The sequence below is a fragment of the Phyllobates terribilis genome, unplaced genomic scaffold (genome assembly GCF_046119375.1).
Source record: "Phyllobates terribilis strain yellow unplaced genomic scaffold, ASM4611937v1 Scaffold_7__3_contigs__length_470593459, whole genome shotgun sequence".
Lineage (NCBI taxonomy): Eukaryota > Metazoa > Chordata > Amphibia > Anura > Dendrobatidae > Phyllobates > Phyllobates terribilis.
The window spans coordinates 322986913-323131091 of NW_027362767.1; the positions used below are offsets into that span (position 1 = coordinate 322986913).

Consider the following 144179-nt stretch of genomic DNA (forward strand, 5'->3'; position numbering starts at 1 on the left):
CTCATTTATGTTAGCTAAATATTCCCTCACAATCTCTCTGTTTACAAATAATTTGGATTCTTCTATTCCTTTAATAGGACAGTGAAGATCAGTTGATGTTACATTTTCTTTCTGAGAGAAAACAGATGCAAAATAGGAATTAAAAAGTTCGGCCTTCTCAACATCCTTTCTTACCATTTGACCATTTTCATCCTGTAAAAATCCTATAGCATCTTTGACTTTTCTTTTACTTTTGACATACCCCCAAAATCCTTTTTTATTGCTTTTGACATCTCTTGCAAGCCTTAATTCATTGTCAGCTTTAACCTGATACGTGCCCTGCAGGATCTGCAGACTGCATTATAATCTTCTTTAGATATGCCTCCCTCTTTCCATTTTATAAACATTTCTTTCTTTCTTTTTAGCATGTGTTTAAATTCTTTGTTCATCCATCCTGGTTTCCTTAAATGCTTCCCATTCTTCCTACTTTTCGGGATTGTTAACGACTGCGCTTTGAGAATCTCATTTTTAAAAATTTCCCATCCTTCCTGGACATTTTGGTCCTTGAGATGGTTCTACTCCTTCATTGAAGTTCAGCTGTGTTTAATTAAACTGATAGGACTTGATTTGGAAAGGCACACACCTGCCTATATAAGACCTCACAGCTCACAGTGCATGGCAGACCAAATGAGAATCATGAGCTCAAAAGAACTGCCCAAGGAGCTCAGAGACAGAATTGTGGCAAGGCACAGATCTGGCCAAGGTTACAAAAGAATTTCTGCATTACTCAAGGTTCCTAAGAGCACAGTGGCCTCCGTAATACTTACATGGAAGAATTTTGGACCACCAGAAGTCTTCCTAGACTTGGTTGTCCAGCCAAACTGAGCAATCGTGGAAGAAGAGTCTTGGTGAGAGAGGTAAAGAAGAACCCAAAGATCACTGTGGCTGAGCTCCAGAGATGCAGTAGAGAGATTGGAGAAAGTTCCACAAAGTCAACTATCACTGCAGCCCTCCACCAGTCAGGCCTTTATGGCAGAGTGGTCTGACGGAAGCCTCTCCTGAGTGAAAGACATATGAAAGCCCGCATAGAGTTTGCTCAAAAACACATGAAGGACTCTCAAACTGTTACGCTCGCGCCCAGACTGACTGGCGTGAGCTTGATTAGTGATCCCACTGGACCATGAACCGAGGAGTGCCTGGAGGGGTGTAACTAAGTATCAACTCGGTCCGACCGAGGTCACACGGCGGCTCAGTCGACTCTGTGAACCAAGGAGGAACCGAGCAGAGGGACCAGGTGCTACTCCAGGTCAGACCCCGGTCACAGCTGTTGACCCACATTGGGGAATGCAGGAACAGGCAGGTTAGGCTCGCATACAGACAGGTGGGTACTGACAGGCACGGCTGGTATAAAGACAGGTGGGTATTGGCAGGCACGGCTGGCATGCAGACAGGTGGGCACTCGCAGGCAAGGCTGGCATGCAGACAGGCGGGTACTGGCAGGTAGGAACACAGGCAGGATAGGGACCAGTACAGACTGGGACACAGGAACGGAGCCGCAGGTGCGGTGGACTAGCAGAACAGAACCGCAGTCGCGAAGGACAAGCGGGGCAGAGCAGAGCTAAACCGCAGGTGCGGTGGACAAGCAGAGCAGAGCGAAACCGCCAATGCAGTGAACAAGCAGAGGGAAGCGAAACCACAGGTGCGGTGAACAAGCAGAGCGGAGCAAAACCGCAGGTGCGGTGAACAAGCAGAGCAGAGCAAAACCGCAGGTGCGGTGAACAAGCAGAGCAGAGCAAAACCGCAGGTGCGGTGAACAAGCAGAGCGGAGCAAAACCGCAGGTGCGGTGAACAAGCAGAGCGGAGCAAAACCGCAGGTGCGGTGAACAAGCAGAGCAGAGGGGAACCGCAGGTGCGGTGAACAAGCAGAGCGGAACCGCAGGTGCGGTGAACAAGCAGAGCAAAGCAGGACAAGACTGTATGTGCGGTGAACAAGCAGAGCGAAACCGCAGGTGTGGTGAACAAGCAGAGCAGAGCGGAACCGCAGGTGCTGTAAACAAGCAGAGCAGAGCAAGACCATAGGTGCGGTGAACAAGCAGAGCAGAGTGGAACTGCAGGTGTGGTGAACAAGCAGAGCAGAGCAGAAGGTGCAGGCAGACAGGACAGGGCTCTGTTCACATGGAACAGACTGGAAAATACAGGAAGATAGTTAGAACACAGGAGGTAGATACGGAGGCAGGGAAACGGGACAAGCAGAACCAGATACACACAAGGTACTTACAATGAAGTAGCGAGTGGACACAAAACTCACAAACAGAAGTACAGAGACAACGAGTTGGAGTTAGGTGCAGGTTCAGACACTGCAGGAAAAGGGAAGGTACGGACACAGAGACAAACAGGCAACGGTCTAGGACACTGTTTAGACAGGAACTGAACCAGGAACGAGCCTGGGAACTCAGCCCCCAGGGTGGCGGAAAAAGACTAGAAGTCACAGATACAGGCAACAGGCCTGGGTATACAGCCCCCAGGGTGGCAGAAGAGACGAGAAGTCACAGATACAGGTAACAGACCTGGGTATACAGCCCCCAGGGTGGCGGGAACAGACAAGATACAGGACAGGACAGCACCTGGCAACTCAGTTGCACAGAACACACTGAATGAAAGTGTTGCTCAGGCACTCCCTACTGGGTGGAGGGGGTTTAAGTATCCAGTGACTCACAGCAATACGCTGAGGAGGCATTAGGAGTGCGCACACAGTAACTATAAGAATCAGGCAGTAGCCGCGCAGCCTCCCTAAGCAATCAGAAAAGAGACACAGCAGGTACTGGAGCATAGTTTGCAGCCTGGATTGATAGGTAAGATGGCGGTCTTGCATAGTGGGAGGTGGTAAGCCATGCTAGCACGCCGCCAGGGATGTTACACAGACTATGAGAAATAAGATTCTCTGGTCTGATGAGACGAAGATAGAACTTTTTTTTGATAATTCTAAGCGGTATGTGTGGAGAAAACCAGGCACTGCACATCACCTGCCCAATACAATCCCAACAGTGAAGCATGGTGGTGGCGGCATGATGCTATAGGGTGTTTTTCAGCTGCAGGGACAGGAAGACTGGTTGCTATTGAATGAAACATGAATGTGGGAAAGTACAGAGATATCCTGGATGAAAACCTCTTCCAGAGTGCTCTGGACCTCAGATTTGGCCGAAGGTTCACCTTCCAACAAGACAATGACCCTAAGCACACAGCTAAAATAACAAAGAAGTGGCTTCAGAACAACTCTGTGACTATTCTTGACTGGCCCAGCCAGAGCCCTGACCTAAACCCAATTGAGCATCTCTGGAGAGACCTGAAAATGGCTGTCCACCAATGTTCACCATCCAACCTGACGGACCTGAAGAGGATCTGCAAGGAAGAATGGCAGAGGATCCCCAAATCCAGGTGTGAAAAACTTGTTGCATCATTCCCAAGAAGACTCATGGCTGTACTAGCTCAAAAGGGGGCTTCTACTCAATACTGAGCAAAGGGTCTGAATACTTATGACCGTGTGATATTTGAGTTTTGTTTTTTTAATAAATTTGCATAAATTTATCTATTTCTGTTTTTTTTCAGTGAAGATGGGGTGCAGAGTGTACTTTCATGAGAAAAAAAATGAACGTTTTAGAATTTACCAAATGGCTGCAATGAAACAAGGAGTGAAAAATTTAAAGTGGTCTGAATACTTTCCGTACCCACTGTACATACAGTATACAGCTACATAAACATACAGCCAGTATATAGCTACATATACATACAGTATACAGCTACATAAACATACAGCCAGTATACAGCTACATATACATACAGTATACAGCTACATATACAGCCAGTATACAGCCACATATACATACAGCCAGTATACAGCTACACATACAGCCAGTATACAGCTACATACCCATAAAGTGAGTATACAGCTCCATACACATAAAGCAAGTATTCAGCTACATGTGCATCAGGACAAGGAACAGCTTGACTTTTTACACTTTAGGGTGGTGCCATGGCTAGAGGGCAGCATAATACTGTGCCAGCGTTGTAGAGGGGATTAACAAATCTCATCTCCACATTACATGCAAGTAAACTGACATGCGCTGCAGATGTTTAGACCTCACCTCTGCAATATATAAGGTGAAGTCAGTAGCGCAGTTACTGGAGGGAGCAGATGGGGCGGTGGTCCCGGGCCCCGTGCTCTGAGGGTGCCCTCTCGGAGCTATGCTAGTGTAGCACGCCAATACAGTTACACTCCGGGACAGAGCAGTGAGACTCGATGTCCCTGCACTGCCCGGCGGCCGCTATGGGGCTCTCGAATAGGAGGGGGGGCCCCGGTGCCAGCATTAGGCCCCCCGCCCGTCACCACCGGTTGAGTGATAAGAGAGGGAGCGTGACTCTCCCTCTCCCATTAGTTCCCCTCTGCGACTGACATCACTTGGTGCCCGGCCCGCTGTTATGAAGATGTGCGGGCGCTCGGCGCAGCGGGGGAACGAGGAGGAGAGGTATGTATTGTGTTTATTTTTTGCCTATGGGGGGGAGCAGTATACTACAGACTCTGTCTATGGGGGGGAGCATTATACTATTGACTCTGCCTATGGGGGGAAGCATTATACTACAGACTCTGCCTATGGGGGGGGGGGATCATTATACTACAGACTCTGCCTATGGGGGGGAGCAATATACTACAGACTCTGACTATGGGAGGGAGCATTATACTACAGACTCTGCCTATGGGGGGAGCATTACACTACAGACTCTGCCTATGGGGGTGCATTATACTGCAGACTCTGCTTATGGTAGGGATTATACTACAGACTCTGCCTATGGGGGGCATTATACTACAGACTCTGCCTATGGGGGGCATTATACTACAGACTCTGCCTATGGGGAGGCATTATAATACAGACTCAAACTATGGGGGGGGAGCATTATACTACAGACTCTGCCTATGGGGGGGGCATTATAATACAGACTCTGCCTATGGGGGGAGCATTATACTACAGACTCTGCCTATGGGGGTGCATTATACTGCAGACTCTGCTTATGGTAGGGATTATACTACAGACTCTGCCTATGGGGGGGCATTATACTACAGACTCTGCCTATGGGGGGCATTATACTACAGACTCTGCCTATGGGGAGGCATTATAATACAGACTCTGCCTATGGGGGGAGCATTATACTACAGACTCTGCCTATGGGTGGGAGCATTATACTACAGACTCTGCCTATGGGGGGGGCATTATAATACAGACTCTGCCTATGGGGGGGAGCATTATACTACAGACTCTGCCTATGGGGGGGCATTATACTACAGACTCTGCCTATGGAGGGGATTATACTATATTGAGGACTATCTGGTGCATTATACTATATGGAGGCTATTTATACATTGTGGGGATTACAGTTAGGGTCATACAGTGTGGGAGATAATGTGGGGTCTTTGCACAGTGTGGGGGCCATCATACAGTGTGGGAGATAATGTGGGGTCTTTGCACAGTGTGGGAGACATCAGTTTGGAGGCTACTAAGGGGTCAGTAAACTGTGTGGGGGATCCTATACAGTGAGGGGGCATTATACTATGTATAGGAGAGCATCATACTGTGTAGAGGGGAGCTGTACATGGGAGAGATGCAGGACACTATTAAATGTTAAGTGGGCACTTATTGTTATAGGGGAGCTCAGGTTATTGTGACTGTCAAAGGGGCAAACAGAGGGCACTATTACTTTCTAGGGGGCAAAATGTGGGCACTGTTTTCTAGGGCACTTGCACAGTCCATTACTATATTCTAGAACCTTGTTTTACCATTTAGAGGGCACACAGTAGGTGCAGTAAAAGGGACATGTAGAGCAACAGAGGCTCAGTATTGGATTATCAGCAGGATGAGGGGTTTGTGCAGGTTGGAATAAATGGGGATGATGCCTGAAATGTAAGGAGTCAAATATGTCTTTATTGTGATCTCTGCAGACCTGAGACCCTGAGTCCTGGCTGGAGAAGTTGTCGTGTCGGTCTGGGCCAGATATAAAAGACGGAAAAAGTGAACAATTTAATCAGAAAGAATGTCAGCTGTAAGTTACTATATATAACTGTGCTGTGATCTCTTATATGTTCTGCAGGACTGGCATCTATCAATATATGGTCACCATATGGCGGTAGTATCAGTGCTGGTCTTTGTATAGAGATTACTTTCAGTAACAGCGCTGTCATCTGCTGAGGTTCTCCTACATCCACTATCTAGGTGCGCCACCATAGTTGTAATTAGGGTGACCTTGTTAGGGGCCTCACCCCTGCTCCCCGAACCAAAACCCTAGCAACGCCTCTGGGTGAAGCCTATTGCACAACAAATGTAAAACACGCTGATTTTGCCATGAGCTTTTAGTGGTTTTGTCTTGAAAGACGCAGTGGATTTAAGCACAAAAGTCCACTGCATGTGCACGGGCCTTTAGTTTTACAGCCTAAGGCCACGGCCCCACTATCAGTATTTGGTCAGTATTCGGTCAGTATTGTTTCTCAGGAGTGGGAGCCAAAACCAGGAGTGGGTGATAAATGCAGAATTGGTGACTTGTTTCTATTATACCTTTTCTCTGATTGTTCCTCGCCTGGTTTTGGCTCAGACACCTGAGAGAAAATACTGACTGAATACTGACCAAATACTGATAGTGGGGCAGTGGCCTAAGGTTGGTTTTCGCGGTCTGTATACAGACTGATCGCAGGTCTCCTAACCCCATCTTACAGTCTCCTAGACAGATATGAGGCTTTAAATTCAGATCGGACGAGCTGCCCCCAGACCAGGCATTACGGTGGTCTGTGTACAGACTGTGAAATACTCTTGTGTTATTACGGTCTTAGGTTGTGTTTACACAGTGCAGTCGAGAAGCAGACAAAAACTTCTGTAGCGGATGAACGCATCCTTCACATTATACAATTTACTAACCCAAACAGGCGATTCTGGCTCTACTGCTTGGTATTTAGCATGTGACTGTAATGCCTGAGAGACAAATCCGTTTTCAATCTGCCGCTGATGAGGGCAAATAAAAATAGCCAAGCCTGCCTATAAGAGGACAAGAGACAACATAAGGAGTTGGGAAAGAAGCAGAATTTATATATGTGTTTAAATCCATGGATGGGAAGTAAAAGCACATGTATTGCTCAGGTATTTAAAGAGGTGGCAACATAAGATGAATGACTGCCCATCCTATAAATGGACGACTCCAAAAGAAGAGCGGCTGCTTGGAGCGACTTTCTTCTTTAGCCTACAGTGAGCAACCACCTGCAGGTCTCTATGACCATACGCCTTAACAACCCCTTTAAGTACTGCTTACGTTTCTTTAGTGAGTTCCTCTAGGGCAGTTTTTGCCTTAAAGAGGTAATCCGGTTCTACTCGCTTCTGCATGGTGGGTGAACAAGGCTGGTGACATCACGTCTACAGAGATCTGCGGAGTCACATGTGACAGCAGCAGCTATCCTGCACCTGTCCTATTCATTATCTGCTATATTTACACATAGAAGCCGTGGAATGGCCGTGTGGGTGCTGGTCCAACAATGAAAAGTATATCGTTTTGTAGAGATCAGCATGAGAAATCTATTGTAGAAGCCATATTGTATGCAAATCAGTCCAAGTGCAATGAGGGTATGTCAAAGCACTTGTACTGCTACTTGCAAGTGCACTGACACGCCCCCAGTGCACCTCCAGTCTGATTTTCATATGGCTTCTTAGCTAATAACTTTGGAATGCTTATTCCAATCACAGTGACTCTGAGATTGTTCATTTCTTAACACATTTTACTTTATAACAGTGGTGAATTTAGGTCCATTAAATTTGCATTTATGAAAAAACAATTTGCAAACATTTATTAAAATATTAAAATATAACAGAAAATACACCACAGAAAGTACTTAATAAATAAAATTTTCCATATGACTAGTTTACATCAGAATTTTGAAATGTCCTTTGATTTTTGTTAGGATGTTAGAAGGGTTAAAAAGGTTAGCAGCAATTTTTCATTTTTTTTAACAAAATCTGCAAAATTTATTCATTCACAAACCTATTCAGGTCTGAAGTGACTTTGAATGGCCTACATGTCAGAAAACCCCCAAAAAGTGATACCATTTAAAAAATTGCACCCCTCCAAGTAATCAAAACCACATTCAGGAAGTTTATTAACCCTTCAGGGGCTTCACAGGAATTAATGCGAAAAGGGATGAAAAAATTATAAATTACATTCTTTCAACTAAACGGCTGCTTTAGTCTCAAAATTTTCATTCTCGCAACCTGTAATGAGAGAGAATGCACCAAAGAATTTGTTAAGCAATTTCTACTGAACGCGCTGATACCCCATATGTGGTCGGAATCCACAGTCTGGGCACACGGTTCGGCACAGAAGAGAAGAAGCGTTATTTGACATTTGGAGCGCAATTTTGTCTGCAGTTAATTTTGGACACCATGTCGCATTTGCATAGCCCCCAAGGTGTCGAAACAGCAGAAACACCCAAAAGGAATGACATTTTGGAAGCTACACCCCTCAAAAAAGTGAACAGTTAAGCAAGTTGAAGATGAAATGATCTCTAAAAGGCCTAAAGTTAAAGATGACACATTTACTTTGCATTTTAGGCAAAAAAAAAATTTATGTATATTTTCATCTTTTACATTTTAAAAATTACAAAGAGGAAAATTGGCTGGAGATTTGTGTGCTCAGATAACTTTGACCAAGGTTTCAGACCTTAATTAGCCTGTTGAGTTATGACTTTTTCACCATCATCGTTAGGAAAGGCCAGGTGATGTAAATTTCCCAGCTTTATAAAAACCCAGCCTCTTCTAGCTTTGTGCAAAAAAAACTGCAGCCATGGGTTCTTCTAAGCAGCTGCCTAGCACTCTGAAAATGGTGGAGGCCAACAAAGCAGGAGAAGACTATAAGAAGATAGCAAAGTGTTTTCAAGTTGCCCTTTCCTAAATTCGAAGTGTAATTAAGAAATGGCCACTAACAGGAACAGTGGAGGTCAAGATAAGGTCTGGAAGACAAAGCAAAATTTCAGTGAGAGCTGCTTGTGGGATTGCTATAGAAGAAAATCAGAACTCCTGCTTGACTGCAAAAGACCTTCAGAAAGATTTAGCAGACTCTGGAGTTGTGGTACATTGCTATACTGTTTAGAGACACCGGCACAAATATGGCCTTCATGGAACAGTCATCAGAAGAAAACCTCTCCTGCATCATCACCATAAAATTCAGAGTCAGAAGTATGCAAAAGAACATCTAAACAAGCCTGATGCATTTTGGAAACAAGTCCTGTAGACCGATGAGGTTAAAATAGAACCCTTTGGCCACAATGATCAAAGGTATGTGTGGTGAAAAAAGGGCACAGCATTTCAGAAAAAGAACATCTTGCCAACCATTAAGCAAGGGAGTGGATCAATCATGCTTTGGGGTTGTGTTGCAGCCAATGACACGGGGAACATTTCATAGGTAGAGGGAAGAATGTATTAAATTAAATTTCAACTAATTCTTGATGCAAACATAACACTATCTGTAAAAAAAAAGCTGAAGTTGAAAAGAGGATGGCTTCTACAAATGGATAATGATTCTAAACACACGTCAAAATCCACAACAGATTACCTCAAAAGGCACAAGCTGAAGGTTTTACAATGGCCCTCACAGTCCCCTGATCTTCACTACTCTGGTGAAGCCATAACTTCACCAGAGTAGTGGAGACAGTCATGCTCTCTGAGTTAGAGAACAGCCTAGCTTTATGTGTGGTTTAGTTCAAGTCCCCTGATGACTCCGGTTGGAAGAAATGCGTCGGGAATATAGGGAAAGCACAGAGCTTAAAAGTGCAGTGGCTAGATGTGGACTGCCCTTGTAAGGGCAGGAGTAAGGGGCGTCAGGGGTAGCATAGACCCTATAGGGAGATTATAGGGGCAGATATACACGCCTCATCCCTGGAAGCTGTCCTGCCTCCCCTTCTTGGAGAACTCCTCTTGATACCGTAGATGCTCTGCAACTCATGGGTGAGGACGTTCCTTCTCTAGTTTTCTAGCACTGCTTATGTTTGTTTAAATCTGTTAGTATTCTGGCTATGTACTGTATGTCCACTGACAACATTGAGAGTCTATATCTGATACCGGTTTACTCTTCCTGCATGCTATTTCCTCTTGTCCATCCAATACCACTGTTAACAGGCATTGTTCTGGTCGGGTCAATCCACACCCCCGACCGACCACTGCCTGTCATAGGAGATCTAGGTCCCTGATCTGACATGGTTTTATTTCTATTTGGGTATATACCGTGGTTATCTTTTTAAATTCTATTTTATTTTAAATAAGTCTATTAAAGGTTAAGTATTAATTGTCTAGTTTACCCTTGCTGCAATAGACCTCAAACTAGCAGTGCATGCAAGACAACCCAGGAATCTCACAGAACTGGAAGAATTTTCCAAGGAAGAAAGGATGAAAGTCCCTCACACAAGAATTGAAAGACTCTTGTCTGGCTACAAAAAGCGTTTACAGCTGTGATACTTTCAAAAGGGGGTGCTACTAGGTACTAACCATGCAGGGTGCCCAAACTTTTGCATTGGCCCATTTTCCTTATTGTAATTTTTAAAATGTAAAAAAAAATTTTTTTGCCTAAAATACACAGGAAATGTGTCATCTTTAACTTTAGGCCTTTTAGAGATCATTTCATCTTCAATTTGCTTAATTGTTCACAATAACAGTAATTTTGACCAGGGGAGCCCAAACTTTTACATGCCACTGTAGGAGTGTAGTGACACAGATGCTTCAGGAAAGTTTGTATCATTGGGACATGAAAAAGAAAAATTATGTTTTTCCATGATAATGTTGCTTTAGCCCCAATGTTTTCCTTTTCAAAAGGGCAACAGGAGAAAATGGAATATGCAATTTCTCCTTAGTACGCCAATATTCCATATATGGTTTGCAACTACATGGCATGGCAAAGAAGAAAAGGCGCACTAATTGACTTTTGGAGCTCAATTTTGGCTGTAATAGATTGTGGACAGCATGTCATATTTTCAGTGCACCAAAGGTGCCAAAACTTCCCCATAAGTGACACTATTTTGGAAACTACACCCCTCAAGGAATTTATGTGGGGTATAGTAATATTTTTTGTCTTCTCAAAAGTTTATAACATTGGGATGCAAAAATGAAAAATGTAATTTTTCCACTAAAATGATCACTCCATATTTTTATTTTTCACAAGGGATAGGAGAAAATGGACCCCAAAATATGTAAAACAAAATCTCCCAAATGTGGAAATAGCCCATATGTAGCTGGAAACTAGTGTTCGGACACATGGGAGGACTCGGAGCAGAAGAAATGCTATTTGGTTTTTTGAATACAGATTCGCCTGGAATAGTTTGTGGGTGCCACTTGCTGAGCCCTCAGGTGCGAGACAGCAGAACACCTCCTAAAGTGACACCATTTTGGAAACTAAACTACTCAAGAAATTCATCTAGAGGGATACTCAGCATTTTGACCTACAAATGCTTCACATAAATTTATAATGCTGGGTGAAAGAAATTAAAAATTAATTTTTTTCCACTAAAATGTTGTTTTAGCCCTAATTTCTACATTTTCACAATTAATAATAGGAGGAAATGGACCCCAAAATGTATAAAGTATATGAAGTATTTTTTACTGAATGCAGCAATACTCAACATGTGACCCAAAACTACTGTTCTTGTACATGGGGGAGCTTAATTGGGAAGAATCGCTATTTGTTTTTTGGGGCAAAAATTTGGCAGTATTAGATTGCGGACCCCACTTGCAGAGCCCATGAGGTGGCAAAACAGCAGAAAACACAATTTTGGAAACTACATTCCTCAAGGAATTCATCTAGGGGTGTACTGAGCACTATATCCAATAAGTGCTTCATTGATTTCTTTAATATTAGATGTTTGAAAATGAAAAATTAATTTTTATGCAATATAAATAGATTTAGATCAAAATGTTTCATCCTTACCAGGGCTGATAAGAAAGATTACCTTGTAAAATATTACAGTATTTTCCCAAGTGCGGCCATACCAAATATATAGTAATACACCTTCGTTTGGGCATACAACAGCAATATTCTATATATTGGCACACACTTCTGTTTGAGCACATGGCCGGTCTCAAAAGAGGAGCAAGCCCTATTTGGCTTTTGGGGTACAGAGTTTCTTGGCGTAAAACCTAAGGCACAGTTTGAAGAGCCCCTAAAAAGTAGCTTCATTTTCCAAATTACACTGAGGGAAATAATATATGGATGCAGTGACAATTGTGGATGCATGTTGCAGAGTAAATATTGCAAATATGCCATTTTCGTGCCCAATCCATAGTGTCAAGCTTGTGCTTCTGGAGACACATGCCCCATAAATTGTTAACTGAGTTTCGCCCTGCATGTTGCTTACATCAGATCAGTTTGATCAGCTGTTGTCATGTCCTACTTATGGCAAGACCTTACAGCCCACCATAACTGTGACCCTGCGTCCCATTATTCAGCCTAGGGTCACGGTAGTGACTATCGGCACAATGCAATTGCTGGGTGCCAAAGGGGACAAAAAGTGAGCCCCCTTCCTCAAATAAGCAGATAAATGCCATTGTCACTATTGACAGCAGCATCAGTGGGTTTAAACAGCCGCAATCGGTGCAGCACCAATTACTGCATGTTGTCAACTATGCGATATAGCTGACACTTGTCTATGATTTTACAGGCTCTGCTTGTGAGCAAAATCATTGCACCATACATATAAAAGATGCTTTGCTAACTCTTTACAGTGGCAACCAAAAGTTTTGCTTTTTTTTTTTTTTTTTAAAGTGTGATTTTTTTCTGTCGGGTTTTCTTTAAATGGTGATGAATTGAAAGTGCATGAAGTTGTCATCATGCTAGACCTTAATTTTAACCAAAATGTTTTTGAGCATATGTACAGTACAGACCAAAAGTTTGGACACACCTTCTCATTTAAAGATTTTTCTGTATTTTCATGACTATGAAAATTGTACATTCACACTGAAGGCATCAAAACTATGAATTAACACATGTGGAATTATATACTTAACAAAAAAGTGTGAAACAACTGAAAATATGTCTTATATTCTAGGTTCTTCAAAGTAGCCACCTTTTGCTTTGATGACTGCTTTGCACACTCTTGGCATTCTCTTGAATTAACTGTATGTTAATTTAATTAAAGAAAACTGACGGCCAAAAGTTTTGCTATTTATTGATCACAACATAGAGAGTAGTTCATTGTTTACAATGCCATAACTTAGTATTTTGTAGCATAACCTCTTGCTTTAATTACTGCACCACACTGATGGGACATTGAAGCCACTAGGGTATTCAAGACATCTTGAGGGATCTTGCTCCATTCCATTTGCAAATCTGGAAACAATTCATCTTTATTGCTATGGGTACAAGCCCCCAACTCGTCACCCTAACTCATTCCCAAAGGTGCTCTGTAGGGTCTAAATCAGGCGATTGGCTTTGCCATTGCAACAGACGAACATTTTTCTTTGCTAACCAATTTTTGACTAAATTGGATGTGTGCTTAGGATCATTGTCTTGTTGGAATTTCCATCCCCTGCCTACTTTGGTTTTACCATGTGGCAGCATTATGTAGCACCCTGAGGATTCGGCTGCTACAGGGGTATTGCACCTCAAGCCAGAGGTGTGATATTCCACTCCCGGGTAAGGATGGAGTGTGGAACTGAGCTCAGTAGGCTGCATACACTACACACATCCCATTTCCGGGGGACAGATCGACGGTACTCCCACCAGTTTATGTGCAGGTACGATAGTGTCTGTCCCTGGCTGGAGTGGGAGGGGGGTGGAACATCCCAGTAGTGTAGGGGCAGATAGGGGGAGCAGTCTGGGTAATGCTAGGAGCTCATTGGGTGCTGGTCACCTGAGCTCACACATAGAGGGAGTATATAAGGTGGGAACCATCTTAGATCAGGGTCAGACAGGCAGACAGCTACTAGTCAGTCTGTTGTAGAGGGTCAAGCAGTCCTGAAAGAAGAGAGAGAGGAGTCAGAAGGACCCAGAGGGGAAGAAGAGGGAACCCCAAGAGCCCAAATACAAGCAACAGGGTGAAGGGTTGGCACAAGGGTACCGGATCCCAAGCTGGTGGAGGGCACTAATCCTCAGCCAGAGACCGGAGGTTGTGGGCAGGATCTGCCACGACCCCCCACTATATCCACCAGGAAGGCAGACCAAGTATAGGGTCAGGGAACCCAGAAGAGGTGTACCCACCAAGAGACCCGAGGGAGCCGGACATAGGTGGATCCCTGGTGGGGAAGGCCAGAGAAAAGGAACGTCAGAAAGGGAGCTCAGGATCACGCTCCAGAATTACCTGGGGGTTGGCCGAGTCCAGGACTGGTGGACGCAGCACGGCTCGGGCGGTCACTCAAGGCCGGAGTGACCAGAACAACAGCGGTAAGTAAAGACCCTGAACTGCACAGCCCGACTCTGAGTCTTAATACCATCCTCACTGCACCACCACAACCACCACCCTCTACAACTGACCCCCTGAGGCTATACCCCTCCCGTTGGGGGTTATACTACCAGAAGCTGCACACACACCACCAGCCTCAGCGGACCCTGCTGCAGCGGCGGCCGTATTGACCGCAAATCAACGGGTGGCGTAGTCGACACGAAAGAACATCCAGCAACATCTGTAGGACTGCCACACACTGAGCTTGACACCCCGGGCACGGACTGGGTCACCGCCACTCGGAGACTACAACCCCCATCTGATCCGGCTCCGGGTATTCCCCAAACAACACTGGCCCAGGGGGCGCGTCAACTTTGGCGTAGTCGGCAGGATAACGTGCCCGCAACAACCGGGTACTGCGTGCCTGAAGAAAAGTTCATCGTTACCTTAAAAAGAAGTCTCCCGCCGGTTCCGGAGGGTCCCCGCCAACGGACCCCATCACAGGTCGTTTCCCGCCGGTTGTCCGCCATTTGCAGCTTTTTCCCGCCATTTCCAAAGATTTCCCGCCTTGGAAGAGCGGACGCCATTATGGGCGTGCCAGAGGGTGGCAAGAGGTCACTTCCCATCGTGGGCCAGGTCGAAGAATGGCGCCAAAAGCGGAAACCGCGCCCACCAACAGAGACTGTGATGCTGGAAGTGTCCATCAGGGTGAGAGAACTGCCCCTGGAACTGACAATCACAAAGTTGCCCCGGGACCACCCTCAATGTGGGCGGAGACGGAACAAAACAGCGAAGATGGGTGCAGCCTGGAGGAGTCTGGAGAGAGCGCACCCGGAGACAAGAAGTCTGGAGAGGACTCCGGAGAAGTCGTACCCGGAGATGGAGGGAGAGACAGGCAGCACCGACCCAGTGGTCAGGAGCCTGCTGCAAGCAACAACCCCACTAGGCTTAGTGGAGATCCTAGCACAGCTCCCCCGAGACCGGGAGTGTGCACAGACCGCGCTGGAGGGCCTCGCACGGAGGATGGCCCAGGTGCAGCAAGACACGCTGACGGAGTGGAGCCGTGAGATGGCCCAGCAGACTGGAACCCGTCAGCGGAGCACGCCACCCAAGACGAGGAGACAGACTGCCTCTGAGGATGGTGCAGGAGGAGTGAAGGCCGGAGACGGCGCCGAGAAGGTGTAGTGCCGGCGTCCCTGCCCTCTGCTAAGCAGGGACGCTGCTCCCCTCACCGCTCTGCCCCGTGCCCGGCGTCCCTCTCCCGCTCTGCTGTCAGCGTGCGCTCCTTCCCGGCGTCCTCCTCCCGCTCTGCTCTCAGCGCGCGCTCCTTCCCGGCCCCTGTGCTTAGGGCGCGCGCGCGCTCCCCTCCTCTTAAAGGGGCCGCGCGCGCCGTCCTAAGGAGTCCCCGGCCAATGGCCGGAGGACTTCATCATATATAAGGCACCTCCTCCAAAATGGAGGTGCCCGAGCAATGTTGTTTGCACCTGTGTCTCACCTGTGCTTCAGCCCTCAGGTCCCGTTGCCAGTTACCTGCCAGTTACCTGTCAGATTCCTGCCTGATTACTTGCTACCTGTCTGCTAGTCTGAGGTCCGACGCTCTGCCTTACTACTCCTGTCAGTCTGTCTAAGGACCAGCCTGCCCGCTCACCTGGGAGCGCACCTCAGCTACCTGCCTGCTTGCCTGAGGTCCGACGGTCTGCCTTACAACTCCGGTCAGTCTGTCTATGGACCAGCTTGCCCGCTCACCTGGGAGCGCTTCTCCGTTACCTGCCTGCTTGCCAGCCCGGAGGCTCCGCTGTCACGTGCTGTGACCACCAGCTACTCCACACTCTTGCCCGCTCACCTGGGAGCGCTTCTCCGCTACCTGCCTGCTTGCCTGCCCAGAGGCTCCGCTGTCACGTGCTGTGACCACCAGCTACTCCAGACTCTTGCCCGCTCACCTGGGAGCGCTTCTCCGCTACCTGCCTGCTTGCCTGCCCGGAGGCTCCGCTGTCACGTGCTGTGACCACCAGCTATTCCTGAGACTCTTGCCCGCTCACCTGGGAGCGCTTCTCCGTTACCTGCCTGCTTGCCTACCTGGAGGCTCCGCCGTCACGTGCTGTGACCACCTGCTATTCCAGAGACTCTCGCTTGCTCACCTGGGAGCACACATTCTTCATCTGCCTTGCTAGCCTACCTGGAGGTTCAGCCATCACAGGTCGTACCTACCCCTTTATCCAGAGACTGCCCTGATCACTTGCCGTGTCCTCCTGCCCGTACACCCAGAGACTGTCCTGGTGACCTCCTGTGACTACCTGCCTGGTCGCCACCCGCTCCCTTACAAGGACCGCCCCCTTGTATTGTAGCCCAGAGGTTCCGCCTCCCAGACCCGTTACAGAAGGGAGCTGGACAACTGGAGGCAGGTAAAGGGGACGTCACTACCCCGAGCCGAGAAACCGTGAGCCTGCCCCAGCTCCCCGTCGCAGAGCCCGAAATTCCCCCTGCCGTGCCCGTCGCTGCATCGTCACCGTGCCAGACTAGGCCTCAAGTAGAACCTGCGGCCGCGACCCCTGTGACGTCACACGCCTCGACCCTGAGCGCGACCAAACAGGAAAAACCATCGGCCTGGTCGCAAGGTCTAGTACCTCCGGGCGCCGCAATTCCAACAGCGCCCCCTACCTCCGCGGAGCCACCGGCCTGGTCGCAGGGCCGAGTACCCCCGGGCGCCGCCGTCTTCACGGTGCCCTTTACGTTCAGGGTACCCCAGGCCTGGTTGCAAGGCCTGGTCAATCCGGGCGCCGCTTCCACCACCGCGCCCTCAACATCTCGAGTGCCGCACCTGGGCGAAGATCTATTTGCCCAGCACACGTGCCCGGATGGGCAGCCCTTTGTATGGCCCCAGGAGTACTACCAACTGGAACTCCAAAGAGCAAGGCCCCTGTGCGAGCCCCTGATTCTGGCTCCGAAGCCCGTCAGGAGAACCCCGCTCCCGCTAGAAGAAGCACAATTCGAGTGGGACCCCACCGGAGGAGACCTCATGGGGTTCACTCAAGAAACGCGGGCAGCTGCAGCAGAGCGAGTGGAGTGCTGCCGCCAGCAGTTGGCAGCCTTTGAGCAAGAGCGGAAAGAGAGGCGGATCCGTGAGCAGCGGCTGCAGGAACAGAGCGCAGGGCAGAAGAGTCGGACCAGGAGGAACCCCCGTGCAGCTCATGGTCCCCGTACCACCGGGACTGTGATTAAATTCAACCTGCAGCATGGGTGGGGCTTCATAAAAGACCATCATACCCCCGGCGGCGTCTTTGTAACCCGCAGAGACGTAGAGAGCCATCTGCCGGAGGGACACAGAGGTCGTGACCTGTACGTAGGGGACGAGGTCACGTTCACCCGGCACAAGTGTGCCAAAGGACCCTACGCCCTCCATGTGCATCGCCTGACGGAGGAGGAGCTGCGGTGTGAGGAGGAGCAAGAGGACCCGGACGGGTCTGAAGACAAAGAAGGAGCAGGAGGACGCCGTCGTTAAAGTACGGTAAAGAGACTGTAAATAGTTACCTGTCGGGGTACAGTGAACTGTTGCTGCTTTAAATATGTCCCCGTTGGTACAAGTGTAAACTGTTAACCTGTGTGTCCCTTAATCCAACTGACCGAGGACTGAGAGCGGCCATATCCCCTTGTATATAGTTGCGCTTCCTAAGGCGCCCCCTACCGGTTTTATAGGAAACTGTTGTTTTTCTTGAAGAGACTGTCGCACTTTACCCGGTCACAAGTTGCACCGTGGCCGGAGGAACAAGAATGTTATTTATGAAAAGTTTATGCTGATATATATACTGTTTTATATGTTTATGTTTTATGAAAAAAAAAAATTGTATGTTTATGGATGTTTATTCTCTTACAGCCCGAGGACGTGCTGTGATTTACCAGGGGGGAATGTAGCACCCTGAGGATTCGGCTGCTACAGGGGTATTGCACCTCAAGCCAGAGGTGTGATATTCCACTCCCGGGTAAGGATGGAGTGTGGAACTGAGCTCAGTAGGCTGCATACACTACACACATCCCATTTCCGGGGGACAGATCGACGGTACTCCCACCAGTTTATGTGCAGGTACGATAGTGTCTGTCCCTGGCTGGAGTGGGAGGGGGGTGGAACATCCCAGTAGTGTAGGGGCAGATAGGGGGAGCAGTCTGGGTAATGCTAGGAGCTCATTGGGTGCTGGTCACCTGAGCTCACACATAGAGGGAGTATATAAGGTGGGAACCATCTTAGATCAGGGTCAGACAGGCAGACAGCTACTAGTCAGTCTGTTGTAGAGGGTCAAGCAGTCCTGAAAGAAGAGAGAGAGGAGTCAGAAGGACCCAGAGGGGAAGAAGAGGGAACCCCAAGAGCCCAAATACAAGCAACAGGGTGAAGGGTTGGCACAAGGGTACCGGATCCCAAGCTGGTGGAGGGCACTAATCCTCAGCCAGAGACCGGAGGTTGTGGGCAGGATCTGCCACGACCCCCCACTATATCCACCAGGAAGGCAGACCAAGTATAGGGTCAGGGAACCCAGAAGAGGTGTACCCACCAAGAGACCCGAGGGAGCCGGACATAGGTGGATCCCTGGTGGGGAAGGCCAGAGAAAAGGAACGTCAGAAAGGGAGCTCAGGATCACGCTCCAGAATTACCTGGGGGTTGGCCGAGTCCAGGACCTGGTGGACGCAGCACGGCTCGGGCGGTCACTCAAGGCCGGAGTGACCAGAACAACAGCGGTAAGTAAAGACCCTGAACTGCACAGCCCGACTCTGAGTCTTAATACCATCCTCACTGCACCACCACAACCACCACCCTCTACAACTGACCCCCTGAGGCTATACCCCTCCCGTTGGGGGTTATACTACCAGAAGCTGCACACACACCACCAGCCTCAGCGGACCCTGCTGCAGCGGCGGCCGTATTGACCGCAAATCAACGGGTGGCGTAGTCGACACGAAAGAACATCCAGCAACATCTGTAGGACTGCCACACACTGAGCTTGACACCCTGGGCACGGACCGGGTCACCGCCACTCGGAGACTACAACCCCCATCTGATCCGGCTCCGGGTATTCCCCAAACAACACTGGCCCAGGGGGCGCGTCAATTACATTATCCAGTATATCTTTGTACATGGTAGCATTCATGTTTCCATCAATTCTATGCAGAGGGCCAATGGCAGATGCAGAAAAGCAGCCCCAAAACATGACATTGCCACCACCATGTTTCTCTGTAGGTATTTGGTACCTTACATCATTACGTTTTCCAATTGGGCAGTATATATAGTGCTTGCCATCACTACCAAACAGATTGAACTTGGATTCATCCGACCACAACACCTTAGACAAATCTGTCTCTTTCCATTGGCTGTGTTCTTTGGCAAACTCAAGTCGGACCTTCCAGTTCTTTGCAGAGTTGAAAGACTTCTTGACTGGAACTCGAGCATTCAACACTCCTGCTCTTAGCCGTCGCACCACAGTTTGGCGACTCACTCTGACCGCATATTCTTCATTTATTTCGTGTGAAACCTGTACAGCACTTTTATGGACATCAGATACTGACTTTCGTAATAATGTGATCAGCTCTGGAGGAAGTTTTCCGTGGTCGTCCACTTCTAGGTTTATCAGCTGTTCCATAACCTTCTTTGTCTGTCTTTAATATGTGTCACCCTGGCCTGGATGCACAAGTGTAATTAAAGCTGTGTCTGAGAGCAAGGGGGAGGTTCTCTGGTCAGGGGAACATTAGCATGCAATGCCTCCTGTCTCAGGCCAGTAGGGGGAGCTGGCTGCCCCTATAAAAGCTGGTGCTGGGGGCAGGGTTAGGGAGAACTTGAAGGCCTGTCTCAGCACTGAGACTTGTCCCAGAGCAGAGCAGGGACAGACAGTTGCACTGCACCTAAGAGGAAGTGTGGCAGGAGGAGAGCCACAAGCCAGAGACAAGAGGCGAAGCAAGCCTGTCTTGGCAGATAAGAGACTGACTTTACCAGACTTTGGTGTCTGAGGCTGGGAGGATTCCACATCCCCCAGCAGATAACCAGTTCGCAGGGGACTGTATATTCCTTGGCCTAAGAAGCCTGGAGGCCCTGCCACAACCGAAGGGACCAGTAAAGCCGTACAAGGCTGGGAGCAGAAAGGAACCCACGTCGCAGGCCATACAGGCGAGAATACACGGAAAGCTTGGAAACGTGGGCTGTTACCCTATAATGAGGAGATAGCCAGAAGGAGCACAGAAAGCACGGTAGGCCTACACCCTCACCCTGACCAGGGCCAATTTCCCCGTTGCTCTCAGACATCCAGGTCCCCTCCTAGCTGGGACTGTTTATGGGTCAGTTTACTTGTTTCAGTAAAGACCCTGGACTGCAACCTATTGTCTGTGTGCTCCTTCGTGCCTCCAGCACTACCGGTACTGGGACTCTCACCACCATCACTCCCACCATCCACTACACTGCCCTGGGGCCGCACTCTTCCCGTGGAGAGTCACACCATCCCAGCTGCACACCTCATCAGCCCCAGCGGTCTGCCTTGCAGCGGGGGTACCTAATGACCGCAAATCCACGGGTGGCTTAGTCGGACATTATCAATAGCACATAACGGACTACCACTGGCCTGACCACCCTGAGCCACGGACCGGGTCGCCACTACTACCCCCATCGTTCCCCTATTGCCCGGATCCGAGTGCCCCACGGCCCAGGGGGCGAGTCAAATATACGTGACCCTTGACTCTGAGAATAGATGACTTTCATAGCTCCTCTTTTTGGCTTTTACCTGACTTCACTCTCAAAATAATAATCTTCCTAACATCTGGTGATAAATTTGGCTTTGTCTTTGCCATGTTTTACCCTAAAAACACACACATAAAAAAAAAAATAATGTAGGCAAAATTTGACTACCAATGACAAAATATGCAAAACATTTGTCCCAGCAAGTGTTGAAAATAAACCCATAAAGGGATAAAACAATGTCAAACACAATTATCGTCCTTATAGCTGACAACCATTTGCTTCTGGTTTACTAAAATCACCAGGAAAATGGCATCACAACAACCAGACAGGAGTAATCATACGTTAAAAAAAATGCCAAACTTTTCGTCTCCACTGTATGTATCCACAATGATTGTATTTGATTGTATTATGTATGTTTTTTTTTGTCCTGAAAGGTCAGTATGCCTGTTTATTCTTTTTAATCAATCCATGTGTAACTTTTTTTTTAAGCTTATTGTTGGACAACACTTTTAAAGTGAACCTGACAGCTGATATATGCTGCCAGATCCACAGGCAGCATGTATCAGGCACTAGCTGTGTGACCACAGCTAGGTATGTTTGACAATGAAACACTGTGGCATTTCATAGAAAAACTATTTAAATGCCGCAGGGGGATAGAACAGTGCTGTAGGCCAGTCAGACAGGCGGGTCCCTGGGGGACTCTCCCCTCACGCGGCTGCCTTGAATTGACAGGACTCTGCCTATACACACATGTAGGCTATAATATAATAAAGTACCAACCAATATTCCTATAACCTAAAAGTATCTTACTGAATAGGAGAGATGCACCTAAGTATCACAAGATAAGCCAAAAGAAAAAAGGTGCTACAAAATATCTCACAAATATATTAACTGTATTAAATAAAAGATTTAACAAATTTTGTTAAAAAACAGAGTAGCTCAAAGGAGGGCAAACAATAAATCTCCCAAGGCTATAAACAGTTTATAATTAGTACACCCACATATCTATTTCAGTACATTCCCTAACTATTAACATGTACATCACATAGAAGAGTAACTTACATACAGTGGGTACAGAAAGTATTCAGACCCCTTTACATTTTTACTCTTTGTTTCATTGCAGCCGTTTCGTAAATTCTAAAAAGTTCATTTTTTTCTCATTAACCCCTTAAGCCCCGAGGGTGGTTTGCACGTTAATGACCAGGCCAATTTTTACAATTCTGACCACTGTCACTTTATGAGGTAATTACTCTGGAACGCTTCAACGGATCCCCCTGATTCTGAGATTGTTTTTTCGTGACATATTGTACTTCACGATTGTGGTAAAATTTCTTCGATATCACTTGCGTTTATTTGTGAAAAAAACGGAAATTTGGCAAAAATGTTGAAAATTTAGCAATTTTCAAAATTTTAATTTTTATGCCCTTAAATCAGAGAGATATGTCACACAAAAGAGTTAATAAATAACATTTCCCACATGTCTACTTTACATCAGCACAATTTTGGAACCAAAATTTTTTTTTGTTATGGAGCTATAAGGGTTAAAACTTGACAAGCGATTTCTCATTTTTCCAACAAAATTTACAAAACCATTTTTTTAGGGACCACATCACATTTGAAGTCACTTTGAGAGGTCTTTATGACAGAAAATACCCAAAAGTGACACCATTCTAAAAACTGCACCCCTCAAGGTGCTCAAAACCACATTCAAGAACTTTATTAACCCTTCAGGTGCTTCACAGGAATTTTTTGAATGTGGAAGAAAAAAATGAACATTTAACTTTTTTCACAAAAATGTTACTTTAGACCCAATTTTTTTTTATTTTCACAGGGGTAACAAGAAAAAATGGACCCCAAAATTTGTTGTGCAATTTCCCCTGGGCACGCAGATACCCAATATTTGGGGAAAAAACACTGTGTGGGCGCACGACAGGGCTCGGAAGGGAAGGAGCGCCATTTGACTTTTTGATTGTAAAATTTGCTTGAATAATTAGCGGACGCCATGCTGCGTTTGGAGAGCCCCTGTGTGCCCAAACATTGGAGCTCCCCCACAAATGACCCCATTTTGGAAACTAGACCCCCCAAGGCACCTATCTAGATGCATAGTGAGCACTTGGAACCCCCAGGTGCTTCACAAACTGATTCGTACAAATGAAAAAGTGTTTTTTTTTTCACTTTTTCATTTTTACGAATCAATTTGTGAAGCACCTGGGGGTTCCAAGTGCTCACTATGCATCTAGATAGGTGCCTTGGGGGGTCTAGTTTCCAAAATGGGGTCACTTGTGGGGGAGCTCCAATGTTTGGGCACACAGGGACTCTCCAAATGCAAAATGGTGTCCGCTAACAAATTGTCGGCTCACATTGATAGCGGACACCAAGTTGCGTTTGGAGAGCCCCTGTGTGCCCAAACATTGGAGCTCCCCCACAAGTCACCCCATTTTGGAAACTAGACCCCCCAAGGCACCTATCTAGATGCATAGTGAGCACTTGGAACCCCCAGGTGCTTCACAAATTGATTCATAAAAATGAAAAAGTGAAAAAAAAAAAACACTTTTTCATTTTTATGAATCAATTTGTGAAGCACCTGGGGGTTCCAAGTGCTCACTATGCATCTAGATAGGTGCCTTGGGGGGTCTAGTTTCCAAAATGGGGTCACTTGTGGGGGGAGCTCCAATGTTTGGGCACGCAGGGGCTCTCCAAACGCAACATGGCGTCCGCTAACAATTTGAGACGATTTTCCATTCAATTTGTTAGCGGACACCATGTCGCGTTTGGAGAGCCCGTGATGTGCCTAAACAGTGGAGCTCCCCCACAAGTGACCCCATTTTGGAAACTATACCCCCAAGGATTTTATTAAGGTGTATAGTGAACATTTTGAACCCAGAGGTACGACACAGAATTTGTTTACATTAGGTCATCATATTGAATAAGTTGTCATTAGTCTTGAGCGCAAGTGCTCGCTACTTGAGTTTGCATCGGGTACTCAGGTATGCACCATGTACAGCTTGTGCTCGAGTGACATGCTCGAGTCCCTGCTCCGCATGTTTCACTGTTATTAGACACCCAAAAAAAAACATGCGGGGATCGCTCGTGCATGGCAGGCAATCCCTGTAAAGTTTTTTTGGCCCCGAAGCATATGGGGCAGAGACTCGAGCATGTCACTCAAATACCCACGATACTCAATGCATACCAGAGCACCCGATGCAAACTCAAGTAGTGAGCACTTGCGCTCAACACTAGTCGCCATATCGTCATCTTTTTTTCTTACTTTTGAAAAAAATCCCAACCCCATCACAACCCTAACCCCAACCCCAGCCCTAACCCTAGCACAACCCTAACCCTAGCACAACCCTATCCCTAGCACAACCCTAGCCCCAAACCCAGCCTTAACCCTATCCCAATCCTAACCCAAGAGTTTATTTTTGACGCCGTTCCTTGTGCGGTATAAGTGATTAGACGACTTTATTCTTCGGGTCGGTGTGATTACAGCAATACCAGAATCATATGGGGTTTTTAAGACTGACAGCTGTCAAACACTAAAAGACGCATTTTTTGTAAAATCTAGTTTTTGCATCGCCAAATTTTGAGAGCTATAATTTTTCCAGATTTTGGCAGACAGTCATGTGACGGCTTGTTTTTTGCGGGATGAGTTGATGTCGTTATTGGTGCCATTTTGAGGCACGTGACATTTTTTGATCGCTTTCTATTCCGATTTTTGGGAGGCAGAATAAAGAAAAACCAACAATTCAGGAATTGTTTTTTTTCTTTTTTTTTATTCTGTTCCGCGTGTGGTAAAATTGATAAGGTAGCTTTATTCTTTGGGTCAGTACGTTTACAGCGGTACCACATTTATATCGTTTTTCTATGTTTTGCACTTTTACATAATAAAAGCAATTTTATAGAAAAAAATATTTTTTAGCATAGCTTTATTCTGAGAGCTATAACTTTTTTATTTTTCGGATGATGGAGCTGTATGGCGGCTTGTTTTTTGCGAGACGAGATGACGTTTTCAGCGGTACCATTTTTATTTATATTTGTCTTTTTGATCGTGTGTTATTCCATTTTTTGTTTGGCGGTACGGTGATAAAGCATTGTTTTTTGCTTCGTTTTTTTTTTTTTTTTTTTTTTTACCGTGTTCACTGAAGGGGTTAACTAGTGGGACAGTTTTATAGGTCAGGTTGTTCCGGACGCGGCGATACCAAATATGTGTACTTTTATTGTTTTTTTTGTTTTTTTTTATAATAATATTTATTGATGGGTACATTATATTTTTATTTTTGGTGGATTATATATATATTTTTTTTATATATTTTTGCAATTTTTTTTTTTTTTTTTCATTTTCTGGAAGCTTATATAGTTTACTACTTTGTCCCACTCTGGGACTTTCACTTTTTTTTCTCTGATCGCCTGCGTGGCACAGGAATGCAGCACCATCCCTGTGCCATGCAGGCTGTCAGCGCCGGACAGGGAGAAGATTGTTTGGAGATGCACTGCGCATGTCCAAAAAATCTTCCTGCTGTCTGGTGACCCGGATGTTGTCATGACGACATCGGGTCGTCATGGCAACACCCGGGAAGCCTTTGCAGACAGCGCTGGAAGCCGGAAGAGGAGGTGAGTATCTGCGATCACCTCCCCTTGCCCCGCAATGCTGCGATCGACTTCGATCAACTTCGACCGCAGCATCGCGGGGGTTAATGTGCTGGGAGCTGTGCACGACGGCTCCCTGCACATAGTATCGGGTGTCAGCTGTGGCAATCAGCTGACACCCAGCGGCGATCGCGCCCGCACAGCCTGTGTGCGTGCGCGATCGCCATGACGCACTAATACGGGTCTGGCTCTTAAGTCCCAGGGCAAAGATGCATATTAGTACGTCAGATGTTGTTAAGGGGTTAAAATACACTCTGCACCCCATCTTGACGGAAAAAAACAGAAATGTAGAAATGTTTGCAAATTTGTTAAAAAAGAAAAACTGAAATTTCACATGGTCATAAGTATTCAGACCCTTGGCTCAGACACTCATATTTAAGTCACATGCTGTCCATTTCCTTGTGATCCTCCTTGAGATGGTTCTACTCATTCATTGGAGTCCAGCTGTGTTTAATTAAACTGATAGGACTTTATTTGGAAAGGCACACACCTGTCTATATAAGACCTCACAGCTCACAGTGTATGTCAGACCAAATGAGAATCATGCGCTCAAAGGAACTGCCATGGGGCTCAGAGACAGAATTGTGGCAAGGTACAGATCTGGCCAAGGTTATAAAAGAATTTCTGCATTACTCAAGGTTCCTAAGAGCACAGTGGCCTCCATAATCCTTAAATGGAAGAAGTTTGGGACCACCAGAAGTCTTCCTAGACCTGGCCGTCCAGCTAAACTGAGCAATCGTGGGAGAAGAGCCTTGGTGAGAGAGGTAAAGAAAAACCCCAAGATCACTGTGGCTGAGCTCCAGAGATGCATTAGGGAGATGGAAGAAAGTTCCACAAGGTCAACTATCACTGTAGCCCTCCACCAGTCAGGCCTTTATGGCTGAGTGGCCCGACGGAAGCCTCTCCTCAGTGCAAGACATATGAAAGCCCGCATAGAGTTTGCTCAAAAACACATGAAGGACTCCCAGACTATAAGAAATAAGATTCTCTGGTCTGATGAGACGAAGATAGAACTTTTTTTTTATACCACTTAGAATTATGTGTGGAGAAAACCAGGCACTGCTCATCACCTACCCAATACAACAGTGAAACATGGTGGTGGCAGCATGATGCTATGGGGGTGTTTTTCAGCTGCAGGGACAGGAAGACTGGTTGCAATTGAAGGAAACATGAATGCGGCCAAGTACAGAGATATCTTTCCGTACCCACTGTAGTAATAATGTGGAGGCCTGTTAGGTGTGTAGCCCTGTGTCCCAAAGTGCGTTTCACCCAGCTTCATCAGGGGGTGTGCCTCCTATACTCTTCTATCCGATGTATATGCTAACCATTAGGAAATGTACTGCAATAGATATGTTGGCATATTATATACTGTTTATAGCATTGGGAGGTTAGTTGTTAGCCATCCATTGAGCCATTCTGTTTTTTAACAAAATCCATTTTATATTTAAACAAGCACTCCTCCCATCAACATTTTTATCCTCTTACTATATTGCAGTCATCATATTATATAGCACTGTGCAATTACAATTGCTCATTTTGCCCTTCTACCCAGTTAATTCTTCTCTTTCCTTAGGTCTATGACATCTTGTGATTAAAAATGGACTAGCTGAATCCATCTAAGCTACAGTTATCTGAAAAAGTTTGGGCACCCCTATTAATCTTAAGCTTAATGTTTTATAAAAACTTGTGTTTTTGCAACAGCTATTTCAGTTTGATATATGTAGTAACTGTTGGACACAGTAATGTTTCTGCCTTGAAATGAGGTTTATTGTACTAACAGAAAATGTGCAATCTGCATTCAAACAAAATTTGACAGGTGCATAAGTATGGGCACCCTTATCATTTTCTTGTTTTAAATACTCCTACCTACTTTTTACTGACTTACTAAAGCACTTTTTTTTGTTTTGTAACCTCATTGAGCTTTGAACTTCATAGCCAGGTGTATGCAATCATGAGAAAAGCTACTTAAAGTGGCCACTTGCAAGTTGTTCTCCTGTTTGAATCCCCTCTGAAGAGTGGCATCATGGGCTCCTCAAAACAACTGTCAAATGATCTGAAAACAAAGATTATTCAACATAGTTGTTCAGGGGAAGGATACAAAAAGCTGTCACAGCGATTTAACCTGTCAGTTTCCACTGTGAGGAACATAGTAAGGAAATGGAAGAACACAGGGACAGTTCTTGTTAAGTCCAGAAGTGGCAGGCCAAGAAAAACATCAGAAAGGCAGAGAAGAAGAATGGTGAGATCAGTCAAGGACAATCCTCAGACCACCTCCAGAGAGCTGCAGCATCAACTTGCTGCAGATGGTGTCACTGTGCATCGGTCAACTATACAACGCACTTTGCACAAGGAGAAGCTGTATGGGAGAGTGATGCAAAAGAAGCCGTTTCTGCAAGCACGCCACAAACAGTCGGCTGAGGTATGCAAAAGCACATTTGGAGAAGCCAATTTCTTTTTGGAAGAAGGTCCTGTGGACTGATGAAACCAAGATTGAGTTGTTTGGTCATACAAAAAGGCGTTATGCATGGCGGCAAAAAAACACAGCATTCCAAGAAAAACACTTGCTAACCACACTAAAATTTGGTGGAGGTTCCATCATGCTTTGGGGCTGTGTGGCCAATGCCGGCACCGGGAATCTTGTTAAAGTTGAGGGACGCATGGATTCCACTCAGTATCAGCAGATTCTTGACAATAATGTTCAAGAATCAGTGACAAAGTTGAAGTTACGCAGGGGATGGATCTTTCAGCAAGACAATGATCCAAAACACCGCTCCAAATCTACTCAGGCATTCATGCAGAGGAACAATTACAATGTTCTGGAATGGCCATCCCAGTCCCCAGACCTGAATGTCACTGAACATCTGAGGGATCATTTGAAGAGGGCTGTCCATGCTCGGCGACCATCAAACTTAACTGAACTGGAATTGTTTTGTAAAGAGGAATGGTCAAAAATACCTTCATCCAGGATCCAGGAAATCATTAAAAGCTACAGGAAGCGACTAGAGGCTGTTATTTTTGCAAAAGGAGGATCTACTAAATATTAATGTCACTTTTCTGGTGAGGTGCCCATACTTATGCACCTGTCAAATTTTGTTTGAATGCAGATTGCACATTTTCTGTTAGTACAATAAACCTCATTTCAAGGCAGAAACATTACTGTGTCCAACAGTTATTACATATATCAAACTCAAATAGCTGTTGCAAAAACACCAATTTTTATAAACCATTAAGCTTAAGATTAATAGGGGTGCCCAAACTTTTTCATATAACTGTATATGTAGAAACAGCAGGTCAATTTTCACTGCATGACTTACAAGTCACTGAAAAACTGCCTTGCAGGGGGAGGAGCGGAGCAGCTGAGTCAGGAGCTGAACAGAGAAAAATTAACTGGGTAGAAGGGCAAAATGAGCAATTGTAATTACACAGTGCTATAGGGACAGATTGCTTACCAACTCTGATGAGGTTCGTGGTGCTTGCTCCCCGATGAAGTCCGGATCTCGTAGTGCTTGAAGGGCCTGTAGTCGGGTGATGGCTACAACAAAATGCACTGTAACTCACCAATGTCGTTTCCAAGGAGGATATCTGCAGGAAGTCCTCCCATAACTCCAATCCAACAGAGTTTTTCCCCATAATCATAATCCAAACGCACAAACTCGTATATATTTGCGAATACCCCCCGCCAGGACAATGGGAATTCCAGGGCCATGTTGCATTGCCTCGGGTCGAACAACACAGGGGTCAGCGATAGTCATGAATGCCCCATGTCTTTAATTCCTGACACTTTCTATACATAAATTAAAGAGATCCTGCATGTGGCGTTGTCGTTGCTCTGGGTAGCTTGGGGACAAAGGCCGGAGGCCGTACACTCCAGAAGGGGTATCTATGGTGCCAGGGTCGTTGGTCCACTCCGGTGGGGGTGGTGGTAACTCTTCCTCAGACGGGATGGAGTGCACAAGATGCACCGGACGAGGTAAGGGTGCATGGGGCTCCCTCATAGTCCTTGAAGGACAGTTGGATTGCAAGTGCCCAGGCTGTCTGCACCCATAACATTTCACCCCACAGCTTCAGGAAAAGGGCCGCTGGAGACAGCGCATGTGCAGATTGAGATCTCAGCTAGACAGAGATCCCAGTCTGCCCATGCACCACCTGGAAAGCAATGATGCAATGGCGCTCTGCTCACCGTCAATATCATGCCCACAGCATTGCCATGCTTCTACTGCCGCCGGCTTCCTGATTAAGGTACCCTGCTCCACACAATGTACTATGCTCTGCCTCACCGCCAACACCGGGCCCGCAGCATCGCACCGATGGGATACCCCCTCCTCCCACCCAGGGCCCGCAGCATTGCCCCACTTCGGTCACTGCCGGCTTCCTGAGAAAGGGACCATGCTCCTGTGACCCTGCTCCACCGCCACTGCCCCCCAGGTAAGATACCTTAAATTCTGACTATAAGACAGACCCCCATCTTATAAAAATCCTTTTTTTATCTATTTCCCACCCCAAAATATGGGGTGCGTCTTATGGTCTGGTGCATCTTATAGTCCGAAAAATTGGGTACCTCGTTTAACTCCGAATTTGATTAACCAGGTTGCTAGTAACACATAAGTATTGGCATCATTCAACATCATGAGAATCTGGGACTGATAAATCAGAGAATCCATTACCACGACTACCCCATCCTTATCTGACATTCAAATTACAATATTGTCCATATGGCTAAGTTCAGATAATGCTTTCTTGAGGGCAGATGTCAAATTGGATCTGGATGGTCCATGATGTATAGAATCAAAGAATTTTGAGTTCTCTTTTGACCATCTGTCCATGCAGTTGGCTCATGATTGAATGGGGTGAAAAAATGGATTTTTTAATTGCAGCTGAGTAGCTTCATTGACATCATGTAAAACAGTAGTATTGGCCAGTTCCTCCAAACACAGTAGAATATTGTTCACAAAAATCAAATTTTCTATATGAATTAGAGACTGACATTTCATCTGTACAGACTAATTTTCTTCCGACCAAAAATGTTTTTTCACAGTTAAATTACGAACAAAACGATTAATATCCAAAATGGTGGTAAAAAAATTAAAGTCTATGGAGGGGACAAAGTTCAAACCATATGAAAGAAGTTGGACTTGGTCATTTATAAGGGATCGTGAAGACAAATTTAAAAACACTGGCACTGTTGTTTAGTGATAATTGTACTTCTTGCATCGAGTTGTCATGCTGAAAGTACTTCCTGTGTTTCCAGCCCCCGCGTTTGCATTTTTGGATGGTTGCTTGCCAACATGGGAGCTCTACTAGACCTAATAGGACTTGACTTAATTATAAAGGTTTTTTTCGATGTGGGGCAACACGCTGTAAGACCTGCAGATATGCTAGCCCCTGTAATACATTTTCTAATCATAATAATACTCAAACACCAAATTAAACAATTTATTAATTGTAATTCCAATAATGTTATTTACTGTATTCATTGTGCGGCTTGTCATTTGCAATACTTTGGATGTACCAGCCACAAAATGAAAATCAGAATCAATGAACATTTGAATGATATCGCCAACACTAATAATTTTACCAATAGAAATATTTCTTCTGTTTCCAAGCATTTCATTACGGGTCATCAGAGACAGCTTACTTCTGTCCAGGTATTTGTAATACAAAGGGTGAGGTATCTTCCGCGGGGTGAGATATGAGAAGGCTACGTCTCACCAGGGAAGCCTTCTCAATATTCAATTTGGGATCTAGATCCCCCGGGGGCTTGAACCTGCGCCATTATTAGGCATTTTGATTGTTGTTTCGTTTTTCCATTTCTTGTCTTGTCTATTGAATTTAAGTGTTTTTTTTAATTAAATTTTCATTAGTTTTAATGTCATGTGATTTTTCATTCTATCAGATTCACCCATTGTGGATTTAGGATAGATGGGAAATTTTTCCCATCAGGCCTCGAGGAAGAATGCCGCCAGAGTTCGAAACGCGTCGCCATGTTTCCTGCTCCCTGCTTTTTCCATTTAATGTCATGGATTTTTAAATGTTTGAATAAATTTCCTATTTTTTTAATAATCATCACCAGAAGCGGGATTACTCCTTTTTCGTCCATCTTGTATCATTGTGTGTTTTTTATGTCCGTATATAATCCGTGTGTCCATTTTGTACATCCATACGCCATCTGTTTTTTAAATGAACAATTTAATAAAGGACAAGTACAGTCTCCTACCTTTTAGAATTGTAATGTATCCATGATAAACGCATAACATACGGATGGTAATCCATGTGTAATCCATTTTGACCCACTGATGTATAATTGGCGAGTCTGGTCCTGAATGTGGAAGTAGAGCATGCTGCTATTTTTACATGTAGATCATCGGTCCGTGTGCAAAAAAATTCAAGTAAACGGCCACACTGACTTGCATTAATCATTGTGCTGTCTGGATGTTATCAGTTTTGCACAGAAACAGCGTGCGGACGTTTAATGTGTCATCTGAACAAGCCCTAAAGCATCACATAGTAATTAGTAAATTTGACCATTTTCGGCGGTCCCATAGATCAAAGTGGTGCTGTGCATGCAGGACTTTGGCTTCCTTCAAACAAGGCAGCCCAGAACAATGTTCTCTGGATCAATGTGGGTACCAGCATCGGGACTCCCAGTTATCAGCAAGTTACAAGTTACCACCTATCATGTGGATAAGAGATAATTTACAATTATATTAACCGTTTGAACCGCAAAAATGTCCCCAAATTGCACTCATTTATCCAAATTGATCAAGGGCCATTGTGAAATAGCTTACCGTTTTGTAATGTTTGACATCTCCAGGTCAACTATGTATCATAATTAGTGATGAGCAAGTGTGCCTCATTAACCCTTTCAGCAAGCATGCTCGCTGAGTATTTTGGCATGCTCGGCGTTTCATTCATTGTTGCTGCACCTACAAGTGTTACGGCTGTTAGACAGCTGTGATACATGGAGAGATAGCTTGTTCATCAGGCTCTCTCTGCAAGTGTCACGGTTGTCTAGCAGCTGTGACACTTGCAGGCGTGGCGACAATGAATGAAATGCTGAGCACAGCAAAATACTCGGCGAGCACCCAAGCGTGCTCGCCGAAAGGATTAATGAGGCATACTCGCTCATCACTAATCATAATCCATATGTCTAAATATTGATGTGGGGGGGTCATGTCTGTACAGGGAATGCAGAAAATATGTGAGTGTATTTTAGAGGCACAAATTCAATAACTGAGGGAGAAAAGCTCCGACAAATATCAAACATTTCCAGACAACAGCATTCTAGACTAAATAAACAGGTCGCAAAGCATACAAATAAGAATATGTAGGCATCTGATGGATTTCATTTATTTTCCAGTTTAAGAGCATAGCAACAGAGTAGTGCAAAAATAATTCTTTTGTTACAAAACATTGTAAAAACTGTACAAAGAAAAGAGAAAAAAAAGAAACAAACTTTTGCTCAGCAAATCCCTCGACAATGGTCATTCACAAATGACAAGAGTACATTGCTTACCCTGCCCTCGCTTCCTCATGCAGATTATTACAGATTTGTTATAATCACTGTTGATAGATTGGTAATCAAGTACAGAATTACAGACATACAATCGTTTGGCATCAATGTAAAATTCTCAGCGTTAAAATACTAACACAATTTTAATTTTCAAAGAAAATGTAAAAAAAATTAGAGTCATATTTAAGAGGTGAAGACGTGCATCCAAAAAGAACATGACTAAGTATATGCCACAATTAAGTATTGTGATCCCATGGGAGCTCAGGCACCAGAAAGGAAAATGATGCGCTAAATCCAAGTGCTTTATGGAGATATATTTTCTATCATGTATTTTGAACCCCCTGTTAAAAAGAGAAGTTTTTTTTTCTTGTTGGACCCCTTGTCCAGTTTAGAATCTCCTATGGAATAATTCTTCATGGACAACCAACTACTAATATTTACTGGTATCATTTTATGTGCACTTTGCACCTTCTTTGGCCACTTTTCCACAACCACGTAGAAGCCACACAGAACCATGGCAGCTACAGGTATAGTTACCGCAAATACTAAAACGTGCCCATATTATGGCCACCTTACTATTTCCGACTTGTAGAATAGTTCCTAATTTGTCATATACCTGCACTGTTATATAGTATTAATAACCAAACATGAGTATATTGTATAAAATCCTGTAAGTGCATGTAATACTGCATTATATCCAGCACAATGATACACAAAAGCTGTAGTATCTCCTCTCCAGCTTTCTGTTCTAGTGCCATCAATACGGACATTCTCCATTTATGTAATATGGCTGTAAGGATCAATTCACACCTCTGCAACAGGAAAATTATTTTTTAACTGCAGAAATTTCTACAACAAATCTGCAGTGTGTGAATACAATCCCTAGTGAAAATCCGCCCTGGATAGTCTAATTCTAAATGATGGTTTAAATATTCCAAAGTCCTCACGTATATTTCCCTTCCTAAGATTGGGCCATGTCTTTATGGACTCTTCTTCAAGCCAAAACAAAGGAGAAGTGTGAATGGACACTTACTGGTTTTCCTCTTTGGACCTGATCCTAGCTATGACTAAGTAAATCTGCAAAGGGTGACCACAGCCAATTTTGTCTTGGCACTAATGTAACAGAAGTGGGAAAAAAAAGTGCTTGGCAGCGGTAAAGTCATGCATTTCCACATTACTATCTGCAATATTAAGCAAATATTTTTTAAATAAATTTAGGTGGAGGACAGTTGTGAACACATAAGAAATTCCATAGTAAAGACAATAGCCATTTCCTATACCCATGTTTGCCAATGAAGCTTCCTTTGGAAAGGGAAGTCCTGCACAGGTTCTCATTAGGATCTCTCACTCAAAAAGCCCCAAAGCATCAATATGACCTGCTGCTATAGTATGTACATCCCAACTGGAAAATCACATTAAAAAGGAATAATTGATGATCTACGAGAGGTCATCAATATGAGAACGATGGGGGTCCGACAACCAGCACCCACCTGGATCAGCAGTAATCTGATGTAAGGACGAAACACAGCAGCCCAGTACATTGTTAGTGGGGGTGCAGTGGAGTACTGCACTTTATCTCCCATTCACTTGAACGCCCGCCACTGCCGACTACTCCGGTCTCCCATTCACCTACAGATTACTCATTAAAGGGCTAAACAATTGATGACCTAAGAGACTTCAAGTGCCTATAAACATAGAAGCAAACTCAACCAAACCCACTTATTTTAGCAGGATCGTCTGACTATCTTATGTATATACTGAGGGCCTCCCAACTCTACCCTGACAGATGAAGTCGGGGGGGAAAGAGGAGAAGAATCGGACATATTGAATTTCCATGCCCAATCCTCACAGGATATTGCTGCCAACAGAACTGACTGCTAGTGACTTACTTCTCTCTCTCCATTGAAAATAAAGGAGAAGGAAGGAAGGGAAACAGCTGCCAGCCAAACTCACACAACAGAGATGAAGTGCTATTTACCACCAGAAACAATGGCCTCCCTTGGGAGTATTTCTATTGACATGCAAATCAGGGGCGGACATACCATTGGTGCAACCTGTGCAGCCGCACAGGGGCTCAAGATGCAAGGGGCACACACACCTCCAAAGCACATGGAATTATGCATCAGGATGAACTATTGGATGGCAAACGGTCCATATATTTTTCCTTCACAGAGGCCATTTTTTGTGACCGCCCCTGGTGCAAATCATTCATTTTTTAATAAAATATCAAATGTGTTATTTAAAGGGGCATTCCCTTCTCCAAGATCCTATCCCAATATGTAGTCGGTGTAACAAAAATAATATTAGCAAATACCTCCAATTAGAAATGTAATATAGTTTTTCTGATTCACTATGTGCAGGCATTGCAGGACCTTAGGTATCCATGGTTATGACAACTGATATAGTGACAGCTAGTTGCTAGGGGCAGTAACCATGGATACCTAAGGTCCTGCAATGCCCTGCACATGAGGAAAGAGACACAGCTAATGAGAAAAACTATACTACATTTCCAATTGGAGGTATTTGCTAATATTATTATTATTACATCTACTACATATTCAGATAGGATCTTGGAGATGGGAATATCCTTTTAACTAATAGTGTAAATTCTAAGCCATGAGAATATTTCATGTTTAAACATACTGGATGCAAATGAAATCTTTCAGTGAGGAAACTGAGGAATATTTGTATATTTCAGACCAAATGTAAGGGCCCGTAATCCTGACACAAATGCATACAATTGGGTCTTATGGTATTAGTATCCAGGAAGCCGGCAGTTCCTGCTTCCAACCCCTTTCTGTTCTCATCTTAACACACAGTGCTGGCAGCAAGGGCAGGAGAGCGACTAGCAGCCAGAACAACAGGATAAAAATGTATTGGCACCGCTACTACGTTTTCCTGATTAAGCCAGTCTTGGCAAGAGCAGCAACTATACTTCTCTCGTTTTCACATTACTCTGCCTCACAATAACAGCGGAAGAAGCAAACAATAAGATGGTGAAAAGACAGGAAAGATGCTCGGGTCTTTACAACAAAAAAATAAAAGGGAATTAAAAAAAAAAACCTCAAACTGAAATATGTTCTACTGAGGAGGGCCAAATCTGCCACTTGATTAAAAACAAGTAGGAGATCTTATTGGCGGCCATTCGGTATAGCATACACATTGACCGTCAAGGCGCTCAAACAAAGAAGCATACAATTCAGACTGAATAAAAGTAACTACATTTATATTTTAAAAAAAAAAAAACTTAATAAAACTGAGTAAATGTTTTTTTTTAAATATTAATACCCAAGTTCTACTTGGTAAAGAAGAAAAAAAAAGAAAAATATGCATTTAATATACAAGTCATTAAATAACTTTTCAGCTACCACAATGTCCAGCAACATATTGCTCAGCAATACTCATTGGATACCTTCAACAGTCAAAGAGCAAGGAAATACAAAAGTTGAATTTAATGAAAATATACCTAGAAAAAAAAAAAAGCTAAGAAATTAAATGACTTAAAAAAAAAAAATCTGATTAAATGCTCCTATCTGGCAGTGCAAAGTCATCAACGGAACAATGTGTTCAGGAAAAAATAAAGTCTTGTTACTAAGCAAAATAACCCACAAAACATTCAGCAGGTCAAAAAGTATTTACATCTTCAGGATATGTACATTGTTTTCCATCCCCAGTTTTACTGATAGTTACCTGCAGTAAAAGTAACTAAATGAAAATCCTCAGATACACTAACCATATCTGCTGAGCAACGTTACTTCAGGCCTCTACTTCTGAATACTGTCTGAATTAAATGAACTTTAATTCTCTAATAATCTCCTTCATTTATGAATAGAAATCTCAGTCTACATACTTAAAATATGTATAGAAATCATTTCGCTGATCAGCTGAAATTCCAACTACATGGGAAAAAAAATAAATGTAAAAATGATTTTTAAAAAAATGCGATATCTGTAAATTACATGGCTGACTGATTAAATAAAATGTGTGGTTAATAAAAAAAATTATTGCTAATTTAACAAAAAAAACTTTTGTATTTCCACAGAGAATGGTATAAAAAAATATAAAGAGTCTTGACACAGTTATTTGTAACCTAAACAAAAGTAACAGTATATTTTGTAGCCTAGACCATGGCCAATAAATGACTATACGAAGAAGACTGCCACAAAGGAAAAGTGCCACAGAGAGGAGATGCCACAAAGAGGTGGTGTCACAAAGAGGAGGTGCCACATAGAGGAAGTGCCACAAAGAGGAGGTGCCATAAAGAGGAAGTGTCCCAAAAGAAAAAGTGCCACAAAGAGGAGGTGTCACAAAGAAAAAGTGCCACAAAGAGGAGGTGTCACAAGGAAAAAGTGCCACAAAGAGGTGGTTGATACAGAAGAAGGCAACCATGAAGAACATTATACGCTTTTATGAAAAACAGCGAGTATTTGCACCTTTTGAGGACTGTGGTTATTCATTTATGTCAAACCATAAGGGGAAGCCAACAGTAGCACTTAGTTATTTATGTAGCTCTATAATATGCAAAATGTTGAATACACTCTTTACTAATCTATCATTTAGGCCCTATAGAAATGATCTATGGTCCAGAAGTTTCTGGATACTCCTTTCTATGTTAACCTTGGGTGACGTAAAGGTGACTAACATGGATTCCTGCATGTGGTGAAAACGCTGGGATCATAATGAATCCAATGATCTGTAAATAGTTACCTACTAAAAAAAACTTGTTAAGAGGTTATGGAAAATTGTCCTTGTCATAATTGCATTTTGTAATGTTCCCCCTTTCTGGATTTTGTAACAACTATAACTGTGCAGGATTTTTAAAGCAGGTCCAAGAAATGTTCAGACCCATGGAATAGATCTTAAATGCCATGTCTAGGTTGGTGTCCGGAATGTCTGACACTTGACAAATGGGTGCTGGCACCGGGGGCCATGTTATATAAACCAGTGAATAAGAGAATTTTTAAGTTTGTCTATGAGACATGCTGGGATTCATTTGTGCAAATACTGCGGTAATCCCAACTTCTAGACTCAAATCAATGACCTTCTTATATGCTTAACTCACATGTCAGCAAATAGCATTCCAATATAAAGCAATGCACTACGCAATCACCTTCAGAGGGTCAGAGGGCAAAACAACAATGATCCAATCTATGGCAAAACAGTGAAGCCATTGCTATTGGAGGCATGGTTTATTCCCTCTTGTCCATACTTGAGCCCAATTATTTGCTTTTGAGAACATGCAATATCTTTCTACATGCATCCTTAAAATACATATTCTTCAGTAAGTTGCAATACATTTATTTGAATCATTTTCTATGCTTTAGAAATGCATATATGTTCAGGCAATGTAGATTATAAAAACACTGCAGATAATTGTGCATGAATTACCCAATGTAATAAGAGCATTGGAATGTTAGATGCAGTGCACAATGCAGGGCGAGGAATGGTCATGCTCTCATGGGGAACTCACCATCATGCTCACATCGGTGTGGCCTCGCCATTACGCTCACATGGGGGGGGGGGGCTCACCATCATGCTCACATGGGGGGGAAACTCGCCATCATGCTCACATGGGGGGGGGGGGCTCGCCAGCATGCTCACATGGGGGGGGGAACTCGCCATCATGCTCACATGGGGGGGGGGGGCTCGCCAGCATGCTCACATGGGGGTGCTCGCCAGCATGCTCACATGGGGGTGTTTGCCAGCATGCTCACATGGGGGTGCTCGCCAGCATGCTCACATGGGGGTGCTCGCCAGCATGCTCGGCTGGAGTCCTCACTATCTCACTATCATGCTCATTAGTATAAAAGCCTTTCTTTTATATTTTAACAAACTAGACCTCTGCTAAAAATGCAATACATCATAGATGTACTTTTTGTTTTACCATCTGTTACATAATGTAAAAACTAGTACATTTTCATTCTCTTAAAAGTGGGTCGGCAACATATAAGTATACAGCTGCCAGAAGAACATTCAATTCTTTCCCCATTCAAAAGACAAAAGATCGTCTAAGTATCCCCCCAATGCCATCCAAAAAGACCAGGTGCCAAGTCTTCTGCCAGCAGATAGGCCATTTGCTTTAAGCTACAAAGAGAAATCGGTCATAGGCTTTCCATGCCAAGAATTATAGATTACTTTCAACACTTAGGTCTCTTCAGTTCTGTACAAAATGCATTAATGTAATTTACAAATATAAAAAGTCGACTTGACTGGAAAAAAGGAAAAAAAATTGTGTATAAATATCTTTGAAGTAGATCTTCCTATAAATACCATAATAGTTCAAATTAAAAAAAGATAGAAATTTCCATTAGATCAGATATTCCACCAATTCCCCATCTGTAAGATCTTGGCTCATGGACGGAATAGGATTTTTTCGATCCAAGGTGTTGGACTGAAAAACTGCATCTATAGGGAAGAAAATAAAATTACTGTCAATAGTAAATTAGGATACCAATGGCAAATAATTCAAAACTGGTACTGAAACCATCTGAAGTCTGGAGGAATTCAGATTACTGGATGCAAGAAGCAGAAGACTTTAAAAAAGACAAAATCGCATAATCTGTAGACATCAGTCATTTCTGGATTGACACAAACCTGTTTTCTCAGAGTTGTACATAGGGCTAGGAGTGGCCAGCCTCCCCGGTCCTGGAGATGCGCTCACTGAAGGGGCTTTGCTTTGCTCATTATTTCGATCTGTCTGTGTGCAGCAATCTCTGCTACCAGTCTTTGAATGTCCAGAAAGTTGTGGTGTGGATGGAAGTACGGGAGAAGGAGTGGATGAGATGGACTCTGCACGATATTCTGTCCCTAGCAGCACACCTACAAAAGAATAAATATATATAAGAAATAGCATAAAACATTATATATAATTACACACCCTTTGCTTTTTCCATTATGAATTATAATTTTGCCATACCTAAGAAAACAATTCTAGACCTAAAAACTCAAAAGTTCAAAGTGAATATGTATTTTTATAGAGACTAATCACTAAACATCTTTCTTTAAAAAATACTCAAAAAACACCTACATAAAACTAAAATTTGTTGGCAGTATTACTAACGATGCCATTCATAGAGGAGCGCGAGATGGATAACAGTATGAAATACACAAAGCATGGGCACGACAGAGAAACCTTCCGCAGCACATGACATGGAGAAACCTTCCGCAACACATGACATGGAGAAACCTCCCGCAACACATGACATGGAGAAACCTTCCGCAACACATGACATGGAGAAACCTTCTGCAACACATGACATGGAGAAACCTTCTGCAACACATGACATGGAGAAACCTTCTGCAACACATGACATGGAGAAACCTTCTGCAACACATGACATGGAGAAACCTTCTGCAACACATGACATGGAGAAACCTTCTGCAACACATGACATGAATAAAACTTCTGCAACATATGACATGGATAAACCTTCTGCAGCACATGACATGGAGAAACCTTCTGCAACACATAACAAGGATAAAACTTCTGCAGCACATAACATGGATAAACCTTCTGCAGCACATAACATGGAGAAACCTTCTGCAACACATAACACGGAGAAACCTTTTGCAGTGCATATACTGGATCACGTTTATTGATAATGTATATAGTACTGAATCATACCCAAACTGCCTTTCCAGCTTTTGTCCTCTCGCTTTTCCTCCAGGATGGGTGTGCTGCTGAGTGTAGATGAGTGAGAGAGTAGTCCAGAGCTGGCATTGGAGATAGACATTAGAGACTTTGATGGGCGCATTGTAGATGGTTGATCTGTCTTGTTGGGATCTTTACGAGAACGTTGTTGAAGCACCTTAATCATAGCGTCTTTCTCAATTATCTGAGCATGAAGTGTCTTTATCCTGGCACAGATAAAAGATAGAGACATCTTTACATTTAAACTTCGATCTATTACATTTTGCAAGTCACTATAGCCTGATCATGCTATCAGCAGGGCTTTGGATAGCGCAGCACGCTAGGCTACTCTAGCCGTCATAACGTTAAATCTCAACTGAACCCTGAAGATCTTATTCTAACAGGTGTGCCACCTGCTGCTCAGAAATGCTGCAAGGCGGATTCACCTCAGCGTCATCACTTTCGCTGTCCTGTCAGTCCACTGTCAGCCAAACAAAGATAAAATTGTGGATTCTCGAGGGAATCAGATAATGATATCTTCCACTGGCGTACCTAGTTCAGTTTGCTGGTTCACTGGATGAACTCATCTTATTTTAGAAATCTCCCAACAATCAGTAGAAAGGAGCAGTTATGTGCCAGTTTACATTTACAGTATGTGACCCATTTTCCCTGAATAGTCAGGTTTAGCGTAGATTATTTTTTTTGCGGCAAATTGGAATGTTAAAAAAACATCAGCTACATCAGTCACCTACTGGCCTCGGAAAGACCAATGTTTCATGAGAATTATGAAACCAAAAAGGTATTCATGACACCTTAGATCTCACCTTCCCTCCATATCTACACATCTTCTGTTGGCTAAAAGTATCTCTTCTTCTTCCTTCTGGATACGGGCCTCCAGGGTGATATCAAAGCTTGAACTGGGAGAATGGCTTATTGAGCTGGTGTCCCTGGAATAAGATATGTAAATAGCACAGAAGTTAGTTCCCAAGTCAGGACACAAGTAAAATAAGTCATGGTAAATACAAAAGGCATTTCTTAGCTCTTATGACACTTAAAGAGTGACTGCACTTTCAGAAAACTTTTTACATATCAGAGACATGTCAGAAGCGTTGAATGGTGGAGGTTTGGCTGCTGCGGGAAAAGTCTAGCAATGCTCTCCGCAGAGACTGAAGAGGGGCTCAAGAAAAAGTTTATGAGCCAGTCCTTCGTCAGAACAGTGCTCGGTGGATTGATTCTGCTCCCTGTTTTAGCAGTGGCAAGATCAGCAACCAAAACTCCTAAAATGTCAAAAGTTTTGTGAAAATGTAGTTATACTTTAAGGGCACACTCACATGAGCGTATAACTCAGACGAGTGCTATCCGATAATTTATTGATTAGTACTCAGACCAATGTTACACTATGGGGCAGTGCAGATCAGCGTTTTTTTTCCTCATGCCGATTGCAGCATGCTGCCAGTGACTTCACAAATCGGATCACGTGGACCCATACAAGTCTATGGGTGTGTGTAAAACATCGGACAGCACTCGGATATCATCTGAGTGTCGTCCGATTTACATGGACACAGACAATGGAAAAGATGGCGAAATTAAGTTCTCCGTCTTCTCCACACCTGTGATACGATTCTCTCACTTTGATCAAACTCGGATCAGATGTCATTACCATCATCAATCCTATTCTCGGAAAAAAAGAATCAACGCTAGTGTGAGCAAGCCCTAAGTGTAAGTGTAGCAATGCCTTACACAACATAGTACATGGATAAAATAATCCATCAGGCTATGGAGTAGAGGGGGGTGAAATGAACGCCTTTTTTATGAAGTGATGCTCGCATACTTCAGAAGATGACAAATAAGTGATATCCAAGTAAGCTTAAACAAGAAGAAATCGGAACGCAGTAGTAGACTGCATCTGGATGTCTGCCTCTCGTAGGCGCATACGTCCAAAAATGATGCACAGCAAAGCACACGTTCAGTCTGCCAGCACCATTATAGTCAATAGCTCCATCGGCACATACTTCCGAAAGCAGTTTTGCGGGGGGGGGGGGGGGGGGGGTTCGTAAGTAAGCCGTGACGGGAGCCACTTAATGGGTGCTTAAACCCTTAGGTGACAGTCACTATAGAATTGACTAGTATTTATGAACATTTTGCAAGTATGGTACCTTGCAGAACGTTCGGCAGGAGCACACACACAGTTAAGTAATTTGCTTACGCTGGCTCAGGACCCAGATATGCAGTTTTACAACTTTCAGCTCTTCAAACAGCCATGTCCCTGAAATAACTAGTAAATTCCAACACAGAGTCCTGAGAAGAGTACACCAGCAGATAAGATAAGGGCAGAATGCACAGCTCAGAGAGCTGTCTATAGGGTCTAGGCTGTTTTTTCACCACATCAGCACATACTTGGATTTGCAGGCTGACAATTAAGTAACCTACACTGGGAGAATAACAATCTCCTTTATAGTGAAAAGTGAAGAGTAAAATTTTACCCAAAACAAGGAAAATGCAACTTTGAGCAACATGTCCAGTTGTGCCCATCTCTAGTTAATCCCCAATTTATAATTAAGATATAACAAATCTAATCTTTCCACTTTAAACTACATTAAAAGTTTTCCGCTTCAACATTGAGTTCTTCATTAAATCTGGTTGTACAGCAGCAGAAAAAAAGTATGGCTAAGGTTACACAAAAAGGTTAAGGAAGTGAACTGATTAACTTAAAGGGGTTGTCCAGGACCATTTATTTTTTTTTTTACTATGGGTCTAAAAACTAACAGGCAGGGAGTTGTTAACAGAAGGCACTACCTGCCTGCTGTACCCAAAAGGTCACCGACCACTCCTCCCGGTGATTCAGCGGCTTCACGTCCTTTTCCAAGCAGCTCTGTCGATGGGGCGTGACTGCAGACGTCATGCTGATTGACAGCAGACTGCAGTTCGGCAGCGGAGAGCCAGCTGTCAATCAGCATGATGTCAGGAGTCACACTACATCAACAGAGCAGAGCGGAGGAGAAGCCGCTGCTCCGCTGACGTGACATCAGTAGAAGCCACTGAACTGTCCGCAAGAGCAGTCTGTGAGCGCTGCGTGCTAGCAGAAATCAGCACCAGACATGAAAGGCAGGTAGTCAGCAACTACCAGCCTGTTAGTTCTTAGGCCCGTAGTAAAAAAAATAAATAGTCCTGGATAAATCCTTTACAGGGAATCTGTCATTTCAGAAACGGTATTTACCTACAGATATAGTGGCAATCTGCAGGTACATAGCGTTAAAATCATTCCTGTCTGTCTTACTGGAGCAGCTACATTAAGGAGAAAATGCACTTATTTCCTCCCTGCGGCCGCTCGCTTCTAGTCACAGGGGTCTGTTACAGTGACCATTCACTTTCTGGTAAGTAGTGGCGGTAACTGCTTCCCAACACTTTGATTGACAGCCTATTCTGCACACACATACAAGCTGCAGAGTGGGCTGTCAATCAATATATCGAGGAGTGAGTATAGCCGCAGCTTACCGTATAGTGAATTGTTACTAATAGCCCCCTGCACTCCCCCTATGACTAAGAGTGAGCGGCCACAGGGAGGATATAAGTTCATTTTCTCCCTGTAGCTGCACTTCCAGTAAGGCAAGCAGGCAAGATTTTACCACTATTTGCCTGAAAATTACTACTATATCTGCAAGTAAATAGCATACAGGTTCCATTGAAAAAAATAAAAAATAAAAATTAAAATTAACAATATGTCCAAAAAATATCACTCAGTCACCTCTGAGCAGCCACAGTGGCAGCAGCATCCAGTGCGAACTGTCTCATTACGCTCTCCTCCAAGTACTTCTGCTCCCACTTGGTCATGTCCGCCTCCAGAGCCAGCACCCTCTCCTCTTTCTCTCGGAGAAGCTCCATTAGGGCGGCAGCATTATACTCAGAAACACTGGTGGATTGAGTATTTCCTTGGCGCTGTAACAAATATGAACTTGGGTAAGTTTGACTTAATATTGACGACAGGACACTATAGCTTCCGTAGTTGTGCAGCATCTTCAGCCATATAGGTGTCAATATTACATAAAGCTACAAAAACTATGCTTCATCCAATGCCAAATAATCTCATAGGTATTGAAAGGTTTACTGTATGACATGTACAAAAATCTCTTTTCCCTGGATCAGCCAATTTATATCAATGTAATAATGTCAAATAATTGAAGAAAAGACAGGGAGGAGTCAGATTACAGATGTGTAGGGTCTCCAGCGTTGGATAATTCCCACATGCAGATGTGCCAGAGCAGCACTTAAAAACAATCATGGTATCAGTAAGGCATTATGCCGAAAAGCATAGGTTTGCCAACAATTTCCTTGTACATTTGATCTCTCCGAGACATACGATCGATTTTTAATCATGATAAAAAAGATACAAGTTTTTAGTCTACAGTTTTCCCAGTTGGATTCCTTCCCCCCCCCCCCCCCCCCCCAAGTCATTTAAATAATTCAGCCCCTACAGGAGGGATACAACATTGGTGAGGTTCTGGAGAACTGGACACGTCTAAAAGTATTTCTAAAATTACTCTATTCATTTTCGGTACTTGGTCCCAGATGGATACAGTTTTGGCAATTCTGTATCTATTTATCATAGAAGCCATGATCTTGTGACACTAACATTAACTAATAGAAGAATATGGGGCGTACAGAAAGCTCTAACATTGCTAACGCTTTCAGCATCATGAAGACTAAATAGATGTCAGGAAACAGGTCATCCAGCAATGCATGCAGGCTTGCGGACCAGAGAGTGTATGCAAAAGGGTAAAATTTGTAGGGCAGCATGGTGGCTCAGTGGTTAGCACTGTAGTTTTGTAGTTCTGGGGTCAATCCCACTAAGGACACCATCCGCAAGGAGTTTGTATGTTCTCCTCGTATTTGTGTGGTTTTCCTCCAGGTTCTCCGGTTTCCACCCAAAGACATTATGATAGGGAATTCAGATTGGGAGTCCCACTGGGGACAGTGATGATGATGATGTCTGTAAAGCGCTATGGAAGTAATGGTGCTATATAAATGAGTAAAAATAAAAATAAATAAAATCTAGCACCAGAGAAGAGGTTCAATAAATCCACAACTTTATTTATTCAGGTTAAAAATATGCCTTAAATACACTACTCAACAGCAGCCCGACGCATAGTCCTAGGGACCAAGGCCAACGCATTTCGTGTGAGCACACCCTTAGCCCTAATACCTTTAGAATTTTTGACCTGACTAAACAGATGAAACTTCTCGCTCAGATTTGATCTGAAGTTAATGGAAGACTTTAAAGGGGCTGGCCACCTACATGTCAGACCCAATTTCTCCTTATTTCTTACAGCTGTAGCCTTTCTTTCTTTTTAGCCTCCATTCTGCCCAATGTGTAAAACAGTAGATACTCGTGACTACCATGATTTACCCAGCCACATTCTTTTTTATGTATGCACTGATCGTTCAGTGCACGTCCAGATAAAGCAACATTATGCTGCCTTTATCTGCACCCGAGCTGAACATTTAGCTCCAGCACAAAAACGGATGAAAACAGGGAAGAGATGGAATAAATCACATAATCTTGGGAGCCATGAGTGTCTTCTCCTTATACATTGATGCAATGGAAGGCATGGAATGGGTGATGCATTAAGAAATGGGGGGTAAGGGTCTACCATGAGAGTACACACAAGTTTAGGACAACATTGCAAATAGTCAACTCCTTTAAATGACCACGAGGTGGGCTCCCAGTTTGACCAAAGTGACTCTTAACGTTAAATAGGATGCACACAGTAAAATATAAAGCAGCATTCAGTAGACATAGTTGTATAATGTACGGGAGTGCAGAACAATGGAGCATTGATGGAGATAAGAGACGCGCCACATGTTAGCATACAAGACACTGGGAGCTCAGCTGACAAGTCCAGTCCTTGAAGAAGCAGCTTGAGGGGAGCAGGATTAGGTTTTCCTTCTGGACACAACACACAAACAAGGCGATTGTTGTGCTGGCGCTCTGCAGGAGCTGCTGACCACAGTTCACCCTTGCTAGTTTTTGCAGGACTCTTGGAAGGCTGGGGGTTTGCAATGACCTGACTGTGCAAATAATTTAGTAGTAATGTGCACACGCAGCACTTTGCTCTGGCCAAAGAAAGAACTAAATTTATACAGGCTATTTCTGGGGCGTCTGTCGGTCTGCTATATGAAGACCAATGTATATTTAATGTGCATGTGGATTATGATAATAACATAATACAAAGGGAAACATTTAGAAAAGCTGAACAAAAACACAAACAATTAAAAAGCTAAACAGTGGCATTCAGCATCACATTTCTGAAAACCGATAACACAGCTCATGCACGTCACACAGCTTTACTAAACAGAATCCAGATATCCTGCACCAATGGCTTACTGCGAGTGCATCAAAAAACAAGGATATGTAGGATTCATCTCACGGCACAATACTTACACAGTACTTGGGAAGAGTGGTGGAGTAATGGATACACATAGCTGTTTTGGTATAATACAGTGTGGGCCATTTATATGGATACACCTAAAGTAAAAGGGAATGGTTGGTGATATCAACTTACTGTTTGTGGCACATTAGTATATGGGAGGGGGAAAACTTTTCCAGATGTGTTCAAAGTGCTGCCCATTGTGTTGGATTGTCAATGCAACCCTCTTCTCCCACTCTTGACACACTGATAGCAACACCGCAGAAGAAATGCTAGCACAGGCTTCCAGTATCCGTTGTTTCAGATGCATCTTGATGGTATGGTGTGGTATATGGGGTACAAAGATAGTGGGGCCATTCTTCATCAATGGAAACCTCAATGCCACTGGATATCTAAAATTGCTACATGATGATGTGTTGCCCTCTTTATGCACTGAAGTTGGCACGTTCCCTGAGTTTTTCCAACAAGATGGTCCACCACCACATTATGGGTGTCAGGTCCGAGCATTCCTACATGAACAGTTTCCTAGAAAGAGGATAGGTCGTCGTGGGCCAGTTGAATGGCCACCAAAATCTCCCGATCTGACCCCCTTAGACTTTTATCTTTGGGGTCATCTGAAGGCAATTGTCTATGCTGTGAAGATACGAGATGTGCAGCATCAGAAACAATGGATACTGGAAGCCTGTGCAGCACTTTGAACCCATTTTATAAGTGGTCATAAATTTGTAAAAAAAAACTCATGAAAGAATACAGTTACGTTAAAACCAAGCACACCATTGTTTTTCTTATGAAATTCTCAATAAGTATGATGTGTCACATGACCCTCTTCCCACTGAAAAAAATAAAGTTGGATCCAAAATGGCCGACTTCAAAATGGCCGCCATGGTCACCACCCATCTGGAAAAGTTTTCCCCCTCCCATATACTAATGTGCCACAAACAGGAAGCTGATATCACCAACCATTCCCATTTAATTTAGGTGTATCCATATAAATGGCCCACCCTGTAGTTTTGGCATTTTGGCGTCACTGACTCTAAAAGCTAATCAGTTATCTCATTACCATTAGCCTTCTGTGTGTGACTTTAAAGCAATTATCCCCTATCTACTACTCGGACAACCCTTTCTTAAATGTTATTCTCCCCAGTGTAAAATTTAAAAAAAATAACGCCAATGAGATACTCACCTGCTGCACCGGCACCATTCCAGCACTGTCAGTAATTGACATTGTTAAGTCATGTGAAGGCTGCAGACAATCAGCGGCCGTTAAAGTGCTGCAGTTCTCACACTTCCATTGGACATCTGAGTTTCATCTGAGGGACGTCTGAGCGGTGCAGCCCATTAGAGACCACTGATTGTCTGCAGTGGTCACGCAGCATAACATGAGAGACAGGAGGTAGGGGCCAATATCACTGGGACAGCAACGGGGGAAGGAGGTATACTTCTTATTTTACTGTGGGGAATACAGCATTTAAGAAGGGGCTCTCCGAACAATGGACCCCTTAAAGAGACCATATATTAGCACTGAAGTTATAAAAAATAAATGTATCTCTCTATATCTGGTGCAACTTTATTATATGTGTATATACACACACACCAGTATATGAGGAAATGAAGTTGCTCCAGTCTTCTAAAGTATGGGTGCGGTCCTCCAAATCCACTGGCAAACAGAAAATAATAGTATATAGAGGAAAAACTCATACCTCGAGCCGGACTGACGGCATGGAATAAACGTTTTCACGCTTTTTGCCATGTCTAGAGTGTGTATGTGTCTATATCTATATCTATATGCATGCATGTGTGTTTTTACATATATAATGAGTATACTGTCCACAAAAGCATTGTTTCCAATGGAGGTGCTTTGTGTGAAGGTTAAATATACCCTGTAAATGAGTGATGTTCACAATAGAAATGCAGCGTAATGAAAAGACGTAGAGCAGTTATCAAAGGCAAAATGGAAAGCAAAATTGTTCCTGCTGAACCAGGGAAAAGCGAGATACAAAATATCACAATCCCACTGGAAAATTTCTGTAATGACAACAATTTGCATTAACTGAACTATTTCAATTTTTTTTAAATAAAAAAAAAAAAAGAATTGGATAACAAGACTCTAACGTGAAGTGAAATGGTAGTACCTGCTGCATTCGTAGAGATTCCAGTTCTCTTTCCAGCCTGGTGCGCAGTCGATGTTCCAGTTGTTCTCGCTTCTCGCAGGCCGCCTGGAGCTGAGCCAGGGCCTGCTGCATCTTTTCTACTTTGTCAACATAAACCTGCTTCTTCTTCAGCTAGAAATGAGATGAGAAGTGTGCTGTTAACAAAAGTCCCTTTGTAAGGTTCAGGAGTCTACATAAATGGCCGTCGGCCAGTGATTTCTTTACTCTGGACTACGTGATGGTACAATTTCTATATTCCCCCTTACTTTGCAGTTTACATTTACATAAAAAAAAAGAAAGGGCACAGACCTTTTATGTAAATTCAGAAATGAAAAAAAAAGCTACTTTTTTCCAATGGAAAAGACAGAGATTAATCTCTACTGTTGGTTGTGAAAACTAATGGCTGAATTCTGACCATGTGATTGTTATCGGAGCAGCCATAATGCAGGACAGGATTGGAACAAAAATACAGGAGACTCAAAATCCAAACAAAGTTCCAAATCTGGACATAACGCTATGAATAAACGTGTCCTAAGCTGTCAAGCAAACATTCGTTGGGCTGAAAGCTCTCACGCCTGACTTCCCTTTACACAAATGATAACGGTTTTGGGGTTTTTTTCAATGGGGAGAGAGGAAAAAGCAATTGCCAGACAGCTCTTGTTTTAATTTAAACATTATTGTAATCTTACTATTATCAGGAAAGCGTAAAAGCCCCCATGTACATTATCGTTCGAACCCGCCAACCTTGCTCTTGTGTATGTAAGAGTCGGGAATAATACTTGTTGGTTATGTACAGTGGCTCAGTGGGTAGCACTGTAGCTTTGCAGCACTGGGGTCCTGGGTTCAAATCCCATCAAGGACAATATCTGTTCTCCTGTTATTTCCCACACTCCAAAGACATACTGATAGGGGAGTCTAGATTGTGAGCCCCAATGGGGACAGTGATGATGATGTCTGTGAAGCGCTGGGGAATATGACAGCACTATATAAGTAAGCATAATAAATAATAAAATAAAGCGATCGGCTTAACCAATATTCAGCTGTCCGCTAGCTCTTGTGTATCGGGGGGCTTTAGGAAGCCTCAAAACATATTACATGGTCCGCTGATATAGGCAAGTTCAGCCAACTTGAGTTTAATGTGTATGGGGAAGACAATGAACTGTATCCAGCCGCAGTCTACGCTGTCAGCATAGATCTGTCTCCTAAAGGAAGTGGAGTCTAAACCCGCTGGTTGGAAAGGTCTTTGGATGACTAGATATTCCCCATCCTATAACTGGCAGAACAGGTGAGTGAGAATATCACTTAGGAGACCTGTCCTTACCTGCTTGTATGGGAGGCTGAGCAGCTCTATACCAGTTTGGTCACATTTCAAAGAGATGAGAATTTTCCTTAACCACTTTATGTCCATGACGTAACACAAATCCAAATAGACACTTTTCAGAGTTTAATTACTCTTACAAAGAGAGAAGCATACAATTCAAAGTATAAAAAACTGTTCCCAGTTCATTACCATGCACCCCCCCCCATACTGGGCTAAAACAAGACCACTCCTAATTTTATTACCTTGGGAAACAGAATCAGCATTTATACAAAAAATTGCATGTAAGTTATATTCTGCTTTGTTCTTTGATAATCGTTGTTAGGATTTTTCAAGCAAGATATTTGGAATACAGTACACTTATAAGCCAAGGAAAGAGCTGAATGTACAGCGTCATGCAGGAATAGGCAGCGATGTGCCCACATTATGTTCTCCTGCCTTTTATGGTCCAGTTCTAGTATGTAAAGCATCCAGTATATCCCGAGCCCTTGCCAAGCAAAGTCTCTTTGAGTATGCACTTGACAGAACTATGAGAGGAATCCCCTCTGTTTATGCTTGCTGCTCAGGATACCGCTTATGGTATAAGGTTGGCCGGAGATGCCGGTCCATCACAGAGTCATAATTGTCATCACACTTGAGCAAAACACAAAAGATGGCCAAGAACATGCCACAGAACTATGACTTTTAGCCCTAACACTTAATGATATATTGACGTGCATGAATATGTATGGCGGCTTCTCTGTAGGATCTTTGTGATACTAAATCCCACTCACCTTCTGCATTATTCCAGTTAGCTAGCAGGGGTGCCATATAAACACTAGACATGCCAGGCATTGCACTACAGCTATTCAGGGTTGCTTACATTATTGCTTTGTATATTAAGACAAACGCTGGCCTAATTTGTCCTAGTGAACATTAATTCACGCCTACAATATTTATTACTGTGTGCAATATCCTAATCGCTCTAAATTATGACATGATGCAAAACGGTTCATCATTACTTATTATGTAGTTCAATACGGAGTAAAGTATTATTGACAAGTATTCTGACTTTTTTATTTGATTTTTCAATTTTAACTCTATTAAAAAGGGATTAGGTGTTTGCTTCATGTGGACGCTGGAGGCATGCAGCAGTGTGGGTTGTCCCACCGGTCTTGCAGCCGGATCAACAACGTTCTTCTCCTTGTGGAATGTTACAAAGTGTCTGATGAGTTCCAGACCGTAAAACAAGAAAATTTATAAAAAAAAAAAATCCATCTTCATTTACTAAAAAATTCCTTTCTCAGACACTTCCCAGACTCCCAGCAGAGTAGACGGCATTTCTAGTCTAGCTTTAGAATGAAATGGGTAAATGCGGCAGTAAAAAAGTCAAGCCTGGCAATCTGTGCATCATTACAAGCCGGGAGCTGACAGTTTTGGGAATGTTGAGCCACTTACGGAAGCACGAGTGGTAAAACTCTGGTGGAATGTGTGGAGTGAGGAGAAGCAGGGTTTTTACTAATCAGCAGCCAACATTTAAAATCTTTATGAAGATGATTAAAAGGTGGCCAAAACCATATTTGTCAGCCTTGCAAACTTATTTTCTCATCTTTTTAGAAAATAACGTGGTCTCAAAAAACATATGAAGTATATTATCAATTGCTTATATAAAGTTCATAGAATATTTTTGCAAAAAAAAAACCAAACAATTTTCACTTAACACAGACTTGTTCGGAAACCTAGACTTCAATGGTTGCACCTCAGACTAAGATTTAACCAATCGCATGTGCTGTAAATTAATGATGCCTGCTGATCAGCTTCATATGATTGGCCAAGTGTGTCTAGAACGAAAACTTACACTAAAAAGAATGGAGGAAAGAGCTGTTCCACAATTACAGTGAAAAGAGACATTAAAGGGTTCACCCAGGATTTTTTTTCTATATGCCTCAAGCTGCTTAAAATAATAAAAGAAATAAAACGCACTTTACTTTATCCCCTGCAGTTTACGCTCTGGCACTCACCTATATCCAATAGTCTTTGCTTCTTAGTTCCATCCTCAACATACAGGAAATTTCCAGAAATGCCCGATCAGCCAATCAATGGTCAAAATGGGAACTTCCTAAAGCACTGATTGGCTAAGCAGGCATTTACAACCATTTCCTGTGTGCCGCAGATGGGACCGGGAAGCAGAGACCTAAAACGGATCAAGAGGGTGAATGTTGTTTCCTTTAAGGCTGGAACACACTTGAACCCTTCACACCTGAGCTATTTTTTTTTCTTTCTATTTTTGTTTCTTTCTACCTTTCTTCCAAAAACCATATTCTTGTGTCAACATAGACATAGGAGGTCTTGTTTTTCGCAGGATGAGTTGCAGTTTTGAATGACACTATTCACTTTACTATCCATTGTACTGATAAATAGAGTAAAAAGTTCTGGAATTCCATCATTGTTCTTTGGGTTTTCTTTTTATAGTGTTTTTGTGCAATGAATACCAAACCAAAAACATTTGGTTGTGTCACCATTTTGCATAAAAAAAAATTCCCATCGATGTACCTGTATGTAGGCCCCTGTAATTGCATTGCGTGGGGGTGGGCAGGGGTGAGCTACAGACATCTAAATGGTTAAAACTGCAGAAAACAAACTGAGCTTTGATCACTGCAGTTATACCCAGGTGCAAGCTGTTTAACACAGCTGTCACTTGCCATGTATGGAGCAGGCTCAGCTCCTGAGCCCGCTCCATACGCCCGCACCTGATGTATGAGGCATTACATTGTAAAGAAGTTAACTTATAATACGAATATAATCTTGGATATTTTTGACTGAACACTATAGAACTTTAAAACTTACTTCTTCCTCCAGCTTCACCACCTTGGCTTGTGCATTGTTTAGGGCTTGGTCTCGGATCTCAATATGCCTTCTTTGGTCCTCATTCATGGACCGCATGGAGGATAACTCCATTTCCAGCTTCTCTTTCTCTCTTTGCAGATCTTTGTCTGCAAAAAAAAAGAAAATAACAATGTTTAGAGTCTTCTGCAAATTGTACAATAGATACATTAAGTATATGATATCTGCAGCCTAAGGATCTCATGTTTCAGTTTTAAGCACTGTGATAATATTTGAGTAGCAGAAATTCACATTTGTCATATATTCATGGCCATTTGATAAAACAATAACAAAACTGTTAAATCTTGGAAAATGGCTTTGCCATGCATTATGTGACACTTTATGGAGGAACCAGGTAGAAGAATGAAAGCTGCAGAATTTAGCATATTTTTGTTTCTATTGAATAATATGGTAAATCACACGACAGCGTCTTTCCATGTTATCTGAACATAATGCTGCTCTTTCCCATCAGAAAGAAGTTGTTCAATATCCCCAGTGACAGATTTCCGACCTCTAATACATAATACTTGTTTTATTCTGCGGAGAGCACGGCGATCTTTAAATGGCCGTCATTGTTCCTGCAGTCGCTCCCTCGTTGCTGGTGCCAATCCTTTGACTCATTCAGTTAAAACGTAATTATAAACAACATCACCCACATCCCTCTATTCCCAGCCACGCACAACAAACATCTGGGCGTTGCTGGAGTGATGGGTGTGTTTCTGTACAACTCTCTAGGGCATAAATCAATGACAGAAACAAAAATTGCTAACAGGGCAAAAAGTGGGTGTAGTTTCACCAAGAAAATGCCATGATGATGAACAAATCATTCAAGGAAAAGATCGGCTGATACTGAGAAAGAATATGATCAGAACAGAAATTAAAGTTATTTTACATTTTTTTGACGAATCATTGAGTTTGTGAAGCAAAGATGATTTATTGCCTTTTTTTTGTTTATATCACTGATAAAAGTATGAAAGCACATTTAGGAGGAAGAAAATGTCTCATTATATCCCCTAAAATGATGCACAAATATCCACAAGGCGACAGAAATGTCACTTTTTTTTTTCTTTAATAGATTCTTACTACATGTTTCATTTTCCATTGTGCCTGATGTACCCTATTCCAGAGAATATTTATTAAAGTGATTGTCTCATCATTATAAATGGTTAAACTTGCAAAGTGCTTATAAATATAAGCAACTTTGCAAATGACTTCTTGTTAAAATTCCTCTCCGTTCCCATGAACAGAGGGATTTGTAATTCTTTCGTGTACTGCCTGTTGACCAAGTTAACAACCAACTCTGTAATCCGCAGTGGCCGGACTCCTAGGCAATGAGCGCCGCACAAACTAGCTATTCCAAATCGAGCTTGTAAGTGCTGCTCTGAAGCCAGTCAGATTGGCTTCTGAGCCCCTAAAAAGAACACAGTTTAAGCAACTGGTCCAAACTGTCAATCAGAACTGTCTGCCCATTTACCTCTAGTAAAAGGGAGTACAACATGGATTTTTCTGCGTTGCTGATAAGTAAACGTAGATCCAGGATACACGAAGATAATACTGCGGTTTTTATTAGTCAACGCGTTTTGAAGTTTCCAAACCTCTTCCTCAGAACACAAATATAACCATGTGGTTATGTTCTGAGGAAGAAGTATAGAACCTTCGAAACGCGACAACTTATAATAACCGCAGTATTATCTTCGTGTATCTTGGATCTACATTTACTTATCAGCAACGCGGAAAAATCCATGTTGTACTCCCTTTTACAAAATTTTCCGGTCAGAAGACCAATGGACCTGCAGCAGCTGTAATTCTATGCCTTGACATTGCTGTGTGAACACCACTCTACTAGGTTAAATTGTTACTCGGATAGGACCCCATTTTGCTTTTTTCTTTGCTCCTAGTTCCCTTACTGCCCCTTTCCCTTGTAAGCCATGAGGCAGGAGATCAGTGGTACAACCCCATTAAGTAAAGTTTTCATATGCCAAGTCATAAACCTGCTATAAGCAGAAATAGCTTTATGTTACAATTTGTGGTGATTTCTGGCGCAAGTTTTATTAAACCCATTAAATTCTGAAAAGTGTAATGAAGCAAGAAAGTTGCAAGTATGGTATGTCCCCCCAGTTACCGTCAGCAATGGTGTGATATTGATATATGGAATTATCTAATTATTAACAATTTGCATTTTGGGCAAGTTTTCATTTGAAATAAAAGTAAAATTTGAAGGGATTGTCCACTACTAAGACAACCCTACTAAGACAACTAAATGTTTGGCCCTGATACAATAAAAAAGCTTATACTCCCCTCCCGTGCTGACGCCGTTCCAGCAGTGTCAGCACTCGCTGTCCTGGTGTAACAGGCCAAATTTACCTCCATCCGGATTAAACCCGGGTATAGTTTGGCCCAGGCCAGAGTATACCTCGGGGGATAAACTATTCTAGGCCAAACTATACCCAAGGGTGTAAAATAGCATAGGCCAAACTATACCCCTCCAGGCTACAATATACCCCTCTATTTTCTATTTTATGAATTTTCAGGAAGTTATGACTTTTTATAACAGTCAAATTAGTTGAATATTACATTACAATTGCATTATAATGTTCTAGATATGTGCTTTTACTTTAATGTGAAACTACTGAGAAGTGCGGTAGAATTCTTTACCTCATTATATCTTTCTGAAAGTCTAATATTTTTACTGACTGAAGTTTTTCTGGTTCAAGTAATAAAAGTCTATGAGTTTAGAACTTTAAGATTTAAGTCAGTTATCTTCTCGCATAACTTACCTGACAAACCTGAACCCCCATTAAGATGTTGAAAAATTAAGTAATTTTTGAGTATATCACTCAATGCTGCTGATATCAAGGGGGTATAATCTGGCATGAGGGGGTATGAAATGGCCGAGACCAATTTATAAATTGGCCTAGGCTATAATGTACCCTGGGTATAATCAAGCCTAGGCCGCTTTAACCCCGGGTATAGTCTGGATTTGGGGTATACTATGGCCTGTTACACCGGGACTCCCGTGCGGTTGTTGTGACATGTGACGCCGGTGCCCAATCAGCACTGGCGTTACTGTCTCGGACTTCAGACAAATTGAACATTAAGTGGATGTCCGGGCTGCAGCTGATCTTCAACTTCCTCTTCATGTTCAATTCAACAGGAGACAGGGACCGTGATGCCAGCACTGACTGGGCGCCGGGGTCACGTGTCACAACAACCCCCCGGGCAGGAGAGCGAGTGCTGACACCATGGGAATGGCGCCGACACGGGAAGGGAGTATAAGCTTTTTTATTTTATCGGGGTCAAGCGTGGGGTATGAGAAGGAGTTGCCCAAGTAGTGTACAACTTCTTTAAGTGTTTTTGCTGGTCAGCAGCAATTATATCAGTACCATGTCAAATATTTACATCAAATCTATAGGAAATCTTACCTAGATGAATCAGGTTCATACTTATTAATGTATAATCAAATGACAAAGATTATTTTTGTGACATTTTAGAACTCTAGGCAGTTATTTCACCGTAGGTGCCAAATTTAGAGAATGATTTATGCGCTTCAAGGGAAGAAAGATGAAGTCATGTAAGGAATCTAGTGGAATTTACTGGGGAAAGTAATCACTTGGAAAGTCCCAGTTTAATGGAAGAGGAACAAATATCAATTCCAACAAATGAGTACAAGAATGTAGATGATCAGACAAGAGAAAGTCAGAGAGGCAGGAATGAAATCATGGTACTTTTTCCACTATGACAGAAGAGGACTGGTGAAATAATTGCTACACTGCATGAGACTAGTAACAGTAATAATCAGAGTCCTTGCAGCCATTACCACCCAGTCACTGGCCGACCTGTAAAGCTGCATTCCTGAACCACGGCTGTGGGAGGAAGGTGAATCAGGGCAAAGGTTTACACGTGAACAAGACTAAAGCAAAGCCTGCCACTTGTAATGAGCTCTTGAAGACGCTTTCATCTTTCTGCATCTACTGAAAGTGTAACACTGACACAACTAATTGCTGTCTTTACCGGCTTACGAGAGCAGCCCTGAGAAAACCAAGGTAGACTATCCTCCGCCTGCCAATATAAATGGAAAGGACGGTGCGGAATTAAAAATTACATTTATGCAATAATGGACAGCGTCAGCCAGCTGATCGTCATGAGTCCGGCTTCTCTAACTACTTCTGACTGGACATTTCCCCTGCATCCCAAGCTGAAGGGAGAATGTAACATCGCTAGGCGGTTAGTCCAAAAGAATGCCTGTTTATATACCTGATACTGTATGGACAGGCCAGGTCCGCAATAAGGGGACCCCTCTCTGATGTTCATGCGCTCTAATACGGGATATAAGAAAGGGGATCATCTTCATGAGACAAACAATTGAAATAACCGAAAAATAAATGTAAAAACTTTTTTGCAGCTATGTGCATATAGAGACAATAGATAGCTAATCTCTTAAAGTTGTCCTCCCGACTGTCAGACCCAGACAGTTTACGTGGGTGGACATAAGAATTGTGCAGCTGGAATTCAATCGCCAAATCATTTTATTCGGTGGGGAGATAAGACACTGCCAGATTTTTCTGGCAGTGGCTCTTTAATAGAGGACGCAGGAACACTCAGCCAAACAATAGTTCGACCAACAGCTATCTAATGTCTATGTTCAGCTTTCATTCTTGCAACATGACTCTATATGATGTTCTGCTGTTTCTACAATTGGCTAACGACTACTGATCTAGTGAGAGCAGAAGGGCTAGAAAGAAGAGTAACAAGACTCTGTTCGGGCAGGTCAAATTAAAATGTTGTTGCCTGGTTCAACATTCTCCACATGTACTGTGACTCGGGGCTATGTCCCCGTCCATCCCTGACTGTGGGCCATTTCATACAAGTTATGGCTCAGGTAGTTTATTTTTACATGATATACACCAAAACATCATGGAAGGCCAAGAAATGTGTAAAACTTAACATGTGTTCTTGTCTACATAGATTAGGTGATATTTAGCTCACAATGGGATATTACGGTTCTGCTGTTGAAAATATAATGTTAAAATGGTTTGTCGGGCCACTGGAAAAAAACAAACAAACCTATCAGTATGCTACAAAATAGAACACCTTAAGGATTTCGAATCGCTCCCATTTGGACACTTCCTGGGTTTCCCACCAGTTTCTGATCAGTTTGAACACACGTGACCACTGTAGCCAATCATTGCCTAAAGTGGTGATCAACGCACCAGTGTTACAGCCAGCGATTGGCTGCAGCGATCACATGTCTGTCTGGGCAGAGGAGGAAGTACATAGAGACTGGTAGAGAATTTGAAGTGTCAAAAAAAGAAAGGCAGAAGATGAGAAATATGAGCTTTTAGTTTTGAATTCAAAGCATTCTGAAAGTTTTCTTTTAACGATCGGAGGCCAGATGTCCTTATTTTTATACACGGTTCAGGTCTTCAAAGCGTGAGTTGATGATAGCCTATGGGTATCTGTCCAGCTATGCTAGAAAACTAACTAATCTACAATAAACATCTCTCCATTTCCCGGTACTCAAAAGGCAAACAAATATACTGGGTATTAAAGAAAGATGACACAGAAATTTCATTGTAAAAGAGAAATGAGGCAACTCCCACAGAAAGTATGGTCTGGCTGGTTAACTCCCACACAAAATATGTAAACACCTTTAATTTGCACAAACAATTAGCTGTGTTTCTGAACAAGATTGTCCGCTTTACTGTAGCTCAAAATTCTTTTAATTTTTCTAAAGCTTGGCTACATACAAGGAACCACATAATATCACCCCTCCTTCCAAAGGGTGGGAAAAATGGAGATGAAAGCCTCAAACTTCAAACACCAGAGGATCCAGATGAAGCAAAATACTAAATCATACCGCAGATTCAGACATCAATACAAGGAGTTTTAAAAGCCTTTGTTTCTACAAATTACTGAACACAATGACATAGAACCCAAATCGCCACTCATTTCATTTAAAGGGACAGAGTTGCCTCCCCACGCCCAGCTACTAATCATTAGCTACACTTTTCATTTCACTTGTATTGTTTGAAAAGAAGGAATCAATTTTCAGCAGAAATGCTCAACACTGTGTCAGCTTTCTTTTTACATCCTTCAGTGTGGTTGGTGGAGGCTCTGCCATAGGGCTTTTCCAAAAATGTCCTTTTCCGTAACATAAAATGAAAGGAGCTCTTTAAATCAATCACACTGAACGGCCTTGATCAATGATGCCCCATGTTGAAATAGCATCTCACACACAGACATTTCTCCCATATAAGTTAAATTCCTAAAACTCATTAGAATACGGTAGATTTTTTTTCTTGCTCATCCGGACGCCAATAACACAAATGCATTTTTACATCCTGAGCTTAAACAGGACTTAGATCCCCATAGAACCCTATATAGATTCCTGTTTACCTGAGTTAAACTATAGGCAGTGCGGGTCTTCTAGCTTTAATATGCCCACTAAAATGCGGTCATTATTTGACTGCGGCCTTAATACGCACCCCCCAACTCCAAATATATAAATAATGAGAGATGGACAGCAACTGGGAGTTACACTTCACTACTGGTTTCATGTCCACACTTCCTATTTGAGTATTCAGATGTCATGGAAATAGCTACCCCCTTTATAAAACAGAGCAATGAGCTGTGTAGGAAAGTAGCAGGCAAGGTCCTGGATGAGAGGTATGAATCACCGAGGTTGTTGTGGGGATTTTTTTTATTTTTTTTTTAAAGGGACTGAATTTTGGGGTTTGGGTTTTAGGAGCGACTAGTAGAGCTGGGAGGGACTGGCTGCTCCTATAATTCCACTCTAGGCTTTGGTAGGACTATTTAAGTCCTCTGTGTTGTCTGTGTGTGGAGGTGGAAAAACCTTTTTGTATGCTGGTCAGTCTCTGCTAGAGGCTGAATAACACCAAACTGTTTGTTTAGTTTTTGGCTTGCCTTATTGCTGGAGAAAAGGCTGTTTGTTTTCCTTTTGTGCTGGAGATTTATGGATTATAAATGGAGGAGGGACAACAGCCCGAAACATCGTGTCTGCAAATTGAGATTCTGATTTGGCTTTTATCCTAAGTCATATTGCACGACTCGTTAAAGGGTTGATTGTGACTTGTAGGATTGCTGCTTCTAATAGGTGGCGCTATAGAGTTCAAGTCCTCTTTTTCTCTGAAGAGGCAATTTGCATATGGATTATAATAAATCTACCTGTTTGCACCAAGCAACTTCGTGCCTGTGTAGACCTGATGACTACGAAAGAGCGCGCATCCCCACAGCCATTAACTAGTGGAGGATCTCTCTCTGGATGATTAGGATCATCCATGTAGCAACATACACAGTCCTGCACGCCAATGGCTGCAATGTATGGTACATTACACTGAATAAGCAGACATACACTCTTTCCTTTCCTGGCGATCAGGTCTCTAATTAAAGAGAGATTCTTTTAAATTGTTTTTTTTCGAGATCAATCTTCCTGCTTGCCGAGGGCGGCGTGCTGCCAAATAAACCGAACTATGTGTTCTCCAATGCTACAAGCAGAGGCAGCTTTTTCTCAGCAGCATCCGAAAAATGTAGGAGCACTGGAGCGGACTGGATCCAGCGACCTGGCCAGCTTTAAAGCAGCGCTTGTGAGCTTGTGCTCCTTGCCTAGGAGACCAGCTACCGCTAGTAGATTGTACAGGTGGTCGATATTCTAGGCAACGAGCAGTAAACTACAGAATTAAAAATCCCTTCCTTCTGGAGACTGGAGAAAATTTTTAGTAACAAATAAATTGCAAAATTGCTGGTTTTTAAAAAAACAATTACAACTTATCATAAGGAGACAACCTATTTAATGTTATATGGCAAATACATAACCAGAAATCCTCGGTTATCAAAAATGCTCCTTTTTAACAAAGTTAATCAAGCGATTACATCTTCCACTAGCAAAATAAGCTATATACAGAAAATTCAGGCGCTGGACCCAGAGGGATCAGCTAATCAACCACTGTGGCTCCCCCCTTTAATATACATGTCATACATGTTTCAGAAAAATTCTAAAAAAGATTACAAAAATCAATACGATTCATGGGATAAATGTGATTTCGTGGAATATTTAGGGATGGTTTTCTGAAGTCTGATGGATTACAGTAAAAATAAATTGGATAGAAGAATAAAAATTAAAAAATAACTCAAAGCACACACTAAAACTAAAAGTTTATATGCTGTATAGATTTAAAAGAATTTTAAATCACTAAGGATTGGTTAATTCAGTTTGTTTTAATTAACACAAATTCATTTCAAGCATTGAGAGCAGGTGAACGCAGCAGAGAACTCACTCTGTCCTAGTAGTTGGGATATGGTCTTCCTGTTCTCCTCCGATCCTTCAATCTCCTTTGCTGCAAGTTGCTTATTTGCAGTTTCCATTCGTTCTTAAAAACAGAAAAGTAAAAAATCATATATCTATATGCAAACAAAGCAGATAGGAAAATGAGGAATTCACCCCAGACAGGGCATATAAACAGAAATACACAGACAATGTGCCATACATGGGTAAGACTTTATTGGGGCATCCAGCCTCCAACCTTTATGAATAGTGGTTCATCTCTTAAGGGATTTGTAGAGAATGGATTTTTCAGAATATCCATTATCTGCGGGTCATTATGCTGCATGCTTTGGATGGCCATTGTGCTTTATAAGACTCGATGAATAGGATGTGCAGATTAAAAGGAAATGACTCCTCATTTTTGCAGGAGTCACAGTATAATGACAAGTGTCAGGGCCTTTAATACAAGAAACACCCAAACAATTTGAAGAGAGAGAATGCCTAAACTAAACAGTCATGTGAACAAATCCTCCTAATAACATCACTTCCGAAAAGCAAATCATTCAGCTATCAGCATTCCCACGGCACAGGTATGGGAACAGAAGATTAAACAAAAAGGAAGTTTCCGCTCTCGTCTTCAAAGATAAAACAATCTGAATTCTTTATTTCAGAAGATTAAAATCTAATGATAAAAAAACAACATAAAAGTAGAAAAGAATAACTTTAGGATTCTACGCGTTTTGAATGATTTAATATTGGTTTCGAAACGCGTAGGCTCATAAGGCTATTCTTTACATTCACAAAGTAAAAGTTTTATTTTATTTATTTTTATTTTTTTGAAGACGAGTGCTGGAACTTTCTTTTCTCCTAATGATATAACTACTGTATATTGTGTCATCCATTAGCTGGCTGAGATCCATTGCCGTGCACTGTCTACCAGACCATCAGATGCCATGGACCATTTTGGATATTTCATTCTTGGAAGGTGAGCTGGAAAAATGTTCCTTTTTTTTTTCCTACATGTGTACAGATGATCATTCTACTTGAGAGGTAAATAAGAAATACAAAGCTTGTATTTCTTATTTACCTCTCAAGTAGAATGATCATCTGTACCCATGTAGGAAAAAAAAGGATACAGAACAGAAGTTAGTAATTAATGATGGTTACTGAGCTCTTATAACTAAAAACAAAAAATGACCAGGTCTAAAATTGATCCATTTTGTGTTTTATTATTTATCATTCATTCTATAAATTGATACAATCACTTATATAACCAAGCAAACACCATATTCCATAATAAGTCTTATATGATATATATCACTAATTTTGCCAAGTTTATGTGATGTGAACAAAACCTAACAACACTGTCAGGCCTCCTTCGCAGATAGAAGACATTTTTAAATGCTTTTTCTGGAACCAAAACCTAAATTAAAGGATCCTAAGGGTTTGTGAGTGCACACATTGAGAATTGCAGCAGATATTTCTGCACCAGGAGTGTTGGCAGGAAAAGCACTGCATCAAATATGCACTTTTTTAACATATTACTTGCATTTTTCCCCAATCATTTGAGTGTGTGAAAGATTTGGCAAGAATTGACATGCTGCAGATTGTAAAAAAAAATGTTTTGATGGTTTAAAAATCCATAAAGAAAGAATAAGCAGCAAGCACATTAGATATCAGAAATCTCATTCACTTTGCTGGTATTGCAAAGTGCAGAGCTTTTTACCCTTGAATAACGTGCGGGAACAAAATGGCAAAAAACAAGCGTGTGAACAAGCCCTAAGAAAGAAGTGTAATGCTGAGAATTATTCTTTTTATGTTTGTATCTAGCAATAGAAAAAACAAAACAGCACAAATGAAGAATTAATCATTTGAATTAAGAAAAAAAAAATAATACTTGTAATAAGTGATTTTAGCCAATATATAATAGAAAATCTGTTGGAAAACTTAGGTCTAAGTTTCAGAGTGCAAATAATTATGTTGGTGCCTTAACATAGGCATTATTGTGTTGTGCATAAGGAAAAGTCATCTCTGACAGAGCAGCAATACATTTTCTCACTGTTATAATGTACCTCTGAGGTCCCTGTTAAAGTCATGAATCCTTCGGATCTCGCCCTCTAGTTTTGTTCTCATAGCTTTCTCCAAAGTCTCTCTCTTGGATGAAGATTTTACAAGATTTTCATACGCTTCAGAGACTCGCTGGATTTCCATCTCCATCTACAATGTGCCAAGAGAACGTCATGAGGAGCATGGCCAACTATACACTCCCTCCGTAATGACACACTGCACCTGTTTCCTCCCTTCCCAAATGAGATCAAACTTAGAACGATAGAAAAGAAAAAAAAGCATATACTCAATAAAAAAACTGCACTACAGTCTTTTTTTTTTTTAGAGGAAAAAAAAGGGAATAAAATAGATGGTAAAACAATAGAGATTATATTGTGATATTATCACAACATCAAAACAAAAACTACAATGCCATGTAATTACTTTTTGAAATCTTGCCACTTTGTCGTAGCATCCTTCTAGCTCCTGGCGCAGAGACCTGTTCTCTTCAGACAGAACAGCAACCATCTGCTGTGCCCGGGAAACAATGGCAAACGGGTCACCCTGCAGCTGGGAATAAGGGGAGGGTAACGGAGGAGGTCTTGCAGGGTCCATTTGTGGAAGTTGCTGATGCTGCTGACCAAGGTACGTCTGAGACACGCGGTAAAGATCTCCATGGTGAAATTGGCTGGATATTTGATGAGGCCGTGGTGTCCCGGGGAAGAATTCCCCATGGCTCGGGGAGGGAAGCTGTTGTTGAGATGGTGACATGACGGATGGTAGAGGGGACTGTATGAGGCTCATAGATCCCAGGGACGTAAGAGAAGAGGTGGGACTGTGGTAGTGTGGGGACCTCTGCTGAAGATGTTGCTGCACATCCTGATTTTGCCTGAGGAATGCAAAAAAATACAAAATTATCTATAAACTGCCCCTTTAAAAAAATACAAAAAATGTAGAAATAAAATATATTATATAAAAAAACAAATATATTAATCACCAATATATATATATGAGTATTATGTGATAATATATTTGTGTGCGCGTGTATGTGTGTGTGCGTGTGTAGAGAGAGAGATATATATATGTATATCTATCTAATATACTGTATATATATATATATATATATATATACACATATATATATATATATATACACACACACACACACACACACACACACATTTATTTATTTTTTGTATTTTCTTTTTCTCTCTTCATCCTGAAGTAAAATGGGTCACTTTCAGAAATATAAAAAAATACATCAATATTAAAGTATAGAAGTATAGAATTAGAACTAAAATTAATGAGCACGGCATATGCAGTGGCAATCAATTTTTGCTGCAACTCACAGCTATGCAGTATTTATATATGAGTGTTAAAGACATTGTCTTGTCAAATTAACCCCTTTTTTCAGATTAATCTCAACCTTTTGATCAAAACCCATTCATACCTTATCCCTGTAGTATTACATATCATCCATTGAAATAAATGGCCAACCATGGACAGGACGGGTCAGGTCAAACTTTTCTAGCGGTTTTCTCTCAGGATGATTGAAAGGGTTAGAAATGGGAAGCCCCTCTATCATGTCCATACTCCCTACTAGGGCATACATCTTGATGATAAACCCCTTTAAACTACATCACTAGTAATACCTGCCTCCCCAAAAAATGCTATAAGAGTGGGATGTATTATATGCATTTATATTGTTGTATCACAATGTGCAACAGCGGGCAAGCAATTTATAATAATCTGTAACTAAACTAAAATAAATGATATTTTTGCATCAAAATTTATCCCAGCAGACATAAAGTGCAGTTACTATTTCAATGTACAACTCTCTTTAGTGCAAACCATAAATCACATACAAGTGTAAGCTTATTTATGGCCTTCATGCATCTTTTTGTCAAATAAGTCCAATTGGGAGCAAAAAGCAGAGATAATATAGCAGAAAAAAGAGAACTAAAACCAATAAAATTAAACGCACAAAATAACATTGCAAATATGATGGATGTTTAGGGGCCAAACAGATCAAGGCACAGTTCAATTTCACTTCACTGGCCAAGCCAAAAGAGTGTTCACAGAAAGCCAACAATCCAAAAAAACTAAAGCAAACATAGGAATAGACACAAAAACAACGCTATAAAAGCACAAACCAACTACTAGAATAGAAAAAAAGTACTTGAAAAGCAGAAATGAAGCCTAAGTATACAGAGATCTTACAGCTTTCTCCAAATTATTTGGTGGTCCCGCCCTTCTTCATCCTCTAGAAGAACCAACTCATTTGTCAGCATCAAATCCCCCAGTCTATTCCATCTTCTATGCAGAGGAGTCGGCCGGAGAGCGATGAGGCACGGTTTCTGACAGGAGGCACACCAGCTTTTTAATAAAAACCTTTATGGAGACGCTTGAGTTCTTCGCAGGACTAGTAAATTATAAACTCTTGAAGGCAGGAAGCCTGTGATGTTGTGTGTGACGGAAGCTGTTAGGACCAGTCAGTAACATCGCTTCTGCCCACATCCAGAAGGTGGATCTATACATGTGTCATTAATAGGAATGTAGGTCACATCCCTCATAACTCTCTATTCAGAGGTGTAATTTATCAGCCATCAAGAATGCACAGGACTGGTTTCCCTACCTCATTTCACTACCTCCTTCTTCTACTCGAATTCAGACACATACTTATTAAGAGATTAAGCGCTTGTACAAACTATATTATCGGCTGCGACAATATGGTGTCACATCCGACCAGCATCTCTGCAATGCACCTGTACACAAAGTAAGGGGAAACGTAAATGCAAACATCTTTCAATACACCAATCTACGTATGATAGCATCCACATGGATGCCAGGACCTGAGGCTTCCCAGGAGAACATTGCCTCCATTGGCTAGTCTTCTATGTAGAGCCATAGTGCAGCACAGATTCATCTCAACTAAAAGCCGAGATCCTTAGATCAGGAAGAGAACAGACATTTATAGGACATTTCATAACTTTCCCAAATTCTTATGAAAACATTTACAGAACATCCTGCATTGCATTACTGTACCCAATGTATTATATATTTTAGAAGTCGGTCCATTTTATACCGACTCAGACTCCACCAAAATGGACACATAGTCCACAGCCCTGTTGATGCCACCTCTTTTCCTGGAAGGGAACACGCATATGGCTATCCACATGATGTAAAAAAAATGTGATTGATCAGATCAGGCCACCTTCCTCCATCGGTCCATGATCCAGATCTGATGTTCATATGCCCAATGTTTGTGATAATCAGCAGTGGACCGAGATCAGAAAAGACACCCTGACCTGTCTGCAGCAGCTGATACACAGTGATCTGATGTACTGTGTGATCCGACACCTTTTACCATTATCTTTTCAGCAATTTGTGCTACACTAGCTTTTCTGTGGACCAGAGGATGAGCTTTCGCTACCCTCACACATTCATGAACATTGAGCTCCCACGACCCTGATGTTGGTTCATTGGCTCTCCTTCTGTGGACCACCCTACAAGATGCTCTTTCCTAACCATAAACTTTAAAAACTGTTCGGTGCCTAATATATCCCACTCCTTTACCAGTGCCTTTGTAATAAAGTGAATAAGCTTGATTTATCTTATGTTATGGCCGATCGTGTATACTCTTCTAAAACTTACTTGTTGACATCACATCCATATAAAGGTCTGCAAATTGAGGAGGTTATATAGAATCATAGAATGGTAGAGTTGGGGGGGGGGGACCTCCTGGGTTATCTGGTCCAACCCCCTGCTCAATGCAGGATTCACTAAATCGTTTCAGACAGATATCTGTCCAGCCTCTGTTTGAAGACTTCCATTGAAGGAGAACTCACCACCTCTCGAGGCCGCCTGTTCCACTCATTAATCACCCTAACTGTCAAAAAGTTTTTTCTAATATCTAATCTGTTTCTCCTCCCATTCACTTTCATCCCATTTCTTCTAGTCTTTCCTTGTGCAAATGAGAATAAAGATGATCCTTCTTCAATGTGACAGCCCTTGAGATATATTTGTAGATATGAAGACTATTGGATGAGTAACATTATTTCTATTGCTCCATATTTGATATGTTATCAGGATGTCAAAGTGGAAGAATGTCTTCTGTGAGTGCTGTCGTTCGTACTAGGTGCATGTATTATTGAATTTGCAGGACATCAGAGGGACAGCCGCCGAGGAGCGCGGGCACCAATATTGAATATGTAGGGTGTCAACCCCAAAAGACCAAACAAATGATCATCTGTTATATCATGCTTTTATCTATTTAATGGATGTTGTTGTTGTTTTTCACCTCTTTAGTACTGTGAAATTGACACTGTGTATGGACAGTGGTTTCTCTTATTTTTTTTATATATCTATGCTGTGAAAGTGGTATTGTGTGTAGACAGTGGTTCTCTATCTTTTTGATCTATTTGGTTTGTGATGTGTTGGTTACATTGATCTGGTTAGGGCACACCAGGTCATTTAGGGACAGCCGCCGAGGAATAGGGATGCCATCTCGTCTTCCCTAGGGTGCCAACCTCCGCTGCCAGGTAGAGGTCGAGCACAGGTGTTCTATTAGGGTGAGACAGACAATATCCTATGGTGTGGTTTATTATATATACAGTGCCTTGTGAAAGTATTTGGCCCCCTTGAACTTTTCTACCTTTTGCCACATTTCTGGCTTCAAACATAAAGATATAAAATTAAATTTTTTTTGGGAAGAATCAACAACAAGTGGGACACAATCGAGAAGTGGAACAAAATTTATTGGATATTTTAAACTTTTTTAAAAAATTAAGAACTGAAAAGTGGGGTGTGCAGCATTATTCGGTCCCCTTGAGTTAATACTTTGTAGCGCCACCTTTTGCTGCGATTACAGCTGCAAGTCACTTGGGGTATGTCTCTATTAGTTTTGCACATCGAGAGGCAGAAATTCTTGCCCATTCTTCCTTGCAAAACAGCTCGAGCTCAGTGAGGTTGGGTGGAGGGCGTTTGTGAACAGCAGTTTTCAGATCTTTCCACAGATTCTCGATTGCATTCAGGTCTGGACTTTGACTTGGCCATTCTAACACCTGGATACGTTTATTTTTGAACCATTCCATTGTAGATTTTGCTTTATGCTTGGGATCATTGTCTTGTTGGAAGATAAATCTCCGTCCCAGTCTCGGGTCTTTTGCAGACTCCAACAGGTTTTCTTCCAGAATGGTCCTGTATTTGGCTCCGTCCATCTTCCCATTAATTTTAACCATCTTCCCTGTCCCTGCTGAAGAAAAGCAGGCCCAAACCATGATGCTGCCACCACCATGTTAGACAGTGGGGATGGTGTTTTTTGAGGTTGATGAGCTGTGTTGCTTTTACGCCAAACAAATCATTTTGCATTGTGGCCAAAAAGTTTGATTTTGGTTTCATCTGACCAGAGCACCTTACTCCACATGTTTGGTGTGTCTCCCAGGTGGCTTGTGGCAAACTTCAAACAAGATTTTTTATGGCTATCTTTGAGAAATGGCTTTCTTCTTGCCATTCTTCCATAAAGGCCAGATATGTGCAGTGTACGGCTGATTGTTGTCCTATGGACAGACTTTCCCACCTCAGCTGTAGATCTCTGCAGTTCATCCAGAGTCATCATGGGCCTTTTGTCTGCATCTCTGATCAGTCTTCTCCTTGTTCGAGATGAAAGTTTAGAGGGACGGCCGGGTCTTGGTAGATTTGCAGTGGTCTGATACTCTTTCCATTTCAATATGATTGCTTGCACAGTGCTCCTTGAGATGTTTAAAACATGGGAAATCTTTTTGTATCCAAATGCGGCTTTAAACTTCGCCACAACAGTATCTCGGACCTGCCTGGTGTGTTCCTTGGTCTTCATGATGCTCTCTGCACTTGAAACAGAACCCTGAGACTATCACAGAGCAGGTGCATTTATACGGAGACTTGATTACACACAGGTGGATTCTACTTATCATTACCAGTCATTTACAACAACATTGGATCATTCAGAGATCCTCACTGAACTTCTGGAGTGAGTCTGCTGCACTGAAAGCAAAGGGGCCCAATAATATTGCACGCCCCACTTTTCAGTTTTTAATTTTTTTAAAAAGTTTAAAATGGCCAATAAATTTCGTTCCACTTCACGATTGTGTCCCACTTGTTGTTGTTTCTTCCCCCAAAAAATAGAATTTTATATCTTTGTTTGAAGCCAGAAATGTGGCAAAAGGTAGAAAAGTTCAAGGGGGCCAAATACTTTCACAAGGCACTGTGTGTGTGTGTATATATGTATATATATATATATATATATATATATATATATATTATTTTACATACATATTATACAGTACAGACCAAAAGTTTGGACACACCTCATTTAAAGATTTTTCTGTATTTACTTGACTATGAAAATTGTACATTCACACTGAAGGCATCAAAACTATGAATTAACACATGTGGAATTATATACTTAGCAAAAAAGTGTGAAACAACTGAAAATATGTCTTATATTCTAGGTTCTTCAAAGAAGCCACCTTTTGCTTTGATGACTGCTTTGCACACTCTTGGCATTCTCTTGATGAGCTTCAAGAGGTAGTCACCAGAAATGGTCTTCCAACAATCTTGAAGGAGTTCCCAGAGATGCTTAGTACTTGTTGGCCCTTTTGCCTTCACTCTGCGGTCCAGCTCACCCCAAACCATCTCGATTGGGTTCAGGTCTGGTGACTGTGGAGGCCAGGTCATCTCGCATAGCACCCCATCACTCTCCTTCTTGGTCAAATAGCCCTTACACAGCCTGGAGGTGTGTTTGGGGTCATTGTCCTGTTGAAAAATAAATGATGGTCCAACTAAACGCAAACCGGATGGAATAGCATGCCTCTGCAAGATGCTGTGGTAGCCATGCTGGTTCAGTATGCCTTCAATTTTGAATAAATCCCCAACAGTGTCACCAGCAAAGCACCCCCACACCATCACACCTCCTCCTCCATGCTTCACGGTGGGAACCAGGCATGTAGAGTCCATCCGTTCACCTTTTCTGCGTCGCACAAAGACACGGTGGTTGGAACCAAAGATCTCAAATTTGGACTCATCAGACCAAAGCACAGATTTCCACTGGTCTAATGTCCATTCCTTGTGTTCTTTAACCCAAACAAGTCTCTTCTGCTTGTTGCCTGTCCTTAGCAGTGGTTTCCTAGCAGCTATTTTACCATGAAGGCCTGCTGCACAAAGTCTCCTCTTAACAGTTGTTGAAGAGATGTGTCTGCTGCTAGAACTCTGTGTGGCATTGACCTGGTCTCTAATCTGAGCTGCTGGTAACCTGCGATTTCTGAGGCTGGTGACTCGGATAAACTTATCCACAGAAGCAGAGGTGACTCTTGGTCTTCCTTTCCTGGGGCGGTCCTCATGTGAGCCAGTTTCTTTGTAGCGCTTGATGGTTTTTGCAACTGCACTTGGGGACACTTTCAAAGTTTGCCCAATTGTTCACACTGACTGACCTTCATTTCTTAAAGTAATGATAGCCACTCGTTTTTCTTTACTTAGCTGCTTTTTTCTTGCCATAATACAAATTCTAACAGTCTATTCAGTAGGACTATCAGCTGTGTATCCACCAGACTTCTGCACAACACAACTGATGGTCCCAGACCCATTTATAAGGCAAGAAATCCCACTTATTAAACCTGACAGGGCACACCTGTGAAGTGAAAACCATTTCCGGTGACTACCTCTTGAAGCTCATCAAGAGAATGCCAAGAGTGTGCAAAGCAGTCTTCAAAGCAAAAGGTGGCTACTTTGAAGAACCTAGAATATAAGACATATTTTCAGTTGTTTCACACTTTTTTGTTAAGTATATAATTCCACATGTGTTAATTCATAGTTTTGATGCCTTCAGTGTGAATGTACAATTTTCATAGTCATGAAAATACAGAAAAATCTTTAAATGAGAAGGTGTGTCCAAACTTTTGGTCTGTACTGTACATACGCACAGTTTTGTATTTTTTGTCAGTACGACAATTTTAGGTGGATTTAATAAATATTATATTTTAGCAATTTAAGTCTATATTTATGATGATATTCTGGTTTGGTTTTTATCCTGAGTCATGTGGCCAGGCTTGTTAAAGGGTCAATATTGAGTTTTAGGATTGCTGCTGCCAATAAGCAATGTTCATCTTTAATTTCCCAGAGGAGCATTGCATGGCTTATAAGGCTCCCTACATTGGCATGTCAGGCGATATGCTACCCATTAGATTCATATAAAGGCACACTGAAGTTTCACATTTGGAGTCAATTATAGCATAACTTATAGCTCCCTAATAACTTGTTCTCTGTGGGTCATCATGCAGCAGATTTTTCATTGGCAATTCTGTAGCAATGTCTGTATGTTACACGCAGGTTTTCAGGCTGATTCACAGATATTGATAAGCTGAGGATGTAAAGATCGATTTTCATTAAGAAAAATCATATGGGTAGATTTGTAAGATCTCGTCCACTTACCAGCTACGAGAATCTGCCATTGACTTCACCTGCGCAAATCCACAGGTAAAATCCACAATATTCCACCCTAATTGTTCTACAACTTCCTCTGCAAAACCTGCCAGCAAAATGCAAACTATGCTTGCATCTTAAAAAGGACCCATCATCATTCCTGACAAGTCGGTTTTAATAAATTCTTGCATTACCCGTGAATTAACAATTCTGAAGCATCTTTTCTTAGAATTCGGTGTTGTGCTCTTCCTTCTTAAAATTTAGGATAAAACTGACAACTAGGTGTTATCATTCCTCTTGTCAAAGGGGTGTGTTCCTACCGGTGTTATCACTGGTTGGACAGTGTCAGTGTGCAGGGACACCCCCCTAACTGGTAACATCTTTTAGTAAATTTATTTATACATTACTGGATGGTAGAACAGAGGAACGGCACAATGCAAAATGTTCAAATATTCACATGTACTGTGTTTTCTAAAAACTCACCATAATATGTATATATACGCAACATACAAAAAAGATACAAAAACTTTATTCTATCCCGGGATCCGCCCATGTTATATAAGGAGTCATTCGATAGGTCAAGAGTTAACTAGAAAAATCTCATGTGTTTGAAAATTATTCAAATGTGATCACATCATAAAATATCCAAGAATACAAATGGCCTTAAAGGGAACCTGACATTGTTTTACTGATGAAAGCCATTGCCACCACTTTCTCCATCTTTTAATACATTTCTAACAAGCCCGCTATATCCCCCAGGTAGCAACTGTATAACTTAAAAAAAAAACTTTTGAAGTTGTCCAGAGCTGCACTCTAATGTGCACCAAGAGGCCTGATGGGCGTCTCCGGACCACGCTTGGTGCCTCTCTCTGTCTCCTCCACCTATGATTGATATACACAGATTGAAGAGAGCCTGTGCATGTGCAGGTGTGAGGCTTTGCTGGTTATGTGAAGTACAAGTCGTCATCCACGTCAATCATTGGCGGAGGAGCGGCGGCGTTACAAGGCAGAGAGAGCTGCTGACCACGGTTGGTCCATAGTCACCCATAGTATCACATAAGAATGCAGTACTTGACAACATCAAAGCTTTTATTAAGGTATACAGCGCTGCCTGGGGGATATAGTGCGCTTGTTAAAAATGTATGAAAGAGAATATGTCAGCAGGTTTTTGCCATGTAATCTGAGAGCAGCATGCTGTAGGGTTAGAGACCCTAATTCCAGTGATGTGTCACTCACTGGGCTGCATGCTGTCATTTTACTACAATCAAAGTTTTCTCTGCTGCAGATCTAGCAGTGCTCTGAATGCTGAGCTCTTTATAACCCTGTCCACACCACTGATTGGAAGCTTACTGTGTACAGATAATGTCTGTAAAATTGTCTGAATTGTAAAGCGCTGCGGAATATGTTGGCGCTATATAAATAAAAAGATTATTATTATTATTACACTGTGCATAGGCAGAAAGCTGCCAATCAGTGATGGATGTGGGGTTAGTTGACTAGAAGGCACAAGACACCTTGTCCTATAGTGATAATCTTCTGCTGCTAAAACACTGATTTTATTGAAACAGCAACACAGCCCAGTAAGTGATACATCACTGGAATCAGGCCTTCGGCCTCTACAGCGTGCTGAATTCAGATTACATAGCAATAACCCTGCTGACAGATTCTCTTTAAAAGGCTGGTTAATGTGGTAGCAACAGCTGCTATAGGGCAAATCTGATATGTTCCCTACTAAAGAAATCTGTCACCCCCAAAACTCAAGTTAAACTGTTCAGATAGTCACATAGGTGATTTAGTCCTTATGAAACCATGACTTTTTTTTACCAGAATACACTTTTTTAAGAACTTAGGTTACCATTTCGAAGAGTCTAGATATTAGAGACAAAAAAACCACAACACCCATAATTAGCTGCAATGTCTTATTTTCTTTTGGCAAACTCTGAAAAACAGTTAAAGAAATAAAAGCTTGAAATCAAACATCAGTTCCATCTAGTACTGGGTGATTTTGCCTAACAATAAAATCATGATTTTTTTTCCCAACTAAAGGATAACTTTTCATTTTTATCTTGATTTTTGTTACTTTTGTGGGTGAGCTTAATGATAGGGCATGGCTAGTCATAACTCAACTTAATTACTATAACAAAGTGGTACCAATTATAGCCAAAATTTTAATTAATGCACACAAAAGCCCCCAGATCTGCCAAATTCATTAGACTGAGCACCTTGTAATGAAGCAGACTCTTCTTTAAAATGGGCAAAATAAATACCCAGCTTGATTAACTAGCCCCATAGCGCCCGGCTGTGCAAAGCACAGTTTCTTAGGATGCTTGATCACCTGCACTTCTCCCTCCCCTGACCTTCTCCACACAAAACACACGTTTCCCCGTCAGTGGAATGCATCATTCAGCTTCTGTGGGACTACAAGCCTCACCGTGTGCATGCTAGGAGTTGTAGTTTTTCAAATTCCAGAGTGCCACAGGTTATTGGTATAACGCTATACATTAATTGTACATATAACATTGTGCAAAAGTTTTAGTAAGTTGTTGAAAAAATACTGCAAAGAATGGTTTAAGAAAAAAAATGGTTTAAAAAGTGCCACATTTTTTTTTATTAATGATAATTTTTCGCAGCATGGAAAGTTATAAAGCTTGGCAAATCACTTTATTAGGGGATTGTCTCCACCCCTGTAAGAAAAAAAAAATTGCATGTAAGTTTCTTCCATACCCCACTTTTCTATAGTCTATTTACTGCCTCCAGGGTCCCGATTACCTGCGTTACCACCACATTATCACCGTTCCACCTATTTGGTATAATTGGTAACTCATAGACATGCCTATATTCCTAACAAATCCTTGACTCTGTGCAAGTGTACCTAGAAGAATAGGTGCCGGGTCTCTGGTTACCCGTGTGACTACCACTTAATTATTTGCCGTTTCTTATACTTGGCAATATTCTGTTTCACCATTATTGTGTACAGGGCTATATTGTGCATTTTTTTGACTAGTGGATGGCGTATTTATTTTTTTGATCACTTTTTTCATGAGTATCTTCTCCACAAAATACTCCCTCGCTATTATGTATTTTTTAGCTCTTGATCATTATTAAACTTGTCCCCGGTCCACTACCATCACTTGCTCTGTATATTTATGCCTTAGTCTGTCGTGATTCCATAATGATTTCTTTGTAATACTATTTATGAATGTAATAAAGTATGTGACTTTTTAATGGTGCTTGGCATCTATGTTTATATGCCTTGTGCCCATCATGGTGATGCTAATGCGCCTTGATATTTGGATTGTGGTTATTGACGTTATAAACATAAAAGGAGTCACATCAAGTGAAGTAACAGGAAAAAGCCTACCTGGATGAGCCATACTCCGGAGGAGGCTGGTAACGGACCATCGGCCCATCTGAGCGATTCTGTAGGCTGCCTCTAGGATCCCCATAGTGATGCCCCATGTCTTTAGCTTTTCCTAAACTTGGTAGAGTGGAAATATTTTTGAACGGGTAATCAGGAGGAGGTCCCCTTTGTTCCATCTTTTGTCCACCACCCAATGATAAATTCTTGTATACTTCAGGTGATCCAGAGGTTTTATAGAAATCTCCCGGTTGTGGGGAAAGAGGAGCACTGGTTACAGGGGCATGCGCTTTTACACCGCTAGTAGCCAGTGAAAGCTGCATGAGTCGTTCACTAAGGGACCGTACATGGCCCTGCTTTAGGTCCTTTAGGCCATCATCCTGATGAACTTTCCCCGCATTAACCCTTTGAACTGTGGGACGCCCCTCAGTCCTCATTTTTTGATTGGTCACACCAGTGACATAGAAAGCAGCTCCAACACTAGCATGAGGTTGTCCACGGAAGTACTGAGACTGAACCTTAGCCTCTTCGTAAGTCGGGAGCTCTTCACTGTTCTGACCTCTCAATGGTATCTGTTTCTCCATCATATTCTCCACTTGGATCTCCTGCCCTTGTGGCTCCTGGCGGGCAGCATGTGGAATTAACTGGGGGTCTTGAGGATTCAGTCCCTCGTTCTGCCCGCCACCATAGGGGGGCACGTTCCCTGTAGCTTGTTGATGCAAGGCCAACAAGTTACGGTTGTCATTAGGATTCCCGTAACGTAGCTGCTCCTGCAGCAGTCTTTGCAACACTGTGGTGGCTGCTTGCTCTTCTAAAGTCCTCATCTCCAATAGCGTCACCTCAAAACCAGAATCCAAGGGACCTGCAACAGCAGCAATTATGCATTAAATGACGAGCATAGTCATAGATTAAAAGCAGACACCATCCACCATGACCCTAAGAAAACAGCTAATTGTGGTACATAGCAGATTACACCTAACCAGTGAAAAATTACCAATTTCTATTCTTTCAAAGGATTAACCCAATTTTACATTCCCATAGGAGACCCGCAACCTATAAACCCCAGTCTACAAAAAAGTCCATTTTTACCTATTTCTGTCTGGTGAGAGTTGCTGCCCACCAACACTGTGATGTTTTCCTGGTCATGAGGAGGTCGGCCAGCCTATGAGGAATTGTCTGTCTGCTGCCTTCTTCAGTCTGAAAACACAATGAAAAGTAGCATTAGACATTACATGTCGAGATGAAGTACAATAAAAAACTATATTGTGGAACAGTGTTAGCCAGAAAAATCAATGTAAATACTTTTATGCCGAAAAATTACAAAAGTAGGAGTGATAATTCTTCTGGTTAGCCAATAAAAGGATCACCCTAGAATACTTTTGTCATTTTTTGGGCATGTCTAGAGAAAAAAAGACAGCAATTAACAAATATAATTCAGAAATGTAGCTGTAAAGGCCCTAATAAAAAAGACAAAATGTTATTCCCAAAATCACAAGTTAGTTATCCCCTATCCTTGGAATAGGGGATAAGTTGATCGCAGGGGATCCGACCACTTAGATCGCCAGCAATCCCAAAATCGGGGTTTTAGGACAAACATCTGAAGAGACCCATCTTGAATGAAGTACAGTTGTGCATGCTAGTCCTCTCTCCATTGTCAATGTGACTGCCGGAAAAAGCGGACTACAGCGCCCAGCTTTCCCAAAAACAATGAAAGGAGCAGAGATTGTGCATGCGCAGCCGTGCTCCACTCAAGATGGTAATATATGGCATGTCATATCGGACATATGAAACTTGGCCAGCCCTGCAAGTTGTTATCAGATCACTTGCAGCCGAATATTACAAGTGAAATTGCCATTGAACCCATTCTTTTCACACGTTCATCAACTGCAATGGTAAAAATTAGCAAATTGTTTCATGTAGTGCTGGAAGAAGATATACATTAACGCCTATTACAATATCGCCTTTCCTTGATAATGAACTTTGGTAAAAAAAAGAAAAGAAATGACTCACATTCATATGGATAATGAAATCATACCAACCAAACCATAGCAGCATTTCTATAAAGTAAGGCATAATAAGTCACCTTAGGTAGTATAACCCTATGGTAGGTGGAGGGTGGATCGTAAAACACAGCAGCAAACACCCAGTCCACATTCTTTGTAGATGACAAGCTAGAAAGCTGTAAGGAAGTGACAGACAGGTGAAGAAAATGACAGCAAGGCCTTCAAGAAGGTAAAGTGGCCAATACATGCTATTCCACATACCCTGATGAGCAAAGCAAGTCTAATCAAAGAACATGAAAAAGCAAAAACTCATCACAGGCCCAGTTTTCTATTCTCTAGCAATCCCTATGGTCAGATACCGTGCCATGATACCCAACAAAGCAAACTCCAATTAGAAATATAGACAGAGTGTAAGTGCCCTGGCAGGATTTAATGTTAGACGTGGCGTACACTAATGGACAGTACTGTCACACTGTATAGCAATGCACAGATCCATATGTTACTCAATGCAGATGGTTTTGTGAGACTTGACCACGGCTGCAAGACAGTCACGTGGCATTTATACTTTGCAGGAGACAATTGGCACAGTGTCACATTTACATTTGATTCCCAAGACTATGGGCCCAATTCATCAAGACCGTTGTTGACACCGATCTTGATGAGGAGATATGCTAGAGTCAGACGCTCCTGATTCATCAAAAGCTGTTCACCCTTTTATGAATCCAGAATGATGAACGAGTGGTGTGCACCTTGCACAAATCCTACTCTAGTGTCTGTTGGAGTAAGAACGGTGCCATAGCGAACACTGCCGTTCGGCATGAATTTGATGAGTGGTGGTTGCCATGCCCTTGTCTTGCCCACTTTGTTGGCGCTGGATGAAAATGGCGTGAGAACACCAAATGTCACAAAATTTTAGCACAGACTCGAGTTACTCCAATATTATGAAACTTTTGAAAGTTCTTTGCGCCAGAATACAGGTGTAAAAGCTTTGATGAATCGGGCCCTATGTGCATACATTGGGTATTAGCTGCAGGGTGGATTATCTAGAGGCAAGTTCTTAGCCCAATACAGTAACAGCAAAGTAGACGAGAAGAAACAAATCTCTTCTACACGTTGTGGATATTTCCGGCCTGAAATAAATAAACTTGTGATGCAGTTTATGAAATAGGCGGCAAGACAATTCTTTTGGCAATTCTATATAAAATATGTGTCGGAACCATACGTAGATTTGCAGCATCTTTTCCTGAAAATCTGCATTAGATTTGCTGCAAACAAATCTGGCGAGTGCGCATGTAGACCAAGCCAAACAAGAGTAACATTGGAGGCTCGTCATTTCTCATGCATAAGCCTAGCCAAAAAATGGACGTGCATCTATTGTCAGATCTGATATGGTATTATAATAATATAAAGAAAAAATACACATTCAATTAGTCAATATTTTTTTTTCTATTAGACTATCAAGAATATAATGTATTTGGTAAGGATTTCCTTAGAAGTCAGTTTGGATACGTTTTTGCTTCTCATTGACAGACCTACAGATCTCCTGACACGGAGCTACAGTCGGAGGACGCAAACTGGATCATTTCAAAGCAACACTTTTCTATTTCCTTTACTCAGATTTCACAAGAAAATAGCAAAAACCCCATCAGGTTTAACCTCTCACCTCCCAGGTTCACAAGACACGGTGCGTTGTTTAATATCACCTGACCTTTCCTTACATTGTAACATAAACCTAATAAATTAGATACTCCCAAAATGACAGGTTCAGGCACAGATACATGGAGGGCGAGTGCTGCCCTGAGGTGATATTCTATATTTTACCAGAATATCCCAAACAATGGGCACATACGGCTTAGTCCCCCGAGACCATAGCAATGTAGGACATAATGAATAGTCCATTCTGCCCAGACTCAGTGGCTGCCTGAAGCCGTTCATTACTTGTAATATTACACCACAATAACCAATGGGTATTTTCCTCTGTCGTCCATTTCCACCAATGATTAGTCATGAAAATCTAGGAGCGTAAAGGAGGCAGTACAGTCAAACGTCCTTCAGGAAGAGGTCGAAGAAAGGAAACTTCTCTACCATACTGGTCTGGACTTACTACAGATGAATCCATGCAGTGATCAATCGTTTCCTCCAGGTCTATCAATGATATCATTTTCTCGTACAGGTCCAAACCTGCACTATTTACTGGATACATGCAGCTTCGGCACGTGTAATTAAGGCACCCTGTCCAAACTAAAAACACAGGGTGTAGTAACATACCGCAGCTCACCATGGCAGATAACAGCGTTTCCTCATCACAAAGGTTATTATGAGGCTATGAGTCTAGATACAGATACTCATCCGAATGACCATTGTGCCGATACTGCACCGAGGGCGTTAACAAGTTAATATCACTCAGCACTAAGTGTACCCCACAGAGCACCCCATCTATATAACACCATGATAACACAGATAAAAGTAAAAAAAAAACTGGCAGACATTTCTGAAAGATTGTAGATTGTCCAAAGTGTTTCCTTAGTAACATTTGCCTGAATACACAAGATTCTCGGCAGCAAAATGGGAGATTAAAAGCTGCAGGAAATCAAACTGGATTGTGAACTTCCTTCCCTTTGTCAGGGGCTGTGACGGAGTAATGGCAGCTATTAGCACGGTATTACAGTACTATGTACATATCTGTCATACCTGTAAGGCTGACTGTTGAGTAAAGAGGACATTACTTTTCTGTGTTGTGCTAGCAGTTTTTAGATATCTAGATTTGACATATTGACAGCGCTACAGGTGGCCAGCGCACCCAAACACAGCGCTACAGGCGGCCAGCACCCCCCAAGCACAGAGCTACAGGCTGCAAGTGCCGCCAACCACAGCACTACAGGCGGCGAGCACCCCGAAGCACAGAGCTACAGGCTGCAAGTGCCGCCAACCACAGCACTACAGGCGGCCAGCACCCCGAAGCACAGAGCTACAGGCTGCAAGTGCCGCCAACCACAGCACTACAGGCGGCCAGCACCCCGAAGCACAGAGCTACAGGCTGCAAGTGCCGCCAACCACAGCACTACAGGCGGCCAGCACCCCGAAGCACAGAGCTACAGGCTGCAAGTGCCGCCAACCACAGAGCTATAGGCGGCCAGCACCCCCAAGCACAGAGCTACAGGCTGCAAGTGCCGCCAACCACAGCACTACAGGCGGCCAGCACCCCGAAGCACAGAGCTACAGGCTGCAAGTGCCGCCAACCACAGAGCTATAGGCGGCCAGCACCCCCAAGCACAGAGCTACAGGCTGCAAGTGCCGCCAACCACAGCACTACAGGCGGCGAGCACCCCGAAGCACAGAGCTACAGGCTGCAAGTGCCGCCAACCACAGCACTACAGGCGGCCAGCACCCCGAAGCACAGAGCTACAGGCTGCAAGTGCCGCCAACCACAGCACTACAGGCGGCCAGCACCCCGAAGCACAGAGCTACAGGCTGCAAGTGCCGTCAACCACAGCACTAAAGGGGGCCAGCACCCCGAAGCACAGAGCTACAGGCTGCAAGTGCCGCCAACCACAGCACTACAGGCGGCCAGCACCCCCAAGAACAGAGCTACTGGCTGCAAGTGCCGCCAACCACAGAGCTACAGGTGGCCAGCACACCCAACCACAGCGCTATAGGCGGCCAGCACCCCCAGGCACAGAGCTACTGGCTGCAAGTGCCGCCAACCACAGAGCTACAGGTGGCCAGCGCACCCAACCACAGCGCTATAGGCGGCCAGCACCCCCAGGCACAGAGCTACAGGCTGCAAGTGCCGCCAACCACAGAGCTACAGGTGGCCAGCGCACCCAACCACAGCACTACAGGCGGCCAGCACCCCCAAGCACAGAGCTACAGGCTGCAAGTGCCGCCTACCACAGAGCTACAGGTGGCCAGCGCACCCAACCACAGCGCTATAGGCGGCCAGCACCCCCAGGCACAGAGCTACAGGCTGCAAATGCCGCCAACCACAGAGCTACAGGTGGCCAACGCACCCAACCACAGTGCTACAGGCGGACAGCACCCCCAAGCACAGAGCTACAGGCTGCAAGTGCCGCCAACCACAGAGCTACAGGTGGCCAGCGCACCCAACCACAGCACTACAGGCAGCCAGCGCATCCAACCACAGCACTACAGGCGGCCAGCACCCCCAAGCACAGAGCTACAGGCTGCAAGTGCCGCCAACCACAGAGCTACAGGTGGCCAGCGCACCCAACCACAGCGCTATAGGCGGCCAGCACCCCCAGGCACAGAGCTACAGGCTGCAAGTGCCGCCAACCACAGAGCTACAGGTGGCCAGCGCACCCAACCACAGCGCTACAGGCTGCAAGTGCCGCCAACCACAGAGCTACAGGTGGCCAGCGCACCCAACCACAGCACTACAGGCGGCCAGCACCCCCAAGCACAGAGCTACAGGCTGCAAGTGCCGCCAACCACAGAGCTACAGGTGGCCAGCGCACCCAACCACAGCACTACAGGCGGCCAGCACCCCCAAGCACAGAGCTACAGGCTGCAAGTGCCGCCAACCACAGCGCTACAGACGGCCAGCACCGCCAACCACAGAGCTACAGGCTACAAGTACCGCCAACCACAGCGCTACAGATTGCAAGTTCCGCCAACCACAGAGCTACAGGCTACAAGTACCGCCAACCACAGCGCTACAGACTGCAAGTGCCGCCAAGCACAGAGCTACAGGCTACAAGTGCCACCAACCACAGTGCTACAGGCAGCCAGCGCCACCAACCACAGTGCTACAGGCTGCAAGTGCCGCCAACCACAGCACTACAGGCAACAAGTGCCGCCAACCACAGAGCTACAGGACGTCGACACCCCCAACCACAGCGCTACAGGAGGTCGGAGGGGACAACGTTTTATATCTATATAAAACTAACTATATGCAGTTTTGTTTGTAAGAAAACAACAATACTTAATTATTATCCAGACACATAATTGGGTGCTGCTTCCATATGGCTGCTACAAGATGAGTAATTTGGGACCGACTATAAGCTTTCTGATAACATAAATTATGTTTCCATAGATATTGCTCACTTAAACTCCTTTTTTTCCCCCTCTTGTTTTTAGACACTATTTAAATTACATTCAATTACTTTGGAGGTATTTGGGAAGTTTTGTGCAAAAATAAAGTATTGATATTCTCTGACATATACCTAAATATGCAATCTTGCCTAAAAGTATGGGACTTTCTCTTTTATTCCTTCATGTTACAGTCACCACTGGCTTAGTCATTGTGGAACACTAGAGCCCCCTGTAACACTAGGTAATGTATAACTAGCAGAGTGAATTTATTCAAGTGAAATTGCATCGTCTTCGATTTTACAAAAATCTACAAACTCCAGAATATGGATTTGCTTGCAATCTGCTTTTTCCCGTAAAAATAAATAATAATAATAATTAATTAAAAATAAATTATAATAATTTATTATTATAATACTCATCTCACGTCAGCACACCATCCAGTTCTACATCAAACCCGAACAAGTGACCATTGAATAGAAATACTTACTGGGCTACTTGCTTCACTTTTGATAAAATTTCTGCTGCAAATCTAGCAGTTCTCTGAATGCTGAGCCCACACCACTGATAGACATCTTTCTGTGTACACTGTGCATAGGCAGAAAGATGCCAATCAGAGCTCATGAATATGGAGGACTACATGGCAGCAGATTTACTAGTCCTCTAGTGATAATCTCCTGCTAATAAAGAAGTGATTTTATCAAAACAACATCAAGCAGCCCAGTAAGTGACACATCGCTGGAATCAGGATCTCTGTCCCTACATCATGCTGCTCTCATATTAGGTGGCAAAATGCTTGTGACAGACCCCCTTTAAGTAGAACCTGAATGGCATATATCTCTGCAGTTTTATGTACCATAGTTACATTCCCTGTGCACAACCACAATTTCTTTGCTTTGCTCCATGTACTAGACTGCTCTGAATGAACACTATGGTGAAGAAGTACAAAATGCAAATTAAACAGGTAACGAGGGTAACTCGTGTGGTTCAGTAAACATATTCCAGAGCTGCCCGCATTCTTCTGCAATGTAGGGTGTGGTGAGAAGCAGGTGTATGGATCAACGCCAGCACTGACTATCCATACCACACACACTGAGTCACCCATGTAGAATCAGGTAAGTAATCATTAGACGTTTTCCTATAGTTATACAGGAGAGTTGGAAATGCTGGACAAAGGGAGATATACCTATATCGAAACTGCTGCCAAGGAAAAGTGGAGCAGTTTCCCATTACAACCCATCAGATTCCAGCTTCCATGCTACTCTGTCCATCAATCTGCAATTAGTAGGTGATAATAGCAGTAGGTTTATCCCACTTCTGCAACCCCCAGAGATTGACAGAATAGTAACTTGTATCCCCCCGTGGTCCGTTGGTTGGATGGAGCAGCAGCAGTTTGCATATTCTAGGACCTTGCAGGTACCTGAAGACAGTCTAGAACAGGGATCTCAAACACACTGCCCGAGGGCTATATGCGAGCCCTGAGGCTCCACTGTGCGGCCCTCAGGCCCCTAAGGCAATCGCATCCAGCAAGCTAGGGGGCGCCAATGTCAGCACTTCTTTTGAACTGAACGTGCATCTTCGGACATTATTACAGGATTGGGAACTTTGTTACAGGGTGGGACATTATTACAAGATGGGACTTTATTACAGGATTGAGGACATAACAGGATTGGAGATAATATTACAGGATGGGGATCAGAATTACTATATGAGGCGAATTGTAAAATTATAATTATTGTATGGGGCCGATTGGGGTTCAAAAATATGGAAAACATTTAAAAAAAATGTAATATAAAGATTGAAAAAATCGAATAATATTTGGCCACTAAAAATGCTGTTTTATGCAAAAATTGAAGTAAAAGAGAAGGCCTGTACCATAACCCATATGATAAACACCATTAAAATCAATAAAAACATGGCAAAAAATAAAAGATGATAAAAAAAGTCATATAGAAAAATAATGGTATCACTGAAAACGTCATTTTCTCCCACAAAGAACACGGCCCTTCATATTCAAATTTTTTCTATGTGCGGCCCATTTGCCCGGCTGAGTTTGAGACCCCTGGTCTAGAACATCGCTGCACTTGGCCATCCATGTTGTGTCATACACTAGCATGGAGAAGCAAGGCGCATACACAACCTGCCTGTCCATTTAATTTTTCCACGCCTCTATTTTATAGCCAGGGGAGAAAGCACCATTAAAGTCCCGTATTCTGGCAATTGATGGGTGTCCAGGTCCCAGTAGTGGGACCTAGGCTGATCTGATAGGTGACATCTAGAGAACAGCAAGGACCCAAATTTATGAATTGGTGGCAGCAATTTGGTAAAGCAGAAAGCAGCCACACAACCACCAGTTAAAGGCAATGTGGCTGATATTAGAACAAATGCTGCGCGTCCCTAGAAACATTTAGCAGTCGGCTGCAATATATTGAAACAATGGTTTGTTTATGTGGGGGGCTGTGCAGCATTAGAATACTGTAAAGGCCAGAATGCAAAAATCACCATCAATGAAAAATTTGGCTTAAGAGTGAACACTCATTTTAAAGAGGAAGGAGACACAACCAACTGCGTCTGAGTGTCCGTCTCTAGTAGGTGTACATGCCCAAAAATGATGCACGGCAGAGGGCACGTTCACTCTGTCGGCACTATTATAGTCTATGGCGCATAGGTCCAAATAACGTTTTGCGGGGGGTTCGGACGTAAACCCTGATAGGACCAACACGCGGGTGCCAAGAACCAGTGTTAGAGCACCCTTACTAATACAGACTGGACTTTCTGTAAGTACCTTAGCTGCCCTACTATCATATATGTCAAGGTAATTATGCTGCCAGGATCCCACATACATACGCAGACCACGAACATACACTGATGTCGCCTCTCTGGTATATTTTCACTGCGGATAGAAATCTGTTGGCTGCAGATTCCAGAGGGAAAGAAGAATATAAAACCGCGGAATGCAGAACAAAGGCCAGAACTGGGCGGAAATCTGAGTCATTTCAATCCTCTGCATACACTTAACAAGGGGACCCTGATCAAAGGACAACTGATACTTCAGATTTATCAAGGCCACAGCAAACCTCCTAGAGGTGAGGCCATTCAGCAGAAAGACAAAAAGGTAGGCTACCTTTGTACTCCCCAGTAGATGTCAGTTAACCCACCTGCTGCCAGAGGCAGAGCACCAAGGACCAGCTGCCAGAAAAGGTATGTGCAAATCTACAAAGTGGCAAGAAAGGTATGCAGATCATTTTTTTCTTCAGGAGCATAGACCATACACTGAGCAGCCCATAACATCATTAAAGGGTAAGTGAACTTTCAAGCAACTTTACAGAATAAGAAGTTATGTGTGCACCTGAAGAATAACACTGTCTGGTTACTATATGTCTTGTATCTTGCATTTTCACCAGGTTTCCCCTCGGCAGGCTTGCTCTTATTTTGCAATGGACTCTGAGTTGATAAGACTAGCTGTTGTGATTCCTGCTCTTATTTCCCTATGTAGCAGACCGAGAGAAACAGAAGCAATATGGAGGATAATATACTGCAGCACTGAGCTGTGTAGATGTGAATCAAGCTCTGGAGTGAGGTGAAAGTGTAGCACCCTGAGGACTCGGCTGCTACAGGGGTATTACACCTCAAGCCAGAGGTGTGGTATTCCACTCCCGGGTAAGGATGGAGTGTGGGACTGAGCTCAGATAGCTGCATACACTACATACATCCCATTTCCGGGGGACAGACCGACGGTACTCCCACCAGTATATGTGCAGGTACGACAGTGTCTGTCCCTGGCTGGAGTGGGAGGGGGGGTGGAACATCCCAGTAGTGTAGGGGCAGATAGGGGGAGCAGTCTGGGTAAGGCTAGGAGCTCATTGGGTGCTGGTCACCTGAGCTCACACATAGAGGGAGTATATAAGGTGGGCACCATCTTAGATCAGAGTCAGTCTTCTGTAGAGGGTCAGTCAGTCCTGAGAGAGGTCCAGGAGCGCCTGCAGAGAGAAGAGAGAGAGGAGAAGAGAAGGACCCAGAGGGGGAGAAGAAGGAACCCCAAGAACCCAGTATACAACCAGAAGGGTGAAGGGTTGGCACGCAAGGGAACCGGATCCCAAATTAGTGGAGGAGAGAAACTACCCTCAACTAAGAACCGGAGGCTGCGACATTACATGTGGAGCAGCCCCTCACCAAGTCCACTAAGAAGGCACACCGAGCATAGGGTCGGGGAAGCCAAAGAAGGTTCACCCAACAGGAGACCCGAGGGAGCCGGACATAAGTGGACCCCTGGTGGGAACGGCCAGTAGAGAGGACAGTCAGAAAGGGAGCTCAGGACCACGCTCCAGAATTGCTTGGGGGTTGGCCGAGTCCAGGACCTGGTGGACGCAGCACGGCTCGGGCGGTCACTCAAGGCCAGAGTGACCAACAGAACAGCAGTAAGTAAAAACCCTGAACTGCACAGCCCGACTCTGAGTCTTCTTACCATCCACACTGCACCACCACTACCACCATCCTCTACACCTGACCCCCTGAGGCTATACCCCTCCCGTTGGGGGTTATACTACCACAGCTGCACATATACCACCAGCCTCAGCGGACCCTGCTGCAGCGGCGGCCTTTTGACCGCAAATCAACGGGTGGCGTAGTCGACACTAAGAACAACTATAACATCTGTAAAGACTGCCACACACTGAGTTTGACACCCTGGGCACGGACCGGGTCGCCGCCACTCGGAGACTACAACCCCCATCTGATATGGCTCCGGGTAATCCCCAAACAGCACTGGCCCAGGGGGCGCGTCAACTTTGGCGTAGTCGGCAGGATCTCGTGCCCGCAACCACCGGGTACTGCGTGCCTGAAGAAAAGTTCAAATTTACCTCAAGAAGAAGTCTCCCGCCGGTTCCAGAGGGTCCCCGCCATGGGACGCCATCACGGATCGTTTCCCGCCGGTTGCCCGCCATCTGCAGCTTTTTCCCGCCACTGGAAGACGATTCCCGCCATTTCCAGAAGATTTCCCGCCTTGAAAGAGCGGACGCCATTATGGGCGTGCCAGAGGGTGGCAAGAGGTCACCTCCCATCGTGGGCCAGGTAAAGGAATGGCGCCAAAAGCGGAAACCGCCCCCACCAACGGAGACTGTGATGCTAGAGATGTCCATCAGCGTGAGAGAACTGCCCCTGGAACTGACAATCACAAAGTTGCCCCGGGACCACCTTCAATGTGGGCGGAGACAGAACAAGAGAGCGAAGATGGGTGCAGCCTGGAGGAGTCTGGAGAGAGCGCACCCGGAGACAAGAAGTCTGGAGAGGACTCCGGAGAAGTCGTACCCGGAGATGGAAGGAGAGTAAGGCAGCACCGACCCTGTGGTCAGGAGCCTGCTGCAAGCAACAACCCCACTAGGCTTAGTGGAGATCCTGGCACAGCTCCCCCGAGACCGGGAGTGTGCGCAGACCGCGCTGGAGCGCCTCGCATGGAGGATGGCCCAGGTGCAGCGAGAGACGCTGACGGAGTGGAGCCGAGAGATGGCCCTGCAGGCAAGAACCCGCCAGCGAAGCACGCCACCCGAGACGAGGAGACAGACCGCCTCTGAGGATGGTGCAGGAGGAGTGACGGCCGGAGACGGCGCCGAAGAGGGAGCTGAACAGATGGAGGGACGTCACTACCCCGAGCCGAGAAACCGCGTGCCTGCCCCAGCTCCCCGTCGCAGAGCCCGAAATTCCCCCTGCCGTGCCCGTCGCTGCATCGTCACCGCTCCAGACAAGGCCTCAAGCAGAAGCCGCGGCCGCGACCCCTGTGACGTCACGCGCCTCAACCCTGAGCGCGGCAAAGCAGGAAACACCACCGGCATGGTCGCAAGGTCTAGTACCCCCGGGCGCCGCAGTACCAACAGCGCCCTCTACCTCCACTGAGCCACCGGCCTGGTCGCTGGGCCAAGTAACCCCGGGCGCCGCCGTCTTCACGGTGCCCTTTACGTTCAGGGTACCCCAGGCCTGGTCGCAAGGCCTGGCGAACCCGGGCGCCGCTACCACCACCGCGCCCTCAACATCCACAGCGCCACACCTGGGTGAAGACCTATTTGCCCAGGATACGTGCCCGGATGGGCAGCCCTTTAGATGGCCACCGGAGTACTACCAACTGGAACTCCAAAAAGCAAGGCCCCTGTGCGAGCCCCTGATTCCGGCTCCGAAGCCCGTTAAGAGGACCCCGCTCCCGCTGGAAGAAGCGCAGTTCGAGTGGGACCCCACCGGAGGAGACCTCATGGGGTTCACTCAGGAAACTCGGGCAGCCGCAGCGGAGCGTGTGGAGTGCTGCCGCCAGCAATTGGCAGTCTTCGAGCAAGAACGGAGAGAGAGGCGGGTCCGTGAGCAGCGGCTGCAGGAACAGAGCGCAGGGCAGAAGAGCAAGACCAGGAGAGACCCCCGTGCAGCTCATGGTCCCCGTACCACCGGGACTGTGATTAAGTTTCAATTGCAGCACGGGTGGGGCTTCATCAGGGATCACCACACCCCCGGCGACGTCTTTGTGACCAGAAGAGACGTGGAGTCCCATCTGCCGGAGGGACACAGAGGTCGTGACCTATATGTAGGGGACGAGGTCACGTTCACCCGGCACAAGTGTGCCAAAGGACCCTACGCCCTCCATGTACACCGGCTGACGGAGGAGGAGCTACGGTGTGAAGAGGAGCAAGAGGACCCGGACGGGTCTGAAGGAGGAGCAGGAGTACGCCGTCATTAAAGTACGGTAAAGAGACTGTACATAGTTACCCGTCAGGGTATAAGAACTGTTACTGCTGCTAGTTAAAATATAGTCCCCGTTGGGACCAGCAAATTGAACTGAAACTCGTGTGTCCCTATTCCCACTGACCGAGGACTGAGAGCGGTCATTCCTTTCCTAATACCTGGCCGAGGACTGAGAGCGGCCATATTTCCCCTTGTATATAGTTGCGCTTTTTAAGGCGCCCCCTACTGGTTTTATAGGAAAGCTGTGTTATTCTACAAGAGACTGTCGCACTTTACCCGGTCACAAGTTGCACCGTGGCCGGAGGAACAAGAAAGTTTACAAGAATGTTTATTATGAAAAAGTTTTATGCTGCAGAAATATATATATAATGTTTTATATGCTTATGTTGTTATGAAAAAAATTGTATGTTTATGGATGTTTTATTCTCTTACAGCCCGAGGACGTGCTGTGATTTACCAGGGGGGAATGTAGCACCCTGAGGACTCGGCTGCTACAGGGGTATTACACCTCAAGCCAGAGGTGTGGTATTCCACTCCCGGGTAAGGATGGAGTGTGGGACTGAGCTCAGATAGCTGCATACACTACATACATCCCATTTCCGGGGGACAGACCGACGGTACTCCCACCAGTATATGTGCAGGTACGACAGTGTCTGTCCCTGGCTGGAGTGGGAGGGGGGGTGGAACATCCCAGTAGTGTAGGGGCAGATAGGGGGAGCAGTCTGGGTAAGGCTAGGAGCTCATTGGGTGCTGGTCACCTGAGCTCACACATAGAGGGAGTATATAAGGTGGGCACCATCTTAGATCAGAGTCAGTCTTCTGTAGAGGGTCAGTCAGTCCTGAGAGAGGTCCAGGAGCGCCTGCAGAGAGAAGAGAGAGAGGAGAAGAGAAGGACCCAGAGGGGGAGAAGAAGGAACCCCAAGAACCCAGTATACAACCAGAAGGGTGAAGGGTTGGCACGCAAGGGAACCGGATCCCAAATTAGTGGAGGAGAGAAACTACCCTCAACCAAGAACCGGAGGCTGCGACATTACATGTGGAGCAGCCCCTCACCAAGTCCACTAAGAAGGCACACCGAGCATAGGGTCGGGGAAGCCAAAGAAGGTTCACCCAACAGGAGACCCGAGGGAGCCGGACATAAGTGGACCCCTGGTGGGAACGGCCAGTAGAGAGGACAGTCAGAAAGGGAGCTCAGGACCACGCTCCAGAATTGCTTGGGGGTTGGCCGAGTCCAGGACCTGGTGGACGCAGCACGGCTCGGGCGGTCACTCAAGGCCAGAGTGACCAACAGAACAGCAGTAAGTAAAAACCCTGAACTGCACAGCCCGACTCTGAGTCTTCTTACCATCCACACTGCACCACCACTACCACCATCCTCTACACCTGACCCCCTGAGGCTATACCCCTCCCGTTGGGGGTTATACTACCACAGCTGCACATATACCACCAGCCTCAGCGGACCCTGCTGCAGCGGCGGCCTTTTGACCGCAAATCAACGGGTGGCGTAGTCGACACTAAGAACAACTATAACATCTGTAAAGACTGCCACACACTGAGTTTGACACCCTGGGCACGGACCGGGTCGCCGCCACTCGGAGACTACAACCCCCATCTGATCCGGCTCCGGGTAATCCCCAAACAGCACTGGCCCAGGGGGCGCGTCAAAAGTCTTATTGGAAAGCGTAGCACGATCTTTCTGTGTCTGCCTTTGCCATTTTCTCTCTCCTCCTTTCCCTCTTCATTGAGTATAATAGGAGGTGTAATCGGACACCTCATTATGCTGACAGTCCATATGTGTTGAACAGGAGGCGGGATACGGGGGGAGGGGAGGAAGTGGCTCATAAGTGGGGAAGGAAGCATATTTCTCTGATAAGGTAGATTGCAAAGTTTATTATACTGTCTGTACTATTGATTTATATTTGTTATCAGTACAGTTCCCATTTAAGTAAAGAATGAAATAAAAAAAAAGGGTGACTACTGGGGAGAATAGACTAAGCCAGAATAAAAGGAAGCGTTTAGGGTTTTTCTGCATTGTGTCGTGTTCTGCGATATAGAATTTTATAAGGTGTCTAGAAAGACAGAAATATTCCCATTCCAAAAGATCAAACACCAGTTCTGAATCTCATTTAGTCAGACAAAGATAGTAAAATTGGCCAGATCCTACAATTTCACTTAAATGTGCTAAAGATCCACATTAACCATCATCTGGCAACTACAACTACAGTTAAAAGGGTTTTCCTTGAATGGTCACTGTCATTTCAATAAACCTTGCATTAATCAACTACGCAAGCAAATAGAATTAACTTTGTAATGTAACAGCAAAAATCTGCTTCTTTCTTAAAAGATGCAAAGTTAAAAAATAGTAAAAAAAAATGCAGGATACAAGTCATATTCAGGAACAAATAGGGCGAAAACAACACTCAGGATAATCAACCAATAAATCTAAGAAACCAATATTTATTGAAAATCGTGGGAAAATAGACTCGCATATATCGGGGGGGAGGTATATGGAGCAACAGCTTGATATGTTTTATGTATTATATGGCACATTTTATGGATTATCCTTTAGAATTATTTAATAAAAACATTGCATTTAAAGTGTAGTGTATATACTGAGCGACTACGTGGATATATGGGGGGGGTTCAGTATGTTGCTCCCCCTGATATATGCAAGTCTATTTTTCCACCATTTTCAGCTATTCTATGGGTTGCATATCCTGAGAGCTATTTCTTCCCTATTTTTCTTTTCTTTTCCTGAATATGATGCTGACCACATAATCTTGCCTGGCAGGATTTTGATCTGTGGATGGTGGGTGAGAAGGCTGACTTTCTACTTTACATTAGTGCTGGATGTACTTAGTGTGATGTCATCGGACGCCAAATACATGGCGGTCTAGTACTTTATACCCATTGGTGAGGAGCCAACTACAGAGGTTTCTTCATATAATTTATGTGTGCTCTCTCTAGGATACACGTCATATAATGGGCAGAAATAGTTATTCCTCAGGTACACTCACGACAGCTTATTCTGAAAGTTCGCCAAAAATGCCAGATACACTTTAAGGGTATGAGCACACAAATTTTTCAGGTGGTTATACTCCTTAGCCTTCCTGAAAAAAAAAAAGCACTAAATTAACTTTAAAAAGAATCAGCATGTGAATTGCAATGTAAAAATGACTTGTTGCTCCGATGTTTAGTCTTCTGAGCATCTCTTGCCTGCTTCACGTTCTTTTTGATCTTCTCTTACCTCTTTCACATATGTAAAAGCGCCAAGCGGTTAAAAGTGGTGATCTGTCCATTTCTTCAGGCGGCTTCCGTTTGTAAGCCGCTCACTAATTTATACATACAAGTATGAAAAAAAAAAGCTTCAGGACAAACACCCCTGCCATTTTCCTGAAATGTCTTCTGCTTCCAAAATCCAACAGATTCATGCGCATCTTAGGCTGTGTGCCCACTATGCGTTTTTTAAGCGTTTCCGCAGCGGCAATTCCGCTGCAGAAACGCTTAAAAAACGCTTGGTAGAAGGTCTGCCATGTTCCCCAATGATAATCCGCATGTGCTATACACATGCTGCGGAAATTTCAGCTGCGGGTTATCATTGTGGAAAAATCTGCAGCACTAGCAATTATTTTGCGTAAACGCGGCGTTATCGCCGCCATTGACTTGCATTGGAACGCATGGAATCCGCATCACTGGATCTGCAGATGCAGAATCCATGCGTTCTAATGTGCGGATGGTACCCGGGTCTGGAGAAGAGGAGACTCTCCTCCGGACCCGGGTACCATAGTACCTGTAAAAAAAAATAATAAAATAAAAAATATACAGTACAGACCAAAAGTTTGGACACACCTTCTCATTTAAAGATTTTTCTGTATTTTCGTGACTATGAAAATTGTACATTCACACTGAAGGCATCAAAACTATGAATTAACACATGTGGAATTATATACTTAACAAAAAAGTGTGAAACAACTGAAAATATGTCTTATATTCTAGGTTCTTCAAAGTAGCCACCTTTTGCTTTGATGACTGCTTTGCACACTCTTGGCATTCTCTTGATGAGCTTCAAGACGTAGTCACCGGAAATTGTCTTCCAACAATCTTGAAGGAGTTCCCAGAGATTCTTAGCACTTGTTGGCCCTTTTGCCTTCACTCTGCGGTCCAGCTCACCCCAAACCATCTCGATTGGGTTCAGTTCGGGTGACTGTGGAGGCCAGGTCATTTGGGGTAGCACCCCATCACTCTCCTTCTTGGTCAAATAGCCCTTACACAGCCTGGAGGTGTGTTTAGGGTCATTGTCCTGTTGAAAAATAAATGATGGTCCAACTAAACGCAAACCGGATGGAATAGCATGCCGCTGCAAGATGCTGTGGTAGCCATGCTGGTTCAGTATGCCTTCAATTTTGACTAAATCCCCAACAGTATCACCAGCAAAGCACCCCCACACCATCACACCTCCTCCATGATTCACGGTGGGAACCAGGCATGTAGAGTCCATCCGTTCACCTTTTCTGCGTCGCACAAAGACACGGTGGTTGGAACCAAAGATCTCAAATTTGGACTCATCAGACCAAAGCACAGATTTCCACTGGTCTAATGTCCATTCCTTGTGTTCTTTAGCCCAAACAAGTCTCTTCTGCTTGTTGCCTGTCCTTAGCAGTGGCTTCCTAGCAGCTATTTTACCATGAAGGCCTGCTGCGCAAAGTCTCCTCTTAATAGTTATTGAAGAGATGTGTCTGCTGCTAGAACTCTGTGTGGCATTGACCTGGTCTCTAATCTGAGCTGCTGTTAACCTGCGATTTCTGAGGCTGGTGACTCGGATAAACTTATCCTCAGAAGCAGAGGTGACTCTTGGTCTTCCTTTCCTGGGGCGGTCCTCATGTGAGCCAGTTTCTTTGTAGCGCTTGATGGTTTTTGCAACTGCACTTGGGGACACATTCAAAGTTTGCCCAATTTTTCGCACTGACTGACCTTCATTTCTTAAAGTAATGATGGCCAATAGTTTTTCTTTACTTAGCTGCTTTTTTCTTGCCATAATACAAATTCTAACAGTCTATTCAGTAGGACTATCAGCTGTGTATCCAACAGACTTCTGCACAACACAACGGATGGTGCCAACCCGATTTATAAGGCAAGAAATCCCACTTATTAAGCCTGACAGGAAACACCTGTGCAGTGAAAACCATTTCCGGTGACTACCTCTTGAAGCTCATCAAGAGAATGCCAAGAGTGTGCAAAGCAGTCATCAAAGCAAAAGGTGGCTACTTTGAAGAACCTAGAATATAAGACATATTTTCAGTTGTTTCACACTTTTTTGTTAACTATATAATTCCACATGTGTTATTTCATAGTTTTGATGCCTTCAGTGTGAATGTACAATTTTCAAAGTCATGAAAATACAGAAAAATCTTTAAATGATGAGGAGTGTCCAAACTTTTGGTCTGTACTGTACATTATACTCACCATCTGATGGCCCACGGTGTGCTTGTGTCTGCTTGCCGGCAGCTCGCGGTAGACTAAAGGACCTGCGCTGACGTCATGTAGTCATGTGACGGGTCACGCGACCGCTGACGTCGGCAGATCCTTAAATCTACCGCGAGCTGCCGGCAAGCAGACACAAGCACACCGCGGGCCATCAGAAGGTAAGTATATATTTATTTTTTTTACATTCTTTACGGCCACACTATATAAATCCATGCCGGTTGATTGGATTTATGTAGTATGACCAAGTTGTGAAGCACTTTCCAAGTGATGCTAAAATCGCTTGGAAAGCGCTTGTCAACCCGCATGTGGAAATGCATGTGAAGAACACTTCACTTCCACTTGTCCCTGGCAGGAAAAACGCATGTATAATCCGCATGTACAATCCGCATGTACAATCCGCATGCGTTTTTTCTGCCAAGGAGATGCAGAAACGCTCAGGAAAAATCCGGAGCATTTCTGCATCGTGGGCACATAGCCTAAAAGCTCCCATACACAGACAAATGTCAGCTGAACCAGCCAAATTCAACAGGTTCGGCCAATTCAATGTATCAGTCGGCGGCTTTCTCATAAAGAACACAGAAGCGCTTGGCCGTGCGAGCACTCATGTGTATGGAAGTATTGTTCAGCCGACAGCTATCTAATGTGTATGGCCAGCCTTAAACAGGCCGAAAATGTTTTACCAGATGGTGTCCAACCCCTTGGGGACCTCCACAGAGTATCAGAAACATTCTGTACATATGGTTGGACCAAAGCAAACACTGATGGTGCATCTCAAATAAAGGTCATCAGTGTTTTGGACAAGGAAAACCTCTGTTTTTGGTGAAGTTAAAGAAGCACTCCTCCTCCTCCCATCAAAGTTTTTGTCCTCTTAATATATTGCAGTCATCATATTATATAGCTCTGTGTACTTACAATTGCTCATTTTGCCCTTCTATCCAGATAATTCTTCTCTTTTCTCTGCTTTATGAAGAAACAAAGTGTCTTGTCACTGCCCTCTTCAGCTCCTGACCCAGCTGCTCCCTCCTCCCCCTGCCATAGACTTTTGCAGTGACTCATGAGTTATACAGGGAAACTTGACCTCCTGTTTCTACATAGAGCTTAGCTGGATTCAGCAAGTCAGTTTTCAATCACGTGATGTCATAGATATAATGCAAAAGAGAAGAATTAGCTGGGTAGAAAGACAAAATGAGCAATTTTAAGTACACAGTGCTATAAAATCTGATTGCAATATATTAAAACGATAAACATTTTAATGGGAGTGCTTCTGTAAGATGATGTTAATTTTGGATTTTTCAGCTAAAATCAGAAGTAGATCCATAAAAGGAGTAGAAGTATCTAGATAAGTTTTATTTGTCCTTTTTTAGTGAAAAAAAAAACAAATAGAATGCAGATATTCATCTTTCAAAACAACCATCCCCTTGCTTGCCCAAGAGAAACATTTAATTTGGATCATTTGAATACAAAAGTCACCATTGTCTTCCCCCTGAAACAATTGTCACATCACACTAGTTTGTGGCCTGCTACCATGCAAAAATACAAACTGAAAGCATTTTTTTAACTAAAATGGTTTCCAATGTTGCTGTGAACAAATATTTCTGTTGTAATTGGACGTAGAGGTAGATGACTTCAGGAAACACCACAAACTGTATTTCTCTTGATCAATGCTCCTCCTGGATTTTTATGCTATGTACACATATTTGCCCATTAGGACGTAGCTGCATGGCGAGGACTAGCTTTCCACACCCAACATACAGTGTCCATGTTCCACCAGAACTTGTATCATACAGTGGAGCTAGGGAATTTAGATTGTGAGCCCGAATGGGGACAGCGCCAATAATACCTGCAAAGCGCTGTGGAATTAAATAGCAATATATGAGTAAAATAAAAATACAGTGCATGATAGAGACACCATACAGCGGCACACACTGCCTATATACGGCCCCATAGTGGGCCTCATGTCTTGCATGATAAGCGCTTAGAGATTCAAAGTATTATTTTGTTGTTGTTTTCACAATGAACCATAACTATGTAACCAGAGTCAATCGGTAATTACTTCCAAACGTATTTGATACTGATTAAATGCAGACGGGTGTTGGGAAAGTAGTGGTCATGAAGTAGGGGATAAGGTAAGTGAATTCAGGGGGATCTCTGACTGTACTAGTTAAAAACGCACAAATAAAAAAAGAATAATACAAAAAATGTTGCGGCTCCATCCCCCACTACGATGCCTCCCCCAACACATAAGAGGGATGCTGATGTAACAGCCTGGCAGCCGCTGCCTCCTCACTGATGAGAATCATGTGAGGCTACAAAACTCTGCTGCAGAGCAGCTCTGCAGCCAACGCTCTGCAAGTCATTGGACATCCCAAGAAGAAATGACACCTCGCTGCTCCGCAGAATGTGCAAAGCAAGCAAAAGTAACACAATTAATAGCAATAATGTCTCCTGTATATAAAGATATAGGAAAGTCTCCTCCCAAGATATCTATAAAACGCTGTGTACTTTGTGCTGGTAAGCTGAGAGTTGGGAGAGGTTCCATTTCCTCTGTCTGCTCCTTGCATGTCTGATGTCATTGTATTCGGCAAGAATTTTCTAACAATGCCCCCTCCTCCCATTTATTGAGTGGCTGATAAGCGCTGAGTGCATTCATGTATGTAATGCTTCAGATTGTTCTGCGTCTCTCTCCACAGCAACTAAAGAAATACCGGTATAATGAGTTGACATAAAGTTTGCCTTCCTTCCCTCCAGGTAGAGGTGCTAATATTTGTTTTCTCTCTGCACTACAACAACTTGACTGTTTAATCAATAGCATCCAGATTAGAAGGGAAAACAGCCATGCAAGGGTTTGTCACACAGAAGCCAAAATAATTTAAGAGAGACTAAATACTGGGACTACAAAACCCCTAATGAGCTGCCGTTAGGCCACGTTCACACGTTCAGCATGTTACATCAGAATTTTTAAGTCAAAACCAGGAGTGGGGGGGAAATGCAGAAGTGGTGACGTGTTTCTATTATACTCTTCCTCTGATTGTTCCACTCACAAATATTGATGTAAAACACTGAATGTGTGAACGTGGCCTTAGAAAGCAAACAAAGTGTTTCAGTCTCAATCACACAGAATTGCTGCATTAAACAACCCTGTATCACAGCACACTTAAAAAGGATCAGTCACTAAATTAAGAGAGGCCAATTTTAGCTCTTATTTTTTTTCCCGCTACTCCCCTGAGTATTCCACTTTTTTCTCTTTTTTTTTTTTTTTTTTTTAAATCCGCCATTTAGTTCCAGAGATAAGGTCCTTTTTATATAGTTTTTATGGGCGTGGCTCACAGGGCAATAATGCAGAGCAGCCCATAGACACGCCCCAGAAGATCCTGTGTTCCACGCCCCATTATAAAGATCAGCCTAAAGACACGCCCCAGAGGATCCTGTGAGCCACGCCCCATTATAAAGATCAGCCTAAAGACACGCCCCAGAGGATCCTGTGAGCCACGCCCCATTATAAAAAGCAGCCTAATGGCACGCCCCAGAGGATCTGAGAGCCACGCCCCATTATAAAGATCAGCCCATAGACACCCCCTAGATGATCCTGAGAGCCACGCCCCATTATAAAGATCAGCCTAAAGACACGCCCCAGAGGATCGTGAGCCATGCCCCATTATAAAGATCAGCCCATAGACACCCCCTAGATGATCCTGAGAGCCACGCCCCATTATAAAGATCAGCCTAAAGACACGCCCCAGAGGATCGTGAGCCATGCCCCATTATAAAGATCAGCCTAAAGACACGCCCCAGAGGATCCTGTGAGCCACACCCAATTATAAAGATCAGCCCATAGACACCCCCTAGATGATCCTGAGAGCCACGCCCCATTATAAAGATCAGCCCATAGACACGCCCCAGAGGATCCTGTGAGCCATGCCCCATTATAAAGATCAGCCTAAAGACACGTCCCAGAGGATCCTGTGAGCCACGCCCCATTATAAAAAGCAGCCTAATGGCACGCCCCAGAGGATCCTGTGAGCCACACTCCATTATAAAGATCAGCCCATAGACACGCCCCAGAGGATCCTGTGAGCCACGCCCCATTATAAAGATCAGCCTAAAGACACGCCCCAGAGGATCCTGTGAGCCACGCCCCATTATAAAAAGCAGCCTAATGGCACGCCCCAGAGGATCTGAGAGCCACGCCCCATTATAAAGATCAGCCCATAGACACCCCCTAGATGATCCTGAGAGCCACGCCCCATTATAAAGATCAGCCTAAAGACACGCCCCAGAGGATCGTGAGCCATGCCCCATTATAAAGATCAGCCCATAGACACCCCCTAGATGATCCTGAGAGCCACGCCCCATTATAAAGATCAGCCTAAAGACACGCCCCAGAGGATCGTGAGCCATGCCCCATTATAAAGATCAGCCTAAAGACACGCCCCAGAGGATCCTGTGAGCCACACCCAATTATAAAGATCAGCCCATAGACACCCCCTAGATGATCCTGAGAGCCACGCCCCATTATAAAGATCAGCCCATAGACACGCCCCAGAGGATCCTGTGAGCCATGCCCCATTATAAAGATCAGCCTAAAGACACGTCCCAGAGGATCCTGTGAGCCACGCCCCATTATAAAAAGCAGCCTAATGGCACGCCCCAGAGGATCCTGTGAGCCACACTCCATTATAAAGATCAGCCCATAGACACGCCCCAGAGGATCCTGTGAGCCACGCCCCATTATAAAGATCAGCCTAAAGACACGCCCCAGAGGATCCTGTGAGCCACGCCCCATTATAAAGATCAGCCTAAAGACACGCCCCAGAGGATCCTGTGAGCCACGCCCCATTATAAAAAGCAGCCTAATGGCACGCCCCAGAGGATCCTGTGAGCCACACTCCATTATAAAGATCAGCCCATAGACACGCGCCAGATGATCCTGTGAGCCACGCCCCATTATAAAGATCTGCCTAAAGACATGCCCCAGAGGATCATGTGAGCCACGCCCCATTATAAAAAGCAGCCTAATGGCACGCCCCAGAGGATCCTGAGAGCCACGCCCCATTATAAAAAGCAGCCTAATGGCACGCCCCAGAGGATCCTGAGAGCCACGCCCCATTATAAAGATGAGCCCATAGACACGCCCCAGATGATCCTGTGAGCCACACTCCATTATAAAAAGCAGCCTAATGGCACGCCCCAGAGGATCCTGAGAGCCACGCCCCATTATAAAAAGCAGCCTAATGGCACGCCCCAGAGGATCATGTGAGCCACGCCCCATTATAAAGATGAGCCCATAGACACGCCCCAGAGGCTCCTGAAAGCTACGCCCCATTATAAAGATCAGCCTAAAGACACGCCCCAGAGGATCCTGTGAGCTACACCCAATTATAAAGATCAGCCTAAAGACACGCCCCAGATGATCCGGTGAGCTACACCCAATTATAAAGATCAGCCTAAAGACACGCCCCAGAGGATCCTGTGAGCCACGCCCCATTTAAATCTCAGTCTAAAGACACGCCCCAGAGGATCCTGAGAACCACACCCCATTGTAAGGATCAGCCTAAAGGCACGCCTCAGAGGATCCTGTGAGCCATGCCCCCTTGTAAAAACTAGAAAAATGAGCACTAACTATAAAGTCCCATATCTCTGGAACTGTAGAGTGGATTTTAAAAATGAAAAAAGTGGAATAATCAGGGGAGCAGCAGGGATAATATAAACAAAAACTGCACACTTTTGATCTGGTGACATGTTCTCTTTAAACCCCTATATGACCATACAATGAAATCAAAAGCACTCTATTTACCACATCATGATCTTAGATTTTCCATGAGAGCATTGGTACTAGGAGAGAGGTATAGAGCTCACCATGCTTGTCCAAACCATGTGAAGGTGAGAATACTGTATCGATGGGTGCCAAATCCTGCTGGTGCGGCAAAGCAAAACGAAAATCGAAGAATTTGGCGGCACTTGCATCCAATGAATAAAAAATACTTTATTATATATCCATAAAAACGAGCAAATCCATGTGGAAGTGAATTAAAAACTGACGCGTTTTATGGATTTATAATAAAATATTTTTCATTCATTGGATGGAAGTGCCGCCAAATTCTTCTATTTCCGTTTTTCTTCCAAGAGAGATTATATTTGCAAAAGTAGTACCTGCTCCAATTGCCACTCCTCCGCTGATTCTGGAATAGTTTGTCCTTTTTTTCTGTGCCCCTCCATTCCAAAGTTATACCCATGGTAATAAAGATGCAAGTTCTCCCTTCAACCAACTGGGCATGTACCGTAGAACTTCTATCATAGAGGAGAAAAACAAACAGCCACAGAGAAGTTCTGTTCTATATGCCCAATTGATTGAAGGGGAAATTTGCATCTTTATTACTGGGGAACATAACTTTGGAACAGGGAAAAAAAAAACTTTCAAAATGAGTGGAAATAGGAGAAGGTACTCAGTTTAAATAAAAAAAAATTCCAGTGAAAGGTCAGCTTTAAAGCCAGTGTCCAGTAAGAAGCTCAAAATTATATGTAAGTCTGTACCTAAGGATCTGGTTACCTGCTTTTTATTTTCCTTAGTATTTGCTGTTTAGCTTCTTTTTAGCGCACTTCCATTTGGACATAGCTGTGATCATCGACTACAGCTTCCTTACAGTAGTCTGAGACACGCCCCATCTCATCATTGGTGCAAGGTGCTCCTATATCCCACCCCCTGCAGCTCTAGCTGCTCTGATTGGCTACAGTGTAAATTCACAGGCTCATTAAGGAGTCAGTGCAGGGAGGGATGATTTGTATTACAAAAAAGCTAAAATAAGTCATAAAATACAGAATACTGAGCATTGTCATTTCTTTTAAAACATAGCAATGAAAGGGTTATTATTTCTGTAACCAGGAAGCCGGGCAGCCCTCTGTAGTGAGGCCACTGAAACGGAAACCCTGCACTCAGTGGCCAGGGACAGACAAGGAAAGATCAGCAAAAAAAAATCCCACTTTGCAGGAAATCCGTCAGCATGTAGGAATCTGCGTGTGCTTACCCTGTAATCACTTACACACCAACATATCCTGGACTCGAGCCTCGGAAGAGACTACAACTACTGCAAAAAAATGGGGAAGAAACTAAGAAAAGTATTTAAGTAATCTATACTATACTGAGCTCATGTATCTGGTCTGACAGGTAAAAAAAAAAACATTTTCTATTTATTTGCACCAAGAAAAGGAAGTTAATTATACAAAGAATAGTATTTACCATATATAGATTATTATTAATAATAATAATAATATTATTTACAAGCTATGAGTAAAACAAGAAAAAAAGAAAGTTCACACAGTTTATTTGGGGCGGCATATTCACTTTATATATGTTTTTTGCTGTGGGCTTTGTTGCAGATTTGCCAGAAGTTCCCACAATGAGATTTTGATATGTTTGTGACCCTGCGTATATTTGCGGTGAAAAAAAACACAGCATCTTACAATTTCAACAAAATGGGTAGGATTTAAAGAAATCTCATGCCCACTGTGCTTTTTTTTTTTATTATTATTATTATTTAGCACTGCATAAACTGACCCATGTTACTTTTTTTTAGATCTGAATTGATTTAATCTCTCTTGCAGGTACGCTGAGTTTTATGTGTGGATTTTCCCTATAGAATTACATTAGATGCTGAAAATCTGTAAGTAAAAAACACACGTAATCCGCACATAACTATCAATAAAGTATCAAAAACACAGCTTAATTTAAAAAAATATATACATACCAAAAAGAGGCAAAAACCACAGCATCAAAAATGTATGGAGAAAAAAAAGCAATGAAAAACATAAGTAACCTAATTTAGGTAATAGGTGCAGAAAATCTGCAACATCAAAAACACACAAAATACTCATGGTGGAACGCAGCATTAGTATGTAGACAAGTCTTTTTCAGGCAGATTCCTTTCTGAAAACTGCCTGAAAAAGGTTTGTATTGGCACAAATGATTAATTCTATATGTGCAGAAAACTGAGAGCACATTATGGTTTAGTGATTATCCCTTTAAGGGTTTGTACACACAACATCTTTTTCACGCGGGTTTTGCTCTGAATCCCACCTGAAAAAGTGGTAGCTAAACTCTCAAAAGATTGAACATATGCATTTCTATGTAAAAGCATCTTGCTGTGCATTTGTTCAGTCTTTTTAGCATCTTTTTATTGCTTCAGGTTTCTAAAGAGGCCAAGCGGTTACAAAAGTGAGCTGACCAATCTTCAGGACTTCCCTTGAATTGCAAAGTGCAAAATCCGCTCCAAAATCCATACAAAATTGACTGCAAATCTTGAAATCTGTATCGCAGATCAATCTTTGCACAGAAATTTTCAACATGGAGATGAAATTTATATAAATCCCATTGGCTTAACTAGTACTGTGTTACTGCAGGCAAATCAGCAAGGAAAATCATGTGTAAAATACACTGGAGATCTTATCAAAGGATTGCAAAACCAAAGTGTTCTGGCGGGTTTTCAGATATTACTACAGCCTGGATACATGGCCTGCATTCTGCTGGACAATACGGGATATTATACATTTTCCCACAGTTTACCACTCCGGCATATTAAACTAGCGATTCGGATAATCCCAGATTTGCAGTCTTCGCACATCCCAGATATAATCTTACTAAGAATCACACCTGAAGGATTACAACATGTGATACTGACTGATCAGGAAACAAAAAGATAAAAATGTTCTTTGTATTTCACTTAAGCCTCATTTCAGAAGTTTTTCTTGTCCATGCATTGTTTTTTCACAAATATAACAAGTACCCGCTATAGTCTATGTGGCAGTTCACATGTCCGAGTCTTTCCGCGCGTTCTCAAAAAAATACCGGACAGGTGCCTGTGGATCCAAATTACCCATACAAGTTTATGGGTCCGTGAAAAATTTCAGAGCATATTTTAACATTGTAATTGGGTAGGAGAAGCTTTGCAATTTCTTTTGTCTTTCAGTGATGAAGCACTGTGGTAAAAACCAAAAACATACCAAACTAATGAAAATAAGATCCAAAACACAGACAAAAATCGGTCAGATATTGTTTATGAGAAAAATCACTGCTGGCTGAATGAGTGCTTAGGTAAGTAAGCGGCTCGTGAACTAAACCCCTCACAAGCCTGGACTGTTTTGTATAGGTTGAGTAAAATGATTCAATGTAAAACGCGTCGTACATAGAAAACGAGAGTTAGATTACATTCACCAATTCTCTAGAGCATAATTTTGTCAAAAATCAATACACGGGTGAGCAATGTCATCCCAACACATACACTAAGCTAGGAATATCGCCACCATGTTTACAACAAGCTTTCTCCCATGCAGCAACCTGGAAGTGACATACAACACAACGCGATAAAGCAAACAGCATGGAACGCAATTCTGTAATAATGACTCAATCTGGTAATTTATGTGTTTCCATAGGAACTTCATCTCAGCGATGTACAGTTGATATGATCTGCTACACGATGCCTCCTCCACACTTCTGCAGTTGAAAAGGGAGGTGCAAAAAAAATTCTCACAGAGGCCTTGGCCAGCGGGGGTCAAATATTCTCTTTAATCTACAGATTCTTTCACATTTGATAGGCTTTAATCCTCTGACCCGGCAACCCCACATTCCTCCGTATCTCTGTCACAAATGGACCATTCAGAGGATGAAACTGCAGCACGTTGCACAACAGCTCCTGCACAGCCACAATCCAATAGTTGTTCCTAACTTACCATGTGCAGTGGTAAATACAGCTATTCACACTCTACTTGCACCCTTAGGTCAGAGGACATGTTGGCGCAGTAGGGATCAGCACTCCACATAACCTGGAGACGCACTGAGCTCTGTCCACTCCGTCTGGATGAGATCTGATACATTTACAATCATGTCACGTCATAATATCAGACTATAAATTGACGCTCAATAGTTACTAATGGATTAAACATCATGGAGAAATTCCCAGACTGACCCTCTGGCTCTAGCAGTATACGCTGTACTATAAAAAACTTCTATTTAAAGGGGTTGTCCCCTTTCACCAAACTTCAGCCCAAGGCTCAGTTAGGTCTAAAAAAAAAATCCAGTTTACTCACCCTTCCCAGGTCCGGCAATGTGTCTTCGCCACTGCCCCAGTCTCTAGTTTGGCCACAATGATGATGGCACATTGACAGTGCTGCAGCCAATCACCTAGCTCAGATCGTCTACAACAGTAGCTGCTGAGCTTAGTGATTGACTGCAGCGCTATCGATGTGATGTAACCGCTGTGACCAAAAAACCCAGACCAGTCAGCAGCATCGTCACATCACTGGAACCGGAGAACGTAAAAGAAAGCTTGGTATGTTCTTTAACCCCTCACTGAGCCTGCGGGCAGAAGTACGAATAAATCTGACAACCACTTTAAGGCTCGATTCACATTTGCGTGAGAGTCTTTGCAGATTCTGCCATATGGGATGGGAAAAAATGTGAAGAATGAGGTGTTGTTTTTCTTGACGACGTTACGGACATCACGGCGTTGTCTGTGCGAGTCATGTGACAGATCCGGCTTTCAGTTTTATTTTATTTTTTAAGATATAGGAACAATTAGTAAAGAGCCCAGTAATTTTTTTTCTGTAAAGTGTGTGTGTGTAATTGAGCAGCTTAGGTAATGGTCTCCGTGAACTCAATGAATAATGGGTCAAGTGTAAAGCCAGCGCTGCACATAAAGGACGTAGCGGGCAGATGGTCATCCGCTATGCTGCACTGCTTCAGGACAAATCAAGAATGGCACCGGGACGCAGACTATTGTAGTCCTGCCAGGAAACACCATCGCATCCACCCATTCTGACATCAATATGTCACAAATAAAAACTACTGAAAAAGACACATATGTAGCAAACTATAATTATATGGAGTTTTTCACAAGACTACACAGTCAGAGGTCACAAAAAAAGAATTAACCACAGATTCAGCACAGGACAATAGTCAGTTATCTGCTGGAAAGAGAATACTGTTACAAAACTGCAAAAATAAACAAACAAACAAATGATAAAAAGAAACTTTCCAGGGGATAGGAAATAAAATGCAAGATCCGTAGTTTGTCAGGCTCTGAGGTCGCCGGACTCGCTGTGCGTCCGTACTGTTGCTTAGTGACTCGTGCATCGCTCCCTGGACATTTGTATGGCAGGGGGAGGAGAGAATTTTGTGGAGGGAGAATGTGGTACTGCGGTTTCCTGGAGACAGGAATCTCATGCTCCCACCCCAGGTCTCCAGCCACGTAGGAGCCCTCCCTGCCAAACTCCACTCCTCCCTTCCCTGGAAAGATTGGCCAGAGGTGAATGACAAGAGGAGGAAGGCGAGAGGTGGGACACGAAGAAGAACAGGTGGCGGATGTCACAGGGAGACAGGTGTTCTCAGCCAGAAAGCATCCTGCTGGGGTGAGCGCCCGTGCAATCTGTCATGCAACACAGCAAGACCACGGAAGACACCCCAAGAGTCAACGTGTACGCCGTCATGTACATCCAGCGAGTGCAAAAGGAACAGAATGCACGACCCAGAGGATGAAGAGTGGAGGGAAAAGGTGACATGAAATCATAGGGCTCTGAACAGGAAACAATAAACAAACATCCGGCTTAGGAGAGAACTCCATGCTGTACCCCAAAAGTGTACGGGCGGGAAACGCGTGGGCACAACGGAAACGTATGGACGGGGAGAACATGCAGGACATTAGGTGAGGTGCAACGCTCTAGAAACCCACAATGGACAATTGAATATATATGTATACACACATCAATCTTAGGAGAGTGCTCCATGCTGTACCCCAAAAGTGTATGGACGGGAAATGCGTGGGAACATCAGAAACATGAACAAACATATGGACGGGGAGAACGGCATGTGGGACATTAGGTGAGATGCGGCGTTCTAGAAACCCACAATTGACAATTGGAGAATATATATACACATCTGTTTTAGGAGAGATCTCCATGCTGTACCCCAAAAGTGTACGGGTGGGAAACGCGTGGGCACAACGGAAACGTATGGACGGGGAGAACATGCAGGACATTAGGTGAAGTGCAACGCTTTAGAAACCCACAATGGACAATTGGAGAATATATATACACATCGGTCTTAGGAGAGTGCTCCATGCTGTACCCCAAAAGTGTATGGACGGGAAACGCGTGGGCACATCAGAAACATATGGACGGGGAGATCGGCATGTGGGACATTAGGTGAGGTGCGGCGTTCTAGAAACCCACAATGGACAACTGGAGAATATATATACACATCTGTTTTAGGAGAGAACTCCATGCTGTACCCCAAAAGTGTATAGGCAGGAAATGCGTGGGCACAACGGAAGCGCATGGACAGGGAGAACAGCATACAGGACATTAGGCGAGGTGCGACGTTCTAGAAATCCACAATAGAAAATTTAATACATACACACCTGTCTTAGGAGAGTGCTCCATGCTGTACCACAAAAGTGTACGGGCAGAAAACGCGTGGGCACAATTGAAACATGGAGAAATATATGGACGGGGAGAACGGCATGCAGGGCATTAGGCGAGGTGCGTCGTTCTAGAAATCCACAATAGACAATTGGGGAATAAATAAATATATATACACATGTGCGAAATTCCGATCCAATCGTAAATAATTCCAACACATTTTAGACAACGACCACAAAGTGCGTCAGTCTCATCACATTTCCGCAGTGTAAGTACAGACGTGTTTCCTACAGGAGAATTTCTTCATTCCTTTAAAGTATAAAAAAAATTCAATAAAGATTTGTAAAAATCCCCAGAAAGTCTCTCGGGCACCGGCCGCAGCATGTGAACATGGCATTGGCAGGACTTGAACTTAGTAGCCAGCAGTGGTCCATAGGCAGAAGTGCAGGACCGAGCTCATCCCAATGTAGAGGCGGCACCGGCACTGCCAGCAGGAGGATGCCGGCCACAATGCCCGGCTGCCTATGTCGTACACAAGTCACACAGCGGTACCGCAGCCATAGAGAATACTGACAGGCGACAAAGGCACAGCAGAAGGCGCACGGTACGGAGCGCAGCGTCACACAGTAGTTACCGGCGCCGCGGACACGGCTGTTACTGACCATATGGACGCCGTAGTCCCGGGTCGCGGCCGCAGTCCGGACTTGCTCAGCTCCTGTCCCCTCCGCGCAGCCCCAGCTCACTCTACACGACTCACTAGCCGGGAAACGCTCAGCTCAGACTTCTGCCCCGCCCCCAAGCTCCCATTGGACGAACCCCACAACTCCTGGTCTTCCATTGGATGAGAGCAGTGTCGGTCACGGACACACAGGCGTCTATTGTGCTCCGGAGGTTTATTCAGGGCAAGGTTTAGTAACTCTTCCAGCGCTGAAGAAAATGCAGCAACAGACGCTGCAAGATCACAGCACCTCAATGTGTACGGGCGTGTATGTGTAACGTCTGTGCCTGGCGTACAGCTAGTACAGCGGAATACCGCAGCTGTCGCGCACAGCAGGATAGCCAGGCTTTGTACTGTCCTGTCTGCCTTAGAAGAAGAAGGATTTGACTATGGCGAACTGCATCACTTCTCCTCTGCCTTCTCGTCTGCACCACTTCTCTGCACTGCTTCTCCTCTGCACCACGTTTCTTCTCTGTACTACTTTCTGCACCACTTTTCTTCTGTACCGCTTCTCTTCTGCACCACCTCTCCTTCCCACCACTTTTCTTCAGCACTTCTCTTCTACACCACTTTTATTTTGCACTTTTTCCCCTCTGCACCACTTCTCTTCTGCACCACTTTCCTCTGCACCACTTCTCCACTGTATCACTTCTCTTCTACACCACATTACTTTCATGTATCACTCCTTCTTTGAATCACTTTTCTTATGTGACACTTCTCATTTGCACCACTTTTCTGCACTTCTCTTTGACACCCCTTTTCTGCAACATTTTCTTCTGCACCACTTCTCTGTGCCTTTTTTCTTCTGCACCACTTCTCTGTGCCTTTTTTCTTCTGCACCACTTCTCTGTGCCTTTTTTCTTCTGCACCACTTCTCTGCACCTTTTTTCTTCTTCACCACTTTTCCTCTGCACCACTTTTCTTCTGCGCCGCTTCTCCCTTGAACCACTTCTCTGTAGCACTTCTTTTCTGCGTCACTTTTCTTCTACACCACTTCTTTGCGCCACTTTTTCTGCACCAGTTTTCTCTTGCACCACTTCTCTGCATGACTTCTCTGCGTCAATTTTCTTCTGCTCTACTTTTCTCCTGCATCACTTCTCTGTGTCACTTCTCCACCTCACCAGTTCTCATCTGCACCAGTGATCAGCGAGCGTGCTCACCACTCAATCGTGCATTATCGTGCTCGGGTACGCATCAAGTATCGCTGTCTAACAGCCACAAAACATGCGGAGCAGGGACTCGAGCATGGCGCTAGAGCACCCGCAACACTCGATGCTTACTCGAGCACCCCGATGCATGATCGAGTGGCGAGCACGCTCGCTCATCACTAGAATGCACCGCTTTTCTGCACCACTTCTGTTCTGCACCAGTACTTATACAATTTCTTTACATACATACAATAAATGGCTACATTATTACTATTTATTAATGCCTACTATTACACCCATTTACTAGCACATTGGACCTCCATTGACTTTCAGAACCACAGTAACTCATAGGTGTTGAAATTGTTCTGCAAGAATATTGTCGCATGCGCACAGGAAAGCTTCTTACAGTTGCCACAAATTAGTCAGACGTACTGACATGCTCTGAATAGCCTGCTCTATCTCATCCCAGAGATGCTCTATAGGGCAATGGTGTGGGAACTGTGAAAATTCGCTGTCATGTTCTTGAAGCCACTCCATGACTATATGTTCTGTTGTGGCTCGGTTCATTGTCCTAATGAAAGTCTCCTTCTGCCATAAGGTAAATGGTTTCTATGACGATATGAGCTTGGTTGGCCACATTGCTTTGGTAGCCCCCACTGTTCCAACGTCCACATGTATCAGAGCACACAGTGTGCCAAGAAATCCTTCCCCACACCATTACTCTACTCCCACCAGCCTGAACCACCAACCGCCGCTCATTAAGGTGCTGTGCTTGTTAAGGTGCACTTACTGGACCAAGTCAGAACAGCTAAACAAGACAGAGAATGCAGTAATGTCATTTCAGGAGTATGAAGACCTAAATAAGAAATGTAAAAAAGAAATCAAGCTAGCAAAGTTATCTACAGAGAAACAAATCACCAGCGACATTAAAATAAATCCCAATTTTTTTTATAAATACATCAATGCCAAAAAGAAAAAACAAATGGTATCGACCCCATAAAAGACATTAAAAACAAGATAATTATAGAGGACAAAAAAAAGGCTGAGATATTAAACCAGCACTTTTCATACATGTTCACAAACGAACCGTCTGTTTCAGGGATCTTTCAACAGGGCAAAAATCAAAGTTCACCACCTGATATAACTAGTTTAACACAAAAAGAAGTATGCCTGCGTCTGAGCAAATTAAACATTGACAAATCTCATATTCTTAGACTCTCTTGTAACGGGTAGTGCCACAGGATTGGCGGATAGCCGATGTGGTACCGATATTTAAGAAGGGTAAAAAGGTGAATCCAGGTAACTACCGTCCGGTAAGTCTGACATCAGTAGTGTGCAGAGTTTTTGAGGGCATCATAAGAGATGACCTGCAGAGTTATATCGCAGAGAATAATATAATAAATGATAATCATTATGGATTCATGAAGAATAGGTCGTGTCTAACCAACATGTTGGGGTTCTATGAGGAGGTAAGTGCAAATCTGGATGTTGGTCATGCGGCGGATGTGATTTATCTGCACTTTGCAAAGACATTTGATACTGTACCTCATAATAGCCTTATACTGAAGCTACAGAAGCTAGGACTTTGGGGAACTATATGCAGATGTGTAAGGAATTGGCTAAATGAGAGGAAACAGAGTGGTCAAAAATGGAACAGACTCTAGCAGTGGGGTGCCGCAGGGATCTGTACTGAGAGCAGTGAGGCCGCAGGTGTTATGATCTGCAACATGTACTAAGGAAAGAAAGGGGAAAGCTGTCCCTACAGTAAGACTAAGCTGAATCCCTACAATGTAGCGGGCTGCCTATTCCTTGCGAACAGACCCGCCTTAGTCCTCGGCTAGTCTGAACGAAGACCTATAGTATAAGGGGAGGGGTCTCTAAAAGAACTAAGGACTGGAACAAAAATGGGACACCTCCTGAACAGAGAAAGTTGTTGCAGAACACAAAAAGACAGACTGACAAAAAGGTACTAGAGGTCCCAGAAGGACCAAGCGAACTGACAGAGATAGGCACAGAAGCACCTGGCTAGCAAAACAGTCAAACAACACTGAAGTCCAGCACAGCCAAAATGGCGGAGCTGGAATATAAAGGCAGATGGTCACGTGACCGCAAAACACAAGATGGAAAAAACAAACAGGAGGGTTCTAACCGTACCCCCCTCTTTTATGAGCATCCTCCGGATTCTCCAGGCCCAGGCCCATCCGGAAACCTCTTGTGGAAAGCCCTAACAGGCCTAGGAACAGAGACATCATCCGCCCTTACCCAGGAGTTATCTTCGGGATCGAAACACTTCCAGGAGACAAGATACTGTAATCTCCCTCTATGCCATCTAGAATTCAAGATACGAGAAATTTCATATTCGCCGTCTTCCACCACAGGAGGAACTGTGACAGTGGTGTCCCTAGCTGATACATCCGCCTTTTTCAACAAGGAAACATGAAACACAGGATTAATCTTCCAGGAAGTAGGGACATCCAACCTAACCGCAGACGGGTTAACAACCTGAAGCACTTTAAATGGACCCACAAACTTAGGACCCAGTTTTTTAGAGGGAATCCTCAACCGAAGGTTCTTTGAGGACAACCAAACCATGTCACCCACAGTAAACAAAACCTCCTTACGTTTCCTGTCAAAATACTTCTTGGACTTCTTGTTAGCCTCTTGAAGGTTGCAACGTACATTAGTCTAAACTCTCTCCAAATCACCGGAAAAATTCTCCTCCTCCGACACCGCCGACCCCAATTTGGAGAACGAACCAAAAGACGGATGTCTCCCAGTGCAACAAAAAAAAGGAGAACACCCAGCAGAGGAGGATGTATGATTGTTGAGAGGAAATTCTGCGAGAGGCAGAAACTCAGACCACACCTCTTGATTATCTGCCACAAAACAACGCAAAAACTGTTCTACATCCTGGTTCTTTCTTTCAGTCTGTCCATTAGACTCAGGATGATACCCAGATGAAAATGACAAATGGAATCCCAGCCTGTCACAAAAAGCACGCCAAAAGCGAGCCACAAACTGAGGTCCTCTATCAGAAACAATATCTGTGGGAACGCCATGAAGCTTGACAATCTCCTTAACAAACGCCTTAGCGAGTGTCTTGGCGCAAGGCAACTTAATGAATGGAACCAAATGACACATCTTACTAAAACGGTCCACGAACACCCAGATGACAGTAAAACCCTCGGACACGGGCAGATCAGTAATAAAATCCATTGTGAGATGCGTCCAAGGCGTACTAGGAACCTCCAGAGGGCAAAGCAACCCCACAGAAGGAGTATGTGAAGCTTTTGACCTAGCACACACCGTACATTGACGCACCCACTTGATGACTTTTTTCTGCCATCCAGGCCACCAAAAACTGCGACTGATAAGTCTCTTAGTCTCCGAAATTCCTGGATGACCTGCCACAAACACATCTCTCCTAAAGGTTCTAGGCACGAACAACCTCCCATGGGGAGTGTTAGACGGAGCATCATCTTTAGCTTTCAGAATCCCATTCTCCAAAACGGAGTCCAATGCCGCCACCACAACTCCTTTCTGCAAAATGCTCTCCTCCTCCTCAGCACCGACCGTAGGAGAGAAGCTGCGAGATAAGCATCGGCTTTAACATTCTTAGTACCAGGGATATAGGTAACAGAAAAATGAAACCGAGAAAAAAAAGTGCCCACCTAGCTTGACGGGCATTCAAGCGCTTGGCAGCATCCAGATAGATCAAATTCTTATGATCTGTGAAAACCTGAATAGGAAATCTAGCGCCTTCCAAAAAGTGACGCCAATGTTCAAACACGAGTTTAATAGCCAGCAACTCCCGATTTCCAACATCATAATTCAATTGGGTTTCCGAAATTTTTTTCGAAAAGAAGGCACAAGGATGTGCTCCACCCTTGTTCTCCTGAGACAAAACTGCTCTGACCCCCACCGATGAAGCATCGACCTCGACCAAAAAAGGCTTGGTCTCATCAGGCTGCATAAGGATAGGGGCAGAACTTAACCTCTCTTTGAGATACTTAAACTCTTCAATGGCCTCAGTAGTCCACTGGGCCGTATTCGCACCTTTCCTGGTGAGATCGGTTAGAGGCTTAACAATTACAGAAAAATTCTTAATGAATTTCCTGTAATAATTGGCAAAACCCCAAAATCTCTGTATAGATTTCAAACCAATAGGCCTAGGCCATTCCTGCACAGCCTGAACCTTCACCGGGTCCATCTCAAAGCCCTCGCTGGAGACAATGTAGCCCAAAAAACTAATTTTCTGCACAGCGAGCTCACATTTCTCCAGCTTAGCAAAGAGTGAATTATCACTCAATAACTGCAAAACTTCACGTGCACTCTGCCAATGGGACTCCAGATCTGGCGAATAAATCGAAATGTCATCCAAATACACCACCACATTCTTACCAATCAAAGGTCTCAGGATGTCATTAATAAGGTTCTGAAAAAATGCAGATGCATTGGTAAGACCAAAAGGCATCACCAGATTCTCAAAATGACCTACCAGAGTGTTAAAAGCAGTTTTCCACTCATCACCCTCCTTCACTCGTAACAAATTGTATGCCCCCTGGAGATCAATTTTAGAGAACCACTTGGCCCCCACTAACTGGTTAAACAAGTCAGGAATTAACGGCAATGGGTAGGAATTGTGTACGGTAATCTTATTAATTTCACGAAAATCCAGACATGGACGCAAACCCCCATCCTTTTTTTTAACAAAAAAAAAATCCAACTGCCACAGGCGACTTACAAGGTCTAATGTGACCAGCAGCCAGGCTAGTCTGTATATACTCCTCCAAGGCCTTTCTTTCAGGAATAGTCAGATTAAACAAGTGACTCTTGGGAAGAGTAGCTCCTGGAATAAACTCAATGGCGCAATCATAATCACTATGAGGAGGTAAAACTTGCGACTCCTCCTCCAAAAAAAAACCTCCAAAAATCTTGAATAGGTACAGGTAATTCCCCTTTTTCTACAGCCGCAATGCGACCATTACAACATTTATCAAAGCACTTCGGACTCCAAGACTTAATCACATTAGTAGACCAGTCCAGCAAAGGATTGTGCAGTTTTAACCAAGGCAAACCTAGAACGACCGGAGAGGGTAAATTATCTAATACAACCAAGTCCAAAATTTCTTGGTGAAGACCATTGATAGTGAGGGGAAATGCAGCAACCTTGTGAGTAATACATTTCAAGGGAGTGTTATCAATTGCAATCACAGAAATAGGTGATGATAAAGGTTTGGATTTCAATTTAAGTTTTTCCAAAAACCCTTTATCAATCACATTAAGTGTTGAACCACAATCCACAAATACCTGAAATTCAATCAAATTTTCCTGCAAAGTAGTACTCCCTGAAAGAAATACTCCTGCAGAGCGTAAACAAGCAATACGGGCGTACCTGACCTCTTTTTTTTTTTTCTTTACTTAAATGAAGCTCACAATACTTAATCAAATGGTTAGCTTTACCACAATAAAGACACAATCCCTCGGCGAACCCCCGGTCTCTTTCCTGAGATCGGAGTGACATCGCCCCAACCTCCATCGGTTCTCCACCGTCTGAGCAAATTTTCTGGGGACTAGGACCTGGCATTACAGGAGTCTTTACCTCATGTTGCCTGGACCTCAGCCTCCTATCCGCACGAACAGCTAATTGCATTGCATTCTGCGAGTCTCAGGTGCAGGGAATGCAATTAGCAAATCCTTAACCCTTTCACTCAGATCAGCAAGAAGTAAACATTTCAGCGCAGGATCATTCCATTTAACTTCAGAAGCCCATCTTCTAAAGTGTGTGCAATAATTTTCAACATCACCTGACCCCTGAATCAAACGGCTGAGTTCTGCCTCAGCAGAAGAGATTCGATCAGGATCGTCATATAATAGACCCATAGCAGAAAAAAATTCTTCTACCAACCTTAAGCATGAATCATTAGGTTGGAGAGAAAAAGCCCACCCCTGTGCTTCATTGCGCAAAAGTGACATAAAACCAATGCACTGTGATTCATTCCCAGAGGACCTTGGTCTCAAACGAAAATATAACAAACAAGCATTTTTAAAGGAAAAAAAATCTTGTTGTTTACCATAAAAAACATCAGGCAGTCCTACCTAGCTAGTCACGTGTTGCTGGAGCTCGGCCACCTCCAGAGACAATCCCTGCAAGCGTTGAGCCAAATCCTGGACGGAAACCATACTGATCCCCAAATTTCTTTCCTTTTAGTTTTTTGGGCTGGACTTACTGTTATGATCTGCAACATGTACTAAGGAAAGACAGGGGAAAGCTGTCCCTACAGTAAGACTAAGCTGAATCCCTACGATGTAGCGGGCTGCCTGTTCCTTGCGAACAGACCCGCCTTAGTCCTCGGCTAGTATGAACGAAGACCTATAGCATAAGGGGAGGGGTCCCTAGAAGAACTAAGAACTGGAACAAAAATAGGACACCCAAAGGTACTAGAAGTCCCAGAAGGATCAAGCGAACTGACAGAGATAGGCACGAAGCACCTGGCTAGCAAAACAGTCAAACAACACTGAAGTCCATCATAGCCAAAAGGGCGGAGCTGGAATATAAAGGCAGATGGTCACGTGACAGCAAAACACAAGATGGAAAAAACAAACAGGAGGGTTTTAAGCAGGGATCTGTGCTGGGAACAATTCTTTTTAACCTCTTTATTAATGACTGGGGGATGGGATTGAGAGTAAAGTGTCAGTTTTTACTGACGATACCAAACTATGTAGGATATTAAAATCTGATCTTGACGTTACAATATTGCAGAACGATCTGGAAAAGATGACTGAATGGGCAAACACTTGGCAGATGAGGTTTAATGTAGATAAATGTAGAGTAATGCACCCAGGACTGAGTAATCCTATTGCTGCATATGCATTAAATGAGAATATACTAGGGACTACAGAACAGGAGAAGGACTTGGGTATTCTGGTTACAAGTAAGCTGAGCAGCAGTGCTCAATGTCAGGGAGCAACCGCAAAAGCAAACAAGATTTTAGGATGTATAAAAAGAGAAATAAAATCTAGTGTTGAGCGAGTATGTTCTGTCCGAGTATGCTCGGGCCGAGCTCCGAGTATTTATAGCTGCTCGGTGATAAGGTTAAATCGCTCCCGTGTGCATGATTTGCAACTGTTTGACAGTTTTATTACATGTGAGGAATGTCTATTTCTTACACATTCCTCACATGTAATAAAGCTGCCAAACAGTTGCAAATCATGCACATGGGAGCGATTTAACCATATCACCGAGCAGCTATAAATACTCGGAGCTCGGCCCGAGCATACTCGGACAGAACATACTCGCTCAACACTAATAAAATCCTGATATCCCAACATTTTGTTACCCCTTTATAAATCACTAGTGAGGCCACATCTGGAATATGGGATCCAGTTTTGGGCTTCACTTTTTAAAAAAGATATTCAGAAGTTAGAGTTAGTTCAAAGGCGGCAACTAGATTATTACAAGGGATGGAAGGTGTAACGGGTCTGGGAGGCGGAACCTCTGGGCTACTATACAAGGGAGCGGTCCTTGTAAGGGAGCGGGTGGCGACCAGGCAGGCAGTCACAGCAGGTGACCGGGACAGTCTCTGGGTGTACGGGCAGGAGGTCACGGCAAGTGATCAGGGCAGTCTCTGGAAGAACGGGCTGGAGGTCACGGCAAGTGACCGGGGCAGTCTCTGGAAAAACGGGCTGGAGGTCACGGCAAGTGACCGGGGCAGTCTCTAGGTAAAGGGTAGGTACGACCTGTGATGGCTGAACCTCCAGGTAGGCTAGCAAGGCAGATGGAGGATGTGTGCTCCCAGGTGAGCAAGCGAGAGACTCTGGAATAGCAGGTGGTCACAGCACGTGACGGCGGAGCCTCCAGGTAGGCAAGCAGGCAGGTAGCGGAGAAGCGCTCCCAGGTGAGCGGGCAAGAGTCTCTGGAATAGCTGGTGGTCCCAGCACGTGACAGCGGAACCCCCGGGCAGGCAAGCAGGCAGGTAGCGGAGAAGCACTCCCAGGTGAGCGGGCAAGAGTCTGGAATAGCTGGTGGTCACAGCACGTGACAGCGGAGCCTCCAGGTAGGCAAGCAGGCAGGTAGCGGAGAAGCGCTCCCAGGTGAGCGGGCAAGAGTCTGGAATAGCTGGTGGTCACAGCACGTGACAGCGGAGCCTCCGGGCAGGCAAGCAGGCAGGTAGCGGAGAAGCGCTCCCAGGTGAGCGGGCAAGCTGGTCCATAGACAGACTGACCGGAGTTGTAAGGCAGACCGTCGGACCTCAGGCAAGCAGGCAGGTAGCTGATGTGCGCTCCCAGGTGAGCGGGCAAGTTGGTCCTTAGACAGACTGACCGGAGTTGTAAGGCAGACCGTCGGACCTCAGGCAGGCAGGCAGGTAACAGGAAATCAGGCAGGATTAGGACAGCAAGCTGGCAGGAATCTGGCAGGTAACTGGCAGGTAACTGGCAACGGGACCTGAGGGCTGAAGCAGAGTAGAACGGTGCAACAACATTGCTCGGGCACCTCCATTTTGGAGGAGGTGCCTTATATATGGTAAAGTCCTCCGGCCATTGGCCGGGGACTCCTTAGGACGGCGCGCGCGGCCCCTTTAAGAGGGAGGGAGGGCGCGCGCGCGCGCCCTAAGCACAGTGGCCGGGAAGGAGCGCGCGCTGCCAGCAGAGCGGGAGAGGGACGCCGGGCACGGAGCAGAGCGGTGAGGGGAACAGCGTCCCTGCCTAGCAGAGGGCAGGGACGCCGGCACTACAGTACCCCCCCCTTTAGGCCCCCCCTTTTTTAGGCCAGATAGAAATTTAGCTAGGATGAGAGGGGCATGGATGTTCTCCCGGGGCTCCCACGTTCTCTCCTCAGGACCAAACCCCTTCCAATCTACCAGAAAAAAGGTCTTTCCTCTTACCCTTTTGGTGGCAAGAATGTTCTCTACCTCAAACTCGTCCTCAGCAGAAACCGGAGCAGGAGGCGTACCTGTAGACTTGGAAAAAGAGTTAAGCACCACGGGTTTGAGGAGAGATACATGGAAGGAGTTAGGGATCCGTAAGTTGGCCGGGAGTTTCAATTTATAGGCCACCGGGTTGATCTGACTGATGACCTCCAGAGGACCGATGAACCGAGGCCCTAACTTGTAAGAAGGTATCTTGAGTCGAACATATTTAGATGAGAGCCAGACTTTATCTCCTGGACGAAATTGTGGAGGATCCAGGCGTTTTTTGTCAGCGTGTCTTTTCATACGCTCGGATGACAGAAGGAGTGCGGACCGGGTACTCTCCCATATGGAGGAAAATTTGCTAACGAGAGATTCCGCAGCCGGGTTGTCCACAGAGGTGGAGACAGGAAAAGGAATCCGAGGATGCTGACCAAAGACTACAAAAAACGGGGATTTGGAGGAGGATTCGCTCTCGTGATTATTATAAGAGAACTCGGCCCATGGTAGGAGATCCACCCAGTCAGAATGGTGGGCATTAACGAAGTGCCGGAGGAAACTGGTCAGGTTCTGATTGATCCGCTCCACTTGACCATTGGACTGTGGGTGGTAAGCGGAAGAGAAGTCCAGGGTGACGTCTAGTAGTTTACAAGTGGCTCTCCAGAAACGTGAGGTGAACTGTACCCCACGATCCGACACGATGTGGAGGGGCAGGCCATGAAGACGGAAGATGTGGCGGATAAAGTCTTTAGCCAGCTCGGGTGCAGACGGAAGGCCTGGCAGGGGAATAAAGTGAGCCATCTTGGAAAAGCGGTCAGCGACCACCCAAATGACCGTACAACCGGCAGAGACGGGGAGATCAGTTATAAAGTCCATTGCTATATGCTGCCAGGGGGCAGCAGGTACAGGAAGCGGAAGGAGGCGTTCGGCTGGCAGATGTCTCGGGACTTTGTTGCGGGCGCAGGACACACAGGCAGAAACAAAGTCTATTATGTCCTTGTGCAGGGTAGGCCACCAATAGTGCCGGGCAATAAGCTGGAGGGTCTTTTTCTGACCGGCGTGGCCAGCTAGTTTAGACGAATGGCCCCAGTGTAGGATCTTCTCCCGATCAGGTACTGAAACAAACGTCTTACCGGGAGGGAGACGATTTAGACTCACGGGAGCCACCTGCATTACTCTGGCGGGATCGATGATATGTTTAGGTTCTTCCTCGAGATCGGACACCAGAAAGGATCGGGACAAGGCGTCTGCTTTGCCGTTTTTGTCAGCCGGGCGAAAATGAAGAACAAAATCAAAGCGAGCAAAAAACAAGGACCACCGGGCTTGGCGCGGGTTAAGTCTCTGGGCATGCTGGAGGTAAGCCAAGTTCTTGTGGTCAGTGTAAATTATTACCGGATGAAGAGCCCCCTCGAGTAGGTAACGCCACTCCTCCAACGCCAGCTTGATGGCCAATAACTCTCGGTCTCCTATGGAATAGTTGCGCTCAGAAGAGGAGAAGAGTTTGGAGAAGAAGCCACAAGTTACCATTCTCCCGGAAGATGATTTTTGAGTAAGTACCGCTCCGGCTCCAGAGGAGGAGGCGTCAACTTCCAGGAAGAACTGCTTGTTGCCGTCCGGGCGATGCAGCACCGGGGCGGAAGAGAAGGCCTGTTTTAGGGAAAGAAAGGCCTCCTCTGCTTCGGGCGGCCACTCTTTGGGATTAGTACCCTTACGGGTGAGCGCGGAAATTGGGGCAGTCCGGGAAGAGAAGTGCGGGATGAAGAGGCGGTAATAGTTGGCGAAGCCCAGGAACCGTTGAATAGCCTTCAACCCCTCTGGTCGGGGCCATTTCTCGATGGCAGACAGTTTCTCAGGATCCATTTGTAGGCCGGTCTGAGAGATAATGTAACCCAGAAACGGAAGCGAGGTCTGCTCAAAGAGGCACTTCTCATATTTAGCGTAGAGATGGTTCTGCCTGAGCCTGAGCAGGACCTGACGAACATCCCTCCGGTGAGTCTGGAGATCCGGAGAGAAGACCAAGATGTCGTCCAGGTACACCACTACGCAGGAGTAGAGAAGGTCCCGGAAGATGTCATTGACCAACTCTTGAAAGACGGCAGGAGCGTTACAGAGGCCAAAGGGCATTACCAGATATTCATAGTGGCCGTCCCGGGTGTTGAATGCCGTCTTCCATTCATCCCCCTGACGGATACGAACCAGGTTGTACGCCCCACGGAGGTCCAGTTTGGTGAAGATTCTAGCCCCCCTCAGACGATCAAATAACTCCGGAATGAGCGGAAGGGGGTACTTATTCTTCACCGTGATCTGGTTAAGGCCTCTATAGTCTATACAGGGACGGAGAGAGCCGTCCTTCTTTTTGACGAAAAAGAAGCCTGCTCCCGCCGGGGAGGTAGATTTCCGGATGAATCCCCTGGCTAGATTCTCCTCAATATATTCGGACATCGACCGGGTCTCAGCAGCGGATAATGGATAAATACGCCCACGGGGAGGAGAAGTACCAGGTAACAGGTCGATAGGGCAGTCGTATGGTCTATGAGGGGGTAGTGTCTCTGCCTCCTTTTTATTAAAGACATCAGCATAAGACCAATAAGGAATCGGAAGTCCAGGTAGATTAGCTGGGGTAGGAGAAGGACGGACGGGATGAACGGGAACCAGACAGGTCTTATGGCAGCCCTGTCCCCAGCGAAGGACTTCTCCGGTCTGCCAGTCAAGAACGGGTGCATGTTTCTGGAGCCAAGGTAGGCCTAGCAAGAGGGCGTGAGAGAGTCCAGGCAGAACATGGAAGGAGATACTTTCAGAATGCAGCATTCCCACCTGCAGAGTAATGGATTCGGTGATGAGTTGGATGGGGCGTGGTAAGAGCCCCCCATCCACGGCAGCAACAGACAAGGGTACAGCCAGAGGTTTGGTGGGGATGCGGTATTTCTCTACCAGGGACTGTGAAATAAGATTCCCGGCTGCTCCAGAGTCCAGTTGGGCTAGTTCGAAATAACGGTTCTCCCCGTAGACGATTGAAACTGACAACAGCAGGGATGGAGAGGATTTATTCTTGTCTAGGTGGACCTCTCTGAGCGAACCTAGACACAGGCGTTTCCCGACCTCTCCGGGCAGGCACGGATCCGGTGCTCCTTACTGCCACAGTAGAAGCAGGTCCCCTCGGCACGGCGTAAGTCCTGGCGGGTCTTGACCATCTTGGTCTGGTCGACCTGCATAGGCTCAGGAGGGTGTACCTGGTTAGAGACAGAAGGAGTGACGGGTTTCTGAAAAGTAGGAGCTAGACGTGGTAACCTCCTCTCACGGGTGACCTCTCTGGCACGCTCCTGGAACCGTAGGTCAATCCGGGTGGCAAGAGTTATTAAGTCATCGAGAGTGGTAGGAATGTCCCGACCGGCAAGTTCATCTTTAATACGGCCGGACAGACCCTCCCAGAAGACGGAAACCAGAGCGTCGTTATCCCAGGCCAGCTCCGAGGCAAGGGTACGGAAACGTATGGCATATTGGCCCACGGTGAGACTTTCCTGACGGAGGCGTAGCAACGATGATGCGGATGAGGTCTTCCGTCCGGGTTCGTCGAAGACTTTCCGGAAAGCCGTGAGAAAAGCAGGCAAGTTGGACACCAGGGGGTCTCCTCTCTCCCATAGAGGATTTAGCCAGGCCAGGGCCTCCCCGGTGAGATGGGACATGATGAATGCAATTTTGGCTCGGTCGGAGTTAAACTGGTGGGACAATAGTTCAAAGTGCAGGGTGCACTGATTTATGAAGCCCCGAGCCTGGGCTGAGTCGCCTCCGAAGCGAGGAGGTGCAGAAAGCCGAGGTCCGGGGTAGGATATCATGGTGTTAGTGGACAGCGGAGCTGCCGGATTGCGAGACATGGCACTGGCGGAGGTTGTTGGTGGAACAGTCAGAGTGTCCAGGCGAGTATTGACATTCCGCAGGTGACCCAGGATGGACTCCTGTTGGGACCTTTGACGGGACAGTTCATGACACAGGTCCGAGAGCGAGGGAGCTTGGGTGCCACCGGGTTCCATGGCCCGAGCAAACTGTAACGGGTCTGGGAGGCGGAACCTCTGGGCTACTATACAAGGGAGCGGTCCTTGTAAGGGAGCGGGTGGCGACCAGGCAGGCAGTCACAGCAGGTGACCGGGACAGTCTCTAGGTGTACGGGCAGGAGGTCACGGCAAGTGATCAGGGCAGTCTCTGGAAGAACGGGCTGGAGGTCACGGCAAGTGACCGGGGCAGTCTCTGGAAGAATGGGCTGGAGGTCACGGCAAGTGACCGGGGCAGTCTCTAGGTAAAGGGTAGGTACGACCTGTGATGGCTGAACCTCCAGGTAGGCTAGCAAGGCAGATGGAGGATGTGTGCTCCCAGGTGAGCAAGCGAGAGACTCTGGAATAGCAGGTGGTCACAGCACGTGACGGCGGAGCCTCCAGGTAGGCAAGCAGGCAGGTAGCGGAGAAGCGCTCCCAGGTGAGCGGGCAAGAGTCTCTGGAATAGCTGGTGGTCCCAGCACGTGACAGCGGAACCCCCGGGCAGGCAAGCAGGCAGGTAGCGGAGAAGCGCTCCCAGGTGAGCGGGCAAGAGTCTGGAATAGCTGGTGGTCACAGCATGTGACAGCGGAGCCTCCGGGCAGGCAAGCAGGCAGGTAGCGGAGAAGCGCTCCCAGATGAGCGGGCAAGAGTCTGGAATAGCTGGTGGTCACAGCACGTGACAGCAGAGCCTCCGGGCAGGCAAGCAGGCAGGTAGCGGAGAAGCGCTCCCAGGTGAGCGGGCAAGCTGGTCCATAGACAGACTGACCGGAGTTGTAAGGCAGACCGTCGGACCTCAGGCAAGCAGGCAGGTAGCTGATGTGCGCTCCCAGGTGAGCGGGCAAGTTGGTCCTTAGACAGACTGACCAGAGTTGTAAGGCAGACCGTCGGACCTCAGGCAGGCAGGCAGGTAACAGGAAATCAGGCAGGATTAGGACAGCAAGCTGGCAGGAATCTGGCAGGTAACTGGCAACGGGACCTGAGGGCTGAAGCAGAGTAGAACGGTGCAACAACATTGCTCGGGCACCTCCATTTTGGAGGAGGTGCCTTATATATGGTAAAGTCCTCCGGCCATTGGCCGGGGACTCCTTAGGACGGCGCGCGCGGCCCCTTTAAGAGGGAGGGAGGGCGCGCGCGCGCGCCCTAAGCACAGTGGCCGGGAAGGAGCGCGCGCTGCCAGCAGAGCGGGAGAGGGACGCCGGGCACGGAGCAGAGCGGTGAGGGGAACAGCGTCCCTGCCTAGCAGAGGGCAGGGACGCCGGCACTACAGAAGGCTTCTCATATGATGAGAGATTGGAAAAGTTGGGCTTGTTTAGCTTAGAAAAACGAAGCCTCAGAGGAGATCTCATTTACATGTATAAATACAGTTGAGCTCAAAAGTTTACATACCCCGGGAGAATTTTTCCTTTCTTGGCCTTGTTTCAGAGAATATGAATGATAACAAAAAACTTTTTCTCCATTCATGGTTATTGGTTGGGTGAAGCCATTTATTGTCAAACTTCTGTGTTTTCTCTTTTTAAATCTTAATGACAACCAAAAACATCCAAATTACCCTGATCAAAAGTTCACATACCCTGGTGATTTTGGCCTGATAACTTGCACAGAATTTGACACAAAAGGGTTTGAATGGCTACTAAAGGTAACATCCTCACCTGTGACCTGTTTGCTTGTAATCAGTGTGTGTGCATAAAAGCTGAGTGAGTTTCTGGGATCCAGACAGATCATCTTTCACCCAGCCACTGATGTTTCTGGATTGTGGGTCATGGGGAAAGCAACAGAATTGTCAAGGGATCTACGGGAAAATTGATAATGCCAGTCAGCAGCGTTAAAACAATGATTAACAAATGGAATATCAGGTGCTCTGTAAAAACCAAACCACGGTCAGGTAGACCAACAGAAATTTCGGCCACAACTTGCAGGAAAAGGATGCAAGGATCCTGCAACTGACAGGATGCAAGGAAAAACCCATAAGTAACATCAGATTAAATTCAGGACTCTCTGAAAAGTAGCGGTGTGGCTGTCTCAAGATGCACAATAAGGAGGCACTTGAAGAAAAATGGGCTGCATGGTTGAGTCGCCAGAAGAAAGCCATTACTGCTCAAATGCCACAACGTATCTGACCTACTATTCGCCAAACAGCACAGAGACAAGCCTCAAAACTTCTGGAACAAGATAATTTGGAGTGACAAGACCAAAATTGAACTTGTAAGTAAAGGGATTTCATACTGAATAGTAAATAAATAGAAATATTTTGAAAAATTTTCTTACATTTTTTCATCATTTGCATATCATTAACATTTCTCTCCATCTTGTGATTTCCACAACTCAGTTACTTTTTCTTCTCAGTGTTGCAATTTCAATGTTGAAGAGTGTATATACAGTTATGGCCGAAAGTGCTGCAGAAATTGTTCCAGAAAATGAAGTATTTCTCCCAGGACATTATTGCAGTTTACACATGTTTTGTTATACACATGTTTATTTTCTTTGTGTGTATTGCAACACAAAAAAAAACATAAAAAAAGGCAAATTGCACATAATTTCACACAAGACTCCAAAAATGGGCAGGACAAAATTAATGGCAACCACAACTTAATATTTGCTTGCTCACTCTTTGGAATAAATAACTGCAATCAGTCACTTCTTATAACCTATATCCTTCCTCCATAGTCTACTCCAGGGCTGGTGAAGCATACGGTTTCATCCTACTTTGTCACAACCCAATTTCTATGCCATAGTCCTGATCAGCAGGTCTCTCTACTTCACTCAGCGGTTCTGCGTCCTATTTCTTCCACTACTGGTGACCTGGATCTACCACTTGGGACCACCCACTAGTCCCACGAACTCAGTCCTGTTTAGGCCTGTTACTTTCAGCATTTGCACGCTCAGGGTTTCTCGTGACTCGTCGTCCTATTCAAGGACCCCTTTCCGGAAGGCAACTCTGTCTCGTAGGTCACTTCAGGATCTCGTTATCCCAGTTCTTAGTCTCCTCTTACTGTGACTCACCCCAACGGCACCACTGCTCGCATTACACTCTAAACTCCCACTCACTAACTACAGGAAGCAGTAACTTGTCCTTACGCTAAGCCCCTCCCACTATGTGCTAGTCCCAAACATTAACTGTCTCTGACCCTGCGGTCTGTTGCTGGGCAGACTTAACTCTTCACTCAGTTCTATGCAAACATTATTATACCACTGCTCACACTACACTCTAAACTCCCTCTCACTAACTACAGGAAGCAGTCACTTGTCCTTACGCTAAGCCCCTCCCACTATGTGCTAGTCCCAAACATTAACTGTTTCTGACCCTGTGGTCTGTTGCTGGGCAGACATAACCCTTCATCCAGTTCTATGCAAACATTACTATACATTATACATGTTACCTATAACACTAAAACACACAATGCATGTTATACTTCCAGTACTTATCACACTCTATACATGACACAGGAACATTACATCACGATATTCACAAAGACGCAGGACACAATTCACATGACATTACAACAACAAAAGTTGTCTTTAGGGAGGAAATGTGGACAGCATGTCCATATCCTTACACTCCACACATTGTTGCACGCCATATTCTTTAGCTTGTTGTCGATTTTCAGTGCAAAATCTGCAAAAAAAAAAACAATATAAATCCACCATGTGTGAACCATGAGTGATCTGATGCTGCTTTTCTGATTATTTGGAATGCTAGAGGTCTTCTCACGATTATATTTTAAAGTAGAGGTGTACATTTCTAGGTCCTATTGTAAAATTATCTTTACTTGTCATTGAATGTACTGAAATCCTGATATGTAACTGTAGATCAATTGGCCCAATTCAGAAACCAATACCAGGTGCTACTGCAACCTCTGTACCTACGATACCTGAACATGCAAACAGTAATGTCTCTGCACAAGGATAATAAGATAATAAATAGTGATGAGTGAGCATGCTCGCTACTGCTCAGTGCTCGCCCAAACATCTCACTGCTCGAGATGCTCGGCGCTCGCCAAGTATTTCCAGGTTGCTCGGGCGGGAACTCGGGTCCCTTCCCCGCATGTTTGGTGCTCTTTAGAGAGTCAATGAACATGCAGGGGTTGCCTGCCATGCACTGTAATACCGTAGCCATGTTGGTTGTGGCATTACAGTGATTGGCTGGCAGCACAGCGTCATCAGGTCTATATCAGACCTGGCGCAGCCATGCTCGTCACAGTCACTCCAGATCAGACAGTGTAGGGAGAGCTGCTGCTGTGTCAGGGACAGATTTGATCGTGTATTAGGTAGTGAAGGGAGAAAAACCGTACATTACACATATCAATCTTAACAAACAGTCCTTCTGAGGACTAATCCATCTGCAGAGATATCAGACAGGCAGGGTGTATAGGCAGACAGGCAGGGTATATAGCAGACTGCAGTGCATATAGCACAAGAGGCTCCATTCCAATTCCGCCTTCTGCTGCTGTTAGATATTTCTATACAAAGGCCCAGGTCTGAGGAGCCAGGAATACTTTTCTTTGGATCTTAATCCTCATTATTTGCTTAAAAAGCAATCCAGAGAACACCATTTTTTCTGCGCCATTTGCTTGTTGGCACTGCAGAATACAGCCAGGTCCTTTCCATATTACAGCGCTAGAAATCCAGCTATTATAAACTGTGTTTTCTCCATCAAACGGATCACATATATGTTGTCAGAAAATACTGCCATTTCTGGCCTCCATTAAAAATTTCCTTTTGCGTGTCATTGAAGCAATTCACCGCAGTTTGCTGTTCAAACTACTTACCTACAGGCCAGGTATTTAAAACTCTGTTTTCTCTATCACACGGATCACTTATAAGTTCGCTCCAAACTCAGTCATTTGTAGTGACCGTGGAAGATACTGTCCTCCATTTAAAATGGGCAAGGCACGTGGCAAGGAACGGGGAACTGGATGTGATGATGATGGTGCATGCAGAGGCCGAGGACAAGACCGTGGACAAGCCAAAATTGCACCACAACAAACACCCACATCTTCTCGCCTGACCTTCCTGTTCCAATTGCTAGGGGACCGCAGCACACCACTATTGAACCCAGAGGAGTGTCAAAAGGTTGTTGGTTGGATAGCGGATAATGCGTCCAATCACTTAGCCACCACCACTACCACCCTGTCTTCCACACGGTCAAGTCTCAGTAGCCGTGAGTCTGGACCGTATATTCCTCACCCTGATCCTCCTTCCTCCCAACATGCCGAGTACCCAGAGACAACTGATCCCACACTTGGACACTCTGAAGAGCTGTTCACTTTTCCATTTATAGATTCGAGCCTCTCGCCCGGTCCACTTGAAGCAGGGCAAGAGGAGATCACGTGTAGCTATGCCCAAATATTTGAGCAGCCACGGTCACATGAAGGCGACGGTGGGAAAGTGTCCCAAGAGGTGGACGATGATGAGACACAATTTCCAGAAAGTCAGGAGGAGGATCAGGGTGCGGAAGTGGAAGACGAGGTGGTGGATGATATAGTAACTGACCCAACCTGACAAGAGGACATGCAGAGCGAGGACAGCAGCACACAGGGGGAGGGAGGCAGAGCACCCCAACAGGCAGGAAGAAAAGCAGTGTGGTGGCCGCAGACAGAAGGCAGGCAACCGTTCCCCGTAATACCAACACGACAAAAGTTGCCAGTACAACTGTTAGGTCTTCCCGAGTCTGGTTGTTTTTTAAAGACGCTGCCAATAACCCCAAAAAGGCCATTTGCACCACCTGCCAAGCCAGCATCAGCAGGGGTGGCAAAACGACCAGCCTGACCACCACCAGCATGATCAGGCACATGGCAGCAAAGCACCCGACTTTGTAGGCCGAACCCCAGTGTCCAGATACAGTGTCTGCGGGTGGCACCATTACTTCTTCCGCTGTTGTGCATGCAAGCCAATCCCCTGTCCATGGTGCATGCGAAGACACCTCCTGCCCTGCACCTGTCGTTGCACACTCTCAAATAGCAGCATCAGGAAGCACGTCCATGTCCTTGTCCCAGCGCAGCGTTCAGTTGTCCATACCCCAGTCCTTGGAACACAAGCGCAAATATGCAGCCAACGCCCCACAGGCCACACTACTAAATTCTCACATTTCATGACTGCTTGTGCTCGAGATGTTGCCTTTTAGGCTCGTGGAGACGGAAGCATTCCGCAACCTGATGGCGGCGGCTGTCCCTCGGTACTCAGTCCCCAGCCGCCACTATTTCTCCCAGTGTGCCATCCCCGCATTACACAAGCACGTGTCCCAAAACATTAGCCGTGCTCTCAACAACGCAGTTACCGGTAAAGTCCACCTAACCACGGACACGTGGACAAGTGCTTGTGGGCAGGGACAGTACATCTGACGGCACACTGGGTTAAAATAGTGGAAGCCGGGACCCAGTCGGACCTTGGGACGGAACACGTCCTACCGACGCCAAGGATTGCGGGCCCTAGGTCAACCAGGGTTGCCCCCATGGTCTACAGCTCCTGCACCTCATCCTCCTCAGCCTCCTCCTCCTCTTCAGCCTCCATCTCCGAAATGACCACATCAGTCACAAGCTGGAAGCACTGCAGCACTGCCTCGGCCAAGCGGCAACAGGCTGTGCTGAAGCTAATATGCTTAGATGAAAAACCGCACAATGCTGAAGAGTTGTGGACAGCTCTGTAAGAGCAGGCAGATCTGTGGCTCACACCGCTGAAACTACAGCCTGGCATGGTCGTGTGTGACAACGGCCGTAACCTGGTGGAGGCTCTGAGGCGAGACGAGCTCACACACGTATCATGCCTAGCCCATGTGCTTAACCTCATGGTTCAGCGGTTTCTCAAATCCTACCCGGAGCTGCCGGATCTGCTTGTTAAAGTACGCCGCCTGTATGCCCATTTTAGAAAGTCAGCTACAGCTTCCGCTGCTCTTGCAGTGTTTCAGCAGCGTTTGCAGCTTCTGGCTCACAGACTGGTGTGTGATGTCCCCACGCATTGGAACTCTACACTGCAGATGTTGGGAAGGATTTGTAAGCAGAAGAGGGCAGTTGTTGAGTACCAGCATCAACAAGGCCGTCGGTATTCAGTTCAGACTCCACACATAAGACCTCAGGAGTGGACATGGATGTCAGACATATGTACCATCCTCCAAAACTTTGAGGATTCCACCAAGATGGTGAGCGGTGATGACGCCATAATTAGCGTCACCATCCCGCTTCTCTGTCTTCTGAAACGTTCTCTGCTCACAATCAAAGAGGATGCATTGCAGGCGGAGCACGATGAGATGGAGCAAGGAATCATAGAGGGTGATTACACACAGCCAAGCCTCATCTTATCCCAACGTGGATTGGGTGACAATGAGGAAGAGGAGGAGGAGGAAGGACAGGAGCTAGTTTCATGCACTACAGACGGTACTACCTGCACAGCTGTCATACCGTCTGTTCAGCGTGGATGGCCAGAGGACAGAGAGGAGGCGGAGGAGAGCATGGTCAGTCATCCTCTTGGTGAGGACACGGAAGTCTTGCCTGTTAGTAGTCTGGCACGCATGCTGAGTTTATGTTACTCTGCCTTTCCCATGACCCTCGCATTCTCAAAATTTTGGGTGACAGTCATTACTGGTTGGTGACACTTCTAGACCCACGCAACAAGGAGAACTTTATATCTCTTATTCCTGAGGCAGACAGGTCTACAAAAATGGGGCAGTACCCAAAGGCCCTTGTTGCGGAACTATTAAAAGAATTCACATCTGAAAACGCTGAGGGCAGAGGGCACACTTCGTTGGACAACCAAGGAGTACAGGCGAGAGAGACACAACTTCAATCCAACAGAGGCAGGGGAACACTGTCAAAGTTCTGGGAGAGTTTTCTCAGACCCTACCATCGCACAGGCCCTGAGGCGCCGGGTACTCTCACAAGGAGTGCAAAGTTTAGGAAGATGCTGAGGGAGTACCTTGCCAACCGTACCAACGTCCTCCGTGATTCTTCTGTGCCTTATAATTATTGGGTATCCAAGCTGGATACGTGGAATGAACTGGCCCTCTATGCCTTGGAGGTCCTGGCCTGTCCTGCCGCCAGCGTTTTATCAGAGCGGGTTTTTAGTGCCGCTGGTGGAATTATAACTGATAAGTGCATCCACCTGTCAACTGAAAATGCTGACAGGCTGACTCTTATAAAAATGAACAAGGGCTGGATTAGGCCAGACTTCTCAACACCACCGAATGATAGCAGCGTAACATAAACTCAAATCCAGTGTCTTTTCTTGGGAGGTGTATTCCTATGCACATTTTCACACCCACACATTGGTATATGCTTCCTGATTTTGTCTATTTGCTCTTGTCCTGCTCCTTCTCCTCATCCTCCACCACGATATCACCAGGGTGACCGTGGTCCGTGATGCAACACCCACATAATTTTTTTAAAGGGTGTTTATGATGCCCGCGAAAAAAATTTTTTATACAGTATGTTCATGTATACTGTAATGCACGCGCCCGAACTGACTGGCGTGTGCGTGTATATGTAGCGATTCCACTGGACCGTACCGGAGAGTGAATGCCTGGAGGGGCGTAACTAAGTATCCACCCGATCCGACCAAGGTCGTACGACGGCATACGACGCCAGTGCACCAAGGAGGAACTGAGCAAAGGGACCAGGTGCTACTCCAGGTCAGACCCCGGACACGGCTGTTGACCCACACCGGGGAATACTGGAACAGGCAGGTTAGGCTGGCACACAGACTGGTGGGTATAGGCAGACACGGCTGGTATGCAGATGGGTGGATGCTGGTAAACACGACTGGTATGCAGGCAGGGAGGTACTGGCAGGTACGACAGGTTGGAGCACAGAGTGGATAGGACCCAGTACAGACTGGGACTCAGGAACAGAACCGCAGATGCGGTGGACAAACACAGCAGAGTGAGGCCGCCCAGAGCGGTGAGCAAGAGCAGAGCAAGACGAGACCGCCTAGAGCGGTGAGCGAGAGTAGAGCAGGACGAGGCCGCCTGGAGCGGTAAGCAAGAGTGGAGCAGGACGAGACTGCCGGAGCAGCGAGCAAAGGGTCAGAGCAGAGCGAGACTGCCGGAGCAACGAGCAAAGGGTCAGAGCAGAGCGAGACTGCCGGAGCAGCGAGCAAAGGGTCAGAGTAGAGCGAGACTGCCGGAGCAGCGAGCAAAGGGTCAGAGCAGAGCGAGACTGCCGGAGCAGCGAGCAAAGGGTCAGAGCAGAGCGAGACTGCCGAAGCAGCGAGCAAAGGTTCAGAGCAGAGCGAGACTGCCGGAGCAGCGAGCAAAGGGTCAGAGCAGAGCGAGACTGCCGGAGCAGCGAGCTAAGGGTCAGAGCAGAGCGAGACTGCCGGAGCAGCGAGCAAAGGGTCAGAGCAGAGCGAGACTGCCGGAGCAGCGAGAAAAGGGTCAGAGCAGAGCGAGACAGCCGGAGCAGCGAGCAAAGGGTCAGAGCAGAGCAAGACTGCCGGAGCAGTGAGCAAAGGGTCAGAGCAGAGCGAGACTGCTGGAGCAGTGAGCAAAGGGTCAGAGCAGAGCGAGACTGCTGGAGCAGTGAGCAAAGGGTCAGAGCAGAGCGGAAACCGCAGGAGCGGTGAGCGAGGCAGAGCAGAGCGGAAACCACAGGAGCGGTGAGCGAGGCAGAGCAGAGCGGAAACCGCAGGAGTGGTGAGCAAGGCAGAGCAGGCAAGAACCGCCGGAGCGGTGAGCAAGGCAGAGCAGAGGGGACAGGGCTCTGTTCACACGGAACAGACAGGAAGGGAAAGGCAGAACCAGATACACACAAGATACGAGTAGGAGTTAGGAGCAGGTTCAGACTCTGCAGAAAAAGGGAAGGTACGGACATAAAGAAAAACAGGAAACAGGTTAGGAGACAGTTCAGACAGGAACTGTTACAGCAACAAAATACTGGAACGAGCCAAGGTAAAGCCAAGTGCTGGTTCAGACAATGCAGGAGAAAGGGAAGGTACGGACATAGAGAGAAACAGGAAGCAGGTTAGGAGACAGTTCAGACAGGAACTGTACTGCAACAAATACAGGAGCGAGTCTGGGTATGCGGCCCCCAGAGGGCGGGACGAACAGGCTAGGAGCATGTTCAGACAAGCCTGGAAATACAGCCTCCAGGAAAGACAGAAAGACAGCTGGCTAGAGAGCACAGACAGGACTCAGTTCAGACACGGGAACTGATACCGCAAGGCAGGAAACATAGACAGGACCTGACACATCAGTGACTAGAAGCCAACTGACAGAACAAGATGCTCAGCCATGGATTCCAAGGAGGAGCTGGTTTAAATACCAGGTGACAGACAGCAATAGGCTGAGGACGCATTAGGGGTGTGTCTGCAGTAGCTACAAGAAACAAGAAGTTCGGCGGGCGTCGCCCTAAGCAGCCAGAGCAGAGCAAAGCAGACAGTATGGAAAGAAGCCAGAGTGGCAGTCTGGGCTGGAAATCAAGTGCGCGCTCTTGCACAGTGGGAGATGGACCACTATGCAAGGACGCCGCCAGGTACGTTACATATACCCCCCAGGGGTAAAAGTTTGTCAGCCCATACACTTAGTGCATGGGCATTACAAGTATAGGAGGCCCGCTCCTTTCTAATGGGAACATTTTTTTATGAGGCCCTCCTCCACGTCTCTTCCAAGGGGCATTGAAGTGCCTCCAAATTTTTGGCAGCCCTTGCATTCACAGCATAGGCCAACACTATGGGAGACTCTCTTCTTTCTAATGGGAATTTGTCGTTACTGTTGCCCTGCTCCGTGTGTCTTTAAATTCTTAGTAGGGTTTTTCCTAAAATTGGTCAGCTGTTGGACTCACTGCATACCCTATAACTGTATAGAAGACCCTCTCCTTTCTAATGGGAACATGTCATACCTTGTTACTGTGGTCCTGCTCCATGTGTCTTTAAATTCTTAGTGGGGTCTTTCCTAAAATTGGTCAGCCGTTGGACTCACTGCATAACCTATAACTGTGTAGCAGACCCTCTCCTTTCTAATGGGAACATGTCGTACCTTGTTACTGTGGCCCTGCTCCGTGTGTCTTTAAATTCTTAGTGAGGTTTTTCCTAAAATTGGTCAGCCATTGGACTCACTGCCTACCCTATAACTGTATAGCAGACCCTCTCCTTTCTAATGGGAACATGTCGTACTTGTTACTGTGGCCCTGCTCTATGTGTCTTTAAATTCTTAGTGGGGTTTTTCCTAAAATTGGTCAGCCGTTGGACTCACTGCATACCCTATAACTGTGTAGCAGACCCTCTCCTTTCTAATGGGAACATGTCGTACTTGTTACTGTGGCCCTGCTCTGTGTGTCTTTAAATTCTTAGTGGGGTTTTTCCTAAAATTGGTCAGCTTTGGACTCACTGCATACCCTATAACCATAGGCGGATTATAATGAGGACGATCTGGGCTACCGCCCGGGGCCCCGAACCTCCAGGGGGCCCGGGGCTCCGGGGTGTCTATGGCCGGATTGTCCTCATTATTGTCCGGCAGACAGTGGCGGGGGGCCCCCGGACCACGCCCCCAGCAGCGGCGCGTGGCCGCTGCTTCTTCTTCGGCCGGGCCAGCACTGCAGCAGTTAACTTCCCTGTGCTGGCCCGGCCGCGTCACTGCTAGGAGACACGGCCCTGTGCGCGGCCGTGTCTCCTAGCTGTGACGTCACGCAGTGCGCACCTGGCCTGCAGTGCTGCATCGGAAAGGAGCAGGACCACTGGAGCCGGGAGCAGGACCACTGGAGCAGAGCCGGGGGATGGTGAGTGGGAGGGTGTGTGTGTGTGTGTGTGCGCGCACGCGCGCGCGTGTGTGTGTGTGTGTGTGTGCAGGCTGATATCATTGTGTGATGTCTGTTTATATGTATTTTTGTGTTTCAAATGTGCTTATGTGTGCATGTATATGTCTGTATATATTTGTGTGCGTGCGTGACTGCGTGTGGCCTGCTGCTGAGTATAGATGGCGCCGTGCGGCCTCTTGCTGTCTCTGGGGGAGGAGGCGCCGTGCGGCCTCCCGCTGTGTATAGATGGCGCCGTGCAGCCTCCCGCTGTGTATAGATGGCGCTGTGCGGCCTCCTGATGGGTACAGATGGCGCCGTGTGGCCTCCCACTGTGTATAGATGGCATCGTGCGGCCCCCTGCTGTGTATAGATGGTGCCGTGCAGCCTCCCGCTGTGTATAGATGGTGCCGTGCGGCCTCCTGCTGTGTACAGATGGCGCCGTGCGGCCTCCCGCTGTGTACAGATGGCGCCGTGCGGCCTCCCGCTGTGTATAGCTGACATCCTGCGGCCCCCTGCTGTGTATAGATGGCTTTGAGCGGCCTCCCGCTGTGTATAGATGGCGCCGTGAGGCCTCCCGCTGTGTACAAATGGCGCCGTGCAGCCTCCCGCTGTGTATAGGTGGCGCTGTGCAGCCTCCCGCTGTGTATAAATGGCGCCATGCGGCCTCCCGCTGTGTATAGATGGCGCCGTGCGGCCTCCTGCTGTGTATAGATGGCTACGTGCGGCCTCCTGCTGTGTATAGATGGCTACGTGCGGCCTCCCGCCGTGTATAGATGGCTACGTGTGCTCAATATTGAGTCATACAATTAATGTAAGGCTATGTGCCCACGATGCAGAAATGCTCCAGATTTTTATTGAGCGTTTCTGCATCTCCCTGGCAGAAAAAACGCATGCGGATTGTACATGCGGATTGTACATGCATTTTTCCTGACAAGGACATGCTGATGTGAAGCATTCTTCACATGCATTTCCGCATGCGGGTGTCAAGCGCTTTCCAAGCAATTTTAGCATCACTTGGAAAGTGCTTGACAACTTGGTCACACTATATAAATCCATGCAACCGGCAACCGGCATGGATTTATATAGTGTGACCGTAAAAGAATGGTAAAAAATAAATATATAATTACCTTCTGATGGCCTGCCGACGTCAGCGGTCGCGTGACCCGTCACATGACTAAATGATGTCACGGCAGGTCCTTTTCAGACCATCGCGAGCTGCCGGCAAGCCAGGACGCATCGGATAAAGACACCGGGGGCCATCAGAAGGTAAGTATAATATTTATTTTTTATTTTATTCTTTTTTTACAGGTTCTATGGTAGCCGGGTCCGGAGGAGAGTCTCCTGTCCTCCACACCCGGGTACCATCCGCACATTGAAACGCTTGGATTCCGCATGTACAGATCCAGTGATGTGGATTCCATGCGTTCCAATGCAAGTCAATGGCGGCGAAAGCGCCGCGCTTCCGCAAAATAATTGGTAGTGCTGCGGATTTTTCCGCAATGATAATCTGTAGCGGAAATTTCCGCAGCATGTGCGCAGCACATGCGGATTATCATTGGGGAACATGGCAGACCTTCTACCAAGCGTTTTTAAGCGTTTCTCCAGCGGAATTGCTTAAAAAACGCATAGTGGGCACACAGCCTAAAAAAAATTATTATAATTAATATTGTGCCAAATTAATTTCACGTGAACTATCACATGATCTATCACAGGGGATCATGTGACATGTCATGTGATACATCAGGCGTGTGTGTGTGGTGGGGGGGGCCGCACCTTCTAAACTGCCCGGGGCCCTTGATACTCTTAATCCACCCCTGCCTATAACTGTATAGCAGACCCTCTCCTTTCTAATGGGAACATGTCATACCTTGTTACTGTGGCCCTGCTCCATGTGTCTTTAAATTCTTAGTGGGTTTTTTCCTAAAATTGGTCAGCCGTTGGACTCACTGCATACCCTATAACTGTATAGCAGACCCTCTCCTTTCTAATGGAAACATGTCGTACCTTGTTACTGTGGCCCTGCTCTATGTGTCTTTAAATTCTTAGTGGGGTTTTTCCCAAATTTTGGCAGCCCTTGCAGTCACAGAATGGGCATTACCTTAATAGGAGACCCGCTCCTTTATAATGGGAACATCTTCTTTACTGAGACCCTCCTCTATGTCTCTTCAAAGGGGTATTGGATTGCGTCCAAATTTTTGGCAGCCCTTGCAGTCACTGGATACTCAATAGCAGTATAGGAGACCCACTTGTTAATAATGGGAACAGCAAAGCATAGCCGGCTGATGGCTCTCTAACAATAGCTACGGCCGACTGCTGGCCTTTTAAGAATAGTAAGGGCCGTCTGATGTCCCTATAAAAATAGGCTTTATGACTTTCCGAGTTCCTCCATCATAAATAAAAAAGGATGTGTCTGATGATGTGTCACACACCACATTGCCAGTTAAGGATGTAAAATGTTAAAATGACATTTCGCGGTGAATGCATTTGTCTTAAAAATAATGTAAAAAAAACATAACAATAGGATTTTTCTTTAGTATAAAAAACAGTGTCACCAATTTAACCTCAATGTAATCACATTGTTCAGCTCATGCACCTCCTCCTCCATCTCCGAAATGATCACATCAGTCACAAGCTGACAGCACTGCAGCACTGCCGTGGCCAAGCGGCAACAGGCTGTGCTGAAGATCACATGCTTAATGCTTAATTGACAAACTGCCCAGCGCTGCAGAGTTGTTGAAAGCTGTAACACAGCAGCCTGATCTGTGGCTCTCACCGCTGAAAATGCAGCCAGGCATGGTCGTGTGTGACAATGGGCGGAACCTGGTGACGGAGAAATGACAGCCGGGGTAGATACGGTTTCCCTCTATGCCAACCCTTTCACCGAGCTAAAGAATATGGCTGTGGTGAAATACAACTCCCACTGAGAAGCTGTTTGAGATTGAAAAACATTGTGCCCACCAGAGGATTTGATTCTGAGCGCTCACCTTTCTCACCCGCTCAAAAGCCCAATAGCAGCTGCAAAGTTAGCGCTATCATGAACTCTCCTGAGGTAGAAGCCAAGGCACACCAGAGGATTCTCTGGTGGGACCGTCCAACCCTGCTGAGAAGCAGTCCTGGCTAAGAAAAGTGTGTGGAAAGGTTCCTGGACACTCTGGCTGCTCTTCTACTGAGGAGGAAACACACGCAAACACGGGGAGAACATACAAAGTCCGTGCAGATGTTGTCCTTGCTGGGATTTGAACCCAGGATCCCAGCGCTGCAAGGCTTCAGTGCTAACCACTGATCCAATGTGCTGCCGTTCACCCTCTAATATCTAACAAGCTGAAGAAACCTGCACCTACTGCCACTCTATCTTCAGCTCCTTTGTGAGAAAATGTATTTGGGCAGCCACTCAGTCTACCAAATAAAATTCCTGAGAAGGAAATTGGGGATGGCTTCGCTACTGGTACAGGTACAGGGGGCAGTGCTAATACCATGGCGTCGTACCATAGTTTGCTGGAAATATTCCAGGCAGGTAGGAGGCAAGCAAATTCCCACAGAAAAGTACCAGCAGTAATGTTCAGGCCACACTTCAAGTGCAAGCAGCTTTAGAGGACTTCCTGGGAGAAATGACACGCAAGGTAGATAAGGTTTCCCTCTATGCCAGTCCTTTCACCGAGCTAAATACAACTCAGCAAAAAAATTTGTGGACTGGCTCCGTACCGTCCCTGGCCACATTCACCTGTCCATGTGTTTGTGGTTAGGCGGTCCTTCCCAGTAAGTGCACTGGGGAGGGCACGGTAAGGTTGTGGGACCCGTGCTTGTGGAAGGCGATACCGGGAAATATAGTGGCGGCTAGGGACCGAGTATGGACACCCGGCCGCATGAGGTTGTGAAAAGCTTCCGCCTTCACGAGCTTAAAAGGCCATATTTCAAGTGCAAAGAGCTACCCAGAAATCTGGCAGTTTAGTGTTGCGGCCTGTGGGTGGGTGGGTGGCTGGCTGCATACTGTTAGAACCCTCCTGTTAGTTTTTTCTATTTTGCTGGTCACATGACTTTTTGCCTATTTAATCCAGCTCCGCCCTCCTGGCCTTGCTGGACTTCAGTGTTACTTTTACTCTTAAGCTAGCCAGGTGCCTTGTACCTTACTCTGTAGTTTGCTTGGTCTTTTGACCACTAGTACTTCTGTTTGTTTGTTTGTCTTTGCTCTGCTACAATTTCTGCTAGGAGGTGTCCAACTATATCCCAGTCCTTAGTTCTTGCAGGGACCCCTTCCTTATAACTATAGGTCTGCGTTCAGACTAGCTGAGGACTTAGGCGGGTCTGTTCACAAGGAATAGGTCCCCCGCTGCATCGTAGTCAGCTTAGTCCTATTGTAGGGACAGTTTTCCTATCTTTCCTTAGTGTTTGTAGCAGTTCATAACACATACTTGCACTTGCATTTCAAGTAACAGAAAACTAAGCAGATGGTGGCCTCTGTCATCATCATGGCATTACCTCAACACTATGAACTCTCCTGAAGGAGAAGCCGGGGCCCGCCGGAGGAGTCTCCGGTTCTCTGGTGGGTTCGTCCAACCCTGCCAAAAAGCAGCCCTGGCTAAGAAAAGTGTGGGGAAAGGTTCCCAGACACTCTATGGCTGCTTTTATAATGTGGATTGGCCATGCTTATGCATGTTATTTCTCAAAACGCATTAAAGATCAGGCCATTGTTCAACTCTGTATTCAAGAAATTAAATGCGCATAGAAAGATGTGTGTGTGTCAAAGCACCACCGACAAGGGCGAGTTGATGTTGGACGGGCTGCCATTGCTTCTGCAACAAGCTCAATTACAGGACTTCCTGGGAGAAATGACACGCAGGGTAGATACAGTTTCCCTCTATGCCAGTCCTTTCACCGAGCTAAATACAACTCTTAGCAAAAAAAGTTGTGGACTGGCTCCGTACCGTCCCTGGCCACATTCACCTGTCCACGTGTTTGTGGTTAGGCGGTCCTTCCCAGTAAGTGCACTGGGGAGGGCACGGGTAATGTTGTGGGACCCGTGCTTGTGGAAGGCGGAGGCGATACCGGGAAATATAGTGGCGGCTGGGAACCGAGTATGGACACTCGGCCGCCGCTGGCATGAGGTTGTGAAAAGCTTCCGCCTCCACGAGCCTAAAAGGCCACATTTCAAGTGCAAGCAGCTGTCAAAAATTTGGCAGTATAGTATTGTAGCCTGTGGGTGGGTGGCTGGCTGCATAGTTGCGCTTGCATTCCAAGGAATGGGGTAGGGACAACTGAACGCTGCAGAGGGACAAGGACATGGACGGTGATTGTTGCAAGTCTGCAATGACAGGTGCATGGCAGGAGGCATCTTCGCATGCGCCAAGGATCACTTATGATGGGCATACTTTTAGGCAGTGACCTGGGAGTCAGAGATGCTTCCAGGGGTCTTCCCCATGCTGTTCCCATGTCTTTTCAGCACTGTATGCGTGTGTCTGAAGATGTGTCACACACCACATGGCCAGATAAGGTTGTAAAATGTTAAAATGACATTTCCCAGTGAATGCATTTGTCTTGGTTGAAAGCAATTCAAAAGTGCAAAAACGCATCAAAAACCCTACGTGTGAACATAGCCCAAGTTGTGAAGGGGTATTTTTGTTTTTGGTTATTTATTTTGCCTTATTTACAAGTCATTACCCTAGAAAGGATGTTCCTTAACATATTTCCTAGGAAAATCCATTTTGGTTTTGTTTTTGTATGTTTTATTGTGAGTCCGTAAAAGTGGCCTAATACATCTGACCACGTTGTTGACAGCAGTTATCTGGGAGTCAGAAATGCTTCCAGGGGTCTTCGCCATGCTGTTCCCATGTCATTTGAGCACTGTTCCCATCGATTTGGGCAATTTTTAGGCCCTCTGCAGACCGCCGGGGGGAGCCGCCTGAAAAATGCTCGAGTTTCCCATAGACTTACATTGGGCTCGTTGCTCAGGTCGAGCACCCGAGTATTCCAATTTGCTCGACCCGAGCAACGAGTACCCGAGCATTTTAGTGCTCGCTCATCACTAATAATAAACTCTCAGTGTATGGATGAGAAGCGCATTCATTTCACTGTATAGGTAAAAAAAAATCTGTGATGTTACAGAACAGAGATAACTAGTGAAATCTCTGCACGGTGATGAAAACTGTGATGTCACAGCACATGTACAGTGCTGGCCAAAAGTATTGGCACCCCTGCAATTCTGTCAGATAATACTCAGTTTCTTCCTGAAAATGATTGCAATCACAAATTCTTTGGTATTATTCTCTTCATTTAATTTGTCTTCAATGAAAAAAACACAAAAAGAATTGTCCTAAAGCCAAATTGGATATAATTCCACACCAAACCTAAAAAAGGGGGTGGACAAAAGTATTGGCACCCTTTGAAAAATCATGTGATGCTTCTCTAATTCGTGTAATTAACAGCACCTGTAACTTACTGTAGCGCTGGCGTCCCTGCCCTCTGCTAGGCAGGGACGCTGCTCCCCTCACCGCTCTGCTCCGTGCCCGGCGTCCTCTCCCCGCTCTGCTGTCAGCGCGCGCTCCTTCCCGGCGTCCTCCTCCCGCTCTGCTCTCAGCGCGCGCTCCTTCCCGGCCCCTGTGCTTAGGGCGCGCGCGCGCGCGCTCCCCTCCTCTTAAAGGGGCCGCGCGCGCCGTCCTAAGGAGTCCCCGGCCAATGGCCGGAGGACTTCATCATATATAAGGCACCTCCTCCAAAATGGAGGTGCCCGAGCAATGTTGTTTGCACCTGTGTCTCACCTGTGCTTCAGCCCTCAGGTCCCGTTGCCAGTTACCTGCCAGTTACCTGCCAGTTTCCTGCCAGTTTCCTGCTAGTTACCTGCCTGATTCCTGCCTGAATACTTGTTACCTGTCTGCCAGCCTGAGGTCCGACGGTCTGCCTTACTACTCCTGTCAGTCTGTCTAAAGGACCAGCCTGCCCGCTCACCTGGGAGCGCATATCAGCTACCTGCCTGCTTGCCTGAGGTCCGACGGTCTGCCTTACTACTCCGGTCAGTCTGTCTATGGACCAGCTTGCCCGCTCACCTGGGAGCGTTTCTCCGTTATCTGCCTGCTTGCCAGCCCGGAGGCTCCGTTGTCACGTGCTGTGACCACCAGCTATCTCAGAGACTCTTGCCCGCTCACCTGGGAGCGCATCTCCGTTACCTGCCTGCTTGCCAGCCCGGAGGTCCCGTTGTCACGTGCGGTGACCACCAGCTATTCCAGAGACTCTTGCCCGCTCACCTGGGAGCGCTTCTCCGTTACCTACCTGCCTGCCAGCCCGGAGGTTCCGCCGTCACGTGCCGTGACCACCTGCTATTCCAGAGACTCTCGCTTGCTCACCTGGGAGCACACATCTACCATCTGCCTGCTAGCCTACCCGGAGGCTCTGCCATCACAGGTCGTACCTACCCCTTACCCAGAGACTGCCCTGATCACTTGCCGTAACTCCCTGTCCGTTCACCCAGAGACTGCCACCCGCTCCCTTACAAGGGCCGCCCCCTTGTATAGTAGCTCAGAGGTTCCGCCTCCCGGACCCGTTACACTTACCTGTGGCACCTAACAGGTGTTGGCAATAACTAAATCACACTTGCAGCCAGTTAACATGGATTAAAGTTGACTCAACCTCTGTCCTGAGTCCTTGTGTGTACCACATTGAGCATGGAGAAAAGAAAGAAGACCAAAGAACTGTCTGAGGAATTGAGAAACCAAATTGTGAGGAAGCATGAGCAATCTCAAGGTTACAAGTCCATCTCCAAAGACCTGAATGTTCCTGTGTCTTCCGTGCGCAGTGTCATCAAGAAGTTTAAAGCCCATGGCACTGTGGCTAACCTCCCTAGATGTGGACGGAAAAGAAAAATTGATGAGAGATTTCAACGCAAGATTGTGCGGATGGTGGATAAAGAACCTCGACTAACATCCAAACAAGTTCAAGCTGCCCTGCAGTCCGAGGGTACAACAGTGTCAATCCGTACTATCCGTCGGCGTCTGAATGAAAAGGGACTGCATGGTAGGATACCCAGGAAGACCCCACTTCTTACCCCGAGACATAAAAAAGCCAGGCTGGAGTTTGCCAAAACTTACCTGAGAAAGCCTAAAATGTTTTGTAAGAATGTTCTCTGTCAGATGAGACAAAAGTAGAGCTTTTAAGGAAAAAGCATCAACATAGAGTGTACAGGAAAAAAAAAAAGAGCCATTCAAAGAAAAGAACACGGTCCCTACAGTCAAACATGGCGGAGGTTCCCTGATGTTTTGGGGTTGCTTTGCTGCCTCTGGCACTGGTCTGCTTGACCGTGTACATGGCATTATGAAGTCTGAAGACTACCAACAAATTTTGCAGCATAATGTAGGGCCCAGTGTGAGAAAGCTGGGTCTCCCTCAGAGGTCATGGGTCTTCCAGCAGGACAATGACCCAAAACACACTTCCAAAAGCACTATAAAATGGTTTGAGAGAAAGCACTGGAGACTTCTAAGGTGGCCAGCAATGAGTCCAGACCTGAATCCCATAGAACACCTGTGGAGAGATCTCAAAATGGCAGTTTGGAGAAGGCACCCTTCAAATATCAGGGACCTGGAGCAGTTTGCCAAAGAAGGATGGTCTACAATTCCAGCAGAGCATTGTAAGAAACTCATTGATGGTTACCGGAAGCGGTTGTTCGCAGTTATTTTGGCTAAAGGTTGTGCAACCAAGTATTAGGCTGAAGGTGCCAATACTTTTGTCCGGCCCTTTTTTGGAGTTTTGTGTGAAATGATCAATGATTTGATTTTTGCTTCATTCTCTTTTGTGTTTTTTCCTTGCAAGCAAATTAAATGAAGATAATAATACCAAAGAATTTGTGATTGCAATCATTTTCAGGAAGAAACTGAGTATTATCTGACAGAATTGCAGGGGTGCCAATACTTTTGGCCAGCACTGTATATGACCAAAGTGATGTAAATGCAGAGGAATAATATGCACAGTGATGTCATAGGACACGGTAATAAATAATGTGAAGGGATATTGAGAGCAGTGATTTCACAAATTAGGGATAATTAACATAGTGATGTCACAGCTAAAGGGAAAGGGCCACTGTGACATCATAGGGATAATAATCCTTGTACGAGGATAATGGATACAGTGATGTCACAATATAGAGATAGTGGCACTGATAGCTTATTACCATGTGTTCCAAGGAACTTCAAGCTCTTAGTAGTTTGCATCCATCACCCTGAACCAAATATCTCAAAATATTATTCAGGATTTTTTCTATGCTGAAAATAAGCACCAATGCAGCAGTGTGGGAAAATAGTTTTACATTACTGATCGGCCTCTTCCTCACTTTTAGGAAACTAAATTGTAATAAATGAATCATGAAAACCTTTAAAAAACAATAATGTAGAGAAAATCCTAAATGTGAACAGAATGTGTCGGTATCTGATTTGCAGACTTGTGGTCATGTGCCGACTAGAGGTTTAGCTGCTTCGCTATAGTTGGCACGTGATTGCAAGAATGCAAAACACATACTTAGCGTCACGTGATGACCAGTGGAATTGACAAGCAGAGCTGAATCCTAACAGTGTGCACATTACGTATTACACAACATTAGGATTTGGCAAGCTGCAGTGCTTGATGACAGTTTACTCAGCTGGACAACCCCTTTCACAAACATGATTGTACAAAGACTACTGTAGCATCAATACCGCAATATAATAGCCAATTAATATTGCCAGTTCATAACCAAATGTTACTAGCATATACAGTAGTGACAATGCCACCATACTGATCATTAACCAAAATCTCTGTACTAAAATTGATATTACCACAATACAGTGAACATTTAGTGGTAATATCAGGTCTACACCAGTTTTCTGCAGACCATATATGTGTATACTGTACTTGTTCTCACAAGTGACATTCTTGCTGATTGTAATCACTTCCTTTCTCTTTTCTTTTCCATTCAGCCCAGACCGCCACAACCATTTATTCCATCCATAACTCATCCTTGCAGAATGTAACACACAGCCAATTTTGGCATACTGCTTTTTCAGCAATCTTCTCACATTCCCCAACCTCTACACAAACCACATAGTACTATAACCATAGCCCTAGTCAGTAAGGCTGTGTGCCCACAATGCGTTTTTAATGCGTTTCCGCAGCATTTTTGCAGCTGCGGAAACGCTGCAGAAACGCATTAAAGACGCATGGTAGAAGGGCA

At 44.9% G+C, this 144179-nt stretch overlaps 1 protein-coding gene and 1 long non-coding RNA gene across 3 annotated transcripts; one reads left to right on the plus strand and one right to left on the minus strand.

Moving 5' to 3' along the window:
• The first annotated feature begins 4110 nt into the window (after window positions 1-4110).
• LOC141153204 (uncharacterized) lies at window positions 4111-31843 on the plus strand. The gene is made up of 3 exons (XR_012247262.1): window positions 4111-4502; window positions 5969-6069; window positions 31672-31843. It is a non-coding gene; the product is annotated as an uncharacterized lncRNA (long non-coding RNA).
• Window positions 31844-38922: 7079 nt separating this feature from the next.
• On the minus strand, window positions 38923-108274 carry AMOT (angiomotin). 2 transcript variants are annotated; one of them, XM_073641144.1, is made up of 13 exons: window positions 108136-108274; window positions 76902-77009; window positions 75816-76674; window positions 64445-64889; window positions 64027-64171; window positions 61968-62060; window positions 53638-53783; window positions 49476-49625; window positions 44664-44854; window positions 41743-41865; window positions 40913-41145; window positions 39883-40107; window positions 38923-39693 (listed from the first exon to the last, which is right to left on the minus strand). In XM_073641144.1, the coding sequence occupies exons 3-13, from the start codon at window positions 76634-76636 to the stop codon at window positions 39596-39598; spliced, it is 2670 nt and encodes an 889-aa protein (XP_073497245.1). In that variant the 5' UTR covers window positions 76637-76674; window positions 76902-77009; window positions 108136-108274; the 3' UTR covers window positions 38923-39595. The 2 variants fall into 2 exon arrangements, with proteins under 2 accessions (XP_073497245.1, XP_073497246.1); XM_073641145.1 differs by lacking the exons at window positions 75816-76674; window positions 76902-77009; window positions 108136-108274 and adding an exon at window positions 66221-66459 and having other exon boundaries at window positions 38928-39693.
• Window positions 108275-144179: the final 35905 nt, after the last annotated feature.

Excerpts from the sequence above, each read along its gene's own strand:
- AMOT (XM_073641144.1), bottom strand. The coding sequence starts at position 76,636 with ATGAGGACTTTAGAAGAGCAAGCAGCCACCACAGTGTTGCAAAGACTG. Across the intron at positions 49,626-53,637 it reads TGGTGAAGCTGGAGGAAGAA|CTGAAGAAGAAGCAGGTTTA; the intron begins GTAAGTTTTAAA and ends TCTCATTTCTAG. Across the intron at positions 39,694-39,882 it reads GTACAACTCTGAGAAAACAG|ATGCAGTTTTTCAGTCCAAC; the intron begins GTTTGTGTCAAT and ends TCTTCCCTATAG.